We start from the raw sequence: 144,179 nt of genomic DNA on the forward strand, positions 1-144,179 counted from the left end.
GCTAACATTACACTACAGGGACGTGTTTACTTTCCCCTCCACAGCAACAGAGAAGTAGCAGCTACAGGCTAACATTACACTACAGGGACGTGTTTACTTTCCCCTCCACAGCAACAGAGAAGTAGCAGCTACAGGCTAACATTACACTACAGGGACGTGGTTACTTTCCCCTCCACAGCAACAGCGAAGTAGCAGCTACAGGCTAACATTACACTACAGGGACGTGTTTCCCCTCCACAGCAACAGAGAAGAGACGTAACGGGTAGCTTCTCCAGAGTTTAATTCAACAAGGATTTTTTAATTGAAACAACTCATTGATAAAGGCTATAAATGTAATAGAGATATGAACTGTAAGCTTCAGAAAACATATGGGTAGTTTGCATGATTTAAGAGAGATAGTTGACCCACAATGCCTACCTGTGGACTGCTACAGGTCTCCTTGTCCCACAGCTGTGTGTCCTGCAGCTCATTGAGGAACACCATGTCCCTCAGCCGTGTGTCCTGCAGATCGTCCCTCTCCTTGTCCCTGTCCCTCAGCTGTGTGTCCTGCAGATCGTCCCTCTCCTTGTCCCTGTCCCTCAGCCGTGTGTCCTGCAGATCGTCCCTCTCCTTGTCCCTGTCCCTCAGCTGTGTGTCCTGCAGATCGTCCCTCTCCTTGTCCCTGTCCCTCAGCTGTGTGTCCTGCAGATCGTCCCTCTCCTTGTCCCTGTCCCTCAGCTGTGTGTCCTGCAGATCGTCCCTCTCCTTGTCCCTCTCCCTCAGCTGTGTGTCCTGCAGTTCGTCCCTGTCCCTCAGCTGTGTGTCCTGGAGCAGGCTGAGGAATAGTAGCCTGTTCTTGAAGCTACTGAAGGTTCTGTCCTGCATCAGTTTGCTGTAGGCCTCGAGGGCAGACAGGGTCCCCTGGTGGAGCGACGGGCTGGGAGTCGGGGGAGGCTTAGGGGATGAAGTGCAGCTCCTGTGTTTAAACCAAAAGGATTGACCAGAGAAACATGCTGATGGTGATACGTAGTTGGTGTAATAACGTTAATTATAAATGCCGGTAAACTATAGGGTCGGCTAATCCGATCCCAGATCAGTTTGTACTCTTGCCAGCTCCATTGCTGCCATTGTCAAGCCAAAACATAACAATGGGTGACAAAGAGTCTGTGGTATGATAGCACAAACAGACTGGGACTCAGGCTAGAAAATTACATTCATGAAAAGCCTGGAGAAATATGCAGATGGTGACATGCATTTGGTGTAATAACGTTAATAAGCCATTATAAATGTTTATAAAGTCATTATAATAGTTAATATGTGTTCATAGGGTAATGGTTATACGAACATGTGTGTATATACAGTATATATGTTGGGATATTGATTTCTTTACTAGTACACATAGTACTTGTAAACAGTTGAGCTATTCTAGCAGACATTCTGACCTGTTGGGGGTGGACGATTGTCTGGGGTAGGAACTCAAGGTCAAGGTGCCTTGTATGTGATGAAGTGCCTCTTCGATATTAAGGGTGCTCTTCCCGAAAGCTGCAATACAACCGAGATAAATGTCTGTTAACTTGTTGGTATAATTACGGTCCCGTCGGAATGTATTCAGACACCTTGACTTTTTCCACATTTTGTTACGTTACAGACTTATTCTAAAATGGACAAAAAAAAAAAAAAAAAAACTCAGCAATCTACACACAATACCCCATAATGACAAAGCAAAAACAGGTCTTTATATTTTTTTGCAATTTTATTAAAAATTAAAACCTGAAATATCACATTTACATAAGTATTCAGACCCTTTAATCAGTACTTTGTTGAAGCACCTTTGGCAGGGATAACAGCCTTGAGTCTTCTTGGGTATGACGCTGCAAGCTTGGCACACCTGTATTTGGGGAGTTTTTCCATTCTTCTCTGCAGATCCTCTCAAGCTCTGTCAGGTTGGATGGGGAGCGTCGCTGCACAGCTATTTTCAGGTCCCTCCAGAGATGTTCGATCGGGTTCAAGTCCGGGCTCTGGCTGGGCCACTCAAGGATATTAAGAGACTTGTCCCGAAGTCACTCCTGCGTTATCTTGGCTGTGTGCTTAGGGTCGTTGTTCTGTTGGAAGGTGAACCTTCGCCCCAGTGAGGTCCTGAGCAAGTTCTCATCAAGAATCTTTCTGTACTTTGCTCCGTTCATCTTTCCCTCGATCCTGACTAGTCTCCCAGTCCCTGCCGCTGAAAAACATCCCCACAGCATGATGCTGCCACCACCATGCTTCACCGTAGGGATGGTGCCAGGTTTCCTCCAGATGTGATGCTTGGCATTCAGGCCAAAGAGTTCAATCTTGGTTTCATCAGACCAGAGAATCTTGTTTCTCATTGTCTGAGAGTCTTTAGGTGCCCTTTGGCAAACTCCAAGCGGGCTGTCATGTGCCTTTTACTGAGGAGTGGCTTCTGTGGGACACTACCATTAAGGCCTGATTGGTGGAGTGCTGCAGAGATAGTTGTCCTTCTGAAAGGTTCTCCCTTCTCCACAGAGGAACTCTGGAGCTCTGTCAGTGACCATCACGTTCTTAGTCAACTCCCAGACCAAGGCCCTTCTCCCCCGATTGCTCAGTTTGGCCGGACGGCCAGCTCTAGGAAGAGTCTTGGTGGTTCCAATCTTCTTCCATTTAAGAATGATGGAGGCCAATGTATTCTTGGGGACCTTCAATGCTGCAGAAATGTTTTGGTGACCTTCCCCAGATCTGTGCCTCGACACAATCCTGTCTCGGAGCTCTACGGACAATTCCTTCAACCTCATGGCTTGGTTGTTGCTCTGACATGCACTGTCAACTGTGGGACCTTATATAGACAGGTGTGTGCCTTTCCAAATCATGTCCAATCAACTGAATTTACCACAGGTGGACTGCAATCAAGATGTAGAAACATCTCGAGGATGATCAATGGAAACGGGATGCACCTGAGCTCAATTTCAAGTCTCATAGCAAAGGGTCTGAATACTTACGTAAATATTTTATTTATTTTATTAAAATAAATTAGCAAACATTTCTAAAATCCTGTTTTCGCTTTGTCATTATGTGGTATTGATGAGGTAAAAAAAAAATATTTAATCAATTTTAGAATAAGTCTGTAACGTAACAAAATGTGGAAAAAGTCAAGGGGTCTGAATAGTTTCTGAACGCACTGTAGTGTGTGACTCATTCTATTCAGATGTTTTCTCAGGAATGCATTACAGTTACAAACCACAAAGAGTAAAGTGGAGACCAGTAATTGTGTTTTTCTGTGTGACACACAGCTTTGGGTTGTGCGAACTGACATTGTCTGCGTCTCTGTGAGGGGGGCAGGTGTGCCCTCTGGAAGCGTTCGGTAGCATCCTGGACTCTCTGTTTACGTTGCTGTAGGATGTTCTCCCTCAGCCTCTGTTCCTGGACATCCCAAAGCTTCTTCCTCTCCTCCAGAACCCTGCATGGAAAACACAGAGAATACATTACAGACTGGTCCCAGATCTGTTTAACCATCTCCTCTCCTCCAGAACCCTGCATGGAAAACACAGAGAATACATTACAGACTGGTCCCAGATCTGTTTTAACCAACTCCTCTCCTCCAGAACCCTGCATGGAAAACACAGAGAATACATTACAGACTGGTCCCAGATCTGTTCATCAACTCTTCTCTTATTATCATAGTCACAACGAGAATATATAGACTGGTCCCAGATTGTACTTTTGCCAACTCCTCTGACTAGCATTTTCAAATAGGATTTAGCCTGGTCCCAGTTCCATCAAGGTTGATTGTAGTGATCTTTGGTGTATTTTTTTAAGCCCCACAGGAAACTGAGTCCATTCCTTGAGGTGCTTTCTCAGCAGTCATTAAATAGTTGAAGGAACCACTCCTGTGACAACTGGTTGGTTTAGAGAGGGAAAATTACATATCAGGCTTTTAATGAACAAGAACTCACAATATTATAGAATATCTGCCATTTAACAGACACTTTTATCTAAAGCGACTGACAGTCATGTGTGGATACATATGTGTGGGTGGCCCGAGCGAGAATCGAACCCACAACCTTTGTGCGATGCAAGTGCCATGCTCTACCGGCTGAGCCACAGAGGACACCTTGGTTTACGGCTTACAAAACAATACGGTGATTTCTCAGAGGAAGACTTCTCTTGGCTAGCCTGTTAATGCTCCTTCCACAGAAGTCAGAAATTAAAGAGAATCACACACACACACACACACACACACACACACACACACACACACACACACACACACACACACACACACACACACACACACACACACACACACACACACACACACACACACACACACACACACACACACACACACACACACACACACACACACACACCACATTTATTCTACAAGGGTATAAATAAAGGATTGGACGGTTTGTGACCTGACAGGGTCACCTCTCTAGTAGTCTAGTCAGACCTGACAGGGTCACCTCTAGTAGTCTAGTCAGACCTGACAGGGTCACCTCTCTAGTAGTCTAGTCAGACCTGACAGGGTCATCTCTCTAGTAGTCTAGTCAGACCTGACAGGGTCACCTCTCTAGTAGTCTAGTCAGACCTGACAGGGTCACCTCTCTAGTAGTCTAGTCAGACCTGACAGGGTCTTCTCTCTAGTAGTCTAGTCAGACCTGACAGGGTCACCTCTCTAGTAGTCTAGTCAGACCTGTCAGGGTCACCTCTCTAGTAGTCTAGTCAGACCTGACAGGGTCACCTCTCTAGTAGTCTAGTCAGACCTGTCAGGGTCAGCTCTCTAGTAGTCTAGTCAGACCTGACAGGGTCACCTCTCTAGTAGTCTAGTCAGACCTGACAGGGTCACCTCTCTAGTAGTCTAGTCAGACCTGACAGGATCACCTCTCTAGTAGTCTAGTCAGACCTGACAGGGACACCTCTCCAGTAGTCTAGTCAGACCTGACAGGGTCACCTCTCTAGTAGTCTAGTCAGACCTGACAGGGTCACCTCTCTAGTAGTCTAGTCAGACCTGACAGGGTCAGCTCTCTAGTAGTCTAGTCAGACCTGACAGGGTCACCTCTCTGGTAGTCTAGTCAGACCTGACAGGGTCACCTCTCTAGTAGTCTAGTCAGACCTGACAGGGTCACCTCTCTAGTAGTCTAGTCAGACCTGACAGGGTCACCTCTAGTAGTCTAGTCAGACCTGACAGGGTCACCTCTCTAGTAGTCTAGTCAGACCTGACAGGGTCACCTCTCTAGTAGTCTAGTCAGACCTGACAGGGTCATCTCTCTAGTAGTCTAGTCAGACCTGACAGGGTCACCTCTCTAGTAGTCTAGTCAGACCTGACAGGGTCACCTCTCTAGTAGTCTAGTCAGACCTGACAGGGTCACCTCTCTAGTAGTCTAGTCAGATCTGACAGGGTCACCTCTCTAGTAGTCTAGTCAGACCTGACAGGGTCACCTCTCTAGTAGTCTAGTCAGACCAGCCCTGCAGTTGGCTAATTACCAGGAGGTCTATTTCAAGATAAAATGATAAAATCATGTTGAAGACAACAGCACATTGTTAAATAACCTGCTCTAGTTAACTTTACAGTCACAGCGGATGTGTCCTCCTCTAGTTAACTTTACAGTCACAGTCACAGTGTCCTCCTCTAGTTAACTTTACAGTCACAGCGGATGTGTCCTCCTCTAGTTAACTTTACAGTCACAGCGGATGTGTCCTCCTCTAGTTAACTTTACAGTCACAGTGGATGTGTCCTCCTCTAGTTAACTTTACAGTCACAGTCACAGTGTCCTCCTCTAGTTAACTTTACAGTCACAGCGGATGTGTCCTCCTCTAGTTAACTTTACAGTCACAGTGGATGTGTCCTCCTCTGGTTAACTTTACAGTCACAGTCACAGTGTCCTCCTCTAGTTAACTTTACAGTCACAGCGGATGTGTCCTCCTCTAGTTAACTTTACAGTCACAGTGGATGTGTCCTCCTCTAGTTAACTTTACAGTCACAGCGGATGTGTCCTCCTCTAGTTAACTTTACAGTCACAGTCACAGTGTCCTCCTCTAGTTAACTTTAAAGTCACAGCGGATGTGTCCTCCTCTAGTTAACTTTAAAGTCACAGTGGATGTGTCCTCCTCTAGTTAACTTTACAGTCACAGTGGATGTGTCCTCCTCTAGTTAACTTTACAGTCACAGTGGATGTGTCCTCCTCTAGTTAACTTTACAGTCACAGTGGATGTGTCCTCCTCTAGTTAACTTTACAGTCACAGCGGATGTGTCCTCCTCTAGTTAACTTTACAGTCACAGTGGATGTGTCCTCCTCTAGTTAACTTTACAGTCACAGTGGATGTGTCCTCCTCTAGTTAACTTTACAGTCACAGTGGATGTGTCCTCCTCTATTTCACTCTACAGTCACAGCAGATGTGTCCTCCTCTAGTTAACTTTACAGTCACAGTGGATGTGTCCTACTCTAGTTAACTTTACAGTCACAGCGGATGTGTCCTCCTCTAGTTAACTTTACAGTCACAGTGGATGTGTCCTCCTCTAGTTAACTTTACAGTCACAGTGTCCCAAATGGAACCCTGACGTGACCTCCAAAACATTTATACCATTATATCGATCCATTAGGAAAATTACGGAGCGGCAGGTAGCGTTTAGAGCGTTGGGCCAGTAACTGAAATGTTGCTAGATCGAATCTCAGAGCTGACAAGTGGGTTAACTGCCCCTGAACAAGGCAGTTAACCCACTGTTCCCCTGAACAAGGCAGTTAACCCACTGTTCCCCGGTAGGCCGTCATTGTAAATAAGAATTTGCCTAGCTAAATAAAAGGATAAATAAAACAAAAATAAATGACAAAAGTAGTGCAGAAATCTGAGTTGTACTTGGACGGAGGGATTCGATAGTAGCAGCATGGTGCTAATGACGTGGTTCAGACCAAGGGACACTTTAGAACATGTACATATAACTCATTTTAGTTAGGCTATGCTTTGAGACACGGCCTACGGTAGTAACCTGCCACATGACAATGACCATAGTGGTTGGCAAGACAGCACAAACAGATCTGGGACCAGGCTATGATTTAAGCAGACGAACTTCGGTAAAGAAACGTACTTCCTTCGTCGGTTGGTTTCCAGGGAGAAGCAGCGAGCTCGGGCCCTGCATGACTTCTGTTCCTCCACCAGAACATGCCGGTCATCTTCAAACACCCCGTCAACTCCTATCCTGCTGGTTCTGACATCAGGCCCGGTTAAGGTGTTTATGCTGATTGTGTCATTATAGGTACAATTCATACAATAGAACAAAGATTGTACATGCCTACTTTCATATGCAAAAATAAACGACCCTACTTTTTGGCATGCAACAACAGGGGCACCTTAACTCTTCTGTTAAGCCTAGCTTCAGCCTAAACTCAATGTTTTATGTTTTGGAAAGGCCTAGTTGCAGAATACAAATGTCAAAGTAGTCATTTGTATTGTTTATAGTCAGAGCCATGTGAATTAATTCCAACCCAATTAGGCCTATTTAGATAGAGTACAAAGAAAACCAGCAACACAGTATCAATCTACCGAAAGAATGACATTTTATTTTCGTGTCAAACCGCTAGTTGGCAGACCATCCCTTATGGGATTAATTGACACATAAACAAACATTACAATAATTCACTGTGATAATTCTTCTTCCGGTGTTCTGTCTGCCTGCCAGTTTGTCTGTCCTAAAAAATAAACATTAGGACCTAAACTGGCTAGATTCTTTTCTATAGGTAATAGACACAGAACGCACTACCTAAGGTTATGTTTCCCACTGAGCTAACGTTAGCTAGGCTATATTAGCAATGCCAATGTTGTGCAAGGATACGAGTAGAAGAAGTTGTCCTTCGGAGCTTGCATTCTAGGAGACTGCTGACAGGCTTGACAACTTTACCAATACCACCCACAGTCTTCATTCGACCAAGTTCAGGATTTGACCCCGACAAAAACCGACAGAAATGCTAGATAAGACGGGCAGTGACCCAGCTAACGTAACGCTAAGGTTACAGTCACTGCCTTCCCGTTCATTTCGTCGCATGCAATATCACATCGGAATGGCAAACTCTTGTAGTATTACCCCACCAGGAAAAAGGATCCACAGCCAAGCTTTATTAAGCAAGACAATAAACAAGTTAGCGTTTTCTAGCTAAATTAATTTCTACTGCTGTCTGTGTACAACAGTCCACGCCATGTTGGCAACCGAGGACGCGCTTCCTTGACAACGGAAAAGAATATAAAAGGATGTAATTTCTGCACAGTACAGGAGCAGGCCAGCAGGTGGCCCCTCTTCAACACCGTTCAAATGTAGTCCGTCTACCTGTTGAAGATGGAGTGACACACAGCGGTGAATTTATTTCTACTGTGCAGCCTGTGCACCGATATCAGAGTCCAGTTTAAACCTGATATTCCAATGAACATGATACATTCTATGTTGAACCCATATAATGGTTGCTCCAACCTAGCCTGTGGACCTAATCAACTAAACGGCACGTAAAGGTTTTATGTACATAATAGTCAAATGCATATTGCTATTGAAAGCAGTTTGCTAATACTAAGGGTGGTTTTATTGCCATCATCCCATCAGCTAGAATGGAGCCGGTGTGTTTAGCAGCCATTTTATGGGCTCCTGACCAATCATGCTACTCTGTGTGTTTTTTTGCTCTGATCTTAAAGCTGCAATATGTCACTTTTTGGGGCGATTCACATAGAAATGTGAGACATAGATCTGTCATTGTCATTGAAAGCCAGTCTAAGAAGCAGTAGATATGTTCTATGTGTGCTATTTCTATGCTTCTCGTTCTTAAATTTAGTTTTTGTGTCTTTTACTTTCGGTTTTGTAAACCAGCTTAAACAACTCTAAGGGGTTATCCCCATAGAGTCTACTGGCCCTGGGGTTCTACTAAGATAACATCTTAAAATAATTACATTTGGTCATACCAAGGATCATTTAGCCAATAAATATAGAATTTTAGGACCCCTGCAGTATAACAAATATTTTGTAAAAATTATTTGATGAAACTTACTGCTATTAATCCCATAGAAACACATTGAATGACAGATTCAGACATTGAAAAACAGATTGTCCAAAAATAAATCAAAGGGAAGTTTGTTTTAAAGTGTCTGTCCTCTCTATGTTTAAGTGTCTGTCCTATCTATGTTGAAGTGTCTGTCCTATCTATGTTGAAGTGTCTGTCCTATCTATGTCGTAGATCTACACTATACTATATATACAACAGTATGGGGACACTGCTTCAAATGAGTGGATTCGGCTATTTCAGCCACACCCGTTGCTGACAGGTGTATAAAATCGAGCACATAGATGTGGTTATTGTGAAGTGGATCCTTCTAGGAGCAACAACGGCTCAGCCGCAAAGTAATAGGCCACACAAGCTCACAGAACAAGACAGCCGATTGCTGAAGAGCGTAGCGTGTAAAAATAGTCTATCCTCGGTTGCAACACTCACAACAGAGTTCATGCTTTATGAAATGGGTTTCCATGGCCGAGCAGCCGCACACAAGCCTAAGATCACCATGCCCAATGCCAAGAGTCAGCTGAAGTGGTGTAAAGCTCGCCGCCATTGGACTCTGGAGCAGTGGAAACGCGTTCTCTGGTGTGATGAATGACTTTTCACCATCTGGAAGTCCGATGGATGAATCTAGGTTTGGCAGATGCCAGGAGAACGCTACCTGCCCCAATATATAGAGCCAATTCTACATGTTGGTGGAGTAGGAATATTGGTATGGGGCAGTTTGTCATGGTTCGGGTTCGGGCCCCTTAGTTCCAGTGAAGGGAAATCTTAACGCTACAGCATACAATGACATTCTAGACACTTTTTTGCGTCCAACTTTGTGGCAACAGTTTGGGGAAGGCCCTTTCCCGTTTCAGCATGACAATGCCCTCATGCACAAAGTGAGGTCCATACGGAAATGGTTTGTCGAGATCAGTGTGGAAGAATTTGACTGGCCTGCTCAGAGCCCTGACCTCAACCCCATCGAACACCTTTGGGATGAATTGGAACGCCGACTGTGAGCCAGGCCTAATCGCCCAACATCAGTGACCGACCTCACTAATGCTCTTGTGGCAAGTCCCCGCAGCAATGTTCCAACATCTAGTGGAAAGCCTTCCCAGAAGAGTGGAGTCTGTTTTGGCAGCAAAGAGGGGACCAACTCCGTGTTAATGCCCAACAAGCGGGTGTCCACATAATGTTGGTCAAGTAGTGTATATCTCTTGTGTTTGCGAGAGTCTCATCTTTCCATGGAGGGGTCATAATAGTTTGTAGCCCAAAACATTCGGCGTACAGATGTTTTCGTGAGAAGAACGAATTTCCTAATGTCTCCTGGTCTGACAAACACCTTCGTAGCTCTGCCACTTTTCACCGCAGATGCGAAAGGCCGACATCGTTGGATTGAGACAAAAAAACCCTGATGTCTCTAGCTTAAACCGACAGATTTTTACAGGGATTTTATTGTCATGCTAATTTGATTCTCACAGGCGCGTGCATTAACTATATATTTTCAAATCAAGGGTCGTATTCCGGCCCGATAACAAAGAGCAATAAACAGTGTAATGCATTTAATGCAATAGCAGGTGTAGACCAACAGTGAAATGCTTACTTACGGACCCTTCCCAACAGTGCAGAGAGAAACATTTAACATTTGTAGAAAAAAATATATAAAATGAGGAACAAATACACAATGAGTATGATAACTTGGCTATATACACAGGTTACCAGTACCGAGTCAATGATAACTTGGCTATATATACAGAGTACCAGTACCGAGTCAATGATAACTTGGCTATATACACAGAGACCAGTACCGAGTCCATGATAACTTGGCTATAAACACAGAGTACCAGTACCGAGTCCATGATAACTTGGCTATATACACAGAGACCAGTACCGAGTCCATGATAACTTGGCTATAAACACAGAGTACCAGTACCGAGTCCATGATAACTTGGCTATATACACAGAGTACCAGTACCGAGTCCATGATAACTTGGCTATATACACACAGAGTACCAGTACCGAGTCCATGATAACTTGGCTATATACACAGAGTACCAGTACCGAGTCCATGATAACTTGGCTATATACACTGTCATGACGTGTCCTGGGGGGGGAGGATCATAGCCTCTCTCTCTCTCTCTCTCTCTTTCTCCCCAGTTTATGGCAGTTGTAAATACTCTGCTTCTGTGTCTGTAGTATTGAGATTGGAATGTGTGACTGTGGGACACAGAGAGAGACTTGGCCAATCTCCTAATCCCCAAAATGGGAGAACTAAACAATATTTCTACTTTTGAGAATGTGGGAATGGTCTGTGGACACTTAAGAGACAGTCATGACAAGTGTGTTTCATTTGGTGATCTCACAAAGGACAGGACACAAAGCATAACTGTATCTCTTGAAGTTTACATTTCCCAGCTGTCAGGTTTACTGTACATCTAAATATTGTGAAACGTATGTGATTAAACATGAAACTATTTGTGAAAAGATGTAATGTGATGTTAACCTTCTAAATGAGAGTATGGGTTTTTCATATAAAGATTAACTAGTCAGTGGCCACACCCCCGTGAGACCAGACATCACATTTGGCATCATAGAACCGCCGCTTTTTCAACAGAGTATAAAACCAAATCAATTAAGTCAGAGAACGCCAGGACAGAGTCCCCATGTTGGAATGACTACAATTCTATAGACCATTTGACCATACAGCTGTAGTTTTGGCCTCACGGCTGGAAATAATTAAACTCTGAGACTATCGATCACTACAGAATAAGAGCAAATCTTAGACGTATAATTACTAGACTGCGGCTAGAAATGATGTAAGTCTAATACGAGAATACCGACAACCACCGAAGCACCTATTCTATTAGAACATTTCCGAATGGTACTCTGAAGTATCCAGTGTGTGTGTGGGTAGAGTCCAGTGTGTGAGTGTGTGGGTAGAGTCCAGTGTGTGAGTGTGTGGGTAGAGTCCAGTGTGTGTGTGTATGGGTAGAGTCCAGTGTGTGTGTGTGTGGGTAGAGTCCAGTGTGTGTGTGTATGGGTAGAGTCCAGTGTGTGTGTGTGTGTGTAACGGATGTGAAATGGCTAGCTAGTTAGCGGGTACTTGCTCTGAAACCTAGAAGTAGTGTTGCCCCTTGCTCTGCAAGGGCCGCGGCTTTTGTGGAGCAATGGGTAACGACGCTTCGTGGGTGTCAGTTGTTGATGTATGCAGAGGGTCCCTGGTTCGCGCCCGTGTCGGGGCGAGGGGACGGTTTAAAGTTATACTGTTACATTGATGCTGTTGACCCGGATCACTGGTTGCTGCTGAAAAGTCGTCCGGGTTTGGTTTGACCGGGGTAGGTCGTCATTGTAGAATAAGAATTTGTTCTTAACTGGCTTGCCTAGTTAAATCCTATACATACAGTATATTTAGGCACAGAGTTTCTAAACCCAGAGGCTCAACATCGCTTCCGGGAACGCTTGCGAAGCAGACCAAACAAAACAGGGTGGGGTTTGGGGTTTGAGAAGTCAATGAGAGAAGTAAAACATTCTTCCTTAGTTGATAATGACAGATTCCCCCGCGCCCCTCCTCATCTCGTAACTCTGAGTGGGAGACCTGCCTAGCTCATAAACTAGAATCCGTCCACTCCGACAAGGTTAACTGACTCACAGTCCCACACAGGTGACATGATATCATAGACGTGATGTGAAAATGAGCGATAGAAAACATGTCGCGCAAAATGTCACCATTCCGATTTGTTTTGTGCGGCCGCCCGGTGCTGCCCCCAGCAAGATGCCGCCCTGCGTGGCTGCGAATGTCGCCTATACCTATATCCGCGGCTGGACCCCATTGTGGAAAGGGGAGATTCTCACAAAAATCATGGTGTTCTCCCACAAGTGTCACAAGACTCATCTGAAGGTTAAAAAAAAGTAAGGTTAGTATTGAGGTAGTTTAGTTCCTACCAAAAAATGGGGTTAAATATGTATAAAGAAAAGTATATATTTCCTGAGCTTTCTTATATCTCCTAGATATAGGACAGACACTGATTCATTTTTATTACTGTTTTTTTTTGCCATTTATGAATGTTATTCAATGCATTTCTATAGTAGTAAAGGCCAAATTCAATGTTTTATCATATCATTTTTTTTATAAATCATTTTTATACCTGAAGGGGTCCTATATTTCAAAATCAAATATCTAAATGATCCATGGTATGACCTTAAAACAATTCTATATGCTCCCCTCTCCCCCATTAGTAAATTATATAAAAAAGCAATATTGTCTGTACATGTTCGATTTGGGAAATCCATACTGATTGAGATTTTAGGCACAGGAGGGGGGCTATGCCTTTTACCCATGGGAGTGAAAGCTAAACTTGTGCCCTGAGCACTATGATTTGTAGGCCTATGTGAAAAAAATTACTTTTTGACAAGTTGGCAATAAACAGGGTCATTTCAAACTGGACCCCATTCACAACGGTAATGAGCAGATGATCCTACTACAGCACACACCATTATTATCGTCAAAGAACGTCACCATCAACCGTATAAGGTAGTGGTCAGGGTATGGACGCGCGTATTCTGCGCTCAGCGTCAGTCCATTCCAGGAGTGGACTTCGGTGGTTAGCAGCGTCTTTGTCTGTGCGCTTCTGTTGACGATCAGAGGGTTGAGATTGACAAGAAATGACTCACAGAAGTCTGTATTTCAATGAAAGTGATTCAACAAAACGTTGTTCTACCGAAGGAGATTCTGACAGAAATCATCCACTGTTGAAGACAGTCTCATGTGCTAACAGTAGCGCGAACAGCCACGGACACTACAAGAGGTGAGTGTCATATTTTCAGAGTTGTACCAATGATAGCCTTATTATAAAGACAAAACAACATCGTATTCTGACCGTTACGCGTAGTTGTATGAAGGCTATATCGATGGTTAGACTATGAAAAAGGAAAATACATTCATAATATCGCTATTAAAAAATGTTTAGTCTACAGTCCCCAATCGTATTTTTAGTCGATGTTTGGACAGTATCTGTGACCTCGTGGATTAAGAAAACCAGCGGATGTTCAGTAGATTTTCTCCGTGTCCAAAGGGACCCAATGGAAAATGAAATACATTGGACTCTATAGCCCAAGATGGACTGTTTAGGAGTGTTTAACATTTACAGTCCATGAAATTGACTAATTGGACACTAGCTCTTGCTATTCATTTTATGTTATGTCAAGAGGACACTGTCCCCTTGATTTTGTGAAGGAAGCCTTAAAGAAAGTATAGCCTGCTTATCCAATGTATAGCCTACTTTTCTATACTGAAAATAAAAATATAAATGCAATAATTTCAACAATTTTACAGATTTACAGTTCATATAATGAAATCAATCAATTGAAATGAATTAATTAGTTCCTAATCTATGGATGTCACATGACTGGCCAGGGGGACTTTGAAGACAGGCCCACCCACTGGGGAGCCAGGCCCAGCCAATGAGTTTTTCCCCACAAAAGGGCTTTATTACAGACAGAAATACTCCTCAGTTTCAGCAGCTGTCCGAGTGGCTGGTCTGATGAAGCCGGATGTGGAGGTCCTGGCCTCGTGTGGTTACATGTGGTCTGCGATTGTGAGGCCAGTTGGACGTACTGCCAAATTCTCTAAAACAACGTTGGAGGTGGCTTATGGTAGAAAAATGAACGTACAATTATCTGGCAACAAATCTGGTGGACATTCCTGCAGTCAGCATGCCAATTGCACGCACCTTCAAAACTTTAGACATCTATGGCATTGTGTTGTGTGACAAAACTGCACATTTTAGAGTGGCCATTTATTGTCCCCAGCACAAGGTGCACCTCTATAAGGATCATGCAGTTTAATCAGCTTCTTGATATGCCACACCTGTCAGGTGGATGGTTCATCTTGACAAAGGAGAAATGCTCACTAACAGGAATGTAAACACATGCGTGAGAAATAAGCTTTTTGTGCTTATGGAAAATGTATAGGGTATTTTATTTCAATTCATAAAACAAAGGAAACCAACACTTTACATGTTGCGTTTTATATTTTTGTTCAGTGTGATCCATTGTAATGGAACAGGCAGGGAGCACGGTTTGAACCCTCAACCTTCTGGCCCGAAGCCCAGTGCGCCATCGACTGCACCACAAACATATGCCCAAGAGACAGAGTCTTTATGTACGTTTATAAACCAGGGTCAATACAGCACCTTCAGAAACTATTCACACCCCTTGGACTTTTCCACATTTTTGTTATGTTACACGTTTTCAGCGCACGGGGAACAGTGTGTTAACTGCCTTGCTCAGGGCCCGGGGAACAGTGGGTTAACTGCCTTGCTCAGGGCCCGGGGAACAGTGGGTTAACTGCCTTGCTCAGGGCCCGGGGAACAGTGGGTTAACTGCCTTGCTCAGGGCCCGGGGAACAGTGGGTTAACTGCCTTGCTCAGGGCCCGGGGAACAGTGGGTTAACTGCCTTGCTCAGGGCCCAGGGAACAGTGGGTTAACTGCCTTGCTCAGGGCCCGGGGAACAGTGGGTTAACTGCCTTGCTCAGCGCCCGGGGAACAGTGGGTTAAATGCCTTGCTCAGGGCCCGGGGAACAGTGGGTTAACTGCCTTGCTCAGGGCCCGGGGAACAGTGGGTTAACTGCCTTGCTCAGGGCCCGGGGAACAGTGGGTTAACTGCCTTGCTCAGGGCCAGAATGACAGATTGTTTTCCTTGTTTAGGGGGTCAGATATTTGTTCCTGTAGCAGGTGATAGATTCTCAGAGCCACTCCCTTGTGTGTTAATGGCTTGGTTAGTAATTCTTCAATCGGGCTGGCTATGGGACAGGCTGGCTATGGGACAGGCTAGCTATGGGACAGGCTGGCTATGGGACAGGCTAGCTATGGGACAGGCTGGCTATGGGACAGGCTAGCTATGGGACGGGCTGGCTATGGGACAGGCTGGCTATGGGACAGGCTAGCTATGGGACAGGCTGGCTATGGGACAGGCTGGCTATGGGACAGGCTAGCTATGGGACGGGTTGGCTATGGGACGGGTTGGCTATGAGACAGGCCGGCTATGGGACAGGCCGGCTATGGGACAGGCCGGCTATGGGACAGGTTGGCTATGGGACAGGTTGGCTATGGGACAGGTTGGCTATGGGACAGGTTGGCTATGGGACAGGCTAGCTATGGGACAGGTTGGCTATGGGACAGGTTGGCTATGGGACAGGTTGGCTATGGGACGGGCTGGCTATGGGACGGGTTGGCTATGGGACGGGCTGGCTATGGGACGGGCTGGCTATGGGACAGGTTGGCTATGGGACAGGTTGGCTATGGGACGGGCTGGCTATGGGACGGGCTAGCTATGGGACGGGCTGGCTATGGGACGGGCTGGCTATGGGACGGGCTGGCTATGGGACAGGCTGGCTATGGGACAGGCTGGCTATGGGACAGGCTGGCTATGGGACAGGTAAAGGAGCTGCCAAGCCATTTTGACAAAAGAACTTTGCAATTGGAGATGCCTCCAATATTGATCCTGTGGCAGATTATACTTATTAGAAATCTGGGACAAGTTTAAGAACAGTTTAGTACGGTTAAATAGAGTCAACGGACAAGTAATCCCTAGATATTACCACTGTTCACAAAGGATGGTTCATAAAGCCTGGTTTAGCCCCTCCCTTCCGCCTGATACCAGCCTGGTTTAGCCCCTCCCTTCCATCTGGTACCAGCCTGGTTTAGCCCCTCCCATCCATCTGGTACCAGCCTGGTTTAGCCCCTCCCTTCCATCTGATACCAGCCTGGTTTAGCCCCTCCCTTCCATCTGGTACCAGCCTGGTTTAGTCCCTCCCTTCCTTTAGCCCCTCCCTTCCATCTGGTACCAGCCTGGTTTAACCCCTCCCTTCCATCTGGTACCAGCCTGGTTGAGCCCCTCCCTTCCATCTGGTACCAGCCTGGTTTAGCCCCTCCCTTCCATCTGGTACCAGCCTGGTTTAGCCCCTCCCTTCCATCTGGTACCAGCCTGGTTTAGCCCCTCCCTTCCATCTGGTACCAGCCTGGTTTAGCCCCTCCCTTCCATCTGGTACCAGCCTGGTTTAGCCCCTCCCTTCCATCTGGTACCAGCCTGGTTTAGCCCCTCCCTTCCATCTGGTACCAGCCTGGTTTAGCCCCTCCCTTCCATCTGGTACCAGCCTGGTTTAGCCCCTCCCTTCCATCTGGTACCAGCCTGGTTTAGCCCCTCCCTTCCATCTGGTACCAGCCTGGTTTAGCCCCTCCCTTCCATCTGGTACCAGCCTGGTTTAGCCCCTCCCTTCCATCTTGTACCAGCCTGGTTGAGCCCCTCCCTTCCATCTGGTACCAGCCTGGTTGAGCCCCTCCCTTCCATCTGGTACCAGCCTGGTTTAGCCCCTCCCTTCCATCTGGTACCAGCCTGGTTTAGCCCCTCCCTTCCATCTGGTACCAGCCTGGTTTAGCCCCTCCCTTCCATCTGGTACCAGCCTGGTTTAGCCCCTCCCTTCCATCTGGTACCAGCCTGGTTTAGCCCCTCCCTTCCATCTGGTACCAGCCTGGTTTAGCCCCTCTTGTTTCTGGACAGAAAGCCCTATAGCAGGAAAACGCAGAATTTAGTGGATTTCAGATCAGTTCTGACCAGTTTGAATGTATCCTTTGTTCTTTACCTCCTTTAGAATAGAATTAGATTAGATTAGATTAGAATAGAATTAGATTAGATTAGAATAGAATAGAATAGAATAGAATTAGATTAGATTAGATTAGATTAGATTAGATTAGATTAGAATAGAATAGAATAGAATAGAATAGAATAGAATAGAATAGAATAGAATTAGATTAGATTAAATTAGAATAGTCTGAGGGAGAGCGTCCCAGCCATGTCAACGTTCTTCTCTTTCGCTGCTCTGAGAGTTTCCTCCTTCACCTGATACCGAAGCATGTTGACCATGATGGGCTGTGGCCTCGCTCTGTCTGCTGTCTCCTGGGCGGGCCTGTGGGGACTCTGTGTGCCCTCTGGTATCTTACGTGGCATTCCAGCATATTCAGGATTTCTCTCTGTAGAAACTGTATCATGTCTTTCTCTTCTGCCATCTTAGGAACCCCTAAGGTTTTAATACTACAGCGACACCCCCTGTTATCAAAATTATCAACATGGTCCTGAAATTTTTGCAATTCTTTCTGGATTTCGTCTACCTGACCTTTTGTTGTGAAGGCGCCATTCTTCAATGTTGCAACACGGTCCTCTGCTTCACTATAGCGGGTGGCCAGCGTATCAATTTCCCCTTCCATTTCCTCCATCGCGGTCTTTGTTTCTGACATGTCTTGTTCAATATTTTGGGTGGACAAACTAATTTCTCAGATTTTGGAGGCAAGAAAGGTCAGAGTGCGCTTGCAAGTTGCAGTGTCTGGCTTTGCTGGCCCGTAGGCAGTCTCCATTTTCTTGCTAAGCTTGGACAGTTGTGTCTGCAGTGAATCCTTTGTGCGCTGTGGTTTGCGGCTATCCCGGTTAGACGTGTAATTTTTGGTTGTAACAAAAATCTGCCTTTCACTTGTATGAGTATCACTATGCCCCAAAATGGGTAAATACTGTTGCCAAAATCAATTTTAGTGTTGAGTTCGATGAAGCTCCTCATCTACACAGCCGTCCTCGTCGAGAGCACACTTGGTCACCCTAGTAACAGTTTTGTCTTAAATCAGCTTGAAAATCTATGGCAAGAATTGAAAATGTTTAGCAATGATCAACAACCAACTTAAAACAGAGTTTTTAAATACTTTTTTAAAGAATAATGTGAAAATATTGTACATTCCAAGTGTGCAAATCTTTTAGAGACCTACCCAAAAAGACTCACAGATGTAATCGTTGACAAAGGTGATTCTAACCTGTATTGACCCAGGGGTGTGAATATTAATGTAAATTAGATATTTATGTGTTTAATTCTCAATACATTTGCAAACATTTCTAAAAACATGTTTTTACTTTGTCATTACGGGGTGTAGTGTGGAAATGGGTGAGAGAAAAAAGCAACAATTGAATCCATGTTGAATTCAGGCTGTAACACAATAACATGTGGAATAAATCAAGGGGTGTGAATACTTTCTGAAGGACCTGAACTTCCAAATGCATTCTTCCATTACACATTAGACAGGCCGGGTGTGCATATGACCAAATATAGTTGGTCTACACTAGGTTTCTTATAGCCGGAGTGCTTGTATTATCAGGCCAAATCCTTGGCTTATATTAATGATGGAAAACATGTTGGCTTGACAAGGATCAATGGAGTTAGCAAGAGCACAAACAGATCCGGGAGCAGGCTAGGGTCTGGTAGCAGGTACAGATCAGGGAGCAGGCTAGGGTCTGGTAGCAGGTACAGATCAGGGAGCAGGCTAGGGTCTGGTAGCAGGTACAGATCAGGGAGCAGGCTAGGGTCTGGGAGCAGGCTCAGATCAGGGAGCAGGCTAGGGTCTGGTAGCAGGTACAGATCAGGGAGCAGGCTAGGGTCTGGGAGCAGGCTCAGATCAGGGAGCAGGCTAGGGTCTGGTAGCAGGTACAGATCAGGGAGCAGGCTAGGGTCTGGGAGCAGACTAGGGTCTGGTAGCAGGTACAGATCAGGGAGCAGGCTAGGGTCTGGGAGCAGGCTAGGGTCTGGGACCAGGCTCAGATCAGGGAGCAGGCTAGGGTCTGGGACCAGGCTCAGATCAGGGAGCAGGCTAGGGTCTGGTAGCAGGTACAGATCAGGGAGCAGGCTAGGGTCTGGTAGCAGGTACAGATCAGGGAGCAGGCTAGGGTCTGGGAGCAGACTAGGGTCTGGTAGCAGGTACAGATCATGGAGCAGGCTAGGGTCTGGGAGCAGGCTAGGGTCTGGGACCAGGCTTTAGATCAGGGAGCAGGCTAGGGTCTGGTAGCAGGTACAGATCAGGGAGCAGGCTAGGGTCTGGTAGCAGGTACAGATCAGGGAGCAGGCTAGGGTCTGGGAGCAGGTACAGATCAGGGAGCAGGCTAGGGTCTGGGAGCAGGTACAGATCAGGGAGCAGGCTAGGGTCTGGGAGCAGGTACAGATCAGGGAGCAGGCTAGGGTCTGGGAGCAGGTACAGATCAGGGAGCAGGCTAGGGTCTGGGAGCAGGCTCAGATCAGAGAGCAGGCTAGGGTCTGGGAGCAGGTACAGATCAGGGAGCAGGGTAGGGTCTGGGAGCAGGCTAGGGTCTGGGAGCAGGTACAGATCAGGGAGCAGGTACAGATCAGGGAGCAGGCTAGGGTCTGGGAGCAGGTACAGATCAGGGAGCAGGCTAGGTTCTGGGAGCAGGTACAGATCAGGGAGCAGGATAGGGTCTGGGAGCAGGTACAGATCAGGGAGCAGGCTAGGGTCTGGGAGCAGCTCAGATCAGAGAGCAGGCTAGGGTCTGGGAGCAGGTACAGATCAGGGAGCAGGCTAGGGTCTGGGAGCAGGTACAGATCAGGGAGCAGGCTAGGGTCTAGTAGCAGGTACAGATCAGGGAGCAGGCTAGGGTCTGGGAGCAGGCTCAGATCAGAGAGCAGGCTAGGGTCTGGGAGCAGGTACAGATCAGGGAGCAGGGTAGGGTCTGGGAGCAGGCTAGGGTCTGGGAGCAGGTACAGATCAGGGAGCAGGTACAGATCAGGGAGCAGGCTAGGGTCTGGGAGCAGGTACAGATCAGGGAGCAGGCTAGGTTCTGGGAGCAGGTACAGATCAGGGAGCAGGATAGGGTCAGGGAGCAGGTACAGATCAGGGAGCAGGCTAGGGTCTGGGAGCAGCTCAGATCAGAGAGCAGGCTAGGGTCTGGGAGCAGGTACAGATCAGGGAGCAGGCTAGGGTCTGGGAGCAGGTACAGATCAGGGAGCAGGTACAGATCAGGAAGCAGGCTAGGGTCTGGGAGCAGGTACAGATCAGGGAGCAGGATAGGGTCTGGGAGCAGGTACAGATCAGGGAGCAGGCTAGGGTCTGGGAGCAGGCTAGGGTCTGGGAGCAGGTACAGATCAGGGAGCAGGTACAGATCAGGGAGCAGGCTAGGGTCTTGGAGCAGGTACAGATCAGGGAGCAGGCTAGGGTCTGGGAGCAGGCTAGGGTTTGGGAGCAGGCTAGGGTCTGGGAGCAGGTACAGATCAGGGAGCAGGTACAGATCAGGGAGCAGGCTAGGGTCTGGGAGCAGGTACAGATCAGGGAGCAGGCTAGGGTCTGGGAGCAGGCTAGGGTCTGGGGGCAGGCTAGGGTCTGGGAGCAGGCTAGGGTCTGGGAGCAGGTACAGATCAGGGAGCAGGCTACGGTCTGGGAGCAGGCTAGGGTCTGGGAGCAGGCTCAGATCAGGGAGCAGGCTAGGGTCTGGAAGCAGGCTCAGATCAGGGAGCAGGCTAGGGTCTGGGAGCAGGTACAGATCAGGGAGCAGGCTAGGATCTCGGAGCAGGCTAGGGTCTGGGAGCAGGTACAGATCAGGGAGCAGGCTAGGGTCTGGGAGCAGGCTAGGGTCTGGGAGCAGGCTCAGATCAGGGAGCAGGCTAGGGTCTGGGAGCAGGCTCATATCAGGGAGCAGGCTAGGGTCTGGGAGCAGGCTCATATCAGGGAGCAGGCTAGGGTCTGGGACCAGGTACAGATCAGAGAGCAGGCTAGGATCAGGGAGCAGGCTAGGGTCTGGGACCAGGTACAGATCAGGGAGCAGGCTAGGGTTTGATACCAGGTACAGGTCAGGGAGCAGGCTAGGGTCTGGGAGCAGGTATAGATCAGGGAGCAGGCTAGGGTCTGGGAGCAGGCTAGGGTCTGGAAGCAGGCTAGGGTCTGGGAGCAGACACAGATCAGGGAGCAGTCAGACTTGACCAATCCCCTATTAGAGTCCTGAGTTAATCCTGGTCAGGTCTAATGGACTGGGCTTCTGATTTGAGTCCTAAACTAATTCCTGGCCAGGTCACTTGATCAGGAAAAACTTAAATCCATAATTATGACACATGATGAACAAATGGTGTGTGACCGGCTGCTCATAAGGAGAAATCAGCCCAAAATTCCAATAAAAGAAAAGATAAGAATTAAGTGATACAGGGACTAGACAGTACAGGGCCAGGCTATATCAGTGATATAGGGACTAGACAGTACAGGGCCAGGCTATATCAGTGATATAGGGACTAGACAGTACAGGGCCAGGCTATATCAGTGATACAGGGACTAGACAGTACAGGGCCAGGCTATATCAGTAATACAGGGACTAGACAGTACAGGGCCAGGCTATATCAGTGATATAGGGACTAGACAGTACAGGGCCAGGCTATATCAGTGATATAGGGACTAGACAGTACAGGGCCAGGCTATATCAGTGATACAGGGACTAGACAGTACAGGGCTTAGGCTTTACCAGTGATACAGGGACTAGACAGTACAGGGCCAGGCTATATCAGTGATACAGGGACTAGACAGTACAGGGCCAGGCTATATCAGTGATACAGGGACTAGACAGTACAGGGCTTAGGCTTTACCAGTGATACAGGGACTAGACAGTACAGGGCCAGGTTATATCAGTGATACAGGGACTAGACAGTACAGGGCCATGCTATATCAGTGATACAGGGACTAGACAGTACAGGGCCAGGCTATATCAGTGATACAGGGACTAGACAGTACAGGGCCAGGCTATATCAGTGATACAGGGACTAGACAGTACAGGGCCAGGCTATATCAGTGATACAGGGACTAGACAGTACAGGGCCAGGCTATATCAGTGATACAGGGACTAGACAGTACAGGGCCAGGCTATATCAGTGATATAGGGACTAGACAGTACAGGGCCAGGCTATATCAGTGATACAGGGACTAGACAGTACAGGGCCAGGCTATATCAGTGATACAGGGACTAGACAGTACAGGGCCAGGCTATATCAGTGATACAGGGACTAGACAGTACAGGGCCAGGCTATATCAGTGATATAGGGACTAGACAGTACAGGGCCAGGCTATATCAGTGATACAGGGACTAGACAGTACAGGGCCAGGCTATATCAGTGATACAGGGACTAGACACTACAGGGCCAGGCTATATCAGTGATACAGGGACTAGACACTACAGGGCCAGGCTATATCAGTGATACAGGGACTAGACACTACAGGGCCAGGCTATATCAGTGATACAGGGACTAGACAGTACAGGGCCAGGCTATATCAGTGATACAGGGACTAGACAGTACAGGGCCAGGCTATATCAGTGATACAGGGACTAGACAGTACAGGGCCAGGCTATATAAGTGATACAGGGACTATACAGTACATGGCCAGGCTATATCAGTAATACAGGGACTAGACAGTACAGGGCCAGGCTATATCAGTGATACAGGGACTAGACAGTACAGGGCCAGGCTATATCAGTGATACAGGGACTAGACAGTACAGGGCCAGGCTATATCAGTGATACAGGGACTAGACAGTACAGGGCCAGGCTATATCAGTGATACAGGGACTAGACAGTACAGGGCCAGGCTATATCAGTGATATAGGGACTAGATAGTACAGGGCCAGGCTATATCAGTGATATAGGGACTAGACAGTACAGGGCCAGGCTATATCAGTGATACAGGGACTAGACAGTACAGGGCCAGGCTATATCAGTGATACAGGGACTAGACAGTACAGGGCCAGGCTATATAAGTGATACAGGGACTAGACAGTACAGGGACAGGCTATATCAGTGACACAGGGAATAGACAGTACAGGGCCAGGCTATATCAGTGATATAGGGACTAGACAGTACAGGGCCAGGCTATATCAGTGATACAGGGACTAGACAATACAGGGCCAGGCTATATCAGTGATACAGGGACTAGACAGTACAGGGCCAGGCTATATCAGTGATACAGGGACTAGACATTACAGGGCCAGGCTATATCAGTGATACAGGGACTAGACAGTACAGGGCCAGGCTATATCAGTGATACAGGGACTAGACAGTACAGGGCCAGAATATATATCAGTGATACAGGGACTAGACAGTACAGGGCCAGGCTATATCAGTGATATAGGGACTAGACAGTACAGGGCCAGGCTATATCAGTGATATAGGGACTAGACAGTACAGGGCCAGGCTATATCAGTGATATAGGGACTAGAGAGTACAGGGCCAGGCTATATCAGTGATACAGGGACTAGACAGTACAGGGCTTAGGCTTTACCAGTGATACAGGGACTAGACAGTACAGGGCCAGGCTATATCAGTGATACAGGGACTAGACAGTACAGGGCCAGGCTATATCAGTGATATAGGGACTAGACAGTACAGGGCCAGGCTATATCAGTAATACAGGGACTAGACAGTACAGGGCCAGGCTATATCAGTGATATAAGGACTAGACAGTACAGGGCCAGGCTATATCAGTGATACAGGGACTAGACAGTACAGGGCTTAGGCTTTACCAGTGATACAGGGACTAGACAGTACAGGGCCAGGCTATATCAGTGATACAGGGACTAGACAGTACAGGGCCAGGCTATATCAGTGATACAGGGACTAGACAGTACAGGGCTTAGGCTTTACCAGTGATACAGGGACTAGACAGTACAGGGCCAGGTTATATCAGTGATACAGGGACTAGACAGTACAGGGCCAGGCTATATCAGTGATACAGGGACTAGACAGTACAGGGCCAGGCTATATCAGTGATACAGGGACTAGACAGTACAGGGCCAGGCTATATCAGTGATACAGGGACTAGACAGTACAGGGCCAGGCTATATCAGTGATATAGGGACTAGACAGTACAGGGCCAGGCTATATCAGTGATACAGGGACTAGACAGTACAGGGCCAGGCTATATCAGTGATACAGGGACTAGACAGTACAGGGCCAGGCTATATCAGTGATACAGGGACTAGACAGTACAGGGCCAGGCTATATCAGTGATATAGGGACTAGACAGTACAGGGCCAGGCTATATCAGTGATACAGGGACTAGACAATACAGGGCCAGGCTATATCAGTGATATAGGGACTAGACAGTACAGGGCCAGGCTATATCAGTGATACAGGGACTAGACACTACAGGGCCAGGCTATATCAGTGATACAGGGACTAGACACTACAGGGCCAGGCTATATCAGTGATACAGGGACTAGACAGTACAGGGCCAGGCTATATCAGTGATACAGGGACTAGACAGTACAGGGCCAGGCTATATCAGTGATACAGGGACTAGACAGTACAGGGCCAGGCTATATCAGTGATACAGGGACTATATCAGTGATACAGGGACTAGACAGTACAGGGCCAGGCTATAAGTACAGGGACTATACAGTACATGGCAAGGCTATATCAGTAATACAGGGACTAGACAGTACAGGGCCAGGCTATATCAGTGATACAGGGACTAGACAGTACAGGGCCAGGCTATATCAGTGATACAGGGACTAGACAGTACAGGGCCAGGCTATATCAGTGATACAGGGACTAGACAGTATAGGGCCAGGCTATATCAGTGATATAGGGACTAGACAGTACAGGGCCAGGCTATATCAGTGATATAGGGACTAGACAGTACAGGGCCAGGCTATATCAGTGATACAGGGACTAGACAGTAAGGGGCCAGGCTATATCAGTGATACAGGGACTAGACAGTACAGGGCCAGGCTATATAAGTGATACAGGGACTAGACAGTACAGGGACAGGCTATATCAGTGACACAGGGACTAGACAGTACAGGGACAGGCTATATCAGTGACACAGGGACTAGACAGTACAGGGCCAGGCTATATCAGTGATATAGGGACTAGACAGTACAGGGCCAGGCTATATCAGTGATACAGGGACTAGGCAGTACAGGGCCAGGCTATATCAGTGATACAGGGACTAGACAGTACAGGGCCAGGCTATATCAGTGATACAGGGACTAGACAGTACAGGGCCAGAATATATATCAGTGATACAGGGACTAGACAGTACAGGGCCAGAATATATATCAGTGATACAGGGACTAGACAGTACAGGGCCAGGCTATATCAGTGATACAGGGACTAGACAGTACAGGGCCAGGCTATATAAGTGATACAGGGACTAGACAGTACAGGGACAGGCTATATCAGTGACACAGGGACTAGACAGTACAGGGACAGGCTATATCAGTGACACAGGGACTAGACAGTACAGGGCCAGGCTATATCAGTGATATAGGGACTAGACAGTACAGGGCCAGGCTATATCAGTGATACAGGGACTAGGCAGTACAGGGCCAGGCTATATCAGTGATACAGGGACTAGACAGTACAGGGCCAGGCTATATCAGTGATACAGGGACTAGACAGTACAGGGCCAGAATATATATCAGTGATACAGGGACTAGACAGTACAGGGCCAGAATATATATCAGTGATACAGGGACTAGACAGTACAGGGCCAGGCTATATCAGTGATACAGGGACTAGACAGTACAGGGCCAGGCTATATCAGTGACACAGGGACTCGACAGTACAGGGCCAGGCTATATCAGTGATACAGGGACTAGACAGTACAGGGCCAGGCTATATCAGTGATATAGGGACTAGACAGTACAGGGCCAGGCTATATCAGTGATACAGGGACTAGACAGTACAGGGCCAGGCTATATCAGTGATACAGGGACTAGACAGTACAGGGCCAGGCTATATCAGTGACACAGGGACTAGACAGTACAGGGCCAGGCTATATCAGTGATACTTGGACTAGACAGTACAGGGCCAGGCTATATCAGTGATACAGGGACTAGAAGGTACAGGGCCAGGCTATATCAGTGATACAGGGACTAGACAGTACAGGGCCAGGCTATATCAGTGATACAGGGACTAGACAGTACAGGGCCAGGCTATATCAGTGATACATGGACTAGACAGTACAGGGCAAGGCTATATCAGTGATACAGGGACTAGACAGTACAGGGCCAGGCTATATCAGTGATACAGGGACTAGACAGTACAGGGCCAGGCTATATCAGTGACACAGGGACTAGACAGTACAGGGCCAGGCTATATCAGTGATATAGGGACTAGACAGTACGGGGCCAGGCTATATCAGTGATACAGGGAATAGACAGTAAGGGGCCAGGCTATATCAGTGATACAGGGACTAGACAGTACGGGGCCAGGCTATATCAGTAACACAGGGACTAGACAGTACAGGGCCAGGCTATATCAGTGATAAAGGGACTAGACAGTACAGGGCCAGGCTATATCAGTGATACAGGGACTAGACAGTACAGGGCCAGGCTATATCAGTGATACAGGGACTAGACAGTACAGGGCCAGGCTATATCAGTGATACAGGGACTAGACAGTACAGGGCCAGGCTATATCAGTGATACAGGGACTAGACAGTACAGGACCAGGCTATATCAGTGATACAGGGACTAGACAGTACAGGGCCAGGCTATATCAGTGATACAGGGGCTAGACAGTACAGGGCCAGGCTATATCAGTGATATAGGGACTAGGCAGTATAGGGCCAGGCTATATCAGTGATACAGGGACTAGACAGTACAGGGCCAGGCTATATCAGTGATACAGGGACTAGACAGTACAGGGCCAGGCTATATCAGTGATACAGGGACTAGACAGTACAGGGCCAGGCTATATCAGTGATACAGGGACTAGACAGTACAGGGCCAGGCTATATCAGTGATACAGGGACTAGACAGTACAGGGCCAGGCTATTTCAGTGATACAGGGACTAGACAGTACAGGGCCAGGCTATATCAGTGATACAGGGACTAGACAGTACAGGGCCAGGCTATATCAGTGATACAGGGACTAGACAGTACAGGGCCAGGCTATATCAGTGATACAGGGACTATACAGTACATGGCCAGGCTATATCAGTAATACAGGGACTAGACAGTACAGGGCCAGGCTATATCAGTGACACAGGGACTAGACAGTACAGGGCCAGGCTATATCAGTGACATAGGGACTAGACAGTACAGGGCCAGGCTATATCAGTGATACAGGGACTAGACAGTACAGGGCCAGGCTATATCAGTGATACAGGGACTAGACAGTACAGGGCCAGGCTATATCAGTAATACAGGGACTAGACAGTACAGGGCCAGGCTATATCAGTAATACAGGGACTAGACAGTACAGGGCCAGGCTATATCAGTGATACAGGGACTAGACAGTACAGGGCCAGGCTATATCAGTGATATAGGGACTAGACAGTACAGGGCCAGGCTATATCAGTGATACAGGGACTAGACAGTACAGGGCTTAGGCTTTACCAGTGATACAGGGACTAGACAGTACAGGGCCAGGCTATATCAGTGATACAGGGACTAGACAGTACAGGGCCAGGCTATATCAGTGATACAGGGACTAGACAGTACAGGGCCAGGCTATATCAGTGATACAGGAACTAGACAGTACAGGGCCAGGCTATATCAGTGATACAGGGACTAGACAGTACAGGGCCAGGCTATATCAGTGATACAGGGACTAGACAGTACAGGGCCAGGCTATATCAGTGATACAGGGACTAGATAGTACAGGGCCAGGCTATATCAGTAATACAGGGACTAGACAGTACAGGGCCAGGCTATATCAGTGATACAGGGACTAGACAGTACAGGGCCAGGCTATATCAGTGATACAGGGACTAGACAGTACAGGGCCATGCTATATCAGTGATACAGGGACTAGACAGTACAGGGCCAGGCTATATCAGTGATACAGGGACTAGACAGTACAAGGCCAGGCTATATCAGTGATACAGGGACTAGACAGTACAGGGCCAGGCTATATCAGTGATACAGGGACTAGACAGTACAGGGCCAGGCTATATCAGTAATACAGGGATTAGACAGTACAGGACCAGGCTATATCAGTGAGCAGCTTTAAATTGAGATGGGTTCTTCCACCATCCGCTGCACTTTGATCATTCTTATATAGGTAGTGTCTCTCTTCTCTCTGGCTTTTTAAAATCATGTCTGGTCTGGTATCTGACCTGCCCAATTAGGGCCCTCTCTCTGCTCCACCCCCAGACTCTGGGTACGTCCCAAATGACAGCCTCTTTTCTATATAGTGCACTTCGTTTGAATAGGTTCCATAGGGCTCTGGTCAAACTTAGTGCGCAATGTAGGCAATAGGGTCCCCTCTCTCAACCACCAGACTGTGTCTGTCATTATGAAATCACTGACTGCCCACACCTGTCTCTCTCTGTCTCTCTGTGTGTGTGTGTGTGTGTGTGTGCGTGTGTGAGATATATATACTCAGTTACAATATCAGATATCAACCTTGTATTTTAGCCTGGTCCTATACAATGTTAGCGGTGTGATATTGTTGTTGCCTACACATTTCAAGTCCTATCCCGTCCCCAACCCACTGAATAGCCAACTTTTCTTTATCATTGACAAGTTGTATTTGTCGAATGCTTCGTAAACAGCAGGTGTCGACTAACAGTGAAATGCTTATTTGTTGGGCTCTTCCCAACAATGCAGAGAGAAAAATATAGAAATAACCACTATAATAACATAAGGAATACATTCCCAATGCTATATACACAGGATACCCGTCCCGAGTCGATGTGCATGGCTACGAGGTAGTTGAGGTAGATATATACATATAGGGAGGGATAAAGTGACTATGCAACAAGGGGTACCAGTACCGAGTCGATGGGTACGAGGTAGATATATACAGTACATATAGGGAGGGATAAAGTGACTATGCAACAGGGGGTACCAGTACCGAGTCGATGGGTACGAGGTAATTGATTTAGATATGTACATATAGGTAGGGATGAAGTGACTATGCAACAAGGGGTACCAGTACCGAGTCGATGGGTACGAGGTAGATATATACAGTACATATAGGTAGGGATAAAGTGACTATGCAACAAGGGGTACCAGTACCGAGTCGATGGGTACGAGGTAGATATATACAGTACATATAGGGAGGGATAAAGTGACTATGCAACAAGGGGTACCAGTACCGAGTCGATGGGTACGAGGTAGATATATACAGTACATATAGGGAGGGATAAAGTGACTATGCAACAGGGGGTACCAGTACCGAGTCGATGGGTACGAGGTAATTGATTTAGATATGTACATATAGGTAGGGATGAAGTGACTATGCAACAAGGGGTACCAGTAACGAGTCGATGGGGACGAGGTAATTGATTTAGATATGTACATATAGGTAGGGATGAAGTGACTATGCAACAGGGGGTACCAGTACCGAGTCGATGGGTACGAGGTAATTGATTTAGATATGTACATATAGGTAGGGATGAAGTGACTATGCAACAGGGGGTACCAGTACCGAGTCGATGGGTACGAGGTAATTGATTTAGATATGTACATATAGGTAGGGATGAAGTGACTATGCAACAGGGGGTACCAGTACCGAGTCGATGGGTACGAGGTAGATATATACAGTACATATAGGTAGGGATGAAGTGACTATGCAACAGGGGGTACCAGTACCGAGTCGATGGGTACGAGGTAATTGATTTAGATATGTACATATAGGTAGGGATGAAGTGACTATGCAACAGGGGGTACCAGTACCGAGTCGATGGGTACGAGGTAATTGATTTAGATATGTACATATAGGGAGGGATAAAGTGACTATGCAACAGGGGGTACCAGTACCGAGTCGATGGGTACGAGGTAATTGATTTAGATATGTACATATAGGTAGGGATGAAGTGACTATGCAACAGGGGGTACCAGTACCGAGTCGATGGGTACGAGGTAGATATATACAGTACATATAGGTAGGGATGAAGTGACTATGCAACAGGGGGTACCAGTACCGAGTCGATGGGTACGAGGTAATTGATTTAGATATGTACATATAGGTAGGGATGAAGTGACTATGCAACAGGGGGTACCAGTACCGAGTCGATGGGTACGAGGTAATTGATTTAGATATGTACATATAGGGAGGGATAAAGTGACTATGCAACAAGGGGTACCAGTACCGAGTCGATGGGTACGAGGTAATTGATTTAGATATGTACATATAGGTAGGGATGAAGTGACTATGCAACAGGGGGTACCAGTACCGAGTCGATGGGTACGAGGTAGATATATACAGTACATATAGGGAGGGATAAAGTGACTATGCAACAAGGGGTACCAGTACCGAGTCGATGGGTACGAGGTAGATATATACAGTACATATAGGTAGGGATAAAGTGACTATGCAACAAGGGGTACCAGTACCGAGTCGATGGGTACGAGGTAGATATATACAGTACATATAGGTAGGGATAAAGTGACTATGCAACAAGGGGTACCAGTACCGAGTCGATGGGTACGAGGTAGATATATACAGTACATATAGGGAGGGATAAAGTGACTATGCAACAAGGGGTACCAGTACCGAGTCGATGGGTACGAGGTAATTGATTTAGATATGTACCTATAGGTAGGGATGAAGTGACTATGCAACAGGGGGTACCAGTACCGAGTCGATGGGTACGAGGTAATTGATTTAGATATGTACATATAGGTAGGGATGAAGTGACTATGCAACAGGGGGTACCAGTACCGAGTCGATGGGTACGAGGTAGATATATACAGTACATATAGGGAGGGATAAAGTGACTATGCAACAAGGGGTACCAGTACCGAGTCGATGGGTACGAGGTAGATATATACAGTACATATAGGGAGGGATAAAGTGACTATGCAACAAGGGGTACCAGTACCGAGTCGATGGGTACGAGGTAGATATATACAGTACATATAGGGAGGGATAAAGTGACTATGCAACAGGGGGTACCAGTACCGAGTCGATGGGTACGAGGTAGATATATACAGTACATATAGGGAGGGATAAAGTGACTATGCAACAGGATAGATAATAACAACTTCAGCAGCAACGTATCTGATGAGTCACAAGAGTTAGTACATAAAGGGTTAATGCTGGTAGTTAAATAGTTAACCAATAGCTACCTGGACTAACTATGTATCAGTCTTATGGCTTGGGGGTAGAAGCTGTTCAGGGTCCTGTGGGTTCCAGACTTGATGTATCGGTACCGCTTTCTGTGTGGTAGCAGAGAGAACAGTCTATGACTTGGGTGGCTGGAATCTTTGAAAATGTTTAGGGCCTTCCTCTGACACCGCCTGGTATAGAGGTCCTGGATGGCAGGAAGCTCGGCCCCAGTGATGTACTGTGTTGTTCGCACTACCCTCTGTAGCCTCTTGCGGTCGGATGCCAAGCAGTGGCCGTACCAGGCGGTGATGCAGCCAGTCAAGATGCTTTGAATGGTGCAGCTTTAGAACGTTTTATGGGTCTGAGGACCCATGCCAAATCTTTCCAGCCTCCTGAGGCGGAAGAGGTATTTGTCATGCCTTCTTCATGACTGTGTTGGTGTGTCGGGAACATGATAATTCCTTAGTGATGTGGAGGAACTTGGAGCTCAAGACCCACTCTGCTACAGCCCTGTCGGTGTGGATGAGGGCGTATTCGGCCAGGCTAACCACTGTTGTGTCGTCAGCAAACTTAATAATGCAGGAGGGGACTAAGAACACACCCCTGAGGGGCTCCTGTGTGGAGGATCACCGTGGCAGATGTGTTGTTGCCTACCCTTACCACCTCATCAGGAAGTTGAGGATCCAGACAGTCAAAGTATTTCATGGCTACAGATGTGCGTGCTACGGGGCGATAGTCATTTAGACAAGTTACCTTGGCATTCTTGGGCATAGGGACTATGGTCATCTGCTTGAAACATGTAGGTATTACAGACTGGGTCAGGGAGAGGTCGAAAATGTCAGAGAATACACTTGCCAGCTGGTCAGCGCATCTTCTGAACACATGTCCTGGTTATCCGTTTTGCCCCGCGGCCTTGTGAATTTTAAGCTGTTTTAAGGTCTTACTCACATCGGCTACGGAGAGCGAGATCACACAGTTGTCCGGAACAACTGGTGCTCTCATGCATGGTTCAGTGTTGCTTGCCTCGAAGTGAGCATAGAAGGTATTTAGCTCGTCTGGTAGGCTCGTATTACTGTGCAGCTCATGGCTAGGTTTCCCTATGTAATCCGTGATAGTTTGCAAGCCTTGCCACATCCGATGAGCATCAACGCCGGCGTAGTAGGAGTCAATCTTAGTCCTGTATTGACATTTTGACTGTTTGATGGCTCGTTGTTGGTCGTAGCGAGATTTCTTGTAAGTGTCTGGATTAGTTTCCCACTCCTTGAAAGCGGCAGCTCTACCCTTTAGCTCAGTCCGGATGTTGCCTGTGATCCATGGCTTCTGGTTGGGATATGTACGTACGGTCACTGTGGAGTCAACGTCGGTGATGCAATCATTAATGAAGCCGTTGACTGAGGTGGTATACTCCAATGCCATCGGATGAATCCTGGAACATATTCCAGTCTGTGCTAGCGATGCAGTCCTGTAGCTTAGCATCCGCTTCATTGGACTCCTTCTGTATCGAATGTGTCACTGGTACTTCCTGTTTGAGTTTTTGCTTGTGAGCAGGAATCAGGAGGATAGAGTTATGGTCAGATTTGTCAAATGGAGGGTGAGGGAGAGCTTTTCCTACGGGTAGAAATGAGATAAGACCCACATTAAAAAAACAAACATAGGATATTACAGTTCTCGAACGGAACTCTCCATCCTGTTCCGCATGACAATGAACAAACACAGAGAGCAGTTGCACAAACAGACTGGATCAGACCAGTGAAGTCCTGGGTGTTGAACGCCAATGTATTCTGAGTGGGAGGTAGAACCATCCATCCTGGCCTAACCACCATCCGTCCAGCTGTCTTCCTCCATACGGAAGCAGTAGTCTTACCTCGCTACCTCAAACACAATTATGTCAATTATGTCATTTCTAAATGCAATTATCTCAGAGAGATGGTACATCTAGTTGGCCTGTCTTTAAGTACCCTTCCCAAAGTGCAGTAAATAATTCAACGTATGTTCCTACTGCTTTTGTTGTGACGTACGTACCCTATATAATGGGGATTGATGATTGATATACTCATTGTGACGTACGTACCCTATATAATGGGGATTGATGATTGATATACTCATTGTGACGTACGTACCCTATATAATGGGGATTGATGTTTGATATACTCATTGTGACGTACGTACCCTATATAATGGGGATTGATGTTTGATATACTCATTGTGACGTACGTACCCTATATAATGGGGATTGATGTTTGATATACTCATTGTGACGTACGTACCCTGTATAATAGGGATTGATATACTCATTGTGACGTACGTACCCTGTATAATAGGGATTGATATACTCATTGTGACGTACGTACCCTATATAATGGGGATTGATATACTCATTGTGACGTACGTACCCTATATAATGGGGATTGATGTTTGATATACTCATTGTGACGTACGTACCCTATATAATGGGGATTGATGTTGGATATACTCATTGTGCCGTACGTACCCTATATAATGGGGATTGATATACTCATTGTGACGTACGTACCCTATATAATGGGGATTGGTGTTTGATATACTCATTGTGACGTACATACCCTATATAATGGGGATTGATATACTCATTGTGACGTACATACCCTATATAATGGGGATTGATATACTCATTGTGACGTACATACCCTATATAAATGGGGATTGGTGTTTGATATACTCATTGTGACGTACATACCCTATATAATGGGGATTGGTGTTTGATATACTCATTGTGACGTACGTACCCTATATAATGGGGATTGGTGTTTGATATACTCATTGTGACGTACGTACCCTATATAATGGGGATTGATGATTGATATACTCATCACGGAGGTCCTTGACCAATCACAGCTTTCCAGTGGGTCCAGAACTCCTGGGGTTTTAACATTTTCTTTCAAGCATGTTTGGTGTGAGAACAAAATGAGAAGAGAAGAGAAAATAGGAGGAGAGGGGAGAATAGAGAGGAGGGGAGAATAGAGAGGAGGGGAGAATAGAGAGGAGGGGAGAATAGAGAGGAGGGGAGAATAGAGAGGAGGGGAGAATAGAGAGGAGGGGAGAATAGAGAGGAGGGGAGAGGAGACGAGGGGAGAGGAGACGAGGGGAGAGGAGACGAGGGGAGAGGAGTGGAGGGGAGAGAAGAGGAGAGAGACGAGAGGAAAGGAGAGAAGAGGGGAGAGGAGTTGAGAGGAGTAGAGGGGAGAGGAGAGGAGAGGAGAAAGGAAAAAGGAGGAGGGGAGGGGAAAGGAGGGGAGGGTAGGTGGAGAGGACAAGAGACTATCGTTCATACACATAGTGATAGTAGTGAATGTGAATCCATAACCTTCCAATACTGTGGGGAGTCCTGATTCAGTTTCTGATCACCAGCTCTGTCCATCTGCAGTACAAAGTCCTCTGGACTGGCAGACTTAGCCTGTGTCCCAAATGGCACCCTATTTGTCAAAAGTAGTTCACTATAGGGAAGAGGGTGTCACGCCCTGATCTGTCTCACCTGTCCTCGTTATTGGCTCCACCCCCTCCAGGTGTCGCTGATTTTCCCCAGTGTATTTATCCCTGTGTTTCCTGTCTCTCTGTACCAGTGTATTTATCCCTGTGTTTCCTGTCTCTCTGTGCCAGTGTATTTATCCCTGTGTTTCCTGTCTCTCTGTGCCAGTGTATTTATCCCTGTGTTTCCTGTCTCTCTGTACCAGTGTATTTATCCCTGTGTTTCCTGTCTCTCTGTGCCAGTGTATTTATCCCTGTGTTCCCTGTCTCTCTGTGCCAGTGTATTTATCCCTGTGTTTCCTGTCTCTCTGTGGCAGTGTATTTATCCCTGTGTTTCCTGTCTCCCTGTACCAGTGTATTTATCCCTGTGTTTCCTGTCTCTCTGTGCCAGTGTATTTATCCCTGTGTTTCCTGTCTCTCTGTACCAGTGTATTTATCCCCGTGTTTCCTGTCTCTCTGTACCAGTGTATTTATCCCCGTGTTTCCTGTCTCTCTGTGCCAGTGTATTTATCCCTGTGTTTCCTGTCTCTCTGTGCCAGTGTATTTATCCCTGTGTTTCCTGTCTCTCTGTGCCAGTGTATTTATCCCTGTGTTTCCTGTCTCTCTGTACCAGTGTATTTATCCCTGTGTTTCCTGTCTCTCTGTACCAGTGTATTTATCCCTGTGTTTCCTGTCTCTCTGTACCAGTGTATTTATCCCTGTGTTTCCTGTCTCTCTGTGCCAGTTCGTCTTGTATGTTAGTCAAGTCAACCAGTGTGTTTTTCCCGTACTCCTTTTGCTATTCTCTTTTTGATAGTCTTCCCGGTTTTGACCCATGCCTGACTCTGGACTACTTTCCCGCCTGCCTGATCATCCTGCCTGCCCTTCAGACCTTTTTGGACTCTGAACTGGTTTTGACCCTTCTGTCAGTCCACGACCATTCTCTTGCCTTAAAATATTTATTAATCCATTAGGGTAAGACTCCAACCATCTGCCTCCTGTGTCTGGATCTGGGTCTTGCCTTGTGTCATGATATAGGGTGCCATTTGAAATGCATCCTACTGTTGGCCCACCCCAATTAAAGCATTAACAGGACAGTTTGTTACACAGAGCCTGAGCAGAGAGGTTTGAACATAAAGTTACATTTAAAAGTCTACGGTATAAACACATAGTTACTGTTAGAAGGCTGCAGTATGAACATAGTTACAGTTAGAAGGCTGCAGTATGAACATACAGTTACTGTTAGAAGGCTGCAGTATGAACATAGTTACTGTTAGAAGGCTGCAGTATGAACATACAGTTAAAGGCTGCAGTATGAACATAGCTACTGTTAGATGGCTGCAGTATGAACATACAGTTAAAGGCTGCAGTATGAACATAGCTACTGTTAGATGGCTGCAGTATGAACATAGTTACAGTTAGATGGCTGCAGTATGAACATAGTTACAGTTAGAAGGCTGCAGTATGAACATACAGTTAGAAGGCTGCAGTATGAACATACAGCTACTGTTAGAAGGCTGCAGTATGAACATACACTTACTGTTAGAAGGCTGCAGTATGAACATACAGTTAGAAGGCTGCAGTATGAACATACAGCTACTGTTAGAAGGCTGCAGTATGAACATAGTTACAGTTAGAAGGCTGCAGTATGAACATACAGTTACTGTTAGAAGGCTGCAGTATGAACATAGTTACAGTTAGAAGGCTGCAGTATGAACATACAGTTACTGTTAGAAGGCTGCAGTATGAACATAGCTACTGTTAGATGGCTGCAGTATGAACATAGTTACAGTTAGATGGCTGCAGTATGAACATAGTTACAGTTAGATGGCTGCAGTATGAACATAGTTACAGTTAGAAGGCTGCAGTATGAACATACAGTTAGAAGGCTGCAGTATGAACATAGTTACTGTTAGAAGGCTGCAGTATGAACATAGTTACAGTTAGAAGGCTGCAGTATGAACATAGTTACTGTTAGAAGGCTGCAGTATGAACATACAGTTAGAAGGCTGCAGTATGAAGGCTGCAGTATGAACATACAGTTTCTGTTAAAAGGCTGCAGTATGAACATACACTTACTGTTAGAAGGCTGCAGTATGAACATACAGTTAGAAGGCTGCAGTATGAACATACAGTTACTGTTAGAAGGCTTCAGTATGACCATACATTTATTGTTAGTAGGCTGTAGTATGAACATAGTTACTGTTAGAAGACTGCAGTATGAACACAGTTACTGTTAGAAGACTGCAGTATGAACATAGTTACTGTTAGAAGGTTGCAGTATGAACATAGTTACAGTTAGAAGGCTGCAGTATGGTCATACAGTTAGAAGGCTGTAGTATGAACATAGTTACTGTTAGCAGGCTGCAGTATGAACATAGTTACTGTTAGATGGCTGCAGTATGAACATAGTTACTGTTAGAAGGCTGCAGTATGATCATAGTTACTGTTAGAAGGCTGCAGTATGAACATAGTACTGTTAGAAGGCTGCAGTATGAACATACAGTTAGAAGGCTGCAGTATGAACATAGTTACTGTTAGAAGGCTGCAGTATGAACATAGTTACTGTTAGAAGGCTGCAGTATGAACATAGTTACTGTTAGAAGGCTGCAGTATGAACATAGTTACTGTTAGAAGGCTGCAGTATGAACATAGTTACAGTTAGAAGGCTGCAGTATGAACATAGTTACTGTTAGAAGGCTGCAGTATGAACATAGTTACTGTTAGAAGGCTGCAGTATGAACATACAGTTAGAAGGCTGCAGTATGAACATACAGTTACTGTTAGAAGGCTGCAGTATGAACATAGTTACAGTTAGAAGGCTGCAGTATGAACATACAGTTAGAAGGCTGCAGTATGAACATACAGTTACTGTTAGAAGGCTGCAGTATGAACATAGTTACAGTTAAAGGCTGCAGTATGAACATACAGTTACTGTTAGAAGGCTGCAGTATGAACATACAGTTAGATATACAGTTAGTTAGGCCGTCATTGTAAATAAGAATTTGTTTTTAACTTACTTGCCTTGTTAAATAAAAATGTCTGAGTCCAGGCTACCATAAACCAGCCTCTCAAACTCTCTCTGACCTGAGAGTCCATGCTACCATAAACCAGCCTCTCTAACTTTCTGACCTGAGAATCCAGGCTACCATTAACCAGCCTCTCTAACTTTCTGACCTGAGTGTCCAGGCTACCATAAACCAGCCTCTCAAACTCTCTCTGACCTGAGAGTGCAGGCTACCATAAACCAGCCTCTCTAACTTTCTGACCTGAGAGTCCAGGCTACCATAAACCAGCCTCTCTAACTTTCTGACCTGAGAATCCAGGCTACCATTAACCAGCATCTAACTCTCTCTGTATGTTTTGGATGTTCAGATGGATCAATGAGGACCGTCACACCATGCTACGACAGACGCTGGCCAAGACACGGAGGCTGGGCATGCGGGGGCCGGCCTACATGTTCAGCGCCCGCTCAGCCAGCCTATCCCTGACCGAGGAGCGCTTCCTGGACGCGGCGGAGTACGGCAACATCCCCGGGGTCCGCAAGATGCTGGAGGAACTTCCTGAACTCAACGTCAACTGTGTGGACTACATGGGCCAGAATGCATTACAGCTGGCGGTGGCCAATGAGCATCTAGAGGTTACGGAGCTGTTACTGAATAAGGATAATCTGGCCAGGATAGGGGATGCTCTTCTGTTGGCTATCAGTAAAGGATACATTAGGATAGTGGAGGCTATATTGAGTCACAGGTCCTTCGCAGATACACAAAGGCTCGTCAACAGTCCTGGCCAAGCAGAGACACAAGACGACTTCTTCTCCTATGACGAGGATGGTACACGGTTCTCTCATGACATCACCCCCATCATCCTGGCCTCTCACTGCCATGAGTACGAGGTAGTACACATCCTCCTGAGGAAGGACGCCCGTATCGAGCGACCACACGACTACCTCTGTAAGTGTGGCACCTGCAGCTACCACCAGAACCATGACTCGTTCAGCCACTCTCGGTCCCGTATCAATGCCTATAAAGGCCTGGCCAGCCCGGCCTACATGTCTCTCTCTAGCAAAGACCCTGTGATGGCTGCCCTGGAGCTGAGCAACGAGCTGGCTGTCCTGGCTAACATCGAGAAGGAGTTTAAGGTACTGCAATGGGAGCATGACTCGCCCCGTCAAGTAATTCAGTTATATGTCAAAATTGTGTCCTTGCTAATGAAATTAGAAGTTGTTTTTTATTAACAGACCTTGATCAAAATGACTGCAGAGTCTGGTCATGAGAGGTGGGCAAAAGATATACAGCTGGTTTTCTGACCCAGGTTAAACCTACTCCTAGCCTAAAAACGACACTCTATTGGAAGTGTTTTTTAATGTCTAGTACTCCGCAATCTCTGTTGGGAAAACTGTCCCATAAGGGTGTTGTTCTTCTAATATATTTGCTGTGGTTGCATCCCCTTTAAACCACACCTTTTCCCCTGAGAGAAAGAGAGGAGTGATCATCATGAATCATTTATTATATTATATTCTGAATCATTTCACAGCTATTTCATGCAACCTTCTATAGCTTTCCTGTATGTCTAGAGTAATATCTCCATGGGAACAGCTTTCCTGTATGTCTAGAGTAATATCTCCATGGGAACAGCTTTCCTGTATGTCTAGAGTAATATCTCCATGGAAGCAGCTTTCCTGTATGTCTAGAGTAATATCTCCATGGAAACAGCTTTCCTGTATGTCTAGAGTAATATCTCCATGGGAACAGCTTTCCTGTATGTCTAGAGTAATATCTCCATGGGAACAGCTTTCCTGTATGTCTAGAGTAATATCTCCATGGAAGCAGCTTTCCTGTATGTCTAGAGTAATATCTCCATGGAAACAGCTTTCCTGTATGTCTAGAGTAATATCTCCATGGGAACAGCTTTCCTGTATGTCTAGAGTAATATCTCCATGGAAACAGCTTTCCTGTATGTCTAGAGTAATATATCCATGGAAACAGCTTTCCTGTATGTCTAGAGTAATATCTCCATGGGAACAGCTTTCCTGTATGTCTAGAGTAATATCTCCATGGAAACAGCTTTCCTGTATGTCTAGAGTAATATCTCCATGGAAACAGCTTTCCTGTATGTCTAGAGTAATATCTCCATGGGAACAGCTTTCCTGTATGTCTAGAGTAATATCTCCATGGAAACAGCTTTCCTGTATGTCTAGAGTAATATCTCCATGGGAACAACTTTCCTGTGTGTCTAGAGTAATATCTCCATGGGAACAGCTTTCCTGTATGTCTAGAGTAATATCTCCATGGGAACAGCTTTCCTGTATGTCTAGAGTAATATCTCCATGGGAACAGCTTTCCTGTATGTCTAGAGTAATATCTCCATGGGAACAGCTTTCCTGTATGTCTAGAGTAATATCTCCATGGAAACAGCTTTCCTGTATGTCTAGAGTAATATCTCCATGGAAACAGATTTCCTGTATGTCTAGAGTAATATCTCCATGGAAACAGATTTCCTGTATGTCTAGAGTAATATCTCCATGGAAACAGCTTTCCTGTATGTCTAGAGTAATACACTACATGACCAAAAGTATATGGACACCTGCCCGTCAAACATCATGGACATTAATATGGAGTTGGTCCCTCCTTTGCTGCTATAACAGCCCCCAGTCTTCTGGAAATGCTTTCCACTAGATGTTGGAACATTGCTGCGGGGACTTGCTTCGATTCAGCCACAAGAGCATTAGTGAGCTTGGACACTGATGTTGGGTGATTAGGCCTGGCTCGCAGTCGGCGTTCCAATTCATCCCAAAGGTGTTTGATGGGGTTGAGGTCAGGGCTCTGAGCAGGCCAGTCAAGTTCTTCCACACCGATCTCAACCATACATTTCTGTATGGACCTCACTTTGTGCACGATGACATTGTCATGCTGAAACGGGAAAGGGCCTTCTCCAAACTGTTGCCACAAAGTTGGAAGAACAGAATCTTCTAGAATGTCATTGTATGCTGCAGCGTTAAGATTTCCCTTCACTGGAATTAAGGGTCCCAATCCATGAAAAACAGCCCCAGACCATTATTCCTCCTCCACCAAACTTTACAGTTGGCAGTAAGACTTCAGACAGGTAGCGTTTTCCTGGCTTCCCAGAATTGTCCGTTGAACTGCCAGATGGTGAAGCGTGATTCATCACTCCAGAGAACACGTTTCCACTGCTCCAGAGTCCAATGGCGGTGAGCTTTACACCACTCCAGCCAATGCTTGGCATTGTGCATGGTGATCATAGGCTTGTGTGCGGCTGCTCGGCCATGGAAATCCATTTCCTGAAGCTCCCGACAAACAGTTCTTGTGCTGACGTTGCTTCCAGAGGCAGATTGGAAGTCGGTAGTGAGTTTCAACCGAGGTCCCGTTCTGTGAACTTGTGTGGTCTACCACTTCGCGGATGAGCCGTTATTGCTCCTAGACGTTTCCACTTCACAATAACAGCATTTACAGTTGACCGGGCAGCTCTAGCAGGGTAGATATTTGACGAACTGACTTGTTGGAAAGGTGGCATCCTATGACGGTGCCACGTTAAAAGTCACTGAGCTCTTCAGTAATACCTTCCTGTACCTGCTAACAGTCAGTATCTGGATAATGTGTGAAATGCTTGATAATGTATGTGATATCAACAGAGAAGTATATTTTCTGGGTGATTTAAATATTGACTGACTTTCATCAGGCTTCCCACTCAAGAGAAAGCTTCACATTGTAACTAGTGCCTGCAACCTGGTTCAGGTTATCAATCAACCTACCAGTGTAGTTACAAACAGCACAGATAAAAATACACCTTATGGAACAGCGGGGACTGTGAAGCAACACAAACATAGGTACAGACACATGCATACACACACATGATAACATACGCACTATACACACACACACACACACACACACACACACACACACACACACACACACACACACACACACACACACACACACACACACACGATAACATACACACTATACATACACATGGATTTAGTACTGTAGATATGTGGTAGTGGAGTATGGGCCTGAGGGCACACACTTAGTGTGTTGTGAAATCTGTTGTGAAATGTGTTACCTAGCTGCTGCCTTGGCAGGAACTAATGGGGATCCATAATAAGCCCCAGGAAGAGTAACTGCTGCCTTGGCAGGAACTAATGGGGATCCATAATAAACCCCAGGAAGAGTAGCTGCTGCCTTGGCAGGAACTAATGGGGATCCATAATAAACCCCAGGAAGAGTAGCTGCTGCCTTGGCAGGAACTAATGGGGATCCATAATAAACCCCAGGAAGAGTAGCTGCTGCCTTGGCAGGAACATATGGGGATCCATAATAAACCCCAGGAAGAGTAGCTGCTGACTTGGCAGGAACTAATGGGGATCCAAAATAAACCCCAGGAAGAGTAGCTGCTGCCTTGGCAGGAACTAATGGGGATCCATAATAAACCCCAGGAAGAGTAGCTGCTGCCTTGGCAGGAACTAATGGGGATCCATAATAAACCCCAGGAAGAGTAGCTGCTGCCTTGGCAGGAACTAATGGGGATCCATAATAAACCCCAGGAAGAGTAGCTGCTGACTTGGCAGGAACTAATGGGGATCCAAAATAAACCCCAGGAAGAGTAGCTGCTGCCTTGGCAGGAACTAATGGGATCCATAATAAACCCCAGGAAGAGTAGCTGCTGCCTTGGCAGGAACTAATGGGGATCCATAATAAACCCCAGGAAGAGTAGCTGCTGCCTTGACAGGAACTAATGGGGATCCATAATAAACCCCAGGAAGAGTAGCTGCTGCCTTGGCAGGAACTAATGGGGATCCATAATAAACCCCAGGAAGAGTAGCTGCTGCCTTGGCAGGAACTAATGGGGATCCTTAATAAAATCCCAGGAAGAGTAGCTGCTGCCTTGACAGGAACTAACAGGGATCCATAATAAAATCCCAGGAAGAGTAGCTGCTGCCTTGGCAGGAACTAATGGGGATCCATAATAAACCCCAGGAAGAGTATCTGCTGCCTTGGCAGGAACTAATAGGGATCCATAATAAACCCCAGGAAGAGTAGCTGCTGCCTTGGCAGGAACTAATGGGGATCCATAATAAACCCCAGGAAGAGTAGCTGCTGCCTTGGCAGGAACTAATGGGGATCCATGATAAACCCCAGGAAGAGTAGCTGCTGCCTCGGCAGGAACTAATGGGGATCCATAATAAACCCCAGGAAGAGTTGCTGCTGCCTTGGCAGGAACTAATGGGGATCCATAATAAACCCCAGGAAGAGTTGCTGCTGCCTTGGCAGGAACTAATGGGGATCCATGGATCTAATGGATATTGAAATCATTCACCCATTATCATTGATGATCCCTTTACTCAGTGTCTTTGCTGTAAGGTGTTGTTTATTTTGATGAGCATGATATTCCACAGGGAAAAGGGCAGGTAGGCAGAATAAAGGTGGCCGGATTGTTGAATGTGTCAGAAGTGCGGTCAGGAAAATGTACTGCAATACGTTAAGCTGTTGCTATAGAAACCTGGATGTGCATCCCGAATGGCACCCTATTTCCTGTATAGTGCACTACTTTTGACCAGGAAGTAGTGTACTATATAGGGAATAGGGTGTCATTTGGGATACATGCCTGGAGTACTGTATGAATAATATTACTTTTGTCTGAAACTAAGCTGTGTTTGTACATAATGAATATTTGTGAGGATGTGGGTGTACCTGGTGTGACCTGTGTTTAGCATGTCTGTGGCCTTTTGACTACACGTAGGTGTACAGTGCTTGTTCCAGATACAGTGCATTCGAAAAGTATTCAGACTCCTTGACTTTTTCCACATTTTGTTACGTTAATGCCTTATTCTAAAATTGATTACATCGTTTTTTTCCCTCTCATCAATCTACACACAATACCCCATAATGACAAAGCAAAAACCGGTTTTAAGAAATGTTTGCAAGTACATAAAAATGAAAATATTACATTAACATAAGTATTCAGACCCAGGACTTTGTTGAAGCACATTTGGCAGCAATTACAGCCTCAAGTCTTCTTGGGTATGACGCTACAAGCTTGGCACACCTGAATTTGGGGTGTTTCTCCCATTCTTCTCTACAGATCTTCTCAAGCTCTGTCAGGTTGGATGGGGAGCGTCACTGCACAGCTATTTTCCGATCTCTCCAGAAATGTTTGATCGGGTTCAACTCCGGGCTTTGGCTGGGACACTCACGGACATTCAGAGACTTGTCCCAAAGCCACTCCTGCGTTGTCTTGGCTGTGTGCTTAGGGTTGTTGTCCTGCTGGAAAGTGAACCTTCACCCAGTCTGAGGTCCTGAGCTCTCTGGAGCAGGTTTTCATCAAGGATCGCTCTGTACTTTGCTCCATTCATCTTTCCCTCGATCCTGACTAGTCTCCCAGTCCCTGCAGCTGAAAAACATCCTCACAGCATGATGCTGCCACCACCGCGCTTCACCGTAGGGACGGTGCCAGGTTTCCTCCAGATGTAACACTTGGCATTCAGGACAAAGAGTTCAATCTTGGTTTCATCACACCAGATAATCTTGTTTCTCATTGGTGCCTTTTGGTAAACTCCAAGCAGGCTGTCATGTGCCTTTTACTGAGGACTGGCTTCCGTCTGGCCACTTTACTGCAAAGGCCTGATTGGTAGAGTGCTGCAGGAATGGTTGTCCTTCTGGAAGATTCTGTCATCTCCACAGAGGAACTCTGGATCTATGTCAGAGTGACCATCAGGTTCTTGGTCACCTCTCTGACCAATGCCCTTCTCCCCAGATTACTCAGTTTGGGCGGGCGGCCAGCTCTTTGTGGTTCCAAACTTCTTCCATTTAAGAATGATGGAGGCCACTGTGTTCTTGGGGACCTTCAATGCTGCAGAAATATTTTGGTACCCTTCCCCAGTTCTGTGCCTCGACACAATCCTGTCTTGGAGCTCTTCTGACAATTCCTTCGACCTCATTGCTTGGTTTTTGCATTGACTGTCAACTGTGGTACCTTATATAGACAGGTGTGCCTTTCCAAATCATGTCAAATCAATTGAATTTACAGGAGGACTCCAATCAAGTTGTAGAAACATCTCAAGGATGATCAATGGAAACAGGATGCACCTGAGCTCAATGTAGAGTCTCATAACAATGGGTCTGAATACTTATTTAAATAAGGTACTTCTGTTTTTTATTTTTTATATATAAATCTGAAACAATTTCTACAAACCTGTTTTCACTTTGTCATTATGGGGTATTGTGTGTAGATTGGTGAGGATTTGTATTTATTTAATCATTTTTAGAATAAGGCTATACTCCTGAGTGGTGCAATGGTCTAAGGCACTGCATCTCAGTTCAAGAAGCGTCATTACACTTCCTGGTTCAAATCCAGGCTGTTTCACATCCGGCCGTGATTGGTAGTCCCATAGGGTGGTACACAATTGGCCCGGGTTTGGCCGGGGTAGGCCGTCATTGTAAATAAGAATTTGTTCTTAACTGACTTGCCTAGTTAAATAAAAGTTGGGGGGGGGGGGGTCAAGGGGTCTGAATATTTTCCGAATGCGCTGTAAAGTCATTAAGAGCATCAACTAGCTGATTTCTGTCATACTTCAACAGATGGTGGTTGTTTCAAAGGACAGTTCTGTTTGTCATGTCACAATGCTGTAAGACATCATTCTTAACTCATGTCACAATGCTGTAAGACATCATTCTTAACTCATGTCACAATGCTGTAAGACATCATTCTTAACTCATGTCACAATGCTTTAAGACATCAGTCTTAACTCATGTCACAATGCTGTAAGACATCATTCTTAACTCATGTCACAATGCTGTAAGACATCAGTCTTAACTCATGTCACAATGCTTTAAGACATCAGTCTTAACTCATGTCACAATGCTGTAAGACAGCATTCTTAACTCATGTCACAATGCTGTAAGACATCATTCTTAACTCATGTCACAATGCTTTAAGACATCATTCTTAACTCATGTCACAATGCTTTAAGACATCATTCTTAACTCATGTCACAATGCTGTAAGACAGCATTCTTAACTCATGTCACAATGCTGTAAGACATCATTCTTAACTCATGTCACAATGCTTTAAGACATCATTCTTAACTCATGTCACAATGCTTTAAGACATCATTCTTAACTCATGTCACAATGCTGTAAGACAGCATTCTTAACTCATGTCACAATGCTGTAAGACAGCATTCTTAACTCATGTCACAATGCTTTAAGAAATCATTCTTAACTCATGTCACAATGCTTTAAGACATCATTCTTAACTCATGTTACAATGCTTTAAGACATCATTCTTAACTCATGTCACAATGCTGTAAGACATCATTCTTAACTCATGTCACAATGCTGTAAGACATCATTCTTAACTCATGTCACAATGCTTTAAGACATCATTCTTAACTCATGTCACAATGCTGTAAGACATCATTCTTAACTCATGTCACAATGCTGTAAGACAGCATTCTTAACCATCGTGTTAGTTTTAGTTGTTTATGTGGAATTTTCTGCCAATCACTCCTGAAGAGGTTTGGATTTGAAGCTTTTCTATTCTCATGTTGTGCTGATGATGATGTTTTCTGATTGGAAGGGCTATAGCCTATAGGGTGTGACTGGAGGCTAAGTGTGAGGAAGTACATTTCATGCAGGGTCATTGTATTTCCCTCAGACCTTTGAGAACTAACAGTATGGTACAGACTAATCAAATCAAATCAAATGTATTTATAAAAGCCCTTCTTACATCAGCTGATATCACAAAGTGCTGTACAGAAACCCAGCCTGAAACCCCAAACAGCAAGCAATGCAGGTGTAGAAGCACGGTGGCTAGGAAAAACTCCCTAGAAAGGCCAAAACCTAGGAAGAAACCTAGAGAGGAACCAGGCCATAAATTGTGGTTGCACTTGGAGCTCGGTACCCTTTTAAGTAGACGTTTGTTGAAAAGGTTCTCTCCTTTAACCACTTTCTTTCATTAAATGTTTCTTTCTTCCGTTACAGAAAGATTACAAAGAACTGTCTGTGCAATGTGAAGACTTTGTGGTCGGACTGCTGGACCTGTGCCGTAACACGGAAGAGGTGGAGGCCATCTTGAATGGGGACATTGATGCCAGTGAAAACTATGAGCCACATGGAAGACCAAGCTTTATAAGACTAAAGCTCGCAATAAAATATGAACTGAAGAAGGTGAGGAGAATTGTTATCAGCAGACGTACTGTTGGTGTGGTTGTGGCTCAACAAATGTCTGGATGAGCAAGGATGCTTTTCACTGCCACGATAGGACACAGAAAAGCAATGATTGCCAAGTTAAGAGGGGGGGGGGTCATATGAGGTTTTTTTACTTTTTAATATGTTATTGAGAGACACACACTTTCATCCCTCCACTTATCTCTACTTATCTTTCTCTTCTCATCCCTCCATCGTAGTTCATAGCCCATCCAAACTGCCAGCAGCAACTCATGTCTATCTGGTACGAGAACCTGTCTGGACTGAGACAGCAGACCAACGTTGTCAAGTTTCTGGTAGTTCTGGGTGTAGCTGTTGGACTGCCTGTCCTGGCTCTGCTCTACTGGGTGGCACCGACTAGCAAGGTCAGCGTACACTGCTTATACCTGTAGTGGAAGTGATTTGGAATCATGCTTTTGTGATCAGCTGAAACCCTAGAGACTTGTTGCCCCTCGACTTGTTGCCCCTCGACTTGTTGCCCCTCGAACCCGAATGTTGCCCCTCGAACCCGTAAGGCTGTCCTCCTGGTCTCTGGGGTTCCATAGGGGTACTATTCATCTACCTTAAGGCTGTCCTCCTGGTCTCTGGGGTTCCATAGGGGTACTATTCATCTACCTTAAGGCTGTCCCCCTGGTCTCTGGGGTTCCATCGGGGTACTATTCATCTACCTTAAGGCTGTCCTCCTGGTCTCTGGGGTTCCATAGGGGTACTATTCATCTACCTTAAGGCTGTCCTCCTGGTCTCTGGGGTTCCATCGGGGTACTATTCATCTACCTTAAGGCTGTCCTCCTGGTCTCTGGGGTTCCATAGGGGTACTATTCATCTACCTTAAGGCTGTCCTCCTGGTCTCTGGGGTTCCATAGGGGTACTATTCATATACCTTAAGGCTGTCCCCCGGGTCTCTGGGGTTCCATCGGGGTACTATTCATCTACCTTAAGACTGGTCTCTGGGGTTCCATAGGGGTACTATTCATCTACCTTAAGGCTGTCCTCCTGGTCTCTGGGGTTCCATAGGGGTACTATTCATCTACCTTATGGCTGTCCTCCTGGTCTCTGGGGTTCCATAGGGGTACTATTCATATACCTTAAGGCTGTCCCCCTGGTCTCTGGGGTTCCATAGGGGTACTATTCATATACCTTAAGGCTGTCCCCCTGGTCTCTGGGGTTCCATAGGGGTACTATTCATCTACCTTAATGCTGTCCTCCTGGTCTCTGGGGTTCCATAGGGGTACTATTCATCTACCTTAATGCTGTCCTCCTGGTCTCTGGGGTTCCATAGGGGTACTATTCATCTACCTAAAGGCTGTCCTCCTGGTCTCTGGGGTTCCATAGGGGTACTATTCATCTACCTTAAGGCTGTCCTCCTGGTCTCTGGGGTTCCATCGGGGTACTATTCATCTACCTTAAGGCTGTCCTCCTGGTCTCTGGGGTTCCATCGGGGTACTATTCATCTACCTTAAGGCTGTCCTCCTGGTCTCTGGGGTTCCATCGGGGTACTATTCATCTACCTTAAGGCTGTCCTCCTGGTCTCTGGGGTTCCATAGGGGTACTATTCATCTACCTTAATGCTGTCCTCCTGGTCTCTGGGGTTCCATAGGGGTACTATTCATCTACCTTAATGCTGTCCTCCTGGTCTCTGGGGTTCCATAGGGGTACTATTCATCTACCTAAAGGCTGTCCTCCTGGTCTCTGGGGTTCCATAGGGGTACTATTCATCTACCTTAAGGCTGTCCTCCTGGTCTCTGGGGTTCCATCGGGGTACTATTCATCTACCTTAAGGCTGTCCTCCTGGTCTCTGGGGTTCCATCGGGGTACTATTCATCTACCTTAAGGCTGTCCTCCTGGTCTCTGGGGTTCCATCGGGGTACTATTCATCTACCTTAAGGCTGTCCTCCTGGTCTCTGGGGTTCCATCGGGGTACTATTCATCTACCTTAAGGCTGTCCTCCTGGTCTCTGGGGTTCCATCGGGGTACTATTCATCTACCTTAAGGCTGTCCTCCTGGTCTCTGGGGTTCCATCGGGGTACTATTCATCTACCTTAAGGCTGTCCTCCTGGTCTCTGGGGTTCCATCGGGGTACTATTCATCTACCTTAAGGCTGTCCTCCTGGTCTCTGGGGTTCCATCGGGGTACTATTCATCTACCTTAAGGCTGTCCTCCTGGTCTCTGGGGTTCCATAGGGGTACTATTCATCTACCTTAAGGCTGTCCTCCTGGTCTCTGGGGTTCCATCGGGGTACTATTCATCTACCTTAAGGCTGTCCTCCTGGTCTCTGGGGTTCCATCGGGGTACTATTCATCTACCTTAAGGCTGTCCTCCTGGTCTCTGGGGTTCCATCGGGGTACTATTCATCTTCTTTCTTCTTCTCAGCTGGGGAAGATAATGCGTGGTCCCTTCCTGAAGTTCGTGGCCCATGCAGCTTCCTTCACCATCTTCCTGGGCCTGCTGGTGATGAATGCAGCAGATCGCTTCCAGGGTACCAAACTGCTCCCTAACATGACCGTACAGGACCACCCCTCTCAGCTGTTCAGGATGACGACCACCCCCTTCACCTGGATGGAGATACTCATCATATCCTGGGTCATAGGTCATATACAAACTGTATATACTATGTTATTAATATGTATAATAATAAATATGATTTTGTATTTTCTGTAGTACATACGCATGTGAGCGCGCGCGCGCTCGCACGTACACACACACGTACACACGTACACACACACACACATGGACACACACACGTACACACACACGTACACACACACACACACACACATGGACACACACACACGTACACACACACACACACACATGGACACACACATGGACATACACACGTACACACACACGTACACACACACACGTACACACACACACACATGGACACACACACGTACACACACACGTACACACACACACACACATGGACACACACACGTACACACACACACACACATGGACACACACACGTACACACACACACACACACACACGGACACACACGTACACACACACGTACACACACACGTACACACACACATACACACACACATGGACACACACACATGGACACACACACATGGACACACACACATGGACACACACACGTACACACACACACATACACACACACACACGTACACACACACACATACACACACACGTACACACACACATGGACACACACACACGTACACACACACACACACACGGACACACACACGTGTACACACACACACACACGTACACACACACGTACACACACACACGTACACACACACACACATGGACACACACACGTACACACACACACACACACACATGGACACACACACACACACACATTTACACACACACATGGACACACACACGCACACATGGACACACACACGTACACACACACACACACACACACACACACACATGGACACACACACATGGACACACACACATGGACACACACACATGTACACACACACACACACACACACACACACATGGACACACACACATGGACACACACACGCACACATGGACACGCACACACACGTACACACACACACACACACATGGACACACACACGTACACACACACACACACGCACACATGGACACACACGGACACACACACACACACACACACACACACACATGGACACACACAGACGTGTGCTTGCACATACACTGAGTACACAAAACATTAAGAACACCTGCTCTTCCATGACATACACAGACCAGGTGAATCCAGGTGAAAGCTATGATCCCTTATTGATGTCACTTGTTAAATCCACTTCAATCAGTGTAGATGAAGGGGAGGATGACAGGTTGAAGAAGGATTTTTAAGCCTTTAGACATGGATTGTGTATGTGTGCCATTCAGAGGGTGAATGGGCAAGACAAAATATTTAAGTGCCTTTGAACAGGGTATGGTAGTAGGTGCCAGGCACACCGGTTTGTGTCAAGAACTGCAACGCTGCTGGGTTTTTCACGCTCAACAGTTTCCCGTGTGCATTGGAGTCAACATGGACCAGCATCCCTGTGGAACGCTTTAAAGACCTTGTAGAGTCGATGACCCGACGAATTGAGGCTGTTCTAAGGGCAAGAATGTAACCAATCAGATTGCGGTGCTAGCACTAACCCTTTAATAACATTGAATTTAACAGGAAGCAAATGGTTCACCTCCATAACAGGAAGCAAATGGTTCACCTCCATAACAGGAAGCAAATGGTTCACCTCCATAACAGGAAGCAAATGGTTCACCTCCATAACAGGAAGCAAATGGTTCACCTCCATAACAGGAAGCAAATGGTTCACCTCCATAACAGGAAGCAAAGGGTTCACCTCCATAACAGGAAGCAAAGGGTTCACCTCCATAACAGGAAGCAAATGGTTCACCTCCATAACAGGAAGCAAATGGTTCACCTCCATAACAGGAAGCAAATGGTTCACCTCGATAACAATTCCAGTAATCTGCATGTATCAAAGTAGATCAAAGGCACTTTTTAAAGCTTTCCCCAAGCTGCACATCAATTTATAAAAAATCCTAGAGCCATTCTCAGATTTAAGCAATGATGCCTGAGATCCCGACAAATCCCTACAACAGCTGCCCGAGTCGAAGCCAAGGCCTGGGATACAGCCTTTGGAGGGAGTTGTCGCAAGATAATTCCTGGGTTCGAGGGCATTATTGCTTTTATAAAACGGTTGCCAACATATTTATAAAAGATATGAATGACAAGTTATAATTAAAAACATAATTGTAACCAGTGAATTCTTTTTTGCATTCTGAAGTTGCTGGTCGTTAGTTATTTTGTAATGTTTTAACCCAGTCGTTAATTCTAATCACTCTATTCATTCGACGTTGCTATGCTAAACAAACGATTGGCATGTACCTAGCTAGCAGACATTCAATGATGATGAGAGACAACAACTTCAATAAATAATGATTTAATAAATATCCAAAAGGCTGCAGTAAGTAAGGGAGCTGAGGGTGCTGCACTGGGTATTTACCAGTATTAGCTGACCAATAAAGATGTCTGTCACGCAGGCCCAAAAACAAAAAAGTTGTATTGTTGTATAATTAAGGCTAGTATCTTGCAGGATTCAATAGTTGGAATTGTAAGAGTTGTTGCCCCATCCCTTTCTCTGTGATTGTCATTCTAACACCAAAAAATTGTTAAACAAATCTAAATATATTTTACATTTTAGATTATTCAAAGTAGCCACCCTTTGCCTTGATGACAGCTTTGCACACTCTTGGCATTCTCAAAATCATATATATTTTTTGTTGTCACATACACATGGTTAGCAGATGTTAATGCGAGTGTAGCGAAATGCTTGTGTTTCTAGTTCTGACAGTGCATTAATATCTAACAAGTAATTGAACAATTCCCCCAACAACTACCTAATACACACACATCTAAAAGGGTGAATTAAAATATGTACATATAAATATATGGATGAGCGATGGCCGAGCGGCATAGGCAAGATGCAATAGATGGTATAGAATACAGTATATACACTGCTCAAAAAAATAAAGGGAACACTTAAACAACACAATGTAACTCCAAGTCAATCACACTTCTGTGAAATCAAACTGTCCACTTAGGAAGCAACACTGATTGACAATAAATTTCACATGCTGTTGTGCAAATGGAATAGACAAAAGGTGGAAATTATAGGCAAATAGCAAGACACCCCTAATAAAGGAGTGGTTCTGCAGGTGGTGACCACAGACCACTTCTCAGTTCCTATGCTTCCTGGCTGATGTTTTGGTCACTTTTGAATGCTGGCGGTGCTTTCACTCTAGTGGTAGCATGAGACGGAGTCTACAACCCACACAAGTGGCTCAGGTAGTGCCACTCATCCAGGATGGCACATCAATGCGAGCTGTGGCAAGAAGGTTTGCTGTGTCTGTCAGCGTAGTGTCCAGAGCATGGAGGCGCTACCAGGAGACAGGCCAGTACATCAGGAGACGTGGAGGAGGCCGTAGGAGGGCAGCAACCCAGCAGCAGGACCGCTACCTCCGCCTTTGTGCAAGGAGGAGCACTGCCAGAGCCCTGCAAAATTACATCCAGCAGGCCACAAATGTGCATTTGTGATATGATCCTTGACTAGTCTCTCAAAGCACTTCATGATGACAGAAGTGAGTGCTTATGGGGCGATTTAGTTCAGTAGCCTTTGCCTTCTTGGGTGCAGGAACAATGGTGGCCATCTTGAAGCATGTGGGGACAGCAGACTGGGATAGGGAGCGATTGAATATGTCCGTAAACACACTAGCCAGCTGGTCTGCACATGCTCTGAGGACGAGGCTAGGGATGCCGTCTGGGCCGTCAGCCTTGTGAGGGTTAACACGTTTAAATGTTTTGCTCACGTCGGCCACGGAGAAGGAGAGGGGGTGGGCGCAGTTCTTGTTAGCGGGCCATGATGGTGGCACTGTATTATCCTCAAAGCAGACAAAGAAGGTGTTTGTTTGGAAGCGTGACGTCGGTGTTCATGATGTGGCTGGTTTTCTTTTTGTACTCCGTGATTTCCTGTAGACCCTGCCACAGGGTCACATAGGTCTTGTGTCTGAGCCATTGAATTGCGACTCCACTTTGTCCCTGTTCTCTCAACGAGCTTCATGAGGTAGTCACCTGGAATGCATTTCAATTAACAGGTGTGCCTTGTTAAAAGTTAATTTGTGGCATTTCTTTCCTTCTCAATGAGCCAAAGTTGTGGTGTGACATGGTAGGAGTGGTATACAGAAGATAGCCCTATTTGGTAAAAAACCAAGTCCATATTGTGGCAAGAACAACTCAAATAAACAAAGAGAAAAGGCACTCCATCATTACTCATTAAGGAACATTTCAAGAACTTTGAAAGTTTCTTCAATTGAAGTTGCAAAAACTATCAAGCGCTATGATGAAACTGGCTCTCATGAGGACCGCCACAGGAAACGAAGACCCAGAGTTACCGCTACTGCAGAGGATAAGTTCATTAGAGTTACCAGCCTCAGAAATTGCAGCCCAAATAAATGCTTCACAGAGTTCAAGTAACAGACACATCTCAACATCAACTGTTGAGAGGAGACTGTGTGAATCAGGCCTTCATAGTTGAATTGCTGCGAAGAAACTACTACTAAAGGACACCAATAATAAGAAGAGACTTGCTTGGGCCAAGAAACACGAGCAATGGACATTAGACCAGTGGAAATCTGTCCTTTGTTCTGATGAGTCCAAATTTGAGTTTTTTGGTTCCAACCTCTGTCTTTGTGAGACGCAGAGTAGGTGAACAGATGATCTCAGCATGTGTGGTTCCCATCATGAAGCATGGAGGAGGAGGTGTGATGGTGTGGGGGTGCTTTGCTGGTGACACTGTCAGTGATTTATTTAGAATCCAAGGCACACTTAACCAGCATGGCTCCCACAGCATTCTGCAGTGATACGCCATCACATCTGGTTTGCGCTCAGTGGGACTATCATTTGTTTTTCAAGTAGACAATGGCCCAACACACCTCCAGGCTGTGTAAGGGCTATTTGACCAAGAAGGAGAGTGATGGAGTGTTGCCAAGAAGGAGAGTGATGGAGTGCTGCATCAGATGACCTGGCCTCCAGGCCCGCATGTTGTGACCCAGTTGTTAATTCTAATCATTCTACTAATTCGACGTTACTATATGCTAAACAAATCATTGGCATGTACCTAGGTCGTAGAGGCCAACAAGTATGTCTGTACAACCCCCAACTGTTGTAAATTAAATTAGTAGCATGGAAAAATAATGTGTATACGCTTTTTATGAATTTCCTGCCTTGGCTGCTGGACAGTGGAATTATGAGACACAACTCCTGCATATTAACCAATCAGCATCCAGGATGCAAACAACCCGTTTTATAAAAATAATTAGGTGGACCATTCTAAAGAACTTGTCTTATTTCCCCCATATAAAATAAATATCACTATTCCCAATAGCCTTACAGTAGCATCTAAAGTCTTATTACCCTACCAGGTCCCCACTACTGATGGTTTCCTGTTAAACTCTTACCCTACCAGGTCCCCACTACTGATGGTTTCCTGTTAAACTCTTACCCTACCAGGTCCAGAGTACTGATGGTTTCCTGTTAAACTCTTACTCTACCAGGTCCCCACTACTGATGGTTTCCTGTTAAACTATTACCCTACCAGGTCCCCACTACTGATGGTTTCCTGTTAAACTCTTACCCTACCAGGTCCAGACTACTGATGGTTTCCTGTTAAACTCTTACCCTACCAGGTCCAGAGTACTGATGGTTTCCTGTTAAACTCTTACCCTACCAGGTCCGGAGTACTGATGGTTTCCTGTTAAACTCTTACCCTACCAGGTCCGGAGTACTGATGGTTTCCTGTTAAACTCTTACCCTACCAGGTCCAGAGTACTGATGGTTTCCTGTTAAACTCTTACTCTACCAGGTCCCCACTACTGATGGTTTCCTGTTAAACTCTTACCCTACCAGGTCCAGAGTACTGATGGTTTCCTGTTAAACTCTTACCCTACCAGGTCTGGAGTACTGATGGTTTCCTGTTAAACTCTTACCCTACCAGGTCCAGAGTACTGATGGTTTCCTGTTAAACTCTTACTCTACCAGGTCCCCACTACTGATGGTTTCCTGTTAAACTCTTACCCTACCAGGTCTGGAGTACTGATGGTTTCCTGTTAAACTCTTACCCTACCAGGTCCCCACTACTGATGGTTTCCTGTTAAACTCTTACCCTACCAGGTCCGGAGTACTGATGGTTTCCTGTTAAACTCTTACCCTACCAGGTCCAGAGTACTGATGGTTTCCTGTTAAACTCTTACGCTACCAGGTCCCCACTACTGATGGTTTCCTGTTAAACTCTTACCCTACCAGGTCCGGAGTACTGATGGTTTCCTGTTAAACTCTTACCCTACCAGGTCCCCACTACTGATGGTTTCCTGTTAAACTCTTACCCTACCAGGTCCAGAGTACTGATGGTTTCCTGTTAAACTCTTACCCTACCAGGTCTGGAGTACTGATGGTTTTCTGTTAAACTCTTACCCTACCAGGTCCAGAGTACTGATGGTTTCCTGTTAAACTCTTACCCTACCAGGTCCCCACTACTGATGGTTTCCTGTTAAACTCTTACCCTACCAGGTCCAGAGTACTGATGGTTTCCTGTTAAACTCTTACCCTACCAGGTCCCCACTACTGATGGTTTCCTGTTAAACTCTTACCCTACCAGGTCCAGAGTACTGATGGTTTCCTGTTAAACTCTTACCCTACCAGGTCCAGAGTACTGATGGTTTCCTGTTAAACTCTTACCCTACCAGGTCCCCACTACTGATGGTTTCCTGTTAAACTCTTACCCTACCAGGTCCCCACTACTGATGGTTTCCTGTTAAACTCTTACCCTACCAGGTCCAGAGTACTGATGGTTTCCTGTTAAACTCTTACTCTACCAGGTCCCCACTACTGATGGTTTCCTGTTAAACTCTTACCCTACCAGGTCTGGAGTACTGATGGTTTCCTGTTAAACTCTTACCCTACCAGGTCCAGAGTACTGATGGTTTCCTGTTAAACTCTTACCCTACCAGGTCCCCACTACTGATGGTTTCCTGTTAAACTCTTACCCTACCAGGTCCAGAGTACTGATGGTTTCCTGTTAAACTCTTACCCTACCAGGTCCCCACTACTGATGGTTTCCTGTTAAACTCTTACCCTACCAGGTCTGGAGTACTGATGGTTTCCTGTTAAACTCTTACCCTACCAGGTCCAGAGTACTGATGGTTTCTTGTTAAACTCTTACCCTACCAGGTCCCCACTACTGATGGTTTCCTGTTAAACTCTTACCCTACCAGGTCTGGAGTACTGATGGTTTCCTGTTAAACTCTTACCCTACCAGGTCCAGAGTACTGATGGTTTCCTGTTAAACTCTTACCCTACCAGGTCCCCACTACTGATGGTTTCCTGTTAAACTCTTACCCTACCAGGTCCCCACTACTGATGGTTTCCTGTTAAACTCTTACCCTACCAGGTCCCCACTACTGATGGTTTCCTGTTAAACTCTTACCCTACCAGGTCCAGAGTACTGATGGTTTCCTGTTAAACTCTTACCCTACCAGGTCCCCACTACTGATGGTTTCCTGTTAAACTCTTACCCTACCAGGTCCGGAGTACTGATGGTTTCCTGTTAAACTCTTACCCTACCAGGTCCGGAGTACTGATGGTTTCCTGTTAAACTCTTACCCTACCAGGTCCCCACTACTGATGGTTTCCTGTTAAACTCTTACCCTACCAGGTCCAGAGTACTGATGGTTTCCTGTTAAACTCTTACCCTACCAGGTCCCCACTACTGATGGTTTCCTGTTAAACTCTTACCCTACCAGGTCCAGAGTACTGATGGTTTCCTGTTAAACTCTTACCCTACCAGGTCCGGAGTACTGATGGTTTCCTGTTAAACTCTTACCCTACCAGGTCCAGAGTACTGATGGTTTCCTGTTAAACTCTTACCCTACCAGGTCCCCACTACTGATGGTTTCCTGTTAAACTCTTACCCTACCAGGTCCAGAGTACTGATGGTTTCCTGTTAAACTCTTACCCTACCAGGTCCCCACTACTGATGGTTTCCTGTTAAACTCTTACTCTACCAGGTCCCCACTACTGATGGTTTCCTGTTAAACTCTTACCCTATCAGGTCCGGAGTACTGATGGTTTCCTGTTAAACTCTTACCCTACCAGGTCCGGAGTACTGATGGTTTCCTGTTAAACTCTTACCCTACCAGGTCTGGAGTACTGATGGTTTTCTGTTAAACTCTTACCCTACCAGGTCTGGAGTACTGATGGTTTCCTGTTAAACTCTTACTCTACCAGGTCCCCACTACTGATGGTTTCCTGTTAAATTCTTACCCTATCAGGTCCCCACTACTGATGGTTTCCTGTTAAACTCTTACCCTACCAGGTCCCCACTACTGATGGTTTCCTGTTAAACTCTTACCCTACCAGGTCCAGAGTACTGATGGTTTCCTGTTAAACTCTTACTCTACCAGGTCCCCACTACTGATGGTTTCCTGTTAAACTCTTACCCTACCAGGTCCCCACTACTGATGGTTTTCTGTTAAACTCTTACCCTACCAGGTCCAGACTACTGATGGTTTCCTGTTAAACTCTTACCCTACCAGGTCCAGAGTACTGATGGTTTCCTGTTAAACTCTTACCCTACCAGGTCCGGAGTACTGATGGTTTCCTGTTAAACTCTTACCCTACCAGGTCCGGAGTACTGATGGTTTCCTGTTAAACTCTTACCCTACTAGGTCCAGAGTACTGATGGTTTCCTGTTAAACTCTTACCCTACCAGGTCTGGAGTACTGATGGTTTCCTGTTAAACTCTTACCCTACCAGGTCCCCACTACTGATGGTTTCCTGTTAAACTCTTACTCTACCAGGTCCCCACTACTGATGGTTTCCTGTTAAACTCTTAACCTACCAGGTCCGGAGTACTGATGGTTTCCTGTTAAACTCTTACCCTACCAGGTCCGGAGTACTGATGGTTTCCTGTTAAACTCTTACCCTACCAGGTCCAGAGTACTGATGGTTTCCTGTTAAACTCTTACCCTACCAGGTCCAGAGTACTGATGGTTTCCTGTTAAACTCTTACCCTACCAGGTCCAGAGTACTGATGGTTTCCTGTTAAACTCTTACTCTACCAGGTCCCCACTACTGATGGTTTCCTGTTAAACTCTTACCCTACCAGGTCTGGAGTACTGATGGTTTCCTGTTAAACTCTTACCCTACCAGGTCCCCACTACTGATGGTTTCCTGTTAAACTCTTACCCTACCAGGTCCGGAGTACTGATGGTTTCCTGTTAAACTCTTACCCTACCAGGTCCAGAGTACTGATGGTTTCCTGTTAAACTCTTACGCTACCAGGTCCCCACTACTGATGGTTTCCTGTTAAACTCTTACCCTACCAGGTCCGGAGTACTGATGGTTTCCTGTTAAACTCTTACCCTACCAGGTCCAGAGTACTGATGGTTTCCTGTTAAACTCTTACCCTACCAGGTCCAGAGTACTGATGGTTTCCTGTTAAACTCTTACCCTACCAGGTCCAGAGTACTGATGGTTTCCTGTTAAACTCTTACCGTACCAGGTCCCCACTACTGATGGTTTCCTGTTAAACTCTTACCCTACCAGGTCCCCACTACTGATGGTTTCCTGTTAAACTCTTACTCTACCAGGTCCCCACTACTGATGGTTTCCTGTTAAACTCTTACCCTATCAGGTCCGGAGTACTGATGGTTTCCTGTTAAACTCTTACCCTACCAGGTCCGGAGTACTGATGGTTTCCTGTTAAACTCTTACCCTACCAGGTCTGGAGTACTGATGGTTTCCTGTTAAACTCTTACCCTACCAGGTCCAGAGTACTGATGGTTTCCTGTTAAACTCTTACCCTACCAGGTCCCCACTACTGATGGTTTCCTGTTAAACTCTTACCCTACCAGGTCCCCACTACTGATGGTTTCCTGTTAAACTCTTACCCTACCAGGTCCAGAGTACTGATGTTTTCCTGTTAAACTCTTACCCTACCAGGTCCAGAGTACTGATGGTTTCCTGTTAAACTCTTACCCTACCAGGTCCGGAGTACTGATGGTTTCCTGTTAAACTCTTACCCTACCAGGTCCAGAGTACTGATGGTTTCCTGTTAAACTCTTACCCTACCAGGTCCCCACTACTGATGGTTTCCTGTTAAACTCTTACCCTACCAGGTCCAGAGTACTGATGGTTTCCTGTTAAACTCTTACTCTACCAGGTCCAGAGTACTGATGGTTTCCTGTTAAACTCTTACTCTACCAGGTCTGGAGTACTGATGGTTTCCTGTTAAACTCTTACCCTACCAGGTCCGGAGTACTGATGGTTTCCTGTTAAACTCTTACCCTACCAGGTCCCCACTACTGATGGTTTCCTGTTAAACTCTTACCCTACCAGGTCTGGAGTACTGATGGTTTCCTGTTAAACTCTTACCCTACCAGGTCCAGAGTACTGATGGTTTCCTGTTAAACTCTTACCCTACCAGGTCCCCACTACTGATGGTTTCCTGTTAAACTCTTACCCTACCAGGTCCCCACTACTGATGGTTTCCTGTTAAACTCTTACCCTACCAGGTCCCCACTACTGATGGTTTCCTGTTAAACTCTTACCCTACCAGGTCTGGAGTACTGATGGTTTCCGGTTAAACTCTTACCCTACCAGGTCCAGAGTACTGATGGTTTCCTGTTAAACTCTTACCCTACCAGGTCCCCACTACTGATGGTTTCCTGTTAAACTCTTACCCTACCAGGTCCAGAGTACTGATGGTTTCCTGTTAAACTCTTACCCTACCAGGTCCGGAGTACTGATGGTTTCCTGTTAAACTCTTACCCTACCAGGTCCAGAGTACTGATGGTTTCCTGTTAAACTCTTACCCTACCAGGTCCAGAGTACTGATGGTTTCCTGTTAAACTCTTACCCTACCAGGTCCAGAGTACTGATGGTTTCCTGTTAAACTCTTACTCTACCAGGTCCCCACTACTGATGGTTTCCTGTTAAACTCTTACCCTACCAGGTCTGGAGTACTGATGGTTTCCTGTTAAACTCTTACCCTACCAGGTCCCCACTACTGATGGTTTCCTGTTAAACTCTTACCCTACCAGGTCTGGAGTACTGATGGTTTCCGGTTAAACTCTTACCCTACCAGGTCCAGAGTACTGATGGTTTCCTGTTAAACTCTTACCCTACCAGGTCCCCACTACTGATGGTTTCCTGTTAAACTCTTACCCTACCAGGTCCAGAGTACTGATGGTTTCCTGTTAAACTCTTACCCTACCAGGTCCCCACTACTGATGGTTTCCTGTTAAACTCTTACCCTACCAGGTCCCCACTACTGATGGTTTCCTGTTAAACTCTTACCCTACCAGGTCCGGAGTACTGATGGTTTCCTGTTAAACTCTTACCCTACCAGGTCTGGAGTACTGATGGTTTCCTGTTAAACTCTTACCCTACCAGGTCCCCACTACTGATGGTTTCCTGTTAAACTCTTACCCTACCAGGTCCAGAGTACTGATGGTTTCCTGTTAAACTCTTACCCTACCAGGTCCCCACTACTGATGGTTTCCTGTTAAACTCTTACCCTACCAGGTCCGGAGTACTGATGGTTTCCTGTTAAACTCTTACCCTACCAGGTCCAGAGTACTGATGGTTTCCTGTTAAACTCTTACCCTACCAGGTCCAGAGTACTGATGGTTTCCTGTTAAACTCTTACTCTACCAGGTCCAGAGTACTGATGGTTTCCTGTTAAACTCTTACTCTACCAGGTCTGGAGTACTGATGGTTTCCTGTTAAACTCTTACCCTACCAGGTCCGGAGTACTGATGGTTTCCTGTTAAACTCTTACCCTACCAGGTCCAGAGTACTGATGGTTTCCTGTTAAACTCTTACCCTACCAGGTCCGGAGTACTGATGGTTTCCTGTTAAACTCTTACTCTACCAGGTCCAGAGTACTGATGGTTTTCTGTTAAACTCTTACCCTACCAGGTCCAGAGTACTGATGGTTTCCTGTTAAACTCTTACCCTACCAGGTCCAGAGTACTGATGGTTTCCTGTTAAACTCTTACCCTACCAGGTCCCCACTACTGATGGTTTCCTGTTAAACTCTTACTCTACCAGGTCCCCACTACTGATGGTTTCCTGTTAAACTCTTACCCTACCAGGTCCGGAGTACTGATGGTTTCCTGTTAAACTCTTACCCTACCAGGTCCGGAGTACTGATGGTTTCCTGTTAAACTCTTACCCTACCAGGTCTGGAGTACTGATGGTTTCCTGTTAAACTCTTACCCTACCAGGTCCAGAGTACTGATGGTTTCCTGTTAAACTCTTACCCTACCAGGTCCCCACTATTGATGGTTTCCTGTTAAACTCTTACCCTACCAGGTCCCCACTACTGATGGTTTCCTGTTAAACTCTTACCCTACCAGGTCCCCACTACTGATGGTTTCCTGTTAAACTCTTACCCTACCAGGTCCAGAGTACTGATGGTTTCCTGTTAAACTCTTACCCTACCAGGTCCAGAGTACTGATGGTTTCCTGTTAAACTCTTACCCTACCAGGTCCAGAGTACTGATGGTTTCCTGTTAAACTCTTACCCTACCAGGTCCCCACTACTGATGGTTTCCTGTTAAACTCTTACCCTACCAGGTCCAGAGTACTGATGGTTTCCTGTTAAACTCTTACCCTACCAGGTCCCCACTACTGATGGTTTCCTGTTAAACTCTTACCCTACCAGGTCTGGAGTACTGATGGTTTCCTGTTAAACTCTTACCCTACCAGGTCCAGAGTACTGATGGTTTCCTGTTAAACTCTTACCCTACCAGGTCCCCACTACTGATGGTTTCCTGTTAAACTCTTACCCTACCAGGTCTGGAGTACTGATGGTTTCCTGTTAAACTCTTACCCTACCAGGTCCAGAGTACTGATGGTTTCCTGTTAAACTCTTACCCTACCAGGTCCCCACTACTGATGGTTTCCTGTTAAACTCTTACCCTACCAGGTCCAGAGTACTGATGGTTTCCTGTTAAACTCTTACCCTACCAGGTCCCCACTACTGATGGTTTCCTGTTAAACTCTTACCCTACCAGGTCTGGAGTACTGATGGTTTCCTGTTAAACTCTTACCCTACCAGGTCCAGAGTACTGATGGTTTCCTGTTAAACTCTTACCCTACCAGGTCCCCACTACTGATGGTTTCCTGTTAAACTCTTACCCTACCAGGTCTGGAGTACTGATGGTTTCCTGTTAAACTCTTACCCTACCAGGTCCAGAGTACTGATGGTTTCCTGTTAAACTCTTACCCTACCAGGTCCCCACTACTGATGGTTTCCTGTTAAACTCTTACCCTACCAGGTCCAGAGTACTGATGGTTTCCTGTTAAACTCTTACCCTACCAGGTCCCCACTACTGATGGTTTCCTGTTAAACTCTTACCCTACCAGGTCCCCACTACTGATGGTTTCCTGTTAAACTCTTACCCTACCAGGTCCGGAGTACTGATGGTTTCCTGTTAAACTCTTACCCTACCAGGTCTGGAGTACTGATGGTTTCCTGTTAAACTCTTACCCTACCAGGTCCCCACTACTGATGGTTTCCTGTTAAACTCTTACCCTACCAGGTCCAGAGTACTGATGGTTTCCTGTTAAACTCTTACCCTACCAGGTCCCCACTACTGATGGTTTCCTGTTAAACTCTTACCCTACCAGGTCCGGAGTACTGATGGTTTCCTGTTAAACTCTTACCCTACCAGGTCCAGAGTACTGATGGTTTCCTGTTAAACTCTTACCCTACCAGGTCCAGAGTACTGATGGTTTCCTGTTAAACTCTTACTCTACCAGGTCCAGAGTACTGATGGTTTCCTGTTAAACTCTTACTCTACCAGGTCTGGAGTACTGATGGTTTCCTGTTAAACTCTTACCCTACCAGGTCCGGAGTACTGATGGTTTCCTGTTAAACTCTTACCCTACCAGGTCCCCACTACTGATGGTTTCCTGTTAAACTCTTACCCTACCAGGTCCAGAGTACTGATGGTTTCCTGTTAAACTCTTACTCTACCAGGTCCAGAGTACTGATGGTTTTCTGTTAAACTCTTACCCTACCAGGTCCAGAGTACTGATGGTTTCCTGTTAAACTCTTACCCTACCAGGTCCAGAGTACTGATGGTTTCCTGTTAAACTCTTACCCTACCAGGTCCCCACTACTGATGGTTTCCTGTTAAACTCTTACTCTACCAGGTCCCCACTACTGATGGTTTCCTGTTAAACTCTTACCCTATCAGGTCCGGAGTACTGATGGTTTCCTGTTAAACTCTTACCCTACCAGGTCCGGAGTACTGATGGTTTCCTGTTAAACTCTTACCCTACCAGGTCTGGAGTACTGATGGTTTCCTGTTAAACTCTTACCCTACCAGGTCCAGAGTACTGATGGTTTCCTGTTAAACTCTTACCCTACCAGGTCCCCACTACTGATGGTTTCCTGTTAAACTCTTACGCTACCAGGTCCCCACTACTGATGGTTTCCTGTTAAACTCTTACCCTACCAGGTCCGGAGTACTGATGGTTTCCTGTTAAACTCTTACCCTACCAGGTCCAGAGTACTGATGGTTTCCTGTTAAACTCTTACCCTACCAGGTCCAGAGTACTGATGGTTTCCTGTTAAACTCTTACCCTACCAGGTCCAGAGTACTGATGGTTTCCTGTTAAACTCTTACCGTACCAGGTCCCCACTACTGATGGTTTCCTGTTAAACTCTTACCCTACCAGGTCCCCACTACTGATGGTTTCCTGTTAAACTCTTACTCTACCAGGTCCCCACTACTGATGGTTTCCTGTTAAACTCTTACCCTATCAGGTCCGGAGTACTGATGGTTTCCTGTTAAACTCTTACCCTACCAGGTCCGGAGTACTGATGGTTTCCTGTTAAACTCTTACCCTACCAGGTCTGGAGTACTGATGGTTTCCTGTTAAACTCTTACCCTACCAGGTCCAGAGTACTGATGGTTTCCTGTTAAACTCTTACCCTACCAGGTCCCCACTACTGATGGTTTCCTGTTAAACTCTTACCCTACCAGGTCCCCACTACTGATGGTTTCCTGTTAAACTCTTACCCTACCAGGTCCAGAGTACTGATGGTTTCCTGTTAAACTCTTACCCTACCAGGTCCAGAGTACTGATGGTTTCCTGTTAAACTCTTACCCTACCAGGTCCGGAGTACTGATGGTTTCCTGTTAAACTCTTACCCTACCAGGTCCAGAGTACTGATGGTTTCCTGTTAAACTCTTACCCTACCAGGTCCCCACTACTGATGGTTTCCTGTTAAACTCTTACCCTACCAGGTCCAGAGTACTGATGGTTTCCTGTTAAACTCTTACTCTACCAGGTCCAGAGTACTGATGGTTTCCTGTTAAACTCTTACTCTACCAGGTCTGGAGTACTGATGGTTTCCTGTTAAACTCTTACCCTACCAGGTCCGGAGTACTGATGGTTTCCTGTTAAACTCTTACCCTACCAGGTCCCCACTACTGATGGTTTCCTGTTAAACTCTTACCCTACCAGGTCTGGAGTACTGATGGTTTCCTGTTAAACTCTTACCCTACCAGGTCCAGAGTACTGATGGTTTCCTGTTAAACTCTTACCCTACCAGGTCCCCACTACTGATGGTTTCCTGTTAAACTCTTACCCTACCAGGTCCCCACTACTGATGGTTTCCTGTTAAACTCTTACCCTACCCTACCAGGTCCCCACTACTGATGGTTTCCTGTTAAACTCTTACCCTACCAGGTCCAGAGTACTGATGGTTTCCTGTTAAACTCTTACCCTACCAGGTCCAGAGTACTGATGGTTTCCTGTTAAACTCTTACCCTACCAGGTCCAGAGTACTGATGGTTTCCTGTTAAACTCTTACCCTACCAGGTCCCCACTACTGATGGTTTCCTGTTAAACTCTTACCCTACCAGGTCCAGAGTACTGATGGTTTCCTGTTAAACTCTTACCCTACCAGGTCCAGAGTACTGATGGTTTCCTGTTAAACTCTTACCCTACCAGGTCCAGAGTACTGATGGTTTCCTGTTAAACTCTTACTCTACCAGGTCCCCACTACTGATGGTTTCCTGTTAAACTCTTACCCTACCAGGTCCCCACTACTGATGGTTTTCTGTTAAACTCTTACCCTACCAGGTCCAGACTACTGATGGTTTCCTGTTAAACTCTTACCCTACCAGGTCCAGAGTACTGATGGTTTCCTGTTAAACTCTTACCCTACCAGGTCCGGAGTACTGATGGTTTCCTGTTAAACTCTTACCCTACCAGGTCCGGAGTACTGATGGTTTCCTGTTAAACTCTTACCCTACCAGGTCCAGAGTACTGATGGTTTCCTGTTAAACTCTTACTCTACCAGGTCCCCACTACTGATGGTTTCCTGTTAAACTCTTACCCTACCAGGTCCAGAGTACTGATGGTTTCCTGTTAAACTCTTACCCTACCAGGTCTGGAGTACTGATGGTTTCCTGTTAAACTCTTACCCTACCAGGTCTGGAGTACTGATGGTTTCCTGTTAAACTCTTACCCTACCAGGTCCCCACTACTGTTGGTTTCCTGTTAAACTCTTACCCTACCAGGTCCAGAGTACTGATGGTTTCCTGTTAAACTCTTACCCTACCAGGTCCCCACTACTGATGGTTTCCTGTTAAACTCTTACCCTACCAGGTCCGGAGTACTGATGGTTTCCTGTTAAACTCTTACCCTACCAGGTCCAGAGTACTGATGGTTTCCTGTTAAACTCTTACCCTACCAGGTCCAGAGTACTGATGGTTTCCTGTTAAACTCTTACTCTACCAGGTCCAGAGTACTGATGGTTTCCTGTTAAACTCTTACTCTACCAGGTCTGGAGTACTGATGGTTTCCTGTTAAACTCTTACCCTACCAGGTCCGGAGTACTGATGGTTTCCTGTTAAACTCTTACCCTACCAGGTCCCCACTACTGATGGTTTCCTGTTAAACTCTTACCCTACCAGGTCCAGAGTACTGATGGTTTCCTGTTAAACTCTTACTCTACCAGGTCCAGAGTACTGATGGTTTTCTGTTAAACTCTTACCCTACCAGGTCCAGAGTACTGATGGTTTCCTGTTAAACTCTTACCCTACCAGGTCCAGAGTACTGATGGTTTCCTGTTAAACTCTTACCCTACCAGGTCCCCACTACTGATGGTTTCCTGTTAAACTCTTACTCTACCAGGTCCCCACTACTGATGGTTTCCTGTTAAACTCTTACCCTATCAGGTCCGGAGTACTGATGGTTTCCTGTTAAACTCTTACCCTACCAGGTCCGGAGTACTGATGGTTTCCTGTTAAACTCTTACCCTACCAGGTCTGGAGTACTGATGGTTTCCTGTTAAACTCTTACCCTACCAGGTCCAGAGTACTGATGGTTTCCTGTTAAACTCTTACCCTACCAGGTCCCCACTACTGATGGTTTCCTGTTAAACTCTTACCCTACCAGGTCCCCACTACTGATGGTTTCCTGTTAAACTCTTACCCTACCAGGTCCAGAGTACTGATGGTTTCCTGTTAAACTCTTACCCTACCAGGTCCAGAGTACTGATGGTTTCCTGTTAAACTCTTACCCTACCAGGTCCCCACTACTGATGGTTTCCTGTTAAACTCTTACCCTATCAGGTCCGGAGTACTGATGGTTTCCTGTTAAACTCTTACCCTACCAGGTCCGGAGTACTGATGGTTTCCTGTTAAACTCTTACCCTACCAGGTCTGGAGTACTGATGGTTTTCTGTTAAACTCTTACCCTACCAGGTCCAGAGTACTGATGGTTTCCTGTTAAACTCTTACCCTACCAGGTCCCCACTACTGATGGTTTCCTGTTAAACTCTTACTCTACCAGGTCCCCACTACTGATGGTTTCCTGTTAAACTCTTACCCTATCAGGTCCGGAGTACTGATGGTTTCCTGTTAAACTCTTACCCTACCAGGTCCGGAGTACTGATGGTTTCCTGTTAAACTCTTACCCTACCAGGTCCCCACTACTGATGGTTTCCTGTTAAACTCTTACCCTACCAGGTCCGGAGTACTGATGGTTTCCTGTTAAACTCTTACCCTACCAGGTCCCCACTACTGCTGGTTTCCGTTTAAACTCTTACCCTACCAGGTCTGGAGTACTGATGGTTTCCTGTTAAACTCTTACCCTACCAGGTCCCCACTACTGATGGTTTCCTGTTAAACTCTTACCCTACCAGGTCCCCACTACTGATGGTTTCCTGTTAAACTCTTACCCTACCAGGTCCCCACTACTGCTGGTTTCCTGTTAAACTCTTACCCTACCAGGTCTGGAGTACTGATGGTTTCCTGTTAAACTCTTACCCTACCAGGTCTGGAGTACTGATGGTTTCCTGTTAAACTCTTACCCTACCAGGTCTGGAGTACTGATGGTTTCCTGTTAAACTCTTACCCTACCAGGTCCCCACTACTGCTGGTTTCCGTTTAAACTCTTACCCTACCAGGTCCAGAGTACTGCTGGTTTTCTCTTTTACCTGATCATTAATTGCACTCACCTTTTGTCCCAGGTCTAAATCAGTCCATGATTAGAGGGGAATAATAAAAAAGAAACCAGGGACTCTATAGAATTTCAGGGCTCTATATTGTCATCAGTCTATACTAACCTGCCTGTAGCCTGTCATCAGTCTATACTAACCTGCCTGTAGCCTGTCATCAGTCTATACTAACCAGCCTGTAGCCTGTCATCAGTCTATACTAACCTGCCTGTAGCCTGTCATCAGTCTATACTAACCAGCCTGTAGCCTGTCATCAGTCTATACTAACCTGCCTGTAGCCTGTCATCAGTCTATACTAACCTGCCTGTAGCCTGTCATCAGTCTATACTAACCGGCCTGTTCTCTGTCATCAGTCTATACTAACCAGCCTGTAGCCTGTCATCAGTCTATACTAACCAGCCTGTAGCCTGTCATCAGTCTATACTAACCTGCCTGTTCTCTGTCATCAGTCTATACTAACCTGCCTGTTCTCTGTCATCAGTCTATACTAACCTGCCTGTTCTCTGTCATCAGTCTATACTAACCTGCCTGTTCTCTGTCATCAGTCTATACTAACCTGCCTGTTCTCTGTCATCAGTCTATACTAACCTGCCTGTAGCCTGTCATCAGTCTATACTAACCTGCCTGTTCTCTGTCATCAGTCTATACTAACCAGCCTGTAGCCTGTCATCAGTCTATACTAACCTGCCTGTAGCCTGTCATCAGTCTATACTAACCTGCCTGTATGTAGCCTGTCATCAGTCTATACTAACCAGCCTGTATGTAGCCTGTCATCAGTCTATACTAACCTGCCTGTATGTAGCCTGTCATCAGTCTATACTAACCTGCCTGTAGCCTGTCATCAGTCTATACTAACCAGCCTGTATGTAGCCTGTCATCAGTCTATACTAACCAGCCTGTATGTAGCCTGTCATCAGTCTATACTAACCTGCCTGTATGTAGCCTGTCATCAGTCTATACTAACCAGCCTGTATGTAGCCTGTCATCAGTCTATACTAACCTGCCTGTATGTAGCCTGTCATCAGTCTATACTAACCTGCCTGTAGCCTGTCATCAGTCTATACTAACCAGCCTGTAGCCTGTCATCAGTCTATACTAACCAGCCTGTAGCCTGTCATCAGTCTATACTAACCAGCCTGTAGCCTGTCATCAGTCTATACTAACCTGACTGTAGCCTGTCATCAGTCTATACTAACCTGCCTGTTCTCTGTCATCAGTCTATACTAACCAGCCTGTAGCCTGTCATCAGTCTATACTAACCTGCCTGTAGCCTGTCATCAGTCTATACTAACCTGCCTGTAGCCTGTCATCAGTCTATACTAACCTGCCTGTTCTCTGTCATCAGTCTATACTAACCAGCCTGTAGCCTGTCATCAGTCTATACTAACCTGCCTGTAGCCTGTCATCAGTCTATACTAACCTGCCTGTAGCCTGTCATCAGTCTATACTAACCTGCCTGTAGCCTGTCATCAGTCTATACTAACCAGCCTGTAGCCTGTCATCAGTCTATACTAACCTGCCTGTATGTAGCCTGTCATCAGTCTATACTAACCAGCCTGTATGTAGCCTGTCATCAGTCTATACTAACCTGCCTGTATGTAGCCTGTCATCAGTCTATACTAACCTGCCTGTAGCCTGTCATCAGTCTATACTAACCAGCCTGTATGTAGCCTGTCATCAGTCTATACTAACCTGCCTGTATGTAGCCTGTCATCAGTCTATACTAACCTGCCTGTAGCCTGTCATCAGTCTATACTAACCAGCCTGTAGCCTGTCATCAGTCTATACTAACCAGCCTGTAGCCTGTCATCAGTCTATACTAACCAGCCTGTAGCCTGTCATCAGTCTATACTAACCTGCCTGTAGCCTGTCATCAGTCTATACTAACCTGCCTGTTCTCTGTCATCAGTCTATACTAACCAGCCTGTAGCCTGTCATCAGTCTATACTAACCTGCCTGTAGCCTGTCATCAGTCTATACTAACCTGCCTGTAGCCTGTCATCAGTCTATACTAACCTGCCTGTTCTCTGTCATCAGTCTATACTAACCAGCCTGTAGCCTGTCATCAGTCTATACTAACCTGCCTGTAGCCTGTCATCAGTCTATACTAACCTGCCTGTAGCCTGTCATCAGTCTATACTAACCTGCCTGTTCTCTGTCATCAGTCTATACTAACCTGCCTGTTCTCTGTCATCAGTCTATACTAACCTGCCTGTTTCCTGTCATCAGTCTATACTAACCTGCCTGTTTCCTGTCATCAGTTGGATGTGTCTTGTCTACATCCCATTATGTGAAGGGATGGAGGTTCCCACACTGCTGTACTGAAATAGCAGAGGAGGATCACAGAGGTCAAAGACAGAACACTGACAATCACAGAGGAGCCATAATGCTGTAATCACTCTAACATATGTGACACCAGGAAATAGTTATTTAACATACAGTTGAAGTCGGAAGTTAACATACACTAAGGTTGGAGTCATTAAAACTCGTTTTTTAACCATTCCACAAATGTCTTGTTAACAAACTATAGTTTCGGCAAGTCGGTTAGTTTAACATATACACTATGTCTACATGGATGGGTTCTTGGCAAAGATTTAACTTTTAATTTAACTTAAAGCCATGTCTCTGTTACATTATACGGCAGACAAGCAATGACATTACATTTGATGTGGGGTTAGAATAGAATGTGGATTGATACCAAATGTATGCTACACATCCTGGAAGAAATCAACTATGTCTGTGTCGATGGGATCTGGGAAAGGGGACACGTTTAATTGAATGTAAAGCATTGATTTGATAGTCAAGTCTCTCTAATATATGATTGCTAAGTTATGCCCACCACACCTCAGGTAGTTGTACTGTAGGCCAGTACTTCTCAACCTGGGGGTATATCTACCCCTGGGGAAACTTTTTTAAAATTTTTATTTCACCTTTATTTAACCAGGTAGGCTAGTTGAGAACAAGTTCTCATTTGCAACTGCGACCTGGCCAAGATAAAGCATAGCAGTGTGAACAGACAACAACACAGAGTTACACATGGAGTAAACAATAAACAAGTCAATAACATAGTAGGGGAAAAAAAGAAAAAAAAGAGAATCTATATACAATGTGTGCAAAAGGCATGAGGAGGTAGGCAATAAATAGGCCATAGGAGCGAATAATTACAATTTAGCAGATTAACACTGGGGTGATAAATCATCAGATGATCATGTGCAAATAGAGATACTGGTGTGCAAAAGAGCAGAAAAGTAAATAAATGAAAACAGTATGGGGATGAGGTAGGTAAATTGGGTGGGCTATATACCGATGGACTATGTACAGCTGCAGCGATCGGTTAGCTGCTCAGATAGCAGATATTTAAAGTTGTTGAGGGAGATAAAAGTCTCCAACTTCAGAGATTTTTGCAATTCGTTCCAGTCGCAGGCAGCAGAGAACTGGAAGGAAAGGCGGCCAAATGAGGTTTTGGCTTTAGGGATGATCAGTGAGATACACCTGCTGGAGCGCATACTACGGGTGGGTGTTGCCATCGTGACCAGTGAACTGAGATAAGGCGGCGCTTTACCTAGCATAGCCTTGTAGATGACCTGGAGCCAGTGGGTCTGACGACGAACATGCAGCGAGGGCCAGCCAACTAGAGCATACAGGTCGCAGTGGTGGGTGGTATAAGGTGCTTTAGTAACAAAACGGATGGCACTGTGATAAACTGCATCCAATTTGCTGAGTAGAGTATTGGAAGCTATTTTGTAGATGACATCGCCGAAGTCGAGGATCGGTAGGATAGTCAGCTTTACTAGGGTAAGTTTGGCGGCGTGAGTGAAGGAGGCTTTGTTGCGAAATAGAAAGCCGACTCTCGATTTGATTTTGGATTGGAGATGTTTGATATGAGTCTGGAAGGAGAGTTTGCAGTCTAGCCAGACACCTAGGTACTTATAGATGTCCACATATTCTAGGTCGGAACCATCCAGGGTGGTGATGCTAGTCGGGCGTGCGGGTGCAGGCAGCGACCGGTTGAAAAGCATGCATTTGGTTTTACTAGCGTTTAAGAGCAGTTGGAGGCCACGGAAGGAGTGTTGTATGGCATTGAAGCTCGTCTGGAGGTTTGTTAACACAGTGTCCAAGGAAGGGCCAGAAGTATACAGAATGGTGTCGTCTGCGTAGAGGTGGATCAGGGAATCGCCCGCAGCAAGAGCAACATCATTGATATATACAGAGAAAAGAGTCGGCCCGAGAATTGAACCCTGTGGTACCCCCATAGAGACTGCCAGAGGACCGGACAACATGCCCTCCGATTTGACACACTGAACTCTGTCTGCAAAGTAGTTGGTGAACCAGGCAAGGCAGTCATTAGAAAAACCGTGTCGACAGAGAATCCAAGCCAGATGGCGAAAGAGGTATTGTAGAATTTTGTTTGCTAACTGGTGCTAGCTTCGTGGCAGTGGCGTTAGGGCAGTGGCGTGCCGTGGGCCTGGGGCCTGGGCCTTCAGTGAGGTACTACACAGTCCCACCCGAATTAATCCACCTCATTATGATGCCATGGCTCTAGACACTATACATTTAGACAGAAACGCAGTATAACCAGGCGTTGCGTCACCTTGAAATTGACAAATTGACATTTTTGGGTAAACAGTGTTTACCCAAAAACATGACACAATCAATGAGTCTTTTCAATATTTCCCTTCACCTTTTCATTGTGCAGCTCCGTTGCCCTGCGCGCTTGTTCTTTGAGCTGTAGATCCACTCCGGTGTCCCCAAAAGTTTTCAAAAGCACCATTGCTTGTTAGTGCCCAGCCGTACTTTGGTGTCTCGTTGCTGCCTTGGTTAGACAACTCAAGTTTGCAAAGCCAGTGTGGCTCCAAACACCAAATTGATCACTTGCAAATAATAGGCATTCCCAGCAGTACAGTTTGCAGTGCTTCTCGGAGCCAAGGAGCCTGTGAGCCATTGACAGCGCTCGTAGTTGAAACTTTGAAAGTGGCGAGCGAACGAAGCCCTTTCCCGCCTGTGACAGGCTTTGTGGCGTCGGGCGACCTCTCCTTACAATGTCTAACTTTTCTTGAAAAGTTCGTCTTGAGAATGCCGTTATAATTATATCCTCGACCAAATCGATATCTTCTCCTCCTTCCGCCATTGTGGGTTGAAAAAACAGCTTAGCAGTACGCGAATTAATTCGTTTATCAAATTCAGTTTCCTAGATCTCCATAGGACCTGCCTCTCAATATTGGTAATCCAATCAAAAGACGTGCACGCACTACGCCTGCTAGCTGGCTCCTGTGTAACACTGGAGCCAGCCAGCAGGCGTACAATAGCCAACTCTAAAGCTGATTGGTTGACACTAAATTTTCATTTCCATTCACTATAAGCTACAAGCGCCCGCACTGTTGATTCTGAAGGCCTGAGGGCAGATTTTAGACCCCTGGCAACACATGATGGCTGAATATGATTGGATAAAAGATCTAACATAAAGACCAGCCCTCCAAATCTCAACCTGGGGCTGGAAGCAGTGCAACCAAGAGGAAAGCTATGAAATGAAGAGTATAACTCTTACTCTGGGGAATAATTTAATACATATTTGTGGGAAAATATATTTAAATTTTTTTTATATTCTGATGATGTTTAGGCCAGCAGAGAAGGCCTTGCAGGCCCTGACGGCCCACCACTGCGTTAGGGGATAGCTTCGGTACTGGGTGCCACGGAGGGTGCAAGCTAGCTGTGAGCTAGCTAGCTGCAACTGTGAGCTAGCTAGCTGCTAGCTAGCTGCAAGCTAGCTGTGAGGATCAGAAGTAGTGGATAACGGCAGGAATCCGGCGTTGTTGTGGAGAGACAGTCCGATGCTGGTAGATTGGCGAGTAATATCCAGGCTAAGAACAGGGCTGGTGTCTGTGCAGAAGGTAAAAGTGACTAAATAGCTTGTAGCTGATTAGCTGGTTAGCTACTGGAGGTTCTTGAATGTGTTCCAAAGTTAAAAATAATAGCGATTCCGTATCACGTTGGGTGAGGCAGGTTACCGGAAGGTATAATCGAATTAAAAATCGAAAAGAGATAGAAAAGAAAATTAAAATATATACAAAAAATACGAAAAATACAAAAGTACACGGGAGGACGGACAAAACACGCCTACACTGCTACGCCATCTTGGATCGAATGAAGAACAGCAGCAGTATCCACAGGGCTACTTACTGTTTACTGCTTACTGAAAAAATGCACATGAGAAAAACCGCTGCTGCAGACCAGTTATGAGTCCTTTCCATCATAGTTCTGGGAGTCATCTCTTCTTCTCTCCAGCTCATTCCAACCCATGCTGCTGTTCTCTCTTCTTCTCTCCAGCTCATTCCATCCCATGCTGCTGTTCTCTCTTCTTCTCTCGAGCTCATTCCATCCCATGCTGCTGTTCTCTCTTCTTCTCTCCAGCTCATTCCAACCCATGCTGCTGTTCTCTCTTCTTCTCTCCAGCTCATTCCATCCCATGCTGCTGTCATCTCTTCTTCTCTCCAGCTCATTCCAACCCATGCTGCTGTCATCTCTTCTTCTCTCCAGCTCATTCCAACCCATGCTGCTGTTCTCTCTTCTTCTCTCCAGCTCATTCCAACCCATGCTGCTGTCATCTCTTCTTCTCTCCAGCTCATTCCAACCCATGCTGCTGGTGTCTCTTCTTCTCTCCAGCTCATTCCAACCCATGCTGCTGTTCTCTCTTCTTCTCTCCAGCTCATTCCAACCCATGCTGCTGTCATCTCTTCTTCTCTCCAGCTCATTCCAACCCATACTGCTGTCATCTCTTCTTCTCTCCAGCTCATTCCAACCCATGCTGCTGTTCTCTCTTCTTCTCTCCAGCTCATTCCAACCCATGCTGCTGTTCTCTCTTCTTCTCTCCAGCTCATTCCAACCCCTGCTGCTGTTCTCTCTTCTTCTCTCCAGCTCATTCCAACCCATGCTGCTGTCATCTCTTCTTCTCTCCAGCTCATTCCAACCCATGCTGCTGTTCTCTCTTCTTCTCTCCAGCTCATTCCAACCCCTGCTGCTGTTCTCTCTTCTTTCTTCTCTCCAGCTCATTCCAACCTATACTGCTGTTCTCTCTTCTTCTCTCCAGCTCATTCCAACCCATGCTGCTGTTCTCTCTTCTTCTCTCCAGCTCATTCCAACCCATACTGCTGTTCTCTCTTCTTCTCTCCAGCTCATTCCAACCCATGCTGCTGGTGTCTCTTCTTCTCTCCAGCTCATTCCAACCCATGCTGCTGTTCTCTCTTCTTCTCTCCAGCTCATTCCAACCCATACTGCTGTTCTCTCTTCTTCTCTCCAGCTCATTCCAACCCATGCTGCTGTCATCTCTTCTTCTCTCCAGCTCATTCCAATCCATGCTGCTGTTCTCTCTTCTTCTCTCCAGCTCATTCCAACCCATGCTGCTGTTCTCTCTTCTTCTCTCCAGCTCATTCCAACCCATGCTGCTGTCATCTCTTCTTCTCTCCAGCTCATTCCAACCCATGCTGCTGTTCTCTCTTCTTCTCTCCAGCTCATTCCAATCCATGCTGCTGCGCTCTCTTCTTCTCTCCAGCTCATTCCAACCCATACTGCTGTTCTCTCTTCTTCTCTCCAGCTCATTCCAACCCATGCTGCTGTTCTCTCTTCTTCTCTCCAGCTCATTCCAACCCATGCTGCTGTCATCTCTTCTTCTCTCCAGCTCATTCCAACCAGTGCTGCTGTTCTCTCTTCTTCTCTCCAGCTCATTCCAACCCATGCTGCTGTTCTCTCTTCTTCTCTCCAGCTCATTCCAACCCATACTGCTGTTCTCTCTTCTTCTCTCCAGCTCATTCCAATCTATACTGCTGTTCTCTCTTCTTCTCTCCAGCTCATTCCAATCCATACTGCTGTTCTCTCTTCTTCTCTCCAGCTCATTCCAACTCATGCTGCTGTTCTCTCTTCTTCTCTCCAGCTCATTCCAACTCATGCTGCTAATCTTGAGTGTCTTACGTTTTCTGATGGCAATAGCAGAGTGAATATAATATGCCAAATGTGGGATACATATACTGGCACCACATTAGTCTGTTCTTATATACTGGCACCACATTAGTCTGTTCTTATATACTGGCACCACATTAGTCTGTTCTTATATACTGGCACCACATTAGTCTGTTCTTATATACTGGCACCACATTAGTCTGTTCTTATATACTGGCACCACATTAGTCTGTTCTTATATACTGGCACCACATGAGTCTGTTCTTATATACTGGCACCACATGAGTCTGTTCTTATATACTGGCACCACATTAGTCTGTTCTTATATACTGGCACCACATGAGTCTGTTCTTATATACTGGCACCACATTAGTCTGTTCTTATATACTGGCACCACATTAGTCTGTTCTTATATACTGGCACCACATTAGTCTGTTCGTATATACTGGCACCACATAAGTCTGTTCTTATATACTGGCACCACATTAGTCTGTTCTTATATACTGGCACCACATTAGTCTGTTCTTATATACTGGCACCACATGAGTCTGTTCTTATATACTGGCACCACATTAGTCTGTTCTTATATACTGGCACCACATTAATCTGTTCTTATATACTGGCACCACATTAGTCTGTTCTTATATACTGGCACCACATTAGTCTGTTCTTATATACTGGCACCACATGAGTCTGTTCTTATATACTGGCACCACATGAGTCTGATCTTATATACTGGCACCACATTAGTCTGTTCTTATATACTGGCACCACATTAGTCTGTTCTTATATACTGGCACCACATGAGTCTGTTCTTATATACTGGCACCACATGAGTCTGTTCTTATATACTGGCACCACATGAGTCTGTTCTTATATACTGGCACCACATGAGTCTGTTCTTATATACTGGCACCACATGAGTCTGTTCTTATATACTGGCACCACATGAGTCTGTTCTTATATACTGGCACCACATGAGTCTGTTCTTATATACTGGCACCACATGAGTCTGTTCTTATATACTGGCACCACATTAGTCTGTTCGTATATACTGGCACCACATGAGTCTGTTCTTATATACTGGCACCACATTAGTCTGTTCTTATATACTGGCACCACATGAGTCTGTTCTTATATACTGGCACCACACGAGTCTGTTCTTATATACTGGCACCACATTAGTCTGTTCTTATATACTGGCACCACATTAGTCTGTTCTTATATACTGGCACCACATGAGTCTGATCTTATATACTGGCACCACATTAGTCTGTTCTTATATACTGGCACCACATTAGTCTGTTCTTATATACTGGCACCACATTAGTCTGTTCTTATATACTGGCACCACATTAGTCTGTTCTTATATACTGGCACCACATGAGTCTGTTCTTATATACTGGCACCACATGAGTCTGTTCTTATATACTGGCACCACATTAGTCTGTTCTTATATACTGGCACCACATTAGTCTGTTCTTATATACTGGCACCACATTAATCTGTTCTTATATACTGGCACCACATGAGTCTGTTCTTATATACTGGCACCACATTAGTCTATTCTTATATACTGGCACCACATGAGTCTGATCTTATATACTGAGACCACATTAATCTGTTCTTCTATACTGGCACCACATTAGTCTGATCTTATATACTGGCACCACATGAGTCTGTTCTTATATACTGGCACCACATTAGTCTGATCTTATATACTGGCACCACATTAGTCTGTTCTTATATACTGGCACCACATGAGTCTGTTCTTATATACTGGCACCACATGAGTCTGTTATTCTATACTGGCACCACATTAATCTGATCTTATATACTGGCACCACATTAATCTGATCTTATATACTGGCACCACATTAGTCTGATCTTATATACTGGCACCACATTAATCCTTTCGTATATACTGGCACCACATGAGTCTGTTCTTATATACTGGCACCACATGAGTCTGTTCGTATATACTGGCACCACATGAGTCTGTTCTTATATACTGGCACCACATGAGTCTGTTCGTATATACTGGCACCACATGAGTCTGTTCGTATATACTGGCACCACATGAGTCTGTTCGTATTAGAGGAAAAATTAAAGTCAATATCTTCCTCCCACATGGTAGCCTATCCCATACATAATGCATTCATTTTGACCAGATCCCTGAGGGAGAGGGAGAGCTCAATGGGCCCTTGTCCAAAGTAGTGCACTATACATAGGGTGCCATTTAGAGCTCAATGGGCCCTGGTCCAAAGTAGTGCACTATACATAGGGTGCCATTTAGAGCTCTATGGGTCCTGGTCCAAAGTAGTGCACTATACACAGGGTGCCATTTAGAGCTCTATGGGTCCTGGTCCAAAGTAGTGCACTATACATAGGGTGCCATTTAGAGCTCTATGGGTCCTGGTTCAAAGTAGTGCACTATACATAGGGTGCCATTTGGGAGGCAGATGTGTCTTTCTAACATGTGGTTGTTTTCTCTCTCTTCTTCCAGGAATGGTCTGGGCTGAGTGTAAGGAGATCTGGTCCCAGGGGGCTCGGGAATATCTTTCGGAGACATGGAATCTTCTAGACTTTGGAATGCTGAGCCTTTTCGTGACATCCTTCATCACTAGATTTATGGCGTTCTGGCATGCGTATGCAGCACAGAGCTACGTCAACAAGCACTATACCAACCTGTCCAACATTACCCTGGTCCCAGAGATAGAGTACTACAGACTGGGTGAGTGCAGACAGAAACCTGTCCAACATTACCCTGGTCCCAGAGACAGAGTTCTCCAGCTGGCCCCAGAGACAGAGTAGTCCAGCTGGTCCCAGAGACAGAGTAGTCCAGCTGGTCCCAGAGACAGAGTACTCCAGCTGGTCCCAGAGACAGAGTAGTCCAGCTGGCCCCAGAGACAGAGTAGTCCAGCTGCCCCCAGAGACAGAGTAGTCCAGCTGGCCCCAGAGACAGAGTAGTCCAGCTGGCCCCAGAGACAGAGTAGTCCAGCTGGCCCCAGAGACAGAGTAGTCCAGCTGGCCCCAGAGACAGAGTACTCCAGCTGGTCCCAGAGACAGAGTACTCCAGCTGGTCCCAGAGACAGAGTACTCCAGCTGGTCCCAGAGACAGAGTACTCCAGCTGGCCCCAGAGACAGAGTACTCCAGCTGGCCCCAGAGACAGAGTTATCCAGCTGGCCCTAGAGACATAGTTCTCCAGCTGGCCCCTGGTCCCAGAGATGGTCCCAGGATCCCCCTGGTCCCAGGATCCCTGATCTGTTAATTGCCAGCTAGCCTGGTCCCTGATCTGTTAATTGCCAGCTAGCCTGGTCCCTGATCTGGTTGTTGCCAGCTAGCCTGGTCCCTGATCTGTTTGTTGCCAGCTAGCCTGATCCCTGATCCGTTTGTTGCCAGCTAGCCTGGTCCCTGATCCGTTTGTTGCCAGCTAGCCTGGTCCCTGATCAAATTGTGCTCTTGCCAACTCCATTGCTCATTGTCAAGCCAAACCGAACGAAACCGGCACCCAAGCTAAAAAATATCACAGTGAATGTTATTCATGACAGTAGAATACATTAAAAAGGCACCTTTTCCCAGACAAAAGCTGCAGAACATATCAGGTGCTGGAGATATCGGTCACTTCATGACCAATGAAAAGGAAAATGCTACACGCTGCTGCCCATGCTCCGTTTGCCCCATCCAAGTAGACATAGTGTGTACAGTTGAAGTCGGAAGTTTACATACACCTTAGCCAAATACATTTCAACGCAGTTTTTCACAATTCCTGACATTTAATCCTAGTAACAATTCCCTGTCTTAGGTCAGTTAGGATCACCACTTTATTGTAAGAATGTGAAATGTAGAGAGAGAAAAACTGGAATAAATCATTATTTCTTTCATCACATTTTGCCACAACTTTGGAAGTGTGCTTGCGGTCATTGTCCATTTGGAAAAACCATTTGCGACCAAGCTTTAACTTCCTGACTGATGTCTTGAGATGTTGCTTCAATATATCCGCATAATTTTCCTGCCTCATGAAGCCATATATTTTGTGAAGTGCACCAGTCCCTCCTGCAGCAAAGCACCCACACAACATGATGCTGCCCACCCCCGTGCTTCACGGTTGGGATGGTGTCTTCGGCTTGCAAGCCTCCCCCTTTTTTCTCCAAACATAACGATAGTCATTATGGCCAAACAGTTCTATTTTTATTTCATCAGACCAGAGGACATTTCTCCAAAAAGTACGATCTTTGTCCCAATGTGCATTTGCAAACCGTAGTCTGGCTTTTTTATGGCGGTTTTGGAGCAGTGGCTTCTTCCTTGCTGAGTGGCCTTTCAGGTTAGGTTGATATAGGACTCGTTTTACTGTGGATATAGATACTTTTGTACCGGTTTCCTCCAGAATCTTCACAAGGTCCTTTGCTGTTGTTCTGGGATTGATTTACACCGTTCGCACCAAAGTACGTTCATCTCTAGGAGACAGAACACGTCTCCTTCCTGAGTGGTGTCACGTTCGTTGTAGTGAGGAGACCAAGGTGCAGCGTGATGTGAATACATTCTTCTTTAATAATTGAAGAACACTAAACAAACTAACAAAATGAACGTGAAGCTAATTACAACGAGTGCTGACATGCAACCACATATAGACAACTAAGGTCAGGGTGTGACAGTACCCCCCCATAAAGGTGCGGACTCCCGACCGCAAACCTGAACTTATAGGGGAGGGTCCGAGTGGGCATCTACCCTCGGTGGCGGCTCTGGTTCTGGACGCCGCCCCCCATCTTTACACTGGTCCCTCCGCCTTTGTAGAGCTGAACCCTGGCTCATCGCCGGAGACCCCGGGCTGGGGACCGTCACCGGAGGCTCCGGACTGGGGATCGTCGCCGGAGGCCCCGGACTGGGGATCGTCGCCGGAGGCCCCGGACTGGGGATCGTCGCCGGAGGCCCCGGACTGGGGATCGTCGCCGGAGGCCCCGGACTGGGGATCGTCGCCGGAAGCCCCGGACTGGGGATCGTCGCCGGAGGCCCCGGACTGGGGATCGTCGCCGGAGGCTCCGGACTGGGGATCGTCGCCGGAGGCCCCGGACTGGGGATCGTCGCCGGAAGCCCCGGACTGGGGATCGTCGCCGGAGGCTCCGGACTGGGGATCGTCGCCGGAGGCTCCGGACTGGGGATCGTCGCCGGAGGCTCCGGACTGGGGATCGTCGCCGGAGGCTCCGGACTGGGGATCGTCGCCGGAGGCTCCGGACTGGGGATCGTCGCCGGAGGCTCCGGACTGGAGAGCAACTCTGGAGGCTCCGGACTGGAGGGCGTCTCTGGAGGCTCCGGACTGGAGGGCGTCTCTGGAGGCTCCGGACTGGAGGGCGTCTCTGGAGGCTCCGGACTGGAGAGCGTCTCTGGAGGATCCGGGCTGGAGACCGTCGCTGGAGGCTCCGGACTGGGGGCCCTCGTTAGAGGCTTCGTGCCCTGTCTCACCCCTGGAGGCTTCTTGCCCTGGATCATCACTGGAGGCTTCGTGCCATGGATCATCACTGGAGGCTTTGTGCCATGGGTCATCTCTGGAGGCTTCGTGCCATGGATCATCACTGGAGGCTTCGTGCCATGGATCATCACTGGAGGCTTCGTGCCATGGATCATCACTGGAGGCTTCGTGCCATGGATCATCACTGGAGGCTTCGTGCCATGGATCATCACTGGAGGCTTCGTGCCATGGATCATCACTGGAGTGGAGAGACACACAGGAGGCCTGGCTCTGGGAGCAGGCACAGGACTCACCAGGCTGGGGAGACATACAGGAGGGTTAGTTATTGGCCGAGGCACAGGCCTCACCAGGCTGGGGAGACATACAGGAGGCCTTGTCCTTGGCCGAGGCACTGGATACACTGGGCCGTGGAGGCACACTGGAAGTCTCGAGCTAAGAGCCTGCACAACCCATCCTGGCTGGATGGTGACTTTGGCCCGGCACGTGCGGGGCGCAGGCACAGGACGCACTGGGCTGTGCAGACGCACTGGAGACACAGTGCGTAGAGCTGGCGGAGGATAACCCGGGCCGAGGAGACGCACTGGAGACCAGATGCGCTGAGCTGGCACCATCCATCCTGGCTGGATGCCCACTCTAGCCCGGTGGATGCGAGGAGCTGGAATATAGCGCACCGGGCTATGAGTGCGCACTGGGGACACCATAGCACGGGGCCTGACCAGTCACATGCTCGCCACAGTAAGCACGGGGAGTTGGCTCAGGTCTCCAACCTGACTCTGCCACACTCCCCGTGTGCCGCCCCCCCCAAAAAATTATGGGGCTGCCTCTCGTGCACGCCTCGTTGAGCCAACTCCTCGTAGCGTCGCCGCTCCGCCTTCGCTGCCTCCAGCTCCTCTTTAGGACGGCGATATTCTCCTGTCTGTGCCCAGGGTCCCATGCCGTCCAGGATTTCTTCCCATGTCCAACTCTCTCCTGCTCCCTCTTACCACGCTGCTTGGTCCGTTTTTGGTGGGTTATTCTGTCACGTTTGTTGTAGTGAGGAGACCAAGGCGCAGCGTGATGTGAATACATTCTTTCATAATTGAAGAACACTAAACAAATAACAAAATTAACGTGAAGCTAATTACAACGAGTGCTGACATGCAACTACACATAGACAACTAAGGTCAGGGCGTGACAAGCGGTATGACGGCTGCGTGGTCCCATGGTGTTTATACTTGTGTACTATTGTTTGTACAGATGAACGTGGTATTTTCAGGATTTTGAAAATTGCTCCCAAGGATGAACCAGACTTGTGGAGGTCTACAATTTTTTTCTGAGGTCTTGGCTGATTTCTTTTGATATTCCCATGATGTCAAGCAAAGAGGCACTGAGTTTGAAGGTACACCTCCAATTGACTCAGATGATGTCAATTAGCCTATCAGAAGCTTCTAAAGCCATTACATTTTCTGGAATTTTCCAGGCTGTTTAAAGGCACAGTCAACTTAGTGTATGTAAACTTCTGACCCACTGGAATTGTGATACAGTGAATTATAAGTGAAATAATCTGTCTGTAAACAATTCTTGGAAAAATGACTTGTCATGCACAAAGTAGATGTCCTAACCGACTTGCCGAAACTATAGTTTGTTATCAAGACATTTGTGGAGTGGTTAAAAAACTAGTTATAATGACTCCAACCTTAGTGTATGTTAACTTCCGACTTCAACTGTATGTTAAATAACTATTTCCTGGTGTCACATATGTTAGAGTGATTACAGCATTATGGCCCCTCTGTGATTGTCAGTGTTCTGTCTTTGACCTCTGTGATCCCGCTCTGCTATTTCAGTACAGCAGTGTGGGAACCTCCATCCCTTCACTGTGATGGGATGTAGACAAGACACATCCAACTGATGGCAACGGGATCAGTCTACCTAAACATGCGATTGAGCCACACTTCTCATCTCCATGGAAAAAGTCCTGAATGATACAGCAATCTCTGTATCTCTCTTTCTCTCTCTCTCTCTCTCTAGCCCGTAATAACTGGGTTCCCTCGGACCCCCAGATCATCTCAGAGGGTCTGTATTCCATCGCTGTGGTACTGAGCTTCTCTCGCATCGCCTACATCCTCCCAGCTAATGAGAGTTTCGGGCCACTGCAGATATCTCTGGGACGCACGGTGAAAGATATCTTCAAGTTCATGGTGATCTTCATCATGGTTTTTGTGGCCTTCATGTTTGGAATGTTCAATCTCTACTCCTACTACCTGGGAGCCAAGCAGAACGACGCCTTCACCACGTGAGTAATTATGGAGGAAATGGGATACATACAGTGACGTTGGAAAGTATTCAGAGCCCTTGACTTTTTCCACATTTTGTTATGTTAACAGCCTGAATTAAAAATGTATTACGTTTATATTTTTATCTGGCCTACACACAATACCCCATAATGTCAAAGTGGAATTATGTTTTCAAAAATCTTTAAAAGGGCACCTATTGGTAGATGGGTAAAAAAAAAGCAGACATTACATATCCCCTTGATCGTGGTGAAGTTATTAATTACACTTTGAATGGTGTATCAATACACCCAGTCACTACAAATATACAGGCATCCTTCCTAACTCAGTTGCAGGAGAGGAAGGAAACCACTCAGGGATTTCACCGTGAGGATAATGGTGACTTTAAAACAGTTACAGAGTTTATCAACTGCGATAGGAGAAAACTGAGGATGGATCACGAATATTGTAGTTACTCCACAATACTAACCTAATTGACAGAGGGAAAAGAAGGAAACCTGCACATAATAAAATTACCCAAAATATGCATTCTGTCTGCAACAAGGCAGTAAAGTAATACCGCAAAAATGTGGCAAAAGAATGAACTGAATACAAAGTGTTATGTTTGGGGCTGTCACGTTCCTGACCTTATTTCCTTTGTTTAGTATGGTTTAGTTGGTCAGGACGTGAGCTGGGTGGGCATTCTATGTTATGTGTTTCTATGTTGGGTTCATTGTATTAGCCTGATATGGTTCTCAATCAGGGGTAGGTGTTTTACGTTTCCTCTGATTGAGAACCATATTAAGGCAGGCTGTTCTCACTGTTTGTTTGTGGGTGATTGTTGCTGTGTCTGTGTTTGTTCACCACACGGTACTGTTTCGTTCGTTTGTTCCTGTTCGTGCGTTCATGTTTATATGTTCTCAAGTTCAGGTCTGTTCACGTCGTTTTGTTGTTTTTGTATTTTGTCAGTGTTCTGTTTTGTTGGATAATCATTAAAATTCAACATCATGAACATTCACCACGCTGCGCCTTGGTCCTCCTCTCTTTCACCTGAAGACGAGCGTTACAGGGGCAAATCCAATACAACACATTACTGAGTACCACTCTCCATATTTTCAAGCGTAGTGGTGGCTGCATCATGTTTATGGGTATGCTTGTAATTGTTAAGGACTGGGGAGTTTTTCAGGATAAAAAAGAAACCGAATGGAGCTAAGCACAGGCAAAATCAGAGAGGAAAACCTGGTCCACCAGACACAGGGAGATTAATTCACCTTTCAGCAGGACAATAACCTAAAACACAAGGCCAGATCTACACTGGAGTTGCTTACCAAGACAACACGGAATGTTCCTGAGTGGCCGAGATACAGTTTTGACTGAAATCTACTTGAAAATCTATGGCAAGACCTGAACATGGTTGTCTAGCAATGATCAACAACCAATTTGACAGAGCTTGAATATTTTTTTTAAAGAATAATGGCCAAATGTTGCACAATCCATGAGTGGAAAGCTCTTGGAGACTTAGCCAGAAAAACTCCCAGCTGTTAAAAGTGATTCTAATATGTTTTGATTCAGGGGGTTGACTACTTATCTAATCAATATATACTGTGTATTTGTGTACAGATGGATTCCAAGTCTAGAAGTATTCAGCTTTGTTTGATACATAATCATATATTTTGTTAACAGTTCACTTATGCTTCCAGCTTATAATACACTCTGATCCAGGTATAATACACTCTGATCCATGTCTAACTTGTTCTGATCCAGGTATAATACACTCTGATCCAGGTGTAACACATTCTGATCCAGTTCTAATACACTCTGATCCAGGTCTAACACATTCTGATCCAGGTCTAACACATTCTGATCCAGGTCTAATACATTCTGATCCAGGTCTAATACACTCTGATCCAGGTCTAATACACTCTGATCCAGGTCTAACACATTCTGATCCAGGTCTAACACATTCTGATCCAGGTCTAATACACTCTGATCCAGGTCTAATACATTCTGATCCAGGTCTAACACATTCTGATCCAGTTCTAAATACTCTGATCCAGGTCTAACACATTCTGATCCAGGTCTAACACATTCTGATCCAGGTCTAACACACTCTGATCCAGGTATAATACACTCTGATCCAGGTCTAATACACTCTGATCCAGGTCTAATACACTCTGATCCAGGTCTAATACATTCTGATCCAGGTTTAACTTGTTCTGATCCAGGTCTAACACGTTCTGATCCAGGTATAATACACTCTGATCCAGGTCTAACACATTCTGATCCAGGTCTAATACACTCTGATCCAGGTCTAACACATTCTGATCCAGGTCTAATACACTCTGATCCAGGTCTAATACATTCTGATCCAGGTTTAACTTGTTCTGATCCAGGTCTAACACATTCTGATCCAGTTCTAATACACTCTGATCCAGGTCTAACACATTCTGATCCAGGTCTAACACATTCTGATCCAGGTCTAACACATTCTGATCCAGTTCTAATACACTCTGATCCAGGTCTAACACATTCTGATCCAGGTCTAACACATTCTGATCCAGGTCTAATACATTCTGATCCAGGTCTAATACACTCTGATCCAGGTCTAATACATTCTGATCCAGGTCTAATACATTCTGATCCATGTCTAACTTGTTCTGATCCAGGTCTAACACATTCTGATCCAGGTCTAATACACTCTGATCCAGGTATAATACACTCTGATCCAGGTCTAACACATTCTGATCCAGGTATAATACACTCTGATCCAGGTCTAACACATTCTGATCCAGGTCTAACACATTCTGATCCAGGTCTAATACATTCTGATCCAGGTATAATACACTCTGATCCAGGTCTAACACATTCTGATCCAGGTCTAATACACTCTGATCCAGGTCTAACACATTCTGATCCAGGTCTAAATACTCTGATCCAGGTCTAACACATTCTGATCCAGGTCTAATACACTCTGATCCAGGTCTAATACACTCTGATCCAGGTCTAACACATTCTGATCCAGGTCTAATACACTCTGATCCAGGTCTAATACACTCTGATCCAGGTCTAATACACTCTGATCCAGGTCTAATACATTCTGATCCAGGTCTAATACACTCTGATCCAGGTCTAATACATTCTGATCCATGTCTAACTTGTTCTGATCCAGGTCTAACACATTCTGATCCAGGTCTAATACACTCTGATCCAGGTATAATACACTCTGATCCAGGTCTAACACATTCTGATCCAGGTATAATACACTCTGATCCAGGTCTAACACATTCTGATCCAGGTCTAATACACTCTGATCCAGGTCTAATACATTCTGATCCAGGTCTAATACACTCTGATCCAGGTCTAATACATTCTGATCCAGGTCTAATACACTCTGATCCAGGTCTAATACATTCTGATCCATGTCTAACTTGTTCTGATCCAGGTCTAACACACTCTGATCCAGGTATAATACACTCTGATCCATGTCTAACTTGTTCTGATCCAGGTCTAACACATTCTGATCCAGGTCTAATACACTCTGATCCAGGTCTAATACACTCTGATCCAGGTCTAATACACTCTGATCCAGGTCTAATACACTCTGATCCAGGTCTAATACACTCTGATCCAGGTCTAATACATTCTGATCCAGGTCTAACACATTCTGATCCAGGTCTAATACACTCTGATCCAAGTCTAACACACTCGGATCCAGGTCTAACACATTCTGATCCAGGTCTAATACACTCTGATCCAGGTGTAACACATTCTGATCCAGTTCTAATACACTCTGATCCATGTCTAACTTGTTCTGATCCAGGTATAATACACTCTGATCCAGGTGTAACACATTCTGATCCAGTTCTAATACACTCTGATCCAAGTCTAACACATTCTGATCCAGGTCTAACACATTCTGATCCAGGTCTAATACACTCTGATCCAAGTCTAACACACTCTGATCCAGGTCTAATACATTCTGATCCAGGTCTAACACATTCTGATCCAGGTCTAACACATTCTGATCCAGGTCTAACACATTCTGATCCAGGTCTAACACATTCTGATCCAGGTCTAACACATTCTGATCCAGGTATAATACACTCTGATCCAGGTCTAACACATTCTGATCCAGGTCTAACACATTCTGATCCAGTTATAATACACTCTGATCCAGGTCTAACACATTCTGATCCAGGTCTAATACACTCTGATCCAGGTCTAACACATTCTGATCCAGGTCTAACACATTCTGATCCAGGTCTAATACACTCTGATCCAGGTCTAATACACTCTGATCCAGGTCTAATACATTCTGATCCAGGTCTAATACACTCTGATCCAGGTCTAATACATTCTGATCCAGGTCTAATACACTCTGATCCAGGTCTAATACATTCTGATCCAGGTCTAATACACTGATCTCCGATCTCTTTCTCTTTTCGCTCCTTCCAGGATTGAGGAAAGCTTCAAGACGTTATTCTGGGCCATATTTGGCCTGTCTGAAGTCAAGTCAGTGAAGATCAACAATGGCCATAAGTTTATCGAGAATATCGGCTATATCCTTTATGGGGTTTATAACGTCACCATGGTGATCGTCCTGCTCAACATGCTCATTGCCATGATCAATAACTCCTTCCAGGAAATAGAGGTAACTAATGAATGAATTAATAATTGATTGTCCCTTAGGGAAAAGAGAGGTAATAAGGCCCTGGTCTTGATACTTCTTAACATGTTATACTGCTCTTGTATGAGGAATTTGCAGGGTATAGTTAGTAGACCATTTATTATAAGGCTCTGCGATAGACTAATGTCTGGTTCAGGTAGGTGTCCTGGTACATCAAGCTGCCTCACTACAGAAACAGGAGATAGACTAGTGTCCTGTTCAGGGGGTGTACTGGTACATCAAGCTGCATCACTACAGAAACAGGAGATAGACTAGTGTCCTGTTCAGGGGGTGTACTGTACATCAAGCTGTCTCCCTACAGAAACAGGAGATAGACTAGTGTCCTGTCCAGAGGGTGTACTGGTACATCAAGTTGCCTCACTACAGAAACAGGAGATAGACTAGTGTCCTGTCCAGAGGGTGTACTGGTACATCAAGTTGCCTCACTACAGAAACAGGAGATAGACTAGTGTCCTGTCCAGGGGGTGTCCTGGTACATCAAGTTGCCTCACTACAGAAACAGGAGACAGACTGGTGTCCTGTCCAGGGGGTGTCCTGGTACATCAAGTTGCCTCACTACAGTAACAGGAGATAGACTAGTGTCCTGTCCAGGGGGTGTCCTGGTAGATCAAGCTGTATCCTGATAGGCTCCTGCTCCTATGAGCCACTGTGGTTCGGACAAGGATATTATTTACTATTAGAGCATACAAATCCACATTCAACACAATAATGGCACACAAATAGACCCAGTTATTTAACAGGTTCTGTATGCTCCTTTAATCATCATGGCTCCATTGTGAAGCCACCATTTTGTAGAAATATTGTTGTAGGCTACATCTGCATGCTTGGCTGTGTTAATTCATCTCCCATCAGATAACATGTAAGCGCCACCATACAGCACTGCAGCTTCCATCTACTATATGGTTGTCTGATACTGTGGAGGCTGTGGGTTAATAGGAGGCATGGCAAGGCCATGTTCCAAATGGTACCCTATTCTCATTATAGTGCACTACATTTTACCAGGGTTCATAGGGCTCTGGTCTAAAGTAGTGCACTATATAGGGAATAGGGTAGCATTTGGGATGCACCCCAAGTACTTCTGGGTAATTACAAATGCTTTGAGCTACATAGATAAGGTCATTGTAGAATGATTTAGTTTAATACTGTCTTCTGAGTAAAAATGAATTCAATGAATTATTGTCTGTTGCGATGGTAATTGCAGCTACTTACAGGGTTGGAAGAGAAAGTGAAATCCTCTCTCATCCAGTTTAGAGGCCGCAGCTTCTCCACCGTTGGGTCGCATTAGGATGTTTGGATCTGGTATTGGCCGTGTACCAAATGGCACCCTGTTCTCTATAAAGTGTCCTACTTTAGACCAGAGCCATATGGGCCCGGCTCAAATGTAGTGCACTATATAGGGAAGAATGTGTCATTTGGGATTCAAACATTGGCTGCCATCCATATCAATCAGGTTGCTATGGCTCTCCCACTCAATGCTTTTAGTATTTACCTCTGGACAATTATTATGGATGTAAAGGGAAACGGTTATTTATGAAAGCCGGAAGCTTGGAATTATGTTATAAAACTGATTGTTGTTGTTTTAGAGTTGATTGTTTCTAAATACTCAGTTCCCTTTTCAGTTGGTCAACTCACTGCAACACAGCTGTGTGGAGTTTGTGCTAGCGCCCTCTACTGAAGAACATTAGAGTCACGCTTGACAGGGCCAACGATCACTGTGCCTCACTGGAAGCCCCGCCTTCCACAGGAGATAAACCTGAGGCATGAATTAATTCACTGTGACAACAGTACCCCAAAGTGGCAGGGCCAGTCAGGGTACATCAGAGTAGACTTAAACACATTGTTTCTACCCCACAGTGTTAAGATTCATTTTTTTTGTCGCCCTGGATTTTGTAAACAGTGACGTCGGGGTACAGGCTACAATTGCTTGTGCGTCCCCCATGTTTTTACAGCGTCATTAGGTCGACTGTTCTCGTTATGAGGGAGATATCTTCCCTTCTCCAGAAGCAGGTGATCAGAATGTTTCCTATGTGAGAAGCCCAGGACAGCTGGTTCAGCCGATATTTCTTAGTCCTCAAAAGGGGCAGGACTTTGATTCCAATTTTAGACCTGTGTGCCCTGAACACCTCAGGATCTACAAATTCAGAATGCTCACGAACAGCCGGTTGTTACAGTCAGTGCACCCGGGCGATTGGTTCACCTCCATCAACCTGAAGGATGCATACTGTGAACAAATATCCCCTTCACAGGAAGTTGCTGAGGTTCCGTTTCGAGGCTATAGACTACGAGTTTTTGGTTCCTCCCTTTCAGGCTTTCCCTCGTGCCTATGCGGATATTGGACTATCTGGACGATTGGCAAGTGGTAGCGGAGTCGAGGGAGCTGGTGGCGTTGCCTCTCGGCTGGTTTCCCATGTTCAGTGTCTGCAGCTGTTTACCTCCATCTCAGCGCATTCTGTTTCTGGGTCTCAAGTTAGACTCAGTCGAGAATTCTTGTCCCCGCAGAGGGAGACCGGTTTCTCGGCTTTGCTTGGCCCAATTTCGGCTGGATTGCGTTTTTTGCCGATGACTAGATCTATTGGGGTTGATGGCTTCTATATCAACAGACAGGGAGGGGTATGGTCTCACCTCCTCTTGTCCTTGGCCTGCTCCTTGGCCTGCTGTGGAGCAGTACACACTTTTCCTCGCTCCGGGTGACGTATCTCCCCGGGCGCCTCAACACGGTGCAGATATGTAATCCAGGGGAGGAGTCGGCTGCACCCCTGGGTGGTTTCCCAGATATAGGAAATGTCCGACAAGGGCCGACAGATCTTGAGAAAATGAGCATTGTCGGCTGTTTTACTCCATATGTGATCTCTGTTGGGAACGGATTCTCTCGTGAACCAGTGGCCTCAGACCTGATTCATTCCACGCTGGAGAGGGTGCGTCGGGACGAGTTGTCATTGATCCTTGTGGCTCCCCGTTGGCCCGAACGACCTTGGTTTGTGGAGATCATTCGCCTTTTAGGCCCCGTGGCAACGCAACTCTCGCAACCTTGGTCGCAGATTTGGAATCAGTGGGCCCTGAAAGATCCAATATGACGGCAAGGGGTTTACCTCTGAACGTTATTGCTACTAAACAGTCCGCGAGGACACAACTAGAGGGTCGTATGGAAATAAAAGGCAGGTGCCAAAATAAAGGAATTGTTCCTTTCCTCTGGTGGACATTTTAATGTTCTTAAAGGTGCTTTTCAAGCGGGGTTCGTTCTCTGAAGGTGTATATGGGAGCTATTTCAGCGTGTCATGTGGGAACTGATGGTGCCACTCCAGGGACTCATCCCCTGGAGGTGCGGTTTATAAAAGGTGTGTGCCATGTCAGGCCAGCTTTGGCTTTGGCTTTGGATGTGCTGTGTGAGGCCCCTTTTGGACCAATGGAGTCTGTGGATCTGAAGATCCTCTTCTACAAGACCACCCTGCTCGTGTCTTTGGCCTCGGCTCAGCGCGTTGGGGATCTCCACGCATTATCCATTCACCCCCACTTGTATGAAGTTCACCCTTGGCGACTCTAAGGTGACGTTGCGTCCTAATGCGGCCTTCGCCCCTAAGGTCATAACTATGTCCTACAGTCTCTAGATTTTCAGCTTTTTCCCTTTTCACCTCCTCCATTTGCTTCTGAGGAGCAGCGGAGGTTACATGCCCTGTGTCCGGTACGAGCTTGACCATGTAAAATGAGCGGACCAGGGGTGTCAGTTTATCTAATCTGGCTGGTGGTAGAGTGTTTTGTAAGCAGCGTCTCTCCCACTGGATTGTCGAGGCTATTTGTCTGACATATGACAGCAGAAGGCAGGAATTACCTAACGGTAATGTGCACACACCACCAGAGATCTTGCGGCTTCTTGGGCCTCGTTTAAAGAGAGGTAGGTGAGTTGGGCATCCCCACACACTGTTGTAAGGTTTTATCTCTTGGATGTCACTGTTCCCAGTGTAACCTGCTGGGTGCTTTCGACTGGGGCAGGAGAGGGTCATTAGGCAGCTAGCAAACACCCGGTACCGCAGGTTTTCCTGTCAGGTCGGAACTCTGGGTAGTCTGCTGTGGGTCATTTCATCTTGTGTCCCCCAGGGTTGTGTGTGATTTTATGTCTCCATTGCTGTGTTGTACCTCGTTTCCCTCCTTCAGGGAACAGTAGCTATAATCATAACTGTAGGTTCTCTGCATTAACCCCTACCTTCCCCTCCCCTCCCCTCCTCTCCCCTGCCCTCGTCTCCTCTCCCCTCCCTTCTCCTCCCCCCCCCTCCTCTCCTCTCCTCTCCCCTCCCCTCCCCTCCCCTCCCCTCCTCTCCTCTCCCCTCCCCTCCTCTCCTCTCCCCTCCCTTCTCCTCCCCTCCCCTCCCCTCCTCTCCCCTCCCTTCTCCTCCCCTCCCCTCCCCTCCTCTCCCCTCGTCTCCTCTCCCCTCCCTTCTCCTCCCTACCCCTCTTCCTCCCCACCCTTCCACCCTCCTCCCCTTCTTTCTTCTTCCCACTCATCCTCCCTTCTCCTCCCCTCCCCCTCCTCCCATCTCCCCCCCCCCCATCTCCTCTCCCCAGGATGATGCTGATGTGGAGTGGAAGTTTGCCCGTGCCAAGCTGTGGTTCTCCTACTTTGAGGAAGGTGGGACATTACCTGTCCCCTTTAACCTGGTTCCCAGTCCCAAGGCCATCATTGCCTTGGTCCTGGGGCTAAGAGACCTCATGCTGAAGGCTCTCAACAGACACAAGAGCTGTCACAATGAGGATACAGAGCTCAATAAGGTGAACCACACAATCGTGCACTTTCTCTCTCTCTCTCTCTCTCTCTCTCACACACACACACACACACACACACACACACACACACACACACACACACACACACACACACACACACACACACACACACACACACACACACACACACACACACACACACACACACACAAAGTAGGTAGTAGCGTACTGGTGGGAAATAGTCTGACCATTATTGATTTATGGTTTAGATGATCCCTTATAACCTTGTCCCTAGTCCCCTGTCCCTAGCCCCCTGTCCCTAGCCCCCTGTCCCTAGCCCCCTGTCCCTAGCCCCCTGTCTCTAGCCCCCTGTCCCTAGTCCCCTGTCCCTAGCCCCTGTCCCTAGCCCCTGTCCCTAGCCCCCTGTCCCTAGCCCCCTGTCCCTAGCCCCCTGTCCCTAGTCCCCTGTCCCTAGCCCCCTGTCCCTAGTCCCCTGTCCCTAGCCCCCTGTCCCTAGCCCCATGTCCCTAGTCCCCTGTCCCTAGTCCCCTGTCCCTAGTCCCCTGTCCCTAGCCCCCTGTCCCTAGCCCCCTGTCCCTAGCCCCCTGTCCCTAGCCCCCTGTCTCTAGTCCCCTGTCCCTAGCCCCTGTCCCTAGCCCCCTGTCCCTAGCCCCCTGTCCCTAGCCCCCTGTCCCTAGCCCCCTGTCCCTAGCCCCCTGTCCCTAGCCCCATGTCCCTAGTCCCCTGTCCCTAGCCCCCTGTCCCTAGCCCCCTGTCCCTAGCCCCCTGTCCCTAGTCCCCTGTCCCTTGCCCCCTGTCCCTAGCCCCCTGTCCCTAGCCCCCTGTCCCTAGCCCCCTGTCCCTAGTCCCCTGTCCCTAGCCCCCTGTCCCTTGCCCCCTGTCCCTAGCCCCCTGTCCCTAGCCCCCTGTCCCTAGCCCCCTGTCCCTAGCCCCCTGTCCCTAGCCCCCTGTCCCTAGTCCCCTGTCCCTAGCCCCCTGTCCCTAGCCCCCTGTCCCTAGTCCCCTGTCCCTAGTCCCCTGTCCCTTGCCCCCTGTCCCTAGCCCCCTGTCCCTAGTCCCCTGTCCCTAGCCCTCTCTCTGTCACGCTCTCTTGTTCTCTCTCGTAGAAATTGAGCCTGTGGATGAAGTTCTCTATATGGACACACTGTCAGAGTCATCCAGCCTACAGCGTACAGAGATGTACGCTGCTTACAAAACACTCTACCACGAGCCAGATTAGATAAACTGACACCCCTGGTCCGCTCATTTTACATGGTCAAGCTCGTACCGGACACAGGGCATGTAACCTCCGCTGCTCCTCAGAAGCAAATGGAGGAGGTGAAAAGGGAAAAATGATAGATGTGTGTCCTGGCTCTATACTGTGGTTTCCTAGACCCGTATTAGAAGTTGTACTGGACTAAATATAATTATCAATATTGGAAACTCTCTATATTTACTTTGTTGTGTACTGAGCCCTCTAGTGTCCCGTTGGAAAAGTGCAGCTTTACCTTGTTTTTATTTTGTGATAAATTGTTGAATTTACACTTTATTAATGAAGTATTGTTTGATTGTGTCTGAACCTCCAGTTGGATCATCATAAGAATTCAACTGCTGGAGGTCTGGCTTGTCCGAGTCGGCACCAGGTAAGTAGACCTATAGAGGTAGTATTTTCACGTCACAATGCTTAGTTCCATAGGTTTTCATCACCATAAGGCATAGCATACTTTACTCATTTTTATACAAGCTTATACAATCATCGTATTTTACTCTTTTTTGTCCCCTTCTACTTCACAGAAGATAATGAGACGCCTCATCAAGAGATATGTGATACAAGCACAGATCAATAAAGACAGTGACGAAGTGAATGAAGGTATGAGGGAGACCCCTCCTATTTGACTGTTTTGTGACCTACTGAACACCTTTCCTGGTCAGAGAGATTTTAAGGCAGTCTCACAAATAGTTAACACACACAGGGCTTTTTTTTGTTGCAAGGAGTCATGATCATGGAAATGGTCTGTTTTATAGAAGAAAAAGTAGTCATGAGTACAATAAACGCAGCATAGGGAAATACACATGTAATACTATGAACGCAGCATAGGGAAATAAACATGTAATACTATGAACGCAGCATAGGGAAATAAATAATACTATGAATAAAGGCAACAGGAATGAAATAGAGTAATTACAATAGCTAAAGTCGTGACAGTGATATATAGACTGATCTCTGATCTGCACCTGCAGGTGACAGTGATATATAGACTGATCTCTGATCTGCACTGGCAGGTGACAGTGATATATAGACTGATCTCTGATCTGCACTGGCAGGTGACAGTGATATATAGACTGATCTCTGATCTGCACCTGCAGGTGACAGTGATATATAGACTGATCTCTGATCTGCACTGGCAGGTGACAGTGATATATAGACTGATCTCTGATCTGCACTGGCAGGTGACAGTGATATATAGACTGATCTCTGATCTGCACCTGCAGGTGACAGTGATATATAGACTGATCTCTGATCTGCACTGGCAGGTGCCAGTGATATATAGACTGATCTCTGATCTGCACTGGCAGGTGACAGTGATATATAGACTGATCTCTGATCTGCACCTGCAGGTGACAGTGATAAAGCAGGTGAATCAAAACTAGGACTGAAGGCTATAACTGGTTCTCACAAACGAGCTAGGAAAAGGCTTAGTAGAGTCAAAATGAACAATACCTCACCAAGGCACAAACAGAATGAACTGAACTAAATAAGGAGCTGATGAGAACAGGTGAGTAACTAACACAGGTGAAATCAATGAACAGAAATGAAAGACAGGGCTACGTTCAAGAACACAACGAAACAGAACACAAGGTTGACTAAGAAAGTAAATACAGAACCTTACAATCAATCTACATACAATACGCTTGGCACACCTGTATTTGGGGAGTTTTTCCATTCTTCTCTGCAGATCCTCTCAAGCTATTTTCAGGTCTCTCCAGAGATGTTCGATCGGGTTCAAGTCCAGGCCTCTGGCTGGGCCACTCAAGGACATTCAGAGACTTGCCACTCCTGCATTGTCTTGGCTGTGTGCTTAGGGTTGTTGTCCTGTTGGAAGGTGAACCTTCGCCCCAGTCTGAGGTCCTGAGCGCTCTGGAGTAGGTTCTCATCAAGGATCTCTCTGTACTTTGCTCCGTTCATCTTTCCCTCGATCCTGACTAGTCTCCCAGTCCCTGCCGCTGAAAAACATCCCCACAGCATGATGGTGCCACCACCATGCTTCACTGTAGGGATGGTGCCAGGTTTCCTCTAGACGTGACGCTTGGCATTCAGGCCAAAGAGTTCAATCTTGGTTTCATCAGACCAGAGAATCTTATTTCTCATGGTCTGAAAGTCTTTTGGTGCCTTTTGGCAAACTCGAAGCGGGCTGTCATGTGCCTTTTACTGAGGAGTGGCTTTCGTCTGGCTACTTTACAGCAAAGGCCTGATTTGTGGAGTACTGTCCTTCTGGAAGGTTCTGCCATCTCTACAGAGGAACTCTGGAGCTCTGTCAGAGTGACCATCAGGTTCTAGGTCACCTCCCTGACGAAGGCCCTTCTCCCCTGATTGCTCAATTTGGCCGGGGGGCCAGCTCTAGGAAGAGTCTTGGTGGTTCCAAACTTCTTCCATTTAAGAATGATGGAGGCCAATGTGTTCTTGGGGACCTTCAATGCTGCAGAAATGTTTTGGTACCCTTCCCCAGATCTGTGCCTCGACACAATCCTGTCTCTGAACTCTACGGACAATTCCTTCAACCTCATGGCTTGGTTTTTGCTCTGATATGCATTGTCAACTGTGGGACCTTATATAGACAGGTGTGTACCTTCCAAATCATGTCCAATCAATTGAATTTACAGGTGGACTCCAATCAAGTTGTAGAAACATCTCAAGGATGATCAATGGAAACAGGATGCACCTGAGCTCAATGTTGAGTCTCATAGTAAAGGGTCTGAATTCTGTTTCAGTTGTTTTATATTTAATACATTTGCTAAAATTATTAAAAACCTGCTGTCACTTCGTCATTATGGGGTATTGTGATGTCATTATGGGGTATTGTGATGTCATTATGGGGTATTGTGATGTCATTATGGGGTATTGTGATGTCATTATGGGGTATTTTTTGTAGATTGCTGAGGATTTATTTTTTATTTAATCTGTTTTAGAATAAGGCTGTAACGTTACAAAATGTGGAAAAAGTCAAGGGGTCTGAACCCTTTCCCGAAGGCACTGTACATATGAAATGGGTAAAGCAGTATGTAAACATTATTGAAGTGACTAGTGTTCCATAATGATGGAAGAGCATGCATTGGGCCTGGCTAGCCAGTGCAGAACCAGCTAGATGTTCTTAGCCAATCAGAGGTTGCATGATCAGCTCATGCACAGAGGGTGGGGCGAGTGGGCACCTGCTGATTGGCTGAGGAGAGTAGGAGAGTCAAACATAAACAAATCGGCAAACAACACAGTGAATGAAATAGTCCTGTAGCATACTTAGCAGGGGGAATTGGCTACATATGGATGAAGTTGTTTTACCCTAATCTGTATGTAACCGATGTGAAATGGCTAGCTAGTTAGCGGTGGTGCGCGCTAAATAGCGTTTCAATCGGTGACGTCACTCGCTCTGAGACCTCGAAGTAGTGGTTCCCCTTGCTCTGCAAGGGCCGCCGCTTTTGTGGCGCGATGGGTAACGATGCTTCGAGGGTGGCTGTTGTCGATGTGTGCAGAGGGTCCCTGGGTCGAGCCCAGGTAGGGGCGAGGAGAGGGACGAAAGTTATACTGTTACATGTATACTGTGTATTAGGCTGCTTAAGCAATTAGGACTGAGGGGTTGTGGCCTGACAGAGGGCTGTTCTTAGGCACGATGCTGGATGTAGACAATCAGGATCCAAATGACCTGTTTTATAAAGCAACAGAGGGCCTAGATCTAGAATAGGTAGAAAGGCTGTTGAGTTCTCCCACATCGGATAAATCCATTCTATAAATTCATTCAATTCAAAAAATGTATGAATGCAGTCTGTACCCCTCATTTTTGACCTCTTCCCCCCCTCTCTGTCTCCCAGGAGAGCTGAAGGAGATTAAACATGACATCTCTAGTTTACGCTACGAACTCCTGGAGCAGAAGAACCACAATATGGAGGAGTTAACTGAGCTGATCCGGAGACTGGGAGAGAAGATACCTGCCGAGCAGCAGAGGCATCAGGGTCAGATATAGATCTAATAGGATCTATGATGAGTTACCTGATCAGGAGACTGGGAGACCTGCCAAACACCAGCCATATACGCTGAGCATATAAAACATTATACCTATTTCCATGACATAGACTGAGTCCAGGTGAAAGTTATGACCCCTTATTGATAAATCCACTTCAATCAGTGTAGATGAAGGCGTGGAGACCGGTTAAAAGAAGGATTTTTAAGCCTCGAGACAATTGAGCCGTGGATTGTGTATGTGTTCCATTCAGAGGGTGAAGGGGCAAGACAATAGATTTAAGTGCCTTTGAACAGGGTATGGTAGTAGGTGCCAGGTGCACCGGTTTGTGTCAAGAACTGCAACGCTGCTGGGTTTTTCACACTCAACAGTTTCCCATGTGTATCAAGAATGGTCAACCACCCAAAGGACATCCAGCCAACTTGACAACAGTACAAAACATTGGAGTCAACATGGACCAGCATTCCTGTGGAACGTTTTTGGCACCTTGTAGAGTCCATGACCCGACGAATTGAGGCTGTTCTGAGGGCAAAGAATTGGGGGGGGGGGGGGGGGGGGGGTTCAACTCAATATTAGGGAGGTGTTCTTAATGTTTGGTATACTCAGTGTATAAGAGATATACCCAATGTCCCAGTAGACTCCAGAAACAATATTATCACCACTGTTTATTCAATGCAATGGTCAAATGAATGAATTATTTTCGGTGAGTAATCCAGAAACTCATAATGGGAATTTCTGGATTGGCTCTTGGTGACACGTCCTGACAGGATTCTAAATGCAGATGCTCTGCCAGACTGTTTCAGTGATCCGTAATCTCCTGGGTTTGGTGACACGTCCTGATTCTAAATGCAGCTGTTCTGCCAGACTGTTTCAGTGATCCGTAATCTCCTGGGTTTGGTGACACGTCCTGATTCTAAATGCAGCTGTTCTGCCAGACTGTTTCAGTGATCCGTAATCTCCTGGGTTTGGAAAATGAACCTAAAGCACCACCCACATGGATTAATTTAAAACAATGTACAAATGTAGATATATATATATATATATATATATTCTTTCATCGATGACTTGATATCCAGAAACTGGCAAAGATTCTAACTAAAATACATGGGATTACTTTCTCACTGAATTCACAAAGGTATGTAAATGAACCGTGGAGAACCGTGAAAGTTAAAGGACCTGCCCTGGGTCAGAGGTGCCTTAACACATCTGTTCAGACAAAGGGATAAAGGGAGTCCTGTAGAACATGAAGAAACACCAGGAAAGTCAGCTATAATGACCATTAGGCTGGAGTGCGAACCTACGTAAGGGACCGGTGGGGTGTCATGCACTCAGAGGTTAGAAAGGTGATGAAGATGCAAGAGGTGTGATTCAGGAAGGGATGAGGTAGGGCCTTTCTCGGGTTGGGGCGGGACTTTTTAGGGGAGGACAAAGGAAGACAGTTAGAAACATACATCATGGTACATTTTGGAAGTCATTTTGGTAGTCATTTCGGTAGTCATTTTGCAGCCATAATATGGTAAGTATACTTGAAACTTGAAACTCGTATCTCATTATGGTAACTATTTTTAACACAGAGTGTTTCTTGGTAGTCTTAAACAAATCTACCCTTGCAACAAAAGTATACACTTCACACATGAGCATAAAAAATAAGACAACTGTACCATATTAATATAATGCCACCAGAGGGGATGTTTTACGTGCTCCTAACCAACTATGCTATTTGGTATGTTTTTCTGGCATCGTTTGTAACTTATTTTGTACATAAAGTTGCTGCTACCATCTCTTATGACCGAAAAGAGCTTCTGGACATCAGAACAGCCATTACTCACCTCGAACTTTAATGAGTCCGGCACGAAGGATATACTGCTTTGTCGAGAAAAGGCCCAAATCCCCGTCATCCGAAAGAAAAGACGTAAACCACCACTTCCCTCCACATTGTTGGCCAACGTGCAATCATTGGAAAACAAACTGGAAGATCTACGATTAGGACTATCCTACCAACGGGACATTAAAAATAGTATTATCTTATGTGTCACCGAGACGTGGCTGAGCGACGACACAGATAATATAGAGCTGGCTGGCTTCTCAGTGCATTGGCAGGACAGCTCAGCTACGTCTGGTAAGACGAGGAACGGGGTGTGTGTCTATTTGTCTGCTGGTGCGCAATGTCTAATATTAAAGAAGTCTTGAGTATTGCTCGCCTGAGGTAGAATACCCCATGATAAGCTGTAGACCACACTATCTACCAAGAGAGTTCACATCTATATTATGCGTAGCCATCTATTTACCAACTGTGGTAGTTAATTTCTGTATTACCAAATGAGGAGAGACAAACTTCACACACCAGTCAGAGTTATACTTAAACTACATCTTTAATAATAAGAGCTTTGCATTAGCAATGACTTTCAACGATTCCCTATTTCTAATGAACCGTTGAGAGTGACAACACAATGGCTACTGAGATCTTTTATAGCAAAGATCCACCCCCCTAACCACATAACAAACCACAGATATTAGGAACAGTTCACAAAGGAAGACTTTATAATGAGAAAGGAGTATCCCGTAGCCAGATAGCATTTGCTATAAATTATAGTTCAGTTTGGTCCCTAAAACGAGGTTCTAATCTCGTTCCTGGTACTTCATAGCACAAAACCACCAACTCATCCAATGGCATAACTCAATTGTCAACTCTAGATACCCCCATCTCAAGTAAAACCCCTTCTTGACTGCACTTCTGGACAAGCTCACTGAGGGGAGTGAGTCCCAGGATAAGTGCAACATCAGAGGGAACAAACAATGGTTCCAGACACTGCCATACACCTCCCCCAAATGCCAAAGGAGGGAGTGACTTGCGCACAGACATTGTGGAGACAAGTAATTTGTTCCCCCTTAATCACGCCATCCCTTCACATGGTTTTCAGAATAGGTAAAGACACATTCACATATGAAAACCATGTTCCATCCTGTCCTCTTCCCTGTCTGATATTCTGCACCAGAGACATGTAAAAGACAAGCCTGACCTCTCCCCTCTCTGGGCCCCAAGTGACTGAGCCCCAGCTGAAGGAAGAAGTACAACTGCCAACTCCAAAGTCCAAAGGGATACATTCTAATAACAAGTATATCACATAAGCATATTATGCAGATAAGACATCTTAATTATCTATGTTACCCAACTAATTCTGATTCATCCACCACACAACACAAACCGATGCTGGCACTAAGACTGCACTCAACCAGCTGTATATGGCCATAAGCAAACAAGAAAATGCTCATCCAGAGGCGGCGCTCCTAGTGGCCGGGGGCTTTAATGCAGGGAAACTTAAATCTGTTTTACTTAATTTCTATCAGCATGTTAAATGTGCAACCAGAGGGGGAAAAAAACTCTACACCACCTTTACTCCACACATAGAGAGACATACAAAGCTCTCCCTCCATTTGGCATATCTGACCATAATTCTATCATCCTGATTCCTGCTTTCAAGCAAAAACTAAAGCAGGAAGTACCAGATAGTGGTCAGATGACGCGTTGCTAGCTGTTTTGCTAGCACAGACTGGAATATGTTCCGGGATTCATCCAATGGCATTGAGGAATATACCACCTCAGTCATTGGCTTCATCAATAAGTGCATCGACGACGTTGTCCCCACAGTGACCGTACGTACATTTCCCAACCAGAAGCCATGGATTACAGGCAACATCCTCACCGAGTTAAAGCTGCCGCTTTCAAGGAGCGGGACACTAATCCGGTCGCTTATAAGAAATCTCGCTATGTCCTCAGACGAACCATCAAACAAGCAAAGCATCAATACATGACTAAGATTGAAACCTACTAAACAGGCTCTTAAAAAATATTACGGACTACAGCCGTGAGCTGCCCAGTGACGCAAGCCTACCAGATGAGCTAAACGCATTTTATGCCCGCTTCGAGGCAAGCAACACTACAGCATGCATGGGAGAACCAGCTGTTCCGGATGACTTAGTGATCATGCTCTCGGTAGCCGCTGCGAGCAAGACCTTTAAACAGGTCAACATTCACAAAGCTGCGGGGCCAGACGGATTACCAGGACGTGTGCTCAAAGCACGGATCAACTGGCATGTGTCTTCAATGACATCTTCAACCTCTCCCTGACCGAGTCTGTAATACCTGTAATACCTACATGTTTGAAACAGACCACTATAGTTCCTGTGCTCAAGAAAGCGAACGTAACCTGCCTAAATTATTACCGCCCCGTAGCACTCACATCGGTAGCCATGAAGTGCTTTGAAAGGCTGGTCATGGCTCACACCAACGTCATCATGCCGGAAACCCTAGACTCACTCCAATTCGCATACCGCCCCAACAGATCCACAGATGACGCAATCTCAATCGCACTCCACACTGCTCTTTCCCACCCAGACAAAAGGAACACCTATGTGAGAATGCTGTTCATTGACTACAGCTCAGTGTTTAACACTATAGTGGCCAAAAAGCTAATCACTAAGCTAAGGACTCTGGGACTAAACACCTCCCTCTGCAACTGGATCCTGGACTTCCTGACGAGCCGCACCCAGGTGGTAATGGTAGGCAACAACACATTTGCCACGCTGCTTAGTCCCCTCCTGTACTCCCTGTTCACCTACAACTGCGTAGCCAAGCACGACTCCAACACCATCATTACGTTTGCTGATGACACAGCAGTGGTAGGCCTGATCACCGACAACGCTGAGACAGTCTATAGGGAGGAGGTCAGAGACCTGGCAGTGTGGTGCCAGGACAACAACCTCTCCCTCAATGTGAGCAAGACAAAGGAGATCATCGTGGACTATAGGAAAAGGAGGGCTGATCAGGCCCCCATTGACGGGACTGAATTGAAGCGGGTTGAGAGTTTCAAGTTCCTTGGTGTCCACATCACCAACAAACTATCATGGTCCAAACACACCAATACAGTTGTGAAGAGGGCACGACAACACCTTTCCCACTCAGGAGACTGAAAAGATTTGGCATGGGTCCCCAGATCCTCAAACAGTTCTACAGCTGAACCATCGAGAGCATGATGATGCAACCGGTGCTGACCGGTTGCATCATCGCCTGGTATGGCAACTGCTCAGTATCTGACCGTAAGGCGCTACAGAGGGTAGTGCGTACAGCCCAGTACATCACTGATCACTGGGGCCAAGCTTCCTGACATCCAGGACCTATATACTAGGCGATGTCCGAGGAAGACCCCAAAAATGGTCAAAGACTCCAGTCATCCAAGTCGTAGACTGTTCTCTTATCTACCGAACGGGAAGCGGTACCGGAGCGCCAAGTCTAGGTCCAAAAGGCTCTTTAACAGTTTCTACCCCCAAGCCATAAGACTGCTGAACAATTAATCAAATGGCCACCCGGACTATTTACATTGACACTGCTGCTGCTCACTGTTTATCTTCTAGTTCCTCCCAAACCCGGATCCGGGAGCACCCCCATCAGTAAAAAAGCTGACTAGCATAGCCTAGCATAGCGTCACAAGTAAATACTAGCATCTAAATATCATTAAATCACAAGTCCAAGACACCAGATGAAAGATACACATCTTGTGAATCCAGCCATCATTTCTGATGTTTAAAATGTTTTACAGGGAAGACACAATATGTAAATCTATTAGCTAACCACGTTAGCAAAAGACACAACTTTTTTTTCCCACCATTTTTTTCCTGCATAGGTAGCTATCACAATTTCGACCAAATAAAGATATAAATAGTCACTAACCAAGAAACAACTTCATCAGATGACAGTCTGATAACATATTTATTGTATAGCATATGTTTTGTTAGAAAAATGTGCATATTTCAGGTATAAATCATAGTTTACCATTGTAGCCACCATCACAACTCTCACCAAAGCAACTAGAATAACTACAGAGACCATCGTGTATTACCTAATTACTCATCATAAAACATTTCTTAAAAATACACAGCGTACAGCAAATGAAAGACACAGATCTTGTGAATCCAGCCAATATTTCAGATTTTCTAAGTGTTTTACAGCGAAAACACAATATAGCATTATATTAGCTTACCACAATAGCCAGAAACACAACACCATTTACCAGCAGCAAAGGTTAGCGATCGTAACAAACAGGCAAAAGATATATAATTTTTGACTAACCTTGATATTCTTCATCAGATGACAGTCCTGTAACATCATATTACACAATGCATATAGGGTTTGTTCGAAAATGTGCATATTTAGCGGCACAAATCGTGGTTATACAATGTGATTAGTGGCCAAAACTTCAAGCAATCTGTCCGGCGCCATCTTGGAGAGGCACCTATTCTAATCAATAAGTAATCATAAACTTGACTAAAAAAATACAGGTTGGACAGCAAATGAAAGATACATTAGTTCTTATTAATGCAACCGCTGTGTTAGATTTTTAAAATTAACGTTACTGCGCAATACAGCGTGCGCTAAAGCGAGACCGCACCGAAATTCATTGCGGAATTATTATTTGACATTTGTCAACATAAATACGAATTAACAGCATAAAGACTGCTTACTATTAGCTGAGCTTCCATCAGAATCTTGGGCAAGGTGTCCTTTCTCCAGAACAATCGTCTTTTGGTTGAAAGATGTCCTCTTCTCCTGTAGAAATAGCAGCTAACGAGTTAGCCACCCACTGGAGAGGTGTCCAACTCGTGAAAGCGCGTCACAAAGAAATCCCAGAAAATCGCAATAAACTGATATAAACTGCTATAAGTCGGTTTAAATTAACTACCTTATGATGTCTTTAACACCTATAACGAATAAAAACATGACCGGAGATATAGAACTGCTAAAACGAAAGCTTTTGCAGGACGCCATTGTGATGTCCCTCTTGCGCCAGGCGCCCCGTTGAAAAGAACGGTACTTCCGTTCCATGAGCATTTATAGTGGCCCAGATGGTGCAATCCACTCCATTCAAATTCTCACCGCTTACTGACATCTAGAGGAAGGCGTATGCAGTGCATGTAGCCCCATAGCTTACATGGGGACTTATAAACTGACCTCAGAACAGGGACCTCGATTTCAGAAATCTCACTTCCTGACAGGAAATGTGCTGCAGAATGAGTTCTGTTTCACTCAGAGAAATAATTCAAACGGTTTTAGAAACTAGAGAGTGTTTTCTATCCAATAGTAATAATAATATGCATATTGTACGAGCAAGAATTGAGTACGAGGCAGTTTAATTTGGGAACGAAATTATTACAAAGTGCAAATAGCACCCCCTATTGACAAATTAATATCTATGAATAGTCACTTTACAAATGACCTCGACTAACCTGTACCCCCACACATTGACTCGGTACCGGTACCCCTTGTATATTCCCTCATTATTGTTATGTAATTTTCTAGTGTTTTATTGTTACTTTAGTTTATTTAGTAAATATTTTCTTAACTCTATTTCTTGAACTGCATTGTTGGTTATTAAGGGCTTGTAAGTAAGCATTGCACTGTAAGGTCTACACCTGTTCTGTTCGGCGCATGTTACAAATAAAGTTTGATTTGATTTGAAATGTATAGCCAGTGTCACGATCGTCATAATGATTGGACCAAGATGCAGCGTGGTATGTTTCCATCCCTTTTATTAGGAAGAGAGAACTCAAAGAACAAAAACAATAAAGCGAACAAACGAAACGTGAAGCTCAGCGTAGTGCTCACAGGCAACTATACCTAGGCAAGATCCCACAAAGCACAATGGGGAAATGGCTACCTAAATATGATCCCCAATCAGAGACAACGATAAACAGCTGCCTCTGATTGGGAACCATATCAGGCCAACATAGACATATACTTCCCCTAGATAACCCACCCTAAATCACACCCTGACCTAACCAACATAGAGAATAAACAGCTCTCTATGGTCAGGGTGTGACAGCCAGTTATAATTGTAATGGCTTAGCAGATAATAAGAAAAGACAATCAGTATTTACCTTTCCTAAACGAGAAGGAAAATAATATCTATTATTCACAGGAAACTCATTCAACTATAGATGTTCAGTAGAACCACATAGGGAAATGTTCAGTACCACCACATAGGGAAATGTTCAGTAGAGCCACATAGGGAAATGTTCAGTAGAGCCACATAGGGAAATGTTCAGCACCACCACATAGGGAAATGTTCAGCACCACCACATAGGGAAATGTTCAGTACCACCACATAGGGAAATGTTCAGTAGAGCCACATAGGGAAATGTTCAGTACCACCACATAGGGAAATGTTCAGTACCACCACATAGGGAAATGTTCAGTAGAGCCACATAGGGAAATGTTCAGTACCACCACATAGGGAAATGTTCAGTAGAGCCACATAGGGAAATGTTCAGTACCACCACATAGGGAAATGTTCAGTAGAGCCACATAGGGAAATGTTCAGTACCACCACATAGGGATATGTTCAGTACCACCACATAGGGAAATGTTCAGTAGAGCCACATAGGGAAATGTTCAGTACCACCACATAGGGAAATGTTCAGCACCACCACATAGGGAAATGTTCAGCACCACCACATAGGGAAATGTTCAGCACCACCACATAGGGATATGTTCAGTACCACCACATAGGGAAATGTTCAGTAGAGCCACATAGGGAAATGTTCAGTACCACCACATAGGGAAATGTTCAGCACCACCACATAGGGAAATGTTCAGCACCACCACATAGGGAAATGTTCAGCACCACCACATAGGGAAATGTTCAGCACCACCACATAGGGAAATGTTCAGTAGAGCCACATAGGGAAATGTTCAGTACCACCACATAGGGAAATGTTCAGTAGAGCCACATAGGGAAATGTTCAGTACCACCACATAGGGATATGTTCAGTACCACCACATAGGGAAATGTTCAGTAGAGCCACATAGGGAAATGTTCAGTACCACCACATAGGGATATGTTCAGTACCACCACATAGGGAAATGTTCAGTACAACCACATAGGGAAATGTTCAGTAGAACCACATAGGGAAATGTTCAGTAGAGCCACATAGGGAAATGTTCAGTACCACCACATAGGGAAATGTTCAGTACCACCACATAGGGAAATGTTCAGTAGAGCCACATAGGGAAATGTTCAGTACCACCACATAGGGAAATGTTCAGTAGAACCACATAGGAAAATGTTCAGTACCACCACATAGGGAAATGTTCAGTACCACCACATAGGGAAATGTTCAGTACCACCACATAGGGAAATGTTCAGTAGAGCCACATAGGGAAATGTTCAGTAGAACCACATAGGGAAATGTTCAGTACCACCACATAGGGAAATGTTCAGTACCACCACATAGGGAAATGTTCAGTAGAACCACATAGGGAAATGTTCAGTAGAGCCACATAGGGAAATGTTCAGTACAACCACATAGGGAAATGTTCAGTACCACCACATAGGGAAATGTTCAGTACCACCGCATAGGGAAATGTTCAGTAGAGCCACATAGGGAAATGTTCAGCACCACCACATAGGGAAATGTTCAGTACCACCACATAGGGAAATGTTCAGCACCACCACATAGGGAAATGTTCAGTACCACCACATAGGGAAATGTTCAGTACCACCACATAGGGAAATGTTCAGTACAACCACATAGGGAAATGTTCAGTACCACCACATAGGGAAATGTTCAGTAGAGCCACATAGGGAAATGTTCAGTAGAACCACATAGGGAAATGTTCAGTACCACCACATAGGGAAATGTTCAGTACCACCACATAGGGAAATGTTCAGCACCACCACATAGGGAAATGTTCAGTACCACCACATAGGGAAATGTTCAGTAGAACCACATAGGGAAATGTTCAGTACCACCACATAGGGAAATGTTCAGCACCACCACATAGGGAAATGTTCAGCACCACCACATAGGGAAATGTTCAGTACCACCACATAGGGAAATGTTCAGTACCACCACATAGGGAAATGTTCAGTACCACCACATAGGGAAATGTTCAGCACCACCACATAGGGAAATGTTCAGCACCACCACATAGGGAAATGTTCAGTAGAGCCACATAGGGAAATGTTCAGTAGAGCCACATAGGGAAATGTTCAGCACCACCACATAGGGAAATGGTCAGTACCACCACATAGGGAAATGTTCAGTACAATCATGATCCACACTTCTTCAAAAAAAATTATAACCATCTATTGAGATCAACAAAAGTATCCTATTATTATGGTGGGAGATTATAACACAGTTATAAATACCTCAATGGACCGTAAAGGAAATCGCACTACAAACTATCACCCTAGTAAGGAGCTAACATAACACCTAACATAAGGAGATCACAACTATCCTGGACACGTTAGAATTAGTGGATATATGGAGGCTTAAAAACCGAGTGGGATAGAAAGTACATGGAGGAGAAACGTCGTTTCTTGTGTCTCACCGGCGCCAAAGGTTTAAAAAGTGTTGATAGGAGACAAAATGTGATCGGACCATCAAATATTTGGCATATTGATTACTAATTGTCCTCCACATAACTTTTACAGAATTTCAACATGGAGGGGAAATTGGAAATTAAATCAAAGCTTACTGGATGACAATTTGTTCTTCATTAACTAACTGACTTTTTCACAAAGTATTCACACATTGTTGCTACAAAGTGGGAATAAAATTGATTAATAAAATTGATTAAATTGTACATTTTTTGTCAACGATCTACACAAAATACTGTGTCAAAGTGGAACATTGGTAAAAAATAAATAATAATAAATACAAAATATCTTGATTTGATACCGTCGGAAGTTTACATACACCTTAGCCAAATACATTTAAACTCAGTTTTTCACAATTCCTTACATTTAATCCTAGTAAAAATTCCCTGATTTAGGTCAGTTAGGATCACCACTTTATTTAAAAAATGTGAAAATGATTTAAGTCAAAACTCTAACTAGGCCACTCGGGAACATTTGTCATCTTGGTAATGCAACTCCAGTGTAGATTTGTGTTTTAGGTTATTGTCTTGGTGGAAGGTGAATTCATCTACCAGTGTCTGGTGGAAAGCAGACTAAACCAGGTTTTCCTCTTTATATTTTGCCTGTGCTTAGCTCCATTAGGTTTACTATTTATCCTGAGAAACTCCCCAGTCCTTAACGATTACAAGCATACCCATAACATGATGCAGCCACCACAAACAGGCAAAATATCAGTGCAGTCGCAATTCAACGGCTCAGACACAAGACGTATGTGGCAGGTTCTACAGACAATCACAGACTACAAAGGGAAAACCAGCTATGTCGCGGACACCGACGTCTTGCAGCCAGATAAGTTAAACACCTTCTTCGCCCGCTTTGAGGATAACACAGTACCACCGACGCGGCCCGCTACCAAGGACTGTGGGCTCTTCTTCTCCGTGGCCGATGTGAGTAAGACATTTAAGCGTGTTAACCCTTGCAAGGCTGCCGGCCCAGATGGCATCCCTAGCCTAAGCCTCAGAGCATGATCCGACCAGCTGGCTGGAGTGTTTACGGACATATTCAATCTCTCCCTATCCCAGTCTGCTGTTCCCACATGCTTCAAGATGTCCACCATTGTTTCTGTACCCAAGAAAGCTAAGGTAAACAAACTAAATGACTATCGCCCCGTAGCACTCACTTCTGTCATCATGAAGTGCTTTGAGAGGCTAGTCAAGAATCATATCACCTCTACCTTACCTGACACTGACACTTATCTGAACCCTGGGTCTGATCCCTGCCCTGTGCAACTGGGTCCTGGACTTCCTGACAGGCCACCCCCCAGGTGGCGAAGGTAAGAAACAACACCTCTACTTAGCTGATCCCCAACACTGGGGCCCCACAAAGGTGCGTGCTCAGCCCCTTCCTGTACTCCCTGTTCACCCATGACTGCGTGGCCATACACGCCTCCGACTCAATCATCAAGTTTACAGACGACACAGCAGTAGTAGGCCTGATTACCAACACTGATGAGACAGGTTCCAGGGAGGAGGTGAAGCCCTTGGGAGAGTGGTGCCAGGAAAATAACCTCTAACTCAACATAAACAAAACAAAGGAGCTGATCTTGGATAGCAGAGGGAGCATGCTCCTATCCACATCAATGGGACCGCAGTGGAGAAAGTGGAAAGCTTCAAGTTCTTCGGCGTACACATCACTGACTATCTGAAATGGTCCACCCACACAGACAGTGTGGTGAAGAAGGTGCAACAGCGCCTCTTCAATCTCAGTAGGCTGAAGAAATTTGCTTTGGCCACTCAAACCCTCACAAACATTTACAGATGTACAATTGAGAGCATCCTGCCAGGCTGTATCACCACCTGTTATGGCAATTGAACCGCACGCAACCGCAGGGCTCTCCAGAGGGTGGTGTGGTCTGCCCAATGTATCACCAAGGGCAAACTACCTGCCCTCCAGGACACCCACAGCACCTGATGTCACAGGAAGGCCAAAAAGATCATCACGGACATCAACCACCCAAGCCACGGCCTGTTCACCCTGCTATCATCCAGAAGGCGAGGTCAGTACAGGTGCATCAAAGCTGGGATCGAGAGACTGAAAAACAGCTTCTATCTCAAGGTCATCAGACTGTTAAATAGCTATCACTAGCTGGCTTCCACCCGGTTACGTAACCCTGCACCTTAGAGGCTGCTGCCCTATACACATAGACATGGAATCACTAGTCACTTTAATAATGTTTACATACTGCTTTACTCATTTCATATGTATATACTGTATTATATTGTACTGTATTTTAGTCAATGCCACTCAGACGTTGCTCAATCTAATATTTATATCTTTCTTAATTCCATTCTTTTACTTTTAGATTTGTGTGTATTGTTGTGAATTGTTAGATACTACTGCACTGTTGGAGCTAGGAACACAAGCATTTAGTTAGATACTACTGCACTGTTGGAGCTAGAAACACAAGCATTTAGTTAGATACTACTGCACTGTTGGAGCTAAGAACACAAGCATTTAGTTAGATATTACTGCACTGTTGGAGCCAGGAACACAAGCATTTAGTTAGATACTACTGCACTGTTGGAGCTAGGAACACAAGCATTTAGTTAGATCCTACTGTACTGTTGGACCAAGGAACACAAGCATTTAGTTAGATATTACTGCACTGTTGGAGCTAAGAACACAAGCATTTAGTTAGATATTACTGCACTGTTGGAGCCAGGAACACAAGCATTTAGTTAGATACTACTGCACTGTTGGAGCTAGGAACACAAGCATTTAGTTAGATCCTACTGCACTGTTGGAGCTAGAAACACAAGCATTTAGTTAGATATTACTGCACTGTTGGAGCTAAGAACACAAGCATTTAGTTAGATATTACTGCACTGTTGGAGCTAAGAACACAAGCATTTAGTTAGATACTACTGCACTGTTGGAGCTAGGAACACAAGCATTTAGTTAGATACTACTGCACTGTTGGAGCTAGGAACACAAGCATTTAGTTAGATACTACTGCACTGTTGGAGCTAGGAACACAAGCATTTAGTTAGATACTACTGCACTGTTGGAGCTAGGAACACAAGCATTTAGTTAGATACTACTGCACTGTTGGAGCTAGGAACACAAGCATTTTGCCACACCTGCCGTAACATCTGCTAAATATGTGTATGTTACAAATATGATTTGATTTAAACACTATTATTGCACACAGAGGGAGTCCATGCAACTTATAATGTGACTTGTTAAGCCAATGTTTACTCCTGAACTTATTTATGTTTGCCTTCAGTTAAGGGGAGGACTTATTGATTCAAGACAGACATAAAAACCAAAAAAATTATACGTTGTGTGTAGGCCAGTGAAAAAACAACAACAAAAAAGTCATCCATTTTAAATTCAGGCTTTAACACAACAGGCTGTAACACAAGGTGCGTGAATACTTTCTGAATGCACAGCAGATCCTCTTGTTGTATGGGACACTTTTAAATGTACTTCAGAGGCCATTCAAATCAATACTCATCATTAAAACAAAGCAGTTGCAGTTTTAACATAGACAAACAAAGGAAATAGAGGAACTAACAGGTAGATAGTAATAAAAACAGTACTATGGAGTTAGAGGAAGAACAAACAGAAGTGTAATATATTACTCTATCTCAGGTGAGCAATACCTCGAGACTTCCTTAGTCGCGCACCTGCTGTTATTGACAAATATACACACCCTTCTTACCAGAAGTAGCTTTTCTGTCCTGCCGATGCATGGAAAACCCAGCCAACTGTATATTATCCACGTCGTCGTTCAGCCACGACTTGGTGAAACATAAGATATTATAGTTTTTAATGTCCTGTTGGTAGGATAGTCTCTAAATGGAGATAATCCAGTTTATTCTCCAGTGATTGCACACTGGCCAATGGAACGGATGGTAGAGGCGGGCTACCCATTCGCCTACGAATTCTCACAAGGCACCCTGATCTCTACCCCCTTTATTTTCGTATTTTCTTCATATGAATGACGGGGATTTGAGCCTGGTCCCGGAGAAGCACTATATCCTTTGTGTCGGGCTCATTAAAGAAAAAATATTTTGTCCAGTTCAAGGTGAGTATTTGCTGTTCTTATATCCAGAAGCTCTTTTCGGTCATAAGAGACGGTAGCAGTAACATTATGCACAAAATAAGTTATAACCAATGCGAAAAAACACACAAAAAAGCACAATTGGTTAGGAGCCCATAAAACGACAGCCATCCACTCCGGCGCCATTATATTTAAGATATTGCATTGATTGCATGTGTATCAATATTACAAACCATCATTTCAAGTTAATCAAAATGTCATATTTTCAACTTCCCAGATGCATTCAGATTCAAATTCAGATTCCAAACCAGAGACAACTTCCTGGTACGCCAGCCAGGAAAGGTAAAGGAGAACCGATAAAATCAAACTCTTTCTGTGGTAAACAGATACTTCTAGCGGTTTCTTAAGCCAATGTAAACTGTGGAATTTATTTTCTTCCTATGAATTTGACTCCAGCGTCAGAAATGCTTTGGCTATAAACTATTATGACCCCATTCCTGAAAGCGAAGACTCTCTGGAGCAGGTATTCCCAAACTGGGGGAATGCCGTCAGGGTTACGCCAAATAGAAATGTGACACATTTTTAAGAAATATATATATATTTATTTAATTATTATTATTATTTATGTTATTTATTTTTTAAATACATTTTCAAACAGCACATTTATATTTTCCAACGGGGTTATACATTTGGGTGAGATTGTTTTTCTGAGGAACCTCGTTTCACTGCCAAAAATAAAATTAAACCATCTAGTGTTCAGCGAAATAACAACACAATGTCAAATTCAGGGAGCCTAGTCAAATAATTAACATCCAATCACATTAAACGTTACTCTCTCGCGGGAAACCTTCACTCTTGCGCAGACATTTTGAAACGAAACATGACAATTTTAAAAATAAGCCACAGGAGTTTTTTGAGCGAGAATAAAGACGACTTTTCGAGTAGTAAGAACAAAAAGGCAACAGATACCATTAATAAGGGCTGGAAGCGTTTTATATGGTGAGCTACCGAGTGGCTAGGACTGGCAAGCCCCATACTATTTTGGAGGACTTAATTCTTCCTGCTGCCGTGGACATGGCTGAGACAATGCTGGGGGAGAATGGCAAAAAAACTATTCAGACAATGCCTTCATCAAACAACACTGTTTCACGACGTATCAGTGACATGGTAGGAGATGTTTTGAAACAATTACTGCTTCACATACAAGCCAGTGAATTATATGCGTTACAGCTGGATGAGTCAACAGACGTGGCACAGCTCCTGGTATATGTCTGTTAAGTTTATGGGGGGTCAATTAAGGAAGACATCCTCTTCTGCAAACCACTGGAAACCAGGACAACCGGAGAGGATATTTTTAAAGTACTGGACAGCTTTGTGACATCAAATGGACTTTGGTGGTCAAGATGTGTTGGTATCTGTACTGATGGCGTAAAAGCCATGACAGGGAAACATAGTGGAGTGGTAACGCTTATGCAAGCAGTTGCTCCCGACGCCACTTGGGTACACTGCAGCATCCACCGAGAGGCTCTTGCTGCCAAGGGAATGCCTGACAGCTTGAAAGACGGTTTGGACACTACAGTGAAAATGGTTAACTTTGTTAAAGCAAGGCCCCTGAACTCTTGTGTATTTTCTGCACTATGAAATGATATGGGCAGCGACCAGGTAAAGCTTTCACAACACAGAAGTGCGCTGGTTATCAAGGGGCAAAGTATTGACACGTTCTTTTACATTTAGAGACAAGCTTAAAGTTACCATAATTTTCACTTGTCGCATGATGACGAGTTTCTCCCACTTCTTCTACCTCTCTCTGGCTGATGTTTTTTTTTCTCTCCTGAATGATCTGAATCTCTGCAACTCCATCAACTCCACGACACAGGTCTTTCCATCATTGTATGATTTTTTTTGTGTGCAAATTAACTCAAGCTTATGGACAATGTCAAATGTGATATAGCGAAGCACCTGAGTGAGTTGGGTGCGCAATTACGCAGGTACTTTCCCGAAACGGATGACACAAACAACTGGATTCATTATCCCTTTCATGCCCTGCCTCCAGTCCACTTACCGACATCTGAACAAGAGAGCCTAATCGAAATTGCAACAAGCGGTTCTGTGAACATTTTATTTAATCAGAAGCCACTGCCAGATTTCTGGATAGGGCTGTGCTCAGAGTCTCTTGCCTTGGCAAATTGCTCTGACACTGATGCCCTTTGCAACCACGTACCTGTGTGAGAGTGGATTCTCGACCCTCACTAGCATGAAAACTAAGTAGAGGCACAGACTGTGTGTGGAAAATGATTTAAGACTGAGACTCTCTCCAATTTTTGGGGGATTTGACCTTTATTTAACTAGGCAAGTCAGTTAAGAACAAATTCTTATTTTCAATGACAGCCTAGGAACAGTGGGTTAACTGCCTTGTTCAGGGGCAGAACAACAGATTTTTACCTTCTTAGCTCAGGGATTCGATCTAGCAACCTTTCAGTTTCTGGCCCACTAGGCCACCTGCCGCCCCAAAACAACCCAATATTGCAGAGTTATGTGCATCCTTTCAAGCACACCTTTCTCATTAACCTGTGGTGAGTTATTCACAATTGTAAATGTAAGACGGCTAAATAAAGAGCATAATTATTGATTATTATTATAATATTTTTATTTGTGCCCTGGTCCTATAGAGCTCTTTGTCACTTCCCATGAGCCGGGTTGTGACAAACTCACACTCATTCTTATGTTTAATAAATGTATTGTATAGTGTGTGTGTGTGTGGCAGGCTTACAATGATGGCAAAAAAAACTACATTTGAGAGTGCTCTGACCCTGGGGCTAGAGGGGGTACGCAGCTGGAGGTTGAATGTTGGAAGAGGTACGGGACTATAAAAAGTTTGGGAACCACTGCTCTGGAGCATGGATGTGCTTTCTGTTCTGTTTCTGTTGATAATCACAGGCCATGTTAGAACGGAGCATCACAAAATCTCAATTTGGCACCCCATAATAATGTAGCTGACTAGCTCTGTCATAGCCCTTCAAAGGATAGCCTTTCCACTCCCTGTTAAATCTTTCTCTTGTGATTGACTGGGTTCGAACCAGGTCTCCTGCATGTCATAAGACTGTGTTAGCCCACTTACATAAAGCCCATAAAGTTCAGGAAGCTAACACAAGTCTTCAAGTCTCCAGCAGGGTTCATCGAACTGCCTCGCTTACATGTCATCCCCCTTTGACCCCAAAATAAGGCCCTACTGCACAAGAACACTTGCTGTGGCGACCAGAAGCAGAAGGATCTGTGCACCCCGTTTAATGAGAGGTGGTTTGGTGATCCATCCATGTGATGAGTAGCATCGTCATTTCCAGACTGATTACTACGTGTAGCAAACCATTCATGTCAGCTTGCGGGATCTGGCTGATTACACTTCACGCCCTTTGACCTCCTCCTTGAAGAGACCCATTCAAGTCACAGGACCAGTGCCTAAGCTTTAGCTCAACAGTCTAACACAGTCTTAACCCAGTCAGTCACATGTTAACCTTACAATGACTACCCTTGCCATAGACTTGAAGCCAGGGGCGGACTGTACTGAACTTCCTGAACTTATCCCTATAGGGTTTTGTTAAGTGGGCTAACACAGTCTTTGTTTGAACCCAATCAGTCACAAAGCAAGATTAATGACAGGGCATTTCAACTATATTCTAATGGGGGGCCACATTTTGTTTTTTACACTCCTAACACAGCCTGTGATCATCATTGAGGGAACAGAAGGCATGTCTATGTTCCAGAGACATAGACGGGACAGAGGGCATGTCCATGTTCCAGAGACATAGACGGGACAGAGGGCATGTCCATGTTCCAGAGACATAGACGGGACAGAGGGCATGTCCATGTTCCAGAGACATAGACGGGACAGAGGGCATGTCCATGTTCCAGAGACATAGACGGGACAGAGGGCACGTCCATGTTCCAGAGACATAGACGGGACAGAGGGCATGTCCATGTTCCAGAGACATAGACGGGACAGAGGGCATGTCCATGTTCCAGAGACATAGATGGGACAGAGGGCATGTCCATGTTCTAGAGACATAGACGGGACAGAGGGCATGTCCATGTTCCAGAGACATAGATGGGACAGAGGGCATGTCCATGTTCTAGAGACATAGACGGGACAGAGGGCATGTCCATGTTCCAGAGACATAGACGGGACAGAGGGCATGTCCATGTTCCAGAGACATAGACGGGACAGAGGGCATGTCCATGTTCTAGAGACATAGACGGGACAGAGGGCATGTCCATGTTCTAGAGACATAGACGGGACAGAGGGCACGTCCATGTTCTAGAGACATAGACGGGACAGAGGGCATGTCCATGTTCCAGAGACATAGACGGGACAGAGAGCATGTCCATGTTCTAGAGACATAGACGGGACAGAGGGCATGTCCATGTTCTAGAGACATAGACGGGACAGAGGGCACATCCATGTTCCAGAGACATAGACGGGACAGAGGGCATGTCCATGTTCCAGAGACATAGACGGGACAGAGGGCACGTCCATGTTCCAGAGACATAGACGGGACAGAGGGCACGTCCATGTTCTAGAGACATAGACGGGACAGAGGGCACGTCCATGTTCTAGAGACATAGACGGGACAGAGGGCATGTCCATGTTCCAGAGACATAGACGGGACAGAGGGCATGTCCATGTTCCAGAGACATAGACGGGACAGAGGGCACGTCCATGTTCCAGAGACATAGACGGGACAGAGGGCATGTCCATGTTCCAGAGACATAGACGGGACAGAGGGCACGTCCATGTTCCAGAGACATAGACGGGACAGAGGGCACGTCCATGTTCTAGAGACATAGACGGGACAGAGGGCATGTCCATGTTCTAGAGACATAGACGGGACAGAGGGCACGTCCATGTTCCAGAGACATAGACGGGACAGAGGGCATGTCCATGTTCCAGAGACATAGACGGGACAGAGGGCATGTCCATGTTCCAGAGACATAGACGGGACAGAGGGCATGTCCATGTTCCAGAGACATAGACGGGACAGAGGGCATGTCCATGTTCCAGAGACATAGACGGGACAGAGGGCATGTCCATGTTCTAGAGACATAGACGGGACAGAGGGCACGTCCATGTTCCAGAGACATAGACGGGACAGAGGGCATGTCCATGTTCCAGAGACATAGACGGGACAGAGGGCACGTCCATGTTCCAGAGACATAGATGGGACAGAGGGCATGTCCATGTTCCAGAGACATAGACGGGACAGAGGGCATGTCCATGTTCCAGAGACATAGACGGGACAGAAGGCACGTCCATGTTCTAGAGACATAGACGGGACAGAGGGCACGTCCATGTTCCAGAGACATAGACGGGACAGAGGGCATGTCCATGTTCCAGAGACATAGACGGGACAGAGGGCATGTCCATGTTCCAGAGACATAGACGGGACAGAGGGCATGTCCATGTTCCAGAGACATAGACGGGGCAGAGGGCATGTCCATGTTCCAGAGACATAGACGGGACAGAGGGCATGTCCATGTTCCAGAGACATAGACGGGACAGAGGGCATGTCCATGTTCCAGAGACATAGACGGGACAGAGGGCATGTCCATGTTCCAGAGACATAGACGGGACAGAGGGCATGTCCATGTTCTAGAGACATAGACGGGACAGAGGGCACGTCCATGTTCTAGAGACATAGACGGGACAGAGGGCACGTCCATGTTCTAGAGACATAGACGGGACAGAGGGCACGTCCATGTTCTAGAGACATAGACGGGACAGAGGGCACGTCCATGTTCTAGAGACATAGACGGGACAGAGGGCACGTCCATGTTCCAGAGACATAGACGGGACAGAGGGCATGTCCATGTTCCAGAGACATAGACGGGACAGAGGGCATGTCCATGTTCTAGAGACATAGACGGGACAGAGGGCATGTCCATGTTCCAGAGACATAGACGGGACAGAGGGCATGTCCATGTTCCAGAGACATAGACGGGACAGAGGGCATGTCCATGTTCCAGAGACATAGACGGGACAGAGGGCATGTCCATGTTCTAGAGACATAGACGGGACAGAGGGCATGTCCATGTTCCAGAGACATAGACGGGACAGAGGGCATGTCCATGTTCCAGAGACATAGATGGGACAGAGGGCATGTCCATGTTCCAGAGACATAGACGGGACAGAGGGCATGTCCATGTTCCAGAGACATAGACGGGACAGAGGGCACGTCCATGTTCCAGAGACATAGACGGGACAGAGGGCATGTCCATGTTCCAGAGACATAGACGGGACAGAGGGCATGTCCATGTTCTAGAGACATAGACGGGACAGAGGGCACGTCCATGTTCCAGAGACATAGACGGGACAGAGGGCATGTCCATGTTCCAGAGACATAGACGGGACAGAGGGCATGTCCATGTTCCAGAGACATAGACGGGACAGAGGGCATGTCCATGTTCTAGAGACATAGACGGGACAGAGGGCACGTCCATGTTCCAGAGACATAGACGGGACAGAGGGCACGTCCATGTTCCAGAGACATAGACGGGACAGAGGGCATGTCCATGTTCCAGAGACATAGACGGGACAGAGGGCACGTCCATGTTCCAGAGACATAGACGGGACAGAGGGCATGTCCATGTTCCAGAGAGTCGTAGCATTCAGGAATATAGCTCGGAGACAAAATTGTTCAAATGCTAGAGCCAAATACGTTGGAAGAAAATAAATGCAACATGCCACCTTGGCTCAGAAACCGCCAGCAGTTAGATTCACTAGATTCTGTTCTCTTTTTGAACAGATATTTTTGGTAAAGGTCGGGAGCCGAATCGCATCGGTGTAAGAGTCGTTCCTTTGGCTCCCTGATTTGCATACTGCTACTACTGCTTTTGAGCTCAAAACAATGTTTTTCTGCATATAAAATACAAAATGATTATCTAAAGACGGTGAATCAGCCCTGCAGAAACAGTGTGGAGAAATCTTCTCTACGCTGATGTTTTCAGTGCTGATTATTTTGTAGGCCATCTTATATTTTGACCAGGTGAACATTTATTTCAATGCATTTCACAATTTGCCATAATGGTAGCCTACCTTTTGGGCTTTATATTGGAGATTTATCACATTTCACGAGAAGATGCAGACAGTTTCGAAGTAACAAAAGTTTATTACAACAACAGGGTGCAGGCAAAACGACAGGTCAAGGGCAGGCTGAGGTCCATAAGGTACAGAACGGCAGGCAGTCTCAGGATCAGGGCCAGCAGAGGTAAAAAAATCCAGGGTGGTGTGACAAGGTACAGAACGGCAGGCAGGCTCAGGGTCAAGGCAGGCAGAAATGGTGAATACCGGCAAAACTAGAAAACAGGAACTAGAAAAAGACAGGTGCAAGGGGAAAACCGCTGGTAGGCTTGAAGGACAAAACAAACTGGCAACAGACAAACAGAGAACACAGGTATAAATACACTGGGGATAATGGGGTAGATGGGCGACACCTGGAGGGCGGTGGAGACAAAGACAGGTGAAACAGATCAGGGCGTGACAAGATTTTACGTTTTTTTTATGGTTCTAGGTCGATTTATAAGCATTTTGAACAAAGAGCCAAATGAACCCGGCTCACCGAAAAGACTCGGAATGCCCATCACTAGTAATTTCTCCTTTACTGGCTGGCAAAGTACCAGGATGTTGTATCTGGTTTTGAATCTGAATTTAGAAAACTGAATCTGAATGCATCGTAGAAGTTTAATGAATTAGATAGATAAAACTTGAAACGATAATCTGTAAACTTGATATACAAACAATGAATGCAACATCTAACATATTGAAACTGAATATACTTGTATAAATACTGAACTTGAATATTCAATTAAATTGTAATTTCATTTTAAAACTGACTGCAATATTCATTCAATTCAGTTTCAAATCATGAAATACGAGTTCAATTTACGAAGTCAATGATTAAATACATTTTTTATCAAATTCAATATCCTAATACACATTCAAAATGATGATGATTCAGGGCTCTATACATCAGGTTCAAAATATTTTCCATATACAAGCAACTCCATCATCGAAGGTGAGCATTTGCCCACTGAAGTCGGTTACAACGCCGAACTGCAGTCAGGTCAAGACCCTGGTGAGGATGAGAAGCACTTAGATTAGCTTCCCTGAGACGGTTTCTGACAGTTTGTGTAGAAATGTTTTGGTTGTGCCAACCCACAGTTTCATCAGCTGTCCGGGTAGAGGTCCTGGTTACACGTGATCTGTTGTTGTGTGCCTGGTTGGACATACTGCCAAATTCTCAAGATTTTTGGTTTATGGTAGAGAAATTAATATTCAATTCTCTGGTGGACATTCCTGCAGTCAGCATGCCAATTGCACGCTCCCTCAAAACTTGAGACATCTGTGGCATTGTGTTGTGTGACAAAACTGCACCTTTTAGAGTGGCCTTTTATTGTCACCAACACAAGGTTCACCTGTGTAATGCTGTTCAATCAGCTTCTTGATATGCCATAACTATCAAGTGGATGGATTTTTTTAGCAAAGGAAAAATGCTCACTAACAAGGATGTAAACAAATTTGTGCACAACATTTGAGAGAAATAAGCTTTTTGTGCGTATGGAACATTTCTGGGATCTTTTATTTCAGCTCATAAAACATGGGACCACCACTTTACATGTCGCGTTTATATTTCCGTTCAGGTTATACGCTTGGGTTACCATACAATAATAATAGATTTACTGTATCCACTAGAAAGACCTTAGTTACCCAACTGCTGCTTCCTGTCCCAGACTATGATGGCGTCACCAATCAAAGCACAACCTTACTTTGTGAGTTAGATGTCGTTATAACAATCTTTGCAGACTAATTATTGGATGCCATTATAAGACATCATTGCACAATGTATGAATCACTAAATGGACTGTCACTAAACAGACAACTGCATTTGTACCCATTTTTATTTTTTAAATGTATCAACTTAAATATCCTTGTCTATATTAAGGAACATCTAACTTTACATGACTCACACTACTCCTTTCAACAACGGCAGCAATTACAAATTCCACGGGTGCATCATTAGGTTAGAGTAAGATATTTCAGACACAACGGCCCAAATGACTGGAATAATTTACCTATAGAAATCAGGGCATTAAAATCACACAGTGAATTAAAGAAAGCCCTTGTTCAAATGATAAGAACAAGCTGTTAACTTATAGAAACCTCACAGTGTGAAGATATTTGTAAGTATGTATGTATATATTATAGGTACTTAGTTGTATTAGTAGTTGGAGCAGTAGCGTGTTATTAGTTGTAGACCTGTTAGTGGTTGGAGCAGTAGCGTGTTATTAGTTGTAGACCTGTCAGTGGTTGGAGCAGTAGCGTGTTATTAGTTGTTGACCTGTTAGTGGTTGGAGCAGTAGCGTGTTTAGTTGTAGACCTGTTAGTGGTTGGAGCAGTAGCGTGTTATTAGTTGTAGACCTGTTAGTAGTTGGAGCAGTAGCGTGTTATTAGTTGTAGACCTGTTAGTGGTTGGAGCAGTAGCGTGTTATTAGTTGTAGACCTGTTAGTGGTTGGAGCAGTAGCGTGTTATTAGTTGTAGACCTGTTAGTAGTTGGAGCAGTAGCGTGTTATTAGTTGTAGACCTGTTAGTAGTTGGAGCAGTAGCGTGTTATTAGTTGTAGACCTGTTAGTAGTTGGAGCAGTAGCGTGTTATTAGTTGTAGACCTGTTAGTGGTTGGAGCAGTAGTGTGTTATTAGTTGTAGACCTGTTAGTGGTTGGAGCAGTAGCGTGTTATTAGTTGTAGACCTGTTAGTAGTTGGAGCAGTAGCGTGTTATTAGTTGTAGACCTGTTAGTGGTTGGAGCAGTAGCGTGCTATTAGTTGTAGACCTGTTAGTGGTTGGAGCAGTAGCGTGTTATTAGTTGTAGACCTGTTAGTGGTTGGAGCAGTAGCGTGTTATTAGTTGTAGACCTGTTAGTAGTTGGAGCAGTAGCCTGTTATTAGTTGTAGACCTGTTAGTGGTTGGAGCAGTAGCGTGTTATTAGTTGTAGACCTGTTAGTGGTTGGAGCAGTAGCGTGTTATTAGTTGTAGACCTGTTAGTGGTTGGAGCAGTAGTGTGTTATTAGTTGTAGACCTGTTAGTGGTTGGAGCAGTAGCGTGTTATTAGTTGTAGACCTGTTAGTGGTTGGAGCAGTAGCGTGTTATTAGTTGTACACCTGTTAGTGGTTGGAGCAGTAGCGTGTTATTAGTTGTAGACCTGTTAGTGGTTGGAGCAGTAGCGTGTTATTAGTTGTACACCTGTTAGTGGTTGGAGCAGTAGCGTGTTATTAGTTGTACACCTGTTAGTGGTTGGAGCAGTAGCGTGTTATTAGTTGTACACCTGTTAGTGGTTGGAGCAGTAGCGTGTTATTAGTTGTAGACCTGTTAGTGGTTGGAGCAGTAGTGTGTTATTAGTTGTAGACCTGTTAGTGGTTGGAGCAGTAGTGTGTTATTAGTTGTAGATCTGTTAGTAGTTATACAACAACTCTTTTATGCTGTTAATGTATGTTTTTGTTTATTATTATTATTTAACTGTTATTGTTATTAGACAGTAGCTATCTAGAAGAAAAAAGAAACGCACACCTATGTAGGCGAGGTGCTGGCTAGCGGAGTAGAAAACTAGAAAATAAAGGAGAGCCGCACACTCTAGGAGCTCAGATGCAAAAATATTTAATTACCAACGTTTCGACAGGCAAGCTGTCTTCATCAGGGTACAATCACAGACACTGCGGGATGACTCGTTTATATATAGTGTCAAGACACACAGGTGTCTGTAATCATGGCCAACAGTGGCCTAATATCATTGGTTAATTACTCATATTAAAACGGCATAGAATGAGCAACATACAATTAATACAAATGGATAGCATACGATCATAGACACACTAAAGACCACACAAGCCTACAAACAACCACAATGGCAAAGTCACAACAATCACAACAATCACAAGAATGGCTTCAGATCAAAGTCCACAAAAAGACGCATTCTTGCATTTTAACTACCCGCTATTCAAAGCGCTCTGAACAAATTAAGGGAATCGTTCACAAACATTGGCATATTCTTAAATCCGATGATAGTCTCGGTAATGTGTTTTCTGACCTTCCCTTGGTCGTATTTTCGCGGGGCAGAAATCTCCGAGACCAATTGGTACACTCTGATTTAACCCCCCAAGATATTCCTGAACAACGTCTATTTGCGCCCCTATTGGATGGTAATTATAAGTGTAATGGCTGTGCCCAATGCAATGGCACTTATAAATGCAGATCCTTTAAACATCCACAAACAGGGACATCGATCCCAATCAAAGGTGTTATTACGTGCTCCACTAAGGCAGTTATTTATCTCATAACTTGTCCTTGTGGTAAAAATTATGTGGGTAAAACAAAGCGTGAATTAAAAGTACGTATCTCAGAGCATCGTAGCACCATTAGGTGCAAAAACTTGACCTACCCAGTTGCGGCCCACTTTTTGGAGGCAGGCCACTCGATTTCATCTCTGCGTTATATTGGCATCGAACATGTCACCCTCCCTAGGAGAGGGGGTGACCTTGATAATTTATTGTTAAGACGAGAGGCTGCTTGGATATTTAATTTAAAGACCCTTGCTCCCTTCGGTCTTAATGTGGACTTTGATCTGAAGCCATTCTTGTGATTGTTGTGATTGTTGTGACTTTGCCATTGTGGTTGTTTGTAGGCTTGTGTGGTCTTTAGTGTGTCTATGATCGTATGCTATCCATTTGTATTAATTGTATGTTGCTCATTCTATGCCGTTTTAATATGAGTAATTAACCAATGATATTAGGCCACTGTTGGCCATGATTACAGACACCTGTGTGTCTTGACACTATATATAAACGAGTCATCCCGCAGTGTCTGTGATTGTACCCTGATGAAGACAGCTTGCCTGTCGAAACGTTGGTAATTAAATATTTTTGCATCTGAGCTCCTAGAGTGTGCGGCTCTCCTTTATTTTCTAATTAGACAGTAGCTACCATATTATTATTATTATTATTATTATTATTTAATTGTTATTATTGTTAGTAGACGGTAGCTGCCATATTATTCTTGTTCCTAAGTATTGTTTTTATTTTAAATGGACACGTGGTGCATCTCAAGAGATTTCATCCTTCAAAATGTTAAATAAATAAATCTAACATCCTGAACTATAAGTATAAAACATCCAGTATGATATAAGATATTACCCTGATATCAGGAGACTAGGACAGAGGATACCTGCTGATCAGGAGACTAGGACAGAGGATACCTGCTGATCAGGAGACTAGGACAGAGGATACCTGCTGATCAGGAGACTAGGACAGAGGATACCTGCTGATCAGGAGACTAGGACAGAGGATACCTGCTGATCAGGAGACTAGGACAGAGGATACCTGCTGATCAGGAGACTAGGACAGAGGATACCTGCTGATCAGGAGACTAGGACAGAGGATACCTGCTGATCAGGAGACTAGGACAGAGGATACCTGCTGATCAGGAGACTAGGACAGAGGATACCTGCTGATCAGGAGACTAGGACAGAGGATACCTGCTGATCAGGAGACTAGGACAGAGGATACCTGCTGATCAGGAGACTAGGACAGAGGATATCTGCTGATCAGGAGACTAGGACAGAGGATACCTGCTGATCAGGAGAATCTATTTTGTGAAGTGCACCAGTCCCTCCTGCAGCAAAGCACCCCCACAACATGATGCTGCCACCCCCGTGCTTCACGGTTGGGATGGTGTTCTTCGGCTTGCAAGCATCCCCCTTTTTCCTCCAAACATAACGATGGCCAAACAGTTATATTTTTGTTTCATCAGACCAGAGGACATTTCTCCAAAAAGTACAATCTTTGTCCCCAGGTGCATTTGCAAACCGTACTCTTGCTTTTTTATGGCGGTTTTGGAGCAGTGGCTTCTTCCTTGCTGAGCGGCCTTTCAAGTTATGTCGATATAGGATTCGTTTTACTGTGGATATAGATACTTTTGTACAGGTTTCCTCCAGCATCTTTACAAGGTCCTTTGCTGTTGTTCTGTGATTGATTTGCACTTTTTGCACCAAAGTACGTTCGTCTCTAGGAGACAGAACGCGTCTCCTTCCTGAGCGGTATGACGGCTGCGTGGTCCCATGGTGTTTATACTTGCATACTATTGTTTGTACAGATGAACGTTGTAACTCCAGGCGTTTTGAAATTGCTCCCAAGGATGAACCAGACTTGTGGAGGTCTACAATTGTTTTTCTGAGGTCTTGGCTGATGTCTTTTTCTTTTGATTTTCCCATGATGTGAAGCAAAGTTTGAAGGTAGGCCTTGAAATACATCCACAGGTACACCTCCAATTGACTCAAATGATGTCAATTAGCCTATCAGAAGCTTCTAAAGCCAGTCAACTTAGTGTATGTAAACTTCTGACCCACTGGAAAAGTGATACAGTGAATTATAAGTGAAATTATCTGTCTGTAAAGAATTGTTGAAAAAATTACTTGTCATGCACAAAGTAGATGTCCTAACCGACTTGCCAAAACTCTAGTTTGTTAACAAGAAATTTGTGGAGTGGTTGAAAAACGAGTTTTAATGACTCCAACCTAAGTGTTTGTAAACTTCAGACTTCAACTGTACCTGTTGAGCAGAGACACTAGTGTCATATATATAGAGAGATATATACATGTTTAAAGATGACTCTGAGACACCAGTGAGAGAGGATACCTGCTGGGTAGAGACACCAGGCAGAGAGGATACCTGCTGGGTAGAGATAACAGTGAGAATGGATACCTGTTGGGTAGAGATACCTGTTGGGTAGACACACTAGTGAGAGAGGATACCTGCTGGGTAGAAATACCTGTTGGGTAGAGACACTAGTGAGAGAGGATACCTGCTGGGTAGAGACACCAGTGAGAGAGGATACCTGCTGGGTAGAGATACCTGCTGGGTAGAGACAGAAGTGAGAGAGGATACCTGCTGGGTAGAGACACCAGTCAGAGAGGATACCTGCTGGGTAGAGACACCTGCTGGATATAGATACCAGTGAGAGAGGATACCTGCTGGGTAGAGATACCAGTGAGAAAGGATACCTGTTGGGTAGAGATACCTGTTGGGTAGAGACACTAGTGAGAAAGGATACCTACTGGGTAGAGACACCTGTTGGGTAGAGACACTAGTGAGAGAGGATACCTGCTTGGTAAAGATAACAGTGAGAGAGGATACCTGCTGGGTAGAGACACTAGTGAGAGAGGATACCTGCTGGGTAGAGATAACAGTACGGGAGGATACCTGCTGGGTAGAGATACCAGTGAGAGAGGATACCTGCTGGGTAGAGATAACAGTAAGGGAGGATACCTGCTGGGTAGAGATACCAGTGAGAGAGGATACCTGCTGGGTAGAGACACTAGTGAGAGAAGATACCTGCTGGGTAGAGATACCAGTGAGAAAGGATACCTGTTGGGTAGAGACACTAGTGAGAGAGGACACCTGCTGGGTAGAGACACTAGTGAGAGAGGATACCTGCTGGGTAGAGATACCAGTGAGAAAGGATACCTGCTGGGTAGAGATACCAGTGAGAAAGGATACCTGTTGGGTAGAGATACCAGTGAGAAAGGATACCTGTTGGGTAGAGACACTAGTGAGAGACGATACCTGCTGGGTAGAGATACCAGTGAGGGAGGATACCTGCTGGGTAGAGATACCAGTGAGAAAGGATACCTGTTGGGTAGAGACACTAGTGAGAGACGATACCTGCTGGGTAGAGATAACAGTGAGGGAGGATACCTGCTGGGTAGAGATAACAGTGAGGGAGGATACCTGTTGGGTAGAGATACCTGTTGGGTAGAGACACTAGTGAGAGAGGATACATGCTGGGTGGAGATTCCAGTTAGAGAGGATACCTGTTGGGTAGAGATACCTGCTGGGTAGAGATACCCGTGAGAGAGGATAACTGCTGGGTAGAGATACCAGTGAGGGAGGATACCTGCTGGGTAGAGATAACAGTGAGGGATGCTACCTGCTGGGTGGAGGACTAGGACATCAGTATGCCAACACCTGAGAGGAGGAGGACTAGGACATCAGTCTGCCAACACCTGAGATGAAGAGGACTAGGACATCAGTCTGCCAACACCTGAGATGAGGAGGACTAGGACATCAGTCTGCCAACACCTGAGATGAGGAGGACTAGGACATCAGTCTGCCAACACCTGAGATGAGGAGGACTAGGACATCAGTCTGCCAACACCTGAGATGAGGACTAGGACATCAGTCTGCCAACACCTGAGATGAGGAGGACTAGGACATCAGTCTGCCAACACCTGAGATGAGGACTAGGACATCAGTCTGCCAACACCTGAGATGAGGAGGACTAGGACATCAGTCTGCCAACACCTGAGATGAGGACTAGGACATCAGTCTGCCAACACCTGAGATGAGGAGGACTAGGACATGTTCAGTCTGCCAACACCTGAGATGAGGAGGACTAGGACATCAGTCTGCCAACACCTGAGATGAGGACTAGGACATCAGTCTGCCAACACCGGAGATGTGGAGGACTAGGACATCAGTCTGCCAACACCTGAGATGAGGACTAGGACATCAGTCTACCAACACCTGAGATGAAGAGGACTAGGACATCAGTCTGCCAACACCTGAGATGAGGAGGACTAGGACATCAGTCTGCCAACACCTGAGATGAGGAGGACTAGGACATCAGTCTGCCAACACCTGAGAGGAGGACTAGGATATCAGTCTGCCAACACCTGAGATGAGGAGGACTAGGACATCAGTCTGCCAACACCTGAGATGAGGAGGACTAGGACATCAGTCTGCCAACACCAGAGATGAGGACTAGTACATCAGTCTGCCAACACCTGAGATGAGGAGGACTAGGACATCAGTCTGCCAACACCTGAGATGAGGACTAGGACATCAGTCTGCCAACACCTGAGAGGAGGAGGACTATGACATCAGTCTGCCAACACCTGAGATGAGGAGGACTAGGACATCAGTCTGCCAACACCTGAGATGAGGAGGACTAGGACATCAGTCTGCCAACACCTGAGATGAGGAGGACTAGGACATCAGTCTGCCAACACCTGAGATGAGGAGGACTAGGCCATCAGTCTGCCAACACCTGAGATGAGGACTAGGACATCAGTCTGCCAACACCAGAGATGAGGACTAGGACATCAGTCTGCCAACACCTGAGATGAGGAGGACTAGGACATGTTCAGTTGTTGCTAATAATCATTGCCATTTGTCATTTCCAACACCAGTCATTCGTAGCGAAATGAGTCCAACAAACACCAACAATAAACACTATTATCAGTGTTTATATTCCCAACGAGAACAAACCTTTTTAAATTCAATATAATTGTCTCGATGTTTGTCTTTACTATAATATAGTTAATTGTCTTCAAAATACAGCCATCTAAATTGGCCACATGGTGGCACTGCTGTGACTGTTGTCGAACTCAACCTCAGTTTGTCAGCTCATCCATTCATCCTGATCAGTGGGAAGAAACGAAAGCTGAATCATAGCAGTTTCTTCAAAGTTAATTCAATTCCAGGGAAATGAAACGACATGGTGTAATGTTAACGCCGTTCACCTCCCTTAAGCATGTCTCTGTATGGTTACCTCAGTGAGGGCATATTTTACCCACCTTTCCTTTTTACCTCACACACTTGCTGTTCTGTAACACATCTTATTACATCATCAAAAACAGGATAGAAGATAAAACCATTCTAATAGAACTGTATTAAATTAATCTACAGTCTTCCGTTCCTCTTATGCGCCAGATACACTGTTCTGTTCCCAAGTTCATCTACGGTCTTCCATTCATCTTCTGCCCCAGATATACTGTTCTGTTCCCACAGCCCATTATGCTTTGCTGTAACACAAGTCTCACAGATCACCCTGACCTCTCAGGTGGTTAACAGCTCACCCCCTACTCCCCCTCCATACACACACCCACACCCACACACACACACACACATACAGACACACACATACACACACAAACACACACACACACATACACACACACAAACACACACCAGGACTGAGGCAGTCAATTCAGGAAGTAAACTTAAATTACTTGGCATCTATTTTCAATGACTTCTAAATAAACTAAGAAGTAGAAGCTATTTATTTCAAACGTTTTTACATTTTTTCAATTTTAAATTAAAATCACTTCCGGAATTGACAGCTGTCAATTCAAATGGACCCCAGCCCTGAAACACAACCACCCACCGGTGACTAGAGGTCCCCCACAAGGCTCCAACAGGGTGCCACTTGGTGTGCAACCAGTGTGGCTGGCTGACAGCTGACTGAAAGACAGACTGACCCGTGGAAGGGATGACTTTGACCTATGTCTGTCCGGGATGACCTTTACCCCCATGTCTGTCCGATGACTAGAGGCCATCCACAGGCGCCATTTCCTCAGCTTAGCATCTAAGTAAGCCTTGTCTGAGCCAGAACATTCCATAGGGCAGTAGCCTATCTCCTGTTTCTGTAGCATGAGGCAGCTTGATGTACTACCCCTGGAAAGGACGCTAGGTAGTGTTTAGTGCAGACAGAAAGGACGCTAGGTAGTGTTTAGTACAGACAGAAAGGACGCTAGGTAGTGTTTAGTACAGACAGAAAGGACGCTAGGTAGTGTTTAGTACAGACAGAAAGGACGCTAGGTAGTGTTTAGTACAGACAGAAAGGACGCTAGGTAGTGTTTAGTACAGACAGAAAGGACGCTAGGTAGTGTTTAGTACAGACAGAAAGGACGCTAGGTAGTGTTTAGTACAGACAGAAATGACGCTAGGTAGTGTTTAGTGCAGACAGAAAGGACGCTAGGTAGTGTTTAGTGCAGACAGAAAGGACGCTAGGTAGTGTTTAGTACAGACAGAAAGGACGCTAGGTAGTGTTTAGTGCAGACAGAGGCAGTGTGGCTGGCTGGTGACAGAGGTAACGGACAGACAGACATGGGATAGACTAGAACACAGTAGAATACAGTAGAACACAGTAGAACACATTAGAACACAGTAGAATACAGTAGAACACAGTAGAACACATTAGATCACAGTAAAACACAGTAAAACACAGTAGAACACAGTAGAATACAGTAGAACACAGTAGAACACATTAGAATACAGTAGAACACAATAAAATAGAGTAGAACAGAATACTATATCACATCGGGAAATGTGCATTGTAACAAAGGGATGAGGTCATCAAGATATCATGTGATCATGATTGGCCTATAGATGTCCTTTTGGTTCTAAAGATGATTCATCAATAAAGCATCATTACTCGATCAACCATAAGAAAGCACAAGTAGATCCATATCTAATTTCTCTGAGGTATTTTGTCTTCTATTTTAAAAGGAAGAACACACTTCCGCATGTTAATACAAACTCCCACCGACACAGGAAGCTCCAGTGATATTTATAGACTTCCCGGATTACAATGTTCTTACATACAGTCGGTGTGTTTTTGTCAATTCAATATAACTTTATCTAAACACAAAGATTTAGGGTTGTGTCCCAATTTGCACAAAAGTAGTGCACTATATAGGGAAGAGGGTGCTACGGGCCCTGGTCAAAAGTAGTACACTATACAGGGAAGAGGGTGCTACGGGCCTTGGTCAAAAGTAGTGCACTATATAGGGAATAGGGTGCCATTTGGGACTCATTCATAATATGACATGTGGAGCTTTATTGTGGTGGTGTGAACCTGGGACCACCGTTCTCCCTAACACATGAATGGTTATCAAATGGAAGTCCGGTTGCCATGGAAACCAGATACAGTGCCAAAACATGCTACTAGACGAGAAGAAAATAACGTCTTTTGGTCACCTCGACCGTTAAAAGCTCGGGATTCGCCTATCAGAGACGGATATCTCTCCAAAGAAAAACGTAAGGGGGAAGAATAATACATCCCATAATGAGAACAATTCTGATGCGAGAACATTTTAATAAACAGTAAGTTGCTGTGACTATCCGTTCTGATAGTATTGGTGTAACGTGACGCAGGAGATAGGCTCAAGGCCCGTGGGCGCATCACAAACACCACAGCAACAATATTCAAACTTCACTTTTATAATTATAAGCCTTTCTCCTAGTCATACAGTCCACTTCCAGTATCTGCTGTCGTTGAAAACCACAAAAAAAAAATGAAAACCCAGAGACATAATAACAGCATAATAATATTCAGGAAGATCACATTAAAGCAAAGAGAGTGAGTTTCGTAATGACTTGATTATGTCATGATTAGGGCCCAGAGGTTTTCCCTGGTCAGGCCCAGACCATAGATCTACAGGTGTAGCAGGAGACACACAGTACTACATAGAACTGTGATAGTACTGTATTCCACATCAGGTAACTGATGGAAGCAGCAGAATCAGATTTTTTTTTTAAACGGATAAAAAAAATACACTTTATGGAAGAGCGGGGACTGTGAAGAGACACACACACACAGACACACATATACATGATAAGACAAGCATTCTACACACACGTACACGTGGATGTTGTATTGTAGATATGTGATAGTGGCCTGAAGGAACACACTGAATGTGTTGTGAAAAGTGTTATGAATAATAATGTCGTAATATTTTTAATTGTATATATGCTGCCTTAATGTTGCTGGACCCCAAGAAGACTGCTGCCTTGGCAGGAACTAACAGGAACCCATGAATTCCTGCCCAGGCAGCAGCTACTCTTCCTGGGGTTTATTATGGATCCCCATTAGTTCCTGCCAAGGCAGCAGCTACTCTTCCTGGGGTTTATTATGGATCCCCATTAGTTCCTGCCAAGCTACTCTTCCTGGGGTTTATTATGGATCCCCATTAGTTCCTGCCAAGGCAGCAGCTACTCTTCCTGGGGTTTATTATGGATCCCCATTAGTTCCTGCCAAAGCAGCAGCTACTCTTCCTGGGGTTTATTATGGATCCCCATTAGTTCCTGCCAAAGCAGCAGCTACTCTTCCTGGGGTTTATTATGGATCCCCATTAGTTCCTGCCCAGGCAGCAGCTACTCTTCCTGGGGTTTATTATGGATCCCCATTAGTTCCTGCCAAGGCAGCAGCTACTCTTCCTGGGGTTTATTATGGATCCCCATTAGTTCCTGCCAAGCTACTCTTCCTAGGGTTTATTATGGATCCCCATTAGTTCCTGCCAAGGCAGCAGCTACTCTTCCTGGGGTTTATTATGGATCCCCATTAGTTCCTGTCAGGGCAGCAGCTACTCTTCCTGGGGTTTATTATGGATCCCCATTAGTTCCTGCCAAGGCAGCAGCTACTCTTCCTGGGGTTTATTATGGATCCCCATTAGTTCCTGCCAAGGCAGCAGCTACTCTTCCTGGGGTTTATTATGGATCCCCATTAGTTCCTGCCAAGGCAGCAGCTACTCTTCCTGGGGTTTATTATGGATCCCCATTAGTTCCTGCCAAGGCAGCAGCTACTCTTCCTGGGGTTTATTATGGATCCCCATTAGTTCCTGCCAAGGCAGCAGCTACTCTTCCTGGGGTTTATTATGGATCCCCATTAGTTCCTGCCAAGCTACTCTTCCTAGGGTTTATTATGGATCCCCATTAGTTCCTGCCAAGGCAGCAGCTACTCTTCCTGGGGTTTATTATGGATCCCCATTAGTTCCTGCCAAGCTACTCTTCCTAGGGTTTATTATGGATCCCCATTAGTTCCTGCCAAGGCAGCAGCTACTCTTCCTGGGGTTTATTATGGATCCCCATTAGTTCCTGCCAAGGCAGCAGCTACTCTTCCTGGGGTTTATTATGGATCCCCATTAGTTCCTGCCAAGGCAGCAGCTACTCTTCCTGGGGTTTATTATGGATCCCCATTAGTTCCTGCCAAGGCAGCAGCTACTCTTCCTGGGGTTTATTATGGATCCCCATTAGTTCCTGCCAAGGCAGCAGCTACTCTTCCTGGGGTTTATTATGGATCCCCATTAGTTCCTGCCAAGGCAGCAGCTACTCTTCCTGGGGTTTATTATGGATCCCCATTAGTTCCTGCCAAGGCAGCAGCTACTCTTCCTGGGGTTTATTATGGATCCCCATTAGTTCCTGCCAAGCTACTCTTCCTAGGGTTTATTATGGATCCCCATTAGTTCCTGCCCAGGCAGCAGCTACTCTTCCTGGGGTTTATTATGGATCCCCATTAGTTCCTGCCAAGGCAGCAGCTACTCTTCCTGGGGTTTATTATGGATCCCCATTAGTTCCTGCCAAGCTACTCTTCCTAGGGTTTATTATGGATCCCCATTAGTTCCTGCCAAGGCAGCAGCTACTCTTCCTGGGGTTTATTATGGATCCCCATTAGTTCCTGCCAAGCTACTCTTCCTAGGGTTTATTATGGATCCCCATTAGTTCCTGCCAAGGCAGCAGCTACTCTTCCTGGGGTTTATTATGGATCCCCATTAGTTCCTGCCAAGCTACTCTTCCATGTCTGTTGTCTGTAACTTGTGAGGTGTGGAAACACTTTGTTGCTTTTATGAATTTTGTCTTGCTGCTTTTTGTTCTATGTTGCTCTGTCTGTATGCTACGTCTTGTTCCATGCTGCTATTGTCTATATTGTAATTGTTTTTAATAACCTGCCCAGGGACTGCGGTTGAAAATTAGCCGGCTGGCTAAAACCGGCACTTTTACTGAAACGTTGATTAATGTGCACTGTCCCTGTAAAAATAAAATAAACTCAAACTAGGGTTTATTATGGATCCCCATTAGTTCCTGCCAAGGCAGCAGCTACTCTTCCTGGGGTTTATTATGGATCCCCATTAGTTCCTGCCAAGCTACTCTTCCTAGGGTTTATTATGGATCCCCATTAGTTCCTGCCAAGGCAGCAGCTACTCTTCCTGGGGTTTATTATGGATCCCCATTAGTTCCTGCCAAGCTACTCTTCCTAGGGTTTATTATGGATCCCCATTAGTTCCTGCCAAGGCAGCAGCTACTCTTCCTGGGGTTTATTATGGATCCCCATTAGTTCCTGCCAAGGCAGCAGCTACTCTTCCTGTGGTTTATTATGGATCCCCATTAGTTCCTGCCAAGGCAGCAGCTACTCTTCCTGGGGTTTATTATGGATCCCCATTAGTTCCTGCCAAGGCAGGAGCTACTCTTCCTGGGGTTTATTATGGATCCCCATTAGTTCCTGCCAAGGCAGCAGCTACTCTTCCTGGGGTTTATTATGGATCCCCATTAGTTCCTGTCAAGGCAGCAGCTACTCTTCCTGGGGTTTATTATGGATCCCCATTAGTTCCTGCCAAGGCAGCAGCTACTCTTCCTGGGGTTTATTATGGATCCCCGTTAGTTCCTGTCAAGGCAGCAGCTACTCTTCCTGGGGTTTATTATGGATCCCCGTTAGTTCCTGCCAAGGCAGCAGCTACTCTTCCTGGAGTTTATTATGGATCCCCGTTAGTTTCTGCCAAGGCAGCAGCTACTCTTCCTGGGGTTTATTATGGATCCCCATTAGTTCCTGCCAAGGCAGCAGCTACTCTTCCTGGGGTTTATTATGGATCCCCATTAGTTCCTGTCAAGGCAGCAGCTACTCTTCCTGGGGTTTATTATGGATCCCCATTAGTTCCTGCCAAGGCAGCAGCTACTCTTCCTGGGGTTTATTATGGATCCCCATTAGTTCCTGCCAAGGCAGCAGCTACTCTTCCTGGGGTTTATTATGGATCCCCATTAGTTCCTGCCAAGGCAGCAGCTACTCTTCCTGGGGTTTATTATGGATCCCCATTAGTTCCTGCCAAGGCAGCAGCTACTCTTCCTGGGGTTTATTATGGATCCCCATTAGTTCCTGCCAAGGCAGCAGCTACTCTTCCTGGGGTTTATTATGGATCCCCATTAGTTCCTGCCAAGGCAGCAGTTACTCTTCCTGGGGACCAGCAAAAATTAAGGCAGTAATTTATATAATATATAATAACCTTAATATATAATAACATTAAAATACATTTTACAAAAATATTTCACAATACATTCAGTGTATTTAGCTTCACAATGAAGTGTTTTACCATTTTGTTTTCAGGGCAAACAGAGCTACATGTAGGACACAAAACAAAAAGTAAGTACAGAAAGTGTTTGTTCAGTAGGAAATGAATATCCAACTAGTCAGTGACAACTGTGTGGAGTTTGGAGTTTTTGACAGCAACTTCAGAAAGTATTCACACCCCTTGACTTTCATTTTTTTGTCACTGACCTAAAACACCATATCCCATAATGTCAAAGTGGATATTGTGTTCAAAAATTTTACAAATTAATCAACAATTACAAGCTGAAATGTCTTGAGTTCATAAGTATTCAATCGATTTGTTATGGCAAGTCTAAATGAGCTCAGGAGTAGAAATGTGATTAACAAGTCATATCATAAGTTGCACGGACTCACTCTCTGTAAAATAATATTGTTTAAAATGATTTTTGAATGACTACCTCATCTCTGTATCCAACACATACCATTGTCTGTCAGGTCCCTCAGTCAAGCAGTGGATTTCATACACAGATTCAACCACAAAGACCAGGGAGGTTTTCCAACGCCTCACAAAGAAGATCATAGTGGTAGATGGGTAAAAATAATAAAAGCAGACACTGAATGTCTCTTTGATCATGGTGCAGTTAATAATTACACTTTGGATGGTGTATCAGTACACCCAGTCACTACAAAGATACAGGTGTTCTTCATAACTCAGTTGCCGGAGAGGAAGGAAACCGCTCAGGGATTTCACCATGCTGATAATGGTGGCTTTAAACAATAACAGAGTTGAATGGCCGGAGAAAACTGAAGATGAATCAACAACGTTGTAGTTACTCCATAATACTAACCTAATTGACAGAGTGAAAACAAGGAAGCATGTACAGAATATAAATATTCCAAAACATGCATCCTGTTTGGAAATCAACTTCGGAGGTTTGTCAGAATGTGTAACGATGAGTCGAGAAACAGGTGCAGGTGAAATGTTTAATAAAACAACAAACATGAAACAAGACAGCGACTGAGGAATGAACAGCGTAACAGTGGTGAGATAGCATGAAAACAGGAAACAATACCGACTGAGGAATGAACATAAGGGAGGGATGTATAAAGGGGAGGTAATGAGGAAGGTAATGGAGTCCAGGTGTGAATCATGATGATCTGCAGCTGCGTGTAATGAAGGATGCCAGGTGTGCGTAATGAAGGATGCCAGGTGTGCGTAATGAAGGATGTCAGGTGAGCGTAATGAAGGATGCCAGGTGCACGTAATGAATTATGCCAGGTGTGCGTAATGAAGGATGCCAGGTGCACGTAGTGAAGGATGCCAGGTGCACGTAATGAAGGATGCCAGGTGTGCGTACTGAAGGATGCCAAGTGTGCGTAATGAAGGATGCCAGGTGGGCGTAATGAAGGATGCCAGGTCCTCGTAATGAAGGATGCCAGGTGGGCATAATGAAGGATGCCAGGTCCTCGTAATGAAGGATGCCAGGTGTGCGTAATGAAGGATGCCAGGTGTGCGTACTGAAGGATGCCAAGTGTGCGTACTGAAGGATGCCAAGTGTGCATAATGAAGGATGCCAGGTCCTCGTAATGAAGGATGCCAGGTCCGCGTAATGAAGGATGCCAGGTGTGCGTAATGATGCATCTCAGGACCGGTGGTTAGTATTCTGGCGACGTAGCGCGCCGGAGGGAAGGAGCAGGAATAGACGTGACAGACTGCCTTAGAATTGTTTCAATCTTTGAAGCATCTGGCTTGTCCAGTGTTTCCTGCACAGAAAAACTCCGTCACAGACTGGTCTTCCCTGACTGCCTGACCCTGCTGAGACCCCTGTCACTGTCTGATCTTGCTAAGATGAGGCATGACAAATAATTACCTTGGTGTACATTTATACATAATATTATCCAAGAAGAGAATCAACGGTTCAATAAGTTAAATTACCATTATTCACAGATTCCAGACCGTACCTTTAAGCTTTAGCTTCTGTCATGTAGCTACTGTAGTTCTACCCATCAACTCAATATGGAACTTTATCATTCACTTACATTGTTAAAAATATTCACCTGAGCTCAGTAGACTGGTCTTCCCTGGCTGTCTGACCCTGCCCGGGACTCCTGTCACCATCTGATCCTGCTAAGACGTGATGAGCATAGTGTTGTGTACAGACTGTGCACCATGACAGTGAAGCCTGTGGAGCTGTTTATTACTGTGTCAGTGTGAAAAGTAAGGAATTAGCTAAGGAAACTGACAGATCAATAACGTTAATTGCTGTACTGACTAATAAAATCTCACACTGAAAAAATGTCTGAATATCTGTCTTCAATCATTTGGCCACTGGTTTCATCGTTTGAGTCAGGTCTAGTGTGATTGGGGCAAAAAGAATAGCTAACGTTATTGAGCTAGCTAACTAATGTTAACCTATTTTTGGCTAGCTCTTTCTCTAACAATACATCAACTGGTGAAAACTAGCCGTTCATTTACTTCTGTTGAAACGGGACAAAACAAAGGCTACTGTCACGCCCTGACCTTAGATATCTCCAGTCCGGAGTCTTTGGCGACGAGCTGCAGTCCGGAGCCTCCGGCGACGATCTGCAGTCCGGAGCCTCCAGTGGTGGTTCCCAGTTCAGAGCCTCCGGCGATGATCCACGGTCCGGTGCCTCCAGCGATGAAGCCTCCAGCGACGGTCGGCGGTCCAGAGCCTCCAGAGAGGGTCGGCGGTCCAGAGCCTCCAGTGACGGTCGGCGGTCCAGAGCTTCCAACGATGGTCGGCGGTCCAGAGCCTCCAGGGAAGGTCGGCGGTCCAGAGCCTCCAGCGACGGTCAGCAGTCCAGAGCCTTCAGCAGGGGTTCTCAGTCCAGAGCCTCCTGCGACGATCTACAGTCCGGTTCCTCCAGCGACAATCCACGGTCCGTAGCCTCCGGCGACGATCCAAGGTCCGGGGCCTCCAGAGACGACCCATGGTCCGGAGCTTCCGGTGACGACCCACTGCCCGGGGCCTCCAGAGACGACCCACGGTCCGGAGCTTCCAGAGCTGCGTCCAGAACCAGAGCCGCCACCAAGGGTAGATGCCCACCCGGACCCTCCCCTATAGGTTCAAGTTTGCGGCCGGGAGTCCGCACCTTTGGGGGGGGGGGGGGGTGTACTGTCACTGTCACGAATCCCGCCGAGGATGGTGCCTCTTCCTGTTCGGGCGGCGCTCGGCGGTCGTCGTCACCGGCCTACTAGCTGCCATCGATTCTTTTCTTTTTGTTTCTGTTAGTTTGGGCTGATTGGGTGCACCTGTTTTGAGTTTAGTTTGGTGGGTAGGCTATTTAAGGGTAGGTAGCCCGCTGGCTGTTGTGCGGGCTTATTTTCTGTTATGTTGGTGTTGGATTGTGAAGTGGATTTTGTTATTTTCTCGGAACAGTTTAGTCCGGTGTTTTGGGACTCATCTTTTCATGCGCCCGTGTGTTTTAGGGCATGATCGTTTTCCCCTGTGTATTGGAAAATAAATCCACGTTCCTTAAACCTGCTCTCTGCGCTTGACTCCATCCACCCAGTACTCCTAGTAGCTCTGACAGTCACGCCCTGACCTTAGATATCTCTGTTTTTTCTATATATTTTGGTTAGGTCAGGGTGTGACTAGGGTGGGTACGCTAGTCCTGTATGTCTAGTTTTTTTTTTATGTCTAGGTTTTGTATGTTTAGGTGTGTTGTATGTCTAGGGGTTTTGTATGTCTATGTTGGCCTGATATGGTTCCCAATCAGAGACAGCTGTTTATCGTTGTCTCTAATTGGGGATCATATTTAGGTAGCCATTTTCCTCGTTTGTGTTGTGGGATCTTGTCTATGTATAGTTGCCTGTCTGCACTAGTCGTATAGCTTCACCTTTCGTTCGTTGGTTTAGTTGTTTTTGTTTAGTGTTTCATTCAGTAAAAGAGAATGTATGCATACCACGCTGCGCCTTGGTCTCATCATTACAACGACCGTGACAAAAGATCCCACCAACAATGGACCAAGCAGCGTGTACAGGAGGAGTGGACTTGGGAGCAACGATCGTGACAGCTACAAAACATTTCCATACAATCGACAGCTGTTAGATAATGTAGCGCTATAATAATAGCCACCTCATATCTGACAGATGGCTAGAGCTGAGCTGGCTGTGGTAGCTAGCTACTAACGTTAGCTAGCCAATTCATGCACCTCAGTTGAGAAGGGATGAAACATTGGCCAACGTTGCATGTCAGTTACACTACTAGCTCAGCACCGGGAATAAACATTAGTATATTTTTCTGTTAAGTCAAACAGCAGTTACCTTGCCAGCTACATCAGTCAACTAAAGAGTAGCCAGTTTCTGCTCTGCTTGCTTTTACAACTCAGAGAAAGAGTGCAACACATACACACTGACAGCAGCTGCCTCCGTTGCTCTCCCGTGCCGGTCCAGCTAGCATTTCAGAAGCGTTGCCTTCACACAGCCTGCTATGTGGTGTTTGCATGGTCCTAAAGCATACCGATGCCTCTTTTTGTATCACAGTGCAATGATAAAACTGGGGGAGACGAAAATGAACATTTTCAGAATGTTGGGGGTCATGACCCTCCTGTCACCAGAGAAAGTTGCAACCCTGTGACGCACTGAGCTCTCTTCCCATCAGAACCACAATCAGCATGGATACAAAGAGAGTCGGACCCACCGGCTCACAGCCACACAGATAGAGCCATTGACATGGCAAAACCAACAGGGGGTTTCACGCTATACAAAGGCAACAGCGGAATACATTTTACAAAGAAATCTTCTCCAACCCTGAACAGCAGATGTTGCTTAAAGAGATATTATAATATATCATCATAAAAAGTCAAGATATCCTTTTTGAGATGTTGTTTTTTTGTACAGTAGTCTAGTGGAGAGTCATACAAGTTGATCTGAAAGACGAATTACTTAACTTTTTATTTGAATAATACTCTAAACCATCTATGTGAATCTGAATTGAAGCTCTGCCAAGGCTTTAGTAGTCTCTGTCCTCCCTGGTTATATTAAAACCTCAGATTAGAGGATGTCTCTGTCCTCCCTGGTTATATTAAAACCTCAGATTAGATGATGTCTCTGTCCTCCCTGGTAATATTAAAACCTCAGATTAGAGGATGTCTCTGTCCTCCCTGGTAATATTAAAACCTCAGATTAGAGGATGTATCTGTCCTCCCTGGCTATATTAAAACCTCAGATTAGATAATGTCTCTGTCCTCCCTGGTAATATTAAAACCTCAGATTAGAGGATGTCTCTGTCCTCCCTGGTAATATTAAAACCTCAGATTAGAGGATGTCTCTGTCCTCCCTGGTTATATTAAAACCTCAGATTAGATGATGTCTCTGTCCTCCCTGGTAATATTAAAACCTCAGATTAGAGGATGTCTCTGTCCTCCCTGGTAATATTAAAACCTCAGATTAGATAATGTCTCTGTCCTCCCTGGTAATATTAAAACCTCAGATTAGATGATGTCTCTGTCCTCCCTGGCTATATTAAAACCTCAGATTAGAGGATGTCTCTGTCCTCCCTGGTAATATTAAAACCTCAGATTAGAGGATGTCTCTGTCCTCCCTGGTTATATTAAAACCTCAGATTAGATGATGTCTCTGTCCTCCCTGGTTATATTAAAACCTCAGATTAGAGGATGTCTCTGTCCTCCCTGGTTATATTAAAACCTCAGATTAGAGGATGTCTCTGTTCTCCCTGGTAATATTAAAACCTCAGATTAGATGATGTCTCTGTTCTCCCTGGTAATATTAAAACCTCAGATTAGATGATGTCTCTGTTCTCCCTGGTAATATTAAAACCTCAGATTAGATGATGTCTCTGTTCTCCCTGGTAATATTAAAACCTCAGATTAGATAATGTCTCTGTTCTCTCTGGTAATATTAAAACCTCAGATTAGATAATGTCTCTGTCCTCCCTGGTAATATTAAAACCTCAGATTAGATGATGTCTCTGTCCTCCCTGGTAATATTAAAACCTCAGATTAGAGGATGTCTCTGTCCTCCCTGGTTATATTAAAACCTCAGATTAGATAATGTCTCTATCCTCCCTGGTAATATTAAAACCTCAGATTAGATGATGTCTCTGTCCTCCCTGGTAATATTAAAACCTCAGATTAGAGGATGTCTCTGTCCTCCCTGGTTATATTAAAACCTCAGATTAGATGATGTCTCTGTCCTCCCTGGTAATATTAAAACCTCAGATTAGAGGATGTCTCTGTCCTCCCTGGTAATATTAAAACCTCAGATTAGAGGATGTCTCTGTCCTCCCTGGTAATATTAAAACCTCAGATTAGAGGATGTATCTGTCCTCCCTGGCTATATTAAAACCTCAGATTAGATAATGTCTCTGTCCTCCCTGGTAATATTAAAACCTCAGATTAGAGGATGTCTCTGTCCTCCCTGGCTATATTAAAACCTCAGATTAGATAATGTCTCTGTCCTCCCTGGTAATATTAAAACCTCAGATTAGAGGATGTCTCTGTCCTCCCTGGTTATATTAAAACCTCAGATTAGATGATGTCTCTGTCCTCCCTGGTAATATTAAAACCTCAGATTAGAGGATGTCTCTGTCCTCCCTGGTAATATTAAAACCTCAGATTAGATAATGTCTCTGTCCTCCCTGGTAATATTAAAACCTCAGATTAGATGATGTCTCTGTCCTCCCTGGTTATATTAAAACCTCAGATTAGATGATGTCTCTGTCCTCCCTGGTTATATTAAAACCTCAGATTAGATGATGTCTCTGTTCTCCCTGGTAATATTAAAACCTCAGATTAGATAATGTCTCTGTTCTCTCTGGTAATATTAAAACCTCAGATTAGAGGATGTCTCTGTTCTCCCTGGTAATATTAAAACCTCAGATTAGAGGATGTCTCTGTTCTCCCTGGTAATATTAAAACCTCAGATTAGATGATGTCTCTGTCCTCCCTGGTAATATTAAAACCTCAGATTAGAGGATGTCTCTGTCCTCCCTGGTTATATTAAAACCTCAGATTAGAGGATGTCTCTGTCCTCCCTGGTTATATTAAAACCTCAGATTAGATGATGTCTCTGTCCTCCCTGGCTATATTAAAACCTCAGATTAGATAATGTCTCTGAGTGGAAAATGTCGAGGGTTTCCACCCCTCTTGCTCTCAGCCTGTCTCCTAGATACAGTATAGGCAAACACCAGCCCTCGTAAATTATCATTACAGGAACTTAAATAAAGAACATGGGCTACTTTGCTGGTTTATACAAATACAAATTCCCCAAAGAAAGTTGATTAAAGTAATGTGTTACGACTGTGATATCATTACAACTCAGCATCAAAAGGTAATTTGATCCTATTTTTTAAATGTTTTTAATTTTTTAACTTGAAGGGCAAGAGCTGCCCCTATTTGCCCTTAAGCATTTTCAGTTTTAACACAGAAATAGAGGTGTGTAACTGTGTGTTTTAATCATGAACCATCGATAGTCTGTGAAGTGCCACAAGGCATAATTTTGCCATTCAATGAACTCATGCTACCCTGTTATCCTTGGCTGAGCTCTCTTTCTCTCTCTCTTTCTCTCTCTCATGCTACCCTCTTTACCCTGGCCAACCACTTGATTATTGAAAAAGGAAATGGAGATATCATCATTATTGCACATCATCTGTTGCTGCTAACCATCCCGTGTAGTCTGGTCCCAAATGTGTTCGTAAATGTCTCGTCAAATTCAATGACCATTATCATGCCAGTCAATAACCTAATGAGTTCTACCGCATTGCCGGTGTGTTTTGGACTT

At 45.5% G+C, this 144,179-nt stretch overlaps 1 protein-coding gene across 1 annotated transcript; it reads left to right on the forward strand.

Annotated features, from left to right (window-relative positions):
* The first annotated feature begins 38,692 nt into the window (after window positions 1-38,692).
* On the forward strand, window positions 38,693-98,963 carry trpc6b (transient receptor potential cation channel, subfamily C, member 6b). Its single transcript, XM_038962130.1, has 11 exons — window positions 38,693-39,466; window positions 47,331-47,516; window positions 47,756-47,920; window positions 49,926-50,142; window positions 79,116-79,343; window positions 84,085-84,349; window positions 88,782-88,977; window positions 93,571-93,789; window positions 95,316-95,372; window positions 95,524-95,599; window positions 98,812-98,963. The coding sequence occupies exons 1-11, from the start codon at window positions 38,693-38,695 to the stop codon at window positions 98,961-98,963; spliced, it is 2,535 nt and encodes an 844-aa protein (XP_038818058.1).
* The last annotated feature ends 45,216 nt before the right edge of the window (window positions 98,964-144,179 follow it).

The sequence above is a fragment of the Salvelinus namaycush genome, chromosome 23, assembly GCF_016432855.1.
Source record: "Salvelinus namaycush isolate Seneca chromosome 23, SaNama_1.0, whole genome shotgun sequence".
Classification (NCBI taxonomy): Eukaryota; Metazoa; Chordata; class Actinopteri; order Salmoniformes; family Salmonidae; genus Salvelinus; species Salvelinus namaycush.

Excerpts from the sequence above, each read along its gene's own strand:
- trpc6b (XM_038962130.1), top strand. The coding sequence starts at position 38,693 with ATGTTCAGATGGATCAATGAGGACCGTCACACCATGCTACGACAGACG. Across the intron at positions 50,143-79,115 it reads CATCATATCCTGGGTCATAG|GAATGGTCTGGGCTGAGTGT; the intron begins GTCATATACAAA and ends CTCTTCTTCCAG. Across the intron at positions 88,978-93,570 it reads ACTCCTTCCAGGAAATAGAG|GATGATGCTGATGTGGAGTG; the intron begins GTAACTAATGAA and ends TCCTCTCCCCAG.